Below are 125915 nucleotides of genomic sequence, written 5' to 3' on the forward strand. Positions count from 1 at the left end.
GGCCCAGCAGGACCACAGAGAGGCACCATGAGTGAATGAGGTGCGGCCTAGGAGGATTCAACCTCCTGACGCCTCTAAGGAACCAGATGATCAGGTTGTGCTTTCCTAAATACCGTCCACTGCATCGTGGTGTGCCGCTATAGTGGCTACACACATCTTAATGGTGCAGGGGGACAGCCGCCCCAACAACCTCTAATGCAATAAGGAAAGCACCAACCCGACTGCACAACTCTGTGGGTCTTTGCCTTGGGAATAACACCAATTTGCAAATAGGTGCCACTTCAAGGCATACAATCGACTGGTAGAAGGGGCTCTTTGCCTGAGTGATCATGTCTACCACCGCAGGTTGTATGTCGCTTAGATCTTCCGGGTCCCAACCAGGGGCCAGACATGGAGGTTCTAGAGGTCTGGTTGCAGGTGCCAGATCACGATCCAGACCTCGACCCTGAAAAAGAAGGATCTTCCTCAGGAAAATTTGTGGAAAAGAAACATTTTTACCACAGTGGGCAGTGGGAGGATTCCTAGGAGGCAAACAGGTCTACCTGTGCCATCTCCGAATCGACTCCAAATCAGCTGGACCACCTGGGGGTGGAGCCTCCACTCTCCCCTGAGTGTCACCTGCCATGACAATGCATCCGCTGTGCGATTCAGTGCCGCTGCTGGCTCCAGAGGAGGAGATGGTGGGCGAGTTGCGACATGCGGGGCAAGCGTCTTGGTGGTTTATGGTGGTGCTACCATTGCTGTGATGTCCATCCGGACCAACACATGCTTGCCCTGGATCAACAGCCAAAGACTCCGCAGAGCTAGCAGTACCATGAGCAGCTCAAAGCAGATGATGTGCCAAGGCAGACGAGGGCCTGTCCAGGAACCTGCGGATGTGTGCCCATTGCAAACGGAACCCCAGCCCGACTTGGAGGCATCTGTCATGACAACGACTCACGTGGAGACCTGCTCTAGGGTAACCCCTGCCTCTAGAAATGTCAGGTCCGTCCAAGGGCTGAACAAGCGGCGGCAGACCGGCGCGAGAGCCACGCGATGCGGGCCGTGGCACCATGCTCATCTCAGGACTAGAGTCTGAAGCCGAGGATGCCATTTGCCCCAGGAGCCTTTGAAATTGCTTCAGTGAGACAACTGTTCTCCCCCTGAATGCCTTCAGGCAACTCAGGAGCGACTGAGCGTGCTTAATTGTGAGACCGAGTACAACTCCATCCTGAGAATAGTGATGCTCTGAGCTGGGGTGAGCTTGCACATTTCCCAGTTGACTTCTGCAGAATGACCGTGACATCTGCACGTAGTTCAGCGATGCCCTTGCCACCTACCGAGGTGAAATGGACGCTGCTTAACCTGGGCGGGCACCTGGCGAACTAAATCGTGTAGCCGAGTTGGATCATCTGGGCCTGCCATCGCAACAGTTTGGAGAGCATTAACCACACCTCCAAACACCGGGTGAGGGGCACCAAGGGGACGACCGCTGCTGACGTACCCACGGAATGGGCGTGGCGCAGCGGGGCAGGAAGTGCTACATCAAGGATCCTCGTGACCCGATCTCACTGTACAGAGAGAGATGTTAAAGCACTAACCTTGCCCCGCATACCAGTGGCCCAAGATGTGGTGATGGCCTCCGTCTGCTGCTTTACAATCGAAAACTGTTGTGTAAAGTCTTTGACGTGCCGCCGAAAAGGCCAGTCTGGGAAATGGGGGTCTCAAGGAAACGAACGTTTTCGGCATCCCTCATCTCGACCAGGTTGAGCCAAAGGTGGTGCTCCTGGACCACCAACATGGACATCGCCTGCACGAGAGCCCACCCTGTGACCTTCGTTGCCCATAGGGTGAGGTCGGTCACCGAGTCAGCTCCTGCAGTCAGCTCCTGCATTACTCCCGGGTCAGGAACACATTTGTGCTCTTTCAATGCCTTGGCCTGGTGGACCTGCAGGAGGGCCATGGCATGCAGGGCAGAGACGGCCCTCCCCGTGGCACTGTAAGCCTTCGCCATTAGAGACGACATAGTCTTAAAAGGCCTTGGACGGGAGCCTAAGATGGCTGCCTAGGAAGTGCACAGCAATCACCTACTCTACCTGGGTAATGCCTGTGTAGTGAGTGGTGCTCCGATCCCAGGAAACAATCATAAAGACGTGAGTGTTCAGGGCAGGGTGGAGGGTTCCACTCTAGCACGACGCACATGGAAGTCCGGGCGAGCATGGCCGTCAGCACAGCACAGCATCAGCCTCAGACTGGGCAACCACACCCGAAGACGGAAGCCCGGTAGAGTCCTCCACATCGGACTGAAGCAGCCAGCTCTCAGCAGATGTCTGTGGGGATTCACCCAGCTTTCTTTACTTTCTTTAAAGTCCTCAAATCGCCCCCAGCGCTAACCACGGGCAGAAAAACTGTGGCGGGTAGTGGCTGGAGTGGCTTTCCCTCAAAGGAATGAAAGCCGCGATCGCAATGTGACCATGGTCATGCTCTTGCAGAGCAGGCATGAACCATCCACGAACACTGTTTCAGCATGTCTGGAGCCCAGACAAGTAAGGCAGCGATCATGACTGTCAGAAGTGGAGCGATAACGACCGCAACTTGGAACTGCACATAACCGGAAAGGCATCTTTAAAAAGATGCTTTCCGTTGGTGCCCACTATTTAAGAGAATATATACTCTTTTAGAGAAAATATATGCTATTTTAGACCTCAACGCATGCTGCCGAAGCGCCCAGGGGCATTCTCTGCACTTATCTCTGCGAGAGGGGAGAAATCAATGTGATGTACCGTAGAATCCCACAGCCGCATGAGACAGTTGCTTTCTTACAGACGCAAATGTATTGGAAGTGGAATACATCGACACCGCTCGGCTAAGAAGAGAAAATCTGAATGAGTGGTTGCCCGCCAGCTCATTTTATACCCAGATGTCCGAGGAGTGGTATGCAAATTCCACTTCCCAATTTTCATTGGCCTTTTCTCAAAGATCAGATGTGTTTGATGCTTCCAAGATTGACCCCTAGTGTCACTACATCGATACAACGTCGAGTGAGTTGAACCTACCTTACACTTCAAAAAAGATGCACTGATAGTCAGATTATATATTATCTAACATATAATGGGGTTTTTAGATGTTTTTATTGATTGATTATGATAGATAAGATGCGATTGCCAATGCGCTTGCCAGCTATGTGTGCCACCATATTGTTTACATGCAATGCAACATGGGATTCGGAAATCCTGATTCGTGGTTCGTGACAGCCCTTCCACATTCCCAGCACTGGAAGTGGTTAGAATGAGTGACAGACAGAATGGGAGGAGACTCGTGTGGATTGACTAGTTTGACATCAGAAAACATGACTGCATCGCAGCATCAAAACAGTGTGCTCAGATGGTAACGGCTTTAAACTCTTATTTAGTGATTGTTTGAATGTTAGCAACATTCACAATGAAATTGTGATGTTAAAAAAAAGACTATTTGAGCAGCCGTGACATTATGAATACCATTTCAGTCCTTCTTTTGCAGGTAAACAGCAGCATGAATTCCTGTATGATCATACGTGTCTGAGCATAGCCAAGTGTAATCACAACGATTTGATTGTCCGTTCCACCACAAGCCGTGCTCCGTCTGCTTGCCGAGGGCATCCCCCTGTGCAAGCAGACAGGCAGCTCTGCCTCAACCTGGGCTCAGCCCCAGCGTCGAGCGCCCCTGCAGGAAGTGCATGCCCCCTGTCTCTCAGACGTTCTCGAGGACCCGGAATGCTCCCAAGCGTTCCTGAGACAAACAACCGAGGGAACGAGACATTTGCTCCAGAGGTTGGACACGTGGCTTTCACTTCCCAACCTGTCCTGCTGGTTGGCCAAGACCACCCGACTCGGCTATGCGATTCAATTTGCCAGGTCCCTGCCCCCTTTCGACAGTATCTGCTTTAACTCAGTGCACGGCGAAGATGCCAGCACTCTACATGTGGAGATTGCGACCCTTTTACTCAAAGACCCGATAGAGCCTATCCCTCCAGGTGAGATGAAAAAGGGTTTCTACAGCCCCTACTTCATCATACCAAAAAATTCGGTGGCTTGCGACCAATCCTGGACCCAAGATGCTCACGCAGAAACACATTCTAACATGCGTCCAGCATCAGGATTGGTTCACAGCAGTAGACCTGAAGGACACGTACTTCCACGTCTCTGTCTTCCCTCGACATAGACCCTTCCTACGGTTCGCTTTCGACGGCCAGGGGTATCAGTACAAGGTTCTCCTGTCCCCTCGCATCATTACGAATGTCGCATAGGCAGCCCTTGCCCCACTAAGGTAGACCTGTTCACTTCCCAAGAGACCTCCCGCTCTGGTACTCCCTAGCAGAGGCTCCCCTCGGGACAGACAATCTGGCACACAGCTGGCCCTGGGGGCTGCGCATGTATGCATTTCCCCCAGTAAGCCTACTTGCACGGGTGCTGTGCAAGGTCAGAGAGGACGAGGAACAAGTCACTCTACTGGCCCCCTATTGGCCCATGTGGTCTTGGTTCTCGGATTTTAAGCTCCTCGCGACAGCATCTCCCTGGCGAATTCCCCTGAGGAAGGACCCTCTGGCAGCCGTGCCCAGACCTCTGAAACATCCACGTCTGGCCCCTGGACGGGATGCGGAAGATCTAAGTGGCACCAAGTAAGTAAGTACCAGATCTAAGACACGGTCAACTAAGCCAGAGCTCCCTCTACCAGGCAGCTTTACGACCTGATGTGGAGTTTGTCCATGAGTTGGTGTTCTTCCTGATCTGAAGACACACAGAGATGCGCAGACGGGTCAGTGCTCTCATTTCTGCAGGAGAGGCTGGAGGGGAGGCTGTCCCCCTCCACCTTGAAGGTGTATGTAGCTGCTATATTGGCTCACCACGACGCAATGGACGGTAAGTCCTTAGGGAAGCATGACCTGATCATCAGGTTCCTTAGAGGCACCTGGAGGCTGAACGCTCCCAGGCCATGCCTATTCCCCTCATGGGATCTCTCCCTTTCAGGCCTCCAGAGACCCCGCTTAGAGCCGCTAGAATCAGTTGAGCTCAAAGCCCTCTCCTTGAAGACGGCCCTCCTGATCGCAATCACTTCCATCAAGAGGGTTGGGGACCTGTAAGCATTCTCTGTGAGCGACACTTGCCTAGAGTTTGGTCCAGCAGATGGCCATGTTGTCCTAAGACCTCGACCGGGCTACATGCAGGTTCACTACCTGGGTCCCTGAAGGGGGTCGTAGGAACCATGGGCATCATGGTTCCTACGACCCCCTTCAGGGACCAGGTAGTGAACCTGCAAGCGCTGACCCAGGAGGAGGCAGACCCAGCCTTTTCGTTGCTGTGGGTGCTTTGAATACCTATGTGGACCGTACGCAGAGCTTTAGATTTTCTGAGCAGCGCTTTGTCTGCTTTGGTGGACAGCGGAAAGGGAACGCTGTCTCCAAACAGAGGCTAGCCCACTGGGTCGTCGACGCCATTGCTTTGGCCTATCAGACCCAGGCCATGCCCGCCTGGCATGTATGACTTTTGGCATGGCCAAAGTCATACAGGGTTGAAACAACATGTGGGTGATTAAATTATGACAGTATTTTCATTTTTTGGTGAACTATCCCTTTAAGGCCATTAATAACATAGTACCAGTTTTTGATCAATTATACCTGTCCCACTTTCTTATTATGCAGTTGATGGTTCATTACTTTGTTTATAAAGTCATAGTAAAGACCCATAAATGAAGTGAATAAGTAAGTGAAGTCATTTAACACCAGCCCATTAAATTGATAGTTCACCCAAAAATGACAATTTTCTCATCATATACTCACCCTCCTGCCATCCCAGATGTGTATGACTTTCTTTCTTCAGTAGAACACAAATTAAGATTTTTAGAAGAATATTTCAGCTCTGTAGGTTCATACAATGCAAGTGAATGGTGATCAGACCTTTGTAGCTCCAAAAATCTCTATACCTCCTGAGACCCGAGCATGACCACTGTGTGCATTTCCCTTTTTGATTTGTAACTGGTAGCATCTTGTAAACAAGCAAAATATAAATAAATAAATAAATACATAGATATGTCCATATGTGTGGACAGTGGGCTAAGTTGTGAACTTTTAAATAATACCAAGCTATAGAAAGTCAGTTTTTTTTTTCTTCAAATTGTTTAATATGTTTCCAGGAGTGTTTGGTTATTTGTGTTTTTGAGATGTTATAGACCAGAGGGACCACAGGGCAAAGTTGGCTTGTGATGACCTTTGATTTGGTCCACCTTGCTGTATACGACAAGAGGGTGAAAAAAGAGAAATAAATGCCATTGACATCACATTCTATGCATTAATATAGCATATTTCAGTGTGTATTACCTTTCCTTTCCTATCTTGCCGCTCCTTCATTAGTCATAGTGCAAGAAAGGCAGAAACAGCAAAAATGAACATTAATTGTTTCGTGCTGTCCTTTGTGCAGATGTTGCTGAGTCTGTGGCGAATGCTCGCACCATAAACGCGAACAGACGGGCACTCCATGCTCCCACCCTAAAATGACCAAATGCTACAATGTAATTAATAAAAATATTAACAAAAATAATATCTGGATGTGTTAAATAGCCTTGATGTTAAATAAAACATTATTAGTGATACAATAATAATTTTACAGTACATTTACCACTGTATCAATCATATGTCTGACTAATGTTCATTGTTAAATTTTATTTTTACATTGTTTTATTAAATTGGCATGAAGGAGTTACCAAGTCTTTTTATTTATAATCTACTCATTCCAAATCTGGAGAAATGCTGTCATTTAATCCTGTATTGTTGTATTATTTGTGTAGGCTATGTTAATTTAATATAAAATATTTGGAAATATATGAATTATGGAATTCAGAGGTCATGCAAAAAAAAGTTTGGGCACCTCTGTTATAGACATTCCAGCTGATTTTCTATAAAGCTGAATAAACAAGTCTTATTCAAAGTTATGGCCAGAATCATCCAATCCATGGGTCACCATCTTACCAGAAATTCCACCGGCTGCCCTTACTCACACATTATACATTATTCAAGGACCCATCCAACCATGTTAAAATGTAATTTTGCATTATACAAATTCTGAATCTATTAACTGATTTGATTGTATCATATCTGCCAAACATGCTGAGTGGTGCAAACATCCTCTGCAGACTGAATTTGAACCTCTGGTCAGATTTTAGGAGTGAATGGACTTGCAGAGAAAGCAATGGTATGCACCCTTGCTCCCTATTAAGTAAATTACTTAACCTCTAGTGTCCTCTCTGACTGCACTGGTCAGAACAGTTTGAAACGCACCTTATTTTCCACCAAACTCCATATAAAGCCTTGGAGGCACTTTTGTTGGCATTGTACCCATAGTCGCACTTCACAGAAATCAAGGTAATCATTAACCCTTAAATGACAGTGTAGGGTGTTGTGAACAGTACTAAATTGGTAAATTAATTTAAATTCTGCGATGTGGACATGAGGTCGCATGAGGATAATGGAAACAAGTAATTCATAAGACTCCAGTGGTTAAATCCATATCTTCACAAGTAATATAATGGGTGTTATATTCTGTTATGTTCTGATTCTCATCCACACCCATTATATTACTTGTGAAAATATGGATTTAAACACTGGATTACTTCTATGTTTCCTTTATGTTATTTTTGGAGCAACAAAGGTCTGATCATCATTCACTTTCATTGTATGGACCTACAGAGCTGCGATATTTTTCTACAAATCTTCATTAGTGTTCTGCAGAGGAAAGAAAGTCAAACACATCTGTGATGGCATGAGAGTGAGTAAATGATGAGAGAATTTTCATTTTTGGGTTATCATTTCCTTTAATGTCACTGGCTTATTTCAAAAGACATTCAGACAGCAGTAAAAGGCAACAGGGCTATGATTTTTAGGGTAGTTAAAGAGACAAGGAAGCTATAAGAAAACCATACAATGCAATTGTGCGCTTCAGCCACAATCCTTTTTTTTATAGGATTTGTGTTACCAAATACATATATATATAAATAAATAAATAAATAAATATATATATATATATATATTCCAACATAGATTGCAGAGACAAAGGACCTGCTGATGGAGAAAATATGGGTCTGCACGTGCTGACCCAAGTGCAAGGTTGACAGGTCTGTGGTCACACAGTTTAGCCACAGTAGAATTGGGACAATACAGTTTGCTTAATTAGTGTCTTTGGACATTCCCCAATGGGGCTCAGACGCCATTGTGGTGCTTTGATTGCTTCCAGTAATTGCTTTTTGTGTGTATGTATGAGTCCATAGGTTTATATGTGTATTTATAGGGATTTCTGTACTTAACCGGTCAACAATTTAGGGGAATTCAGACATTTATGATACCTCACATAATGAAATGTTCTTCAAACTCTGGACAGTTTCCTCATGTACATCACAGATATACTGTACAAATTATGTTGGTACAGTATACTTTCATGCCATGCAGGCAAGTTAGGGTTACTGGGTTACCCTGTAAGTTTCGAAATAATTTTTTTACAGTGAAATTGTGTTGTAATTCATGAAAGCAATACTTCACTCAAAAATACAAATTGCATCATCACTTAGGCCTACATCACCCCAGGTTATTGGCACAGTATATAAGTCTTTTTAAGAAATGTGATAGTTTTGTTGCTCACGAATATCATATAGTGCACCACTAATATGGACTACTTTTATGATACTTTTTGTTGCTTGGCATTTAAAATCATCATCCACTTTCGTTGTTTGGAAAATAGCTGCTTGGACATTCTCTCTATTTGTTGTTATTGTTGTTGTTGTTGTTGTTGTTGTTGTTGTTGTTGTTGTTGTTTCATGGAAGACAGAAAATAATACTGGGTTGGAATGATAGGGGGGTGAGTAAAATTTTCAGTTTTGGTTGAAATATTCCTTGAATTAAATTAAGCTTGATATGCACAACAAATTATGCTTTACACATTACAATTGCAATGTAATGCAGTGCTATGCTGCTGATACATGTCTATATTTAAAATCATGTATTATTATTCACTAATAAAAATACATTAGGTCCATGGACATGAAATGGACATGATTCTGTACATTATCTACAACATATTGTATAAACATAATTGTATTGAATTGTTTGTTTAGCTTAACAACCCATCCATGTTCCTGTTGACTCATAAGCTCAGTCTGCTTATCACTCAGTATCACTCAGCTTCTGGTCAGTATCACTCAGCTGCAAGTCACAAACTAGAGAAGGTTTATTTGAGGGAGTGTCTACTGTCTGGAGAACCTAATTACCAATTAGTTACAATATGCCTCTGTGGGACAAAAACGATTTTTAGACTATTGGGAAGACCTGTGCTGCGTTACAGTGCTGCATGACAGTGAAGTTGTACAGGATACATTAATCAACAACTGTTGTCTCTTTGGTGTCATTCTACCAGCTGTACTCATACCTGTAGGGTTGGTTCTCTTAGATCAGTTGGAAAGTATCACAAACACACCAACACTCATAATTCACTAACGCACACATTTGGAACAATGCTATGTTCAGTCTAATTGTGTGACTGTGGAGATCATCAAGAGCACCAAATTCCTTGGTGTTCACCTGGCGGAGAACCTCACCTGGTCCCTCAACACCAGCTCTATTACCAAGAAAGCCCAGCAGCGTCTCTACTTTCTTCGAAGGCTGACAAAAGCACATCTCCCACCCCCCCACCGCCCGCTGCATCCGCAAAGCAACCAGCATTGTGGATGACCCCACACACCCCTCACACAAACTCTTCACCCTCCTGCTATCTGGCAAGAGGTACTGAAGCATCCGGGCCCTCACGGCCAGACTGTGTCACAGCTTCTTCCCCCAAGCCATCAGACTCCTCAATACTCAGAGACTGGACTGACACACACCTGGACACCATCCAACTTTTGCACATGTCCAGAGTTGCACTTTAATTCATTGTCACTTTATAGCTGGCTGCTATCTCAATAACTGCTATGTCCATAGAACATTATTTCATAGTATGTTATGTTTACATTAGCATTTTAGAAAATGTCATCTTTTTGCACTACTCAATTACAAATGTGTACTGGTCGGCGCTGCACTGTCTCTCACTGTGCATTTTAGCCTGTTCCTTTTAGTAATTTATTGTACTGTCCCATACTTTTTGCACACGTTTGCACGTGCACTTTATGTAGAAATGTTATTTAGTCTGTGTATTCTCATGTAGTTCTGTGTTTGTCCTATGTTGTTTTTATGTAGCACCATGGTCCTGGAGGAACGTTATCTCGTTTCGCTGTGTACTGTACTAACTGTATATGATTGAACGACAACAAAAAACATTTGACTTGACTTGACTTGACTAGCCATTGCTATACATATACCCCTTAAGCTCATCTCTCATTCAGGCCTTTCTGCCTTTGCTTCACATTCCAATTAACCAATCAGATGCCTAAATGTGAATAGCCATTCACTACCAGAAGCGGAATCTTTACAAAACAGAACTATTTGCCTCTTCAACTTCTTCCAGCTTCTGTATGTGGCAGGATGATTTCACACACCAAGTGTTGATCTCAAGGAAATTGGCTGACTATGCCACAGTGGGAATTACACCCAGAGAATGTTATCAATTAACCCTTTTACCAAGACACAAAGATTTGTGGTACTCAACAAAAACAGGTTTTCAATAAAGAAAAAAAGTTTTATATATCAAGTTCAAAAGCATTGTGGGGTAATGGCCAGGGGAGGCAGACTATCCTGGGGCGTGTTCCTAAACCAGTACTGTCTCGTGCCGTCCCCATGCGAGATGCTGCCATGTGTGACTGCCAATGTCACCCATGCCTAAATCTGCCACTGCACTCATGCAAACACAGCAAGCAAAAGTTTGGGCCAACCTATACACACAGTGAAAAGGAAACAGCATGCAGTGAGGGAAACCCACCGCCAGGTGACTAACCTCCCCAAATGGACTGTCCAGTTCCTGCTTCTAAAACAAAGGGGAAAAAATCATGATAGCAAACTAAAACTAATTACAAGATGGATACCAGTTGGCACCAGATCACTACAAGGAGTAGACAGAATCACCAGACCCAGTTAAAGCAGACAATCAAAGCAAAAACCAACTTAAATAAAACACGAACAATTAACACAAATAAATAATTAAGACATAGAATCAATATCACAAAAAATCTATGGAAATCAAACTGTTGAAACATAGACAAATGAAAAAATGACATCAAGCATAAGAATGACTAATTATCAAGTTTACAAACAGAGGCACCAAAAAATAAACACAGCAACTGAGGAGATCAAGGCAAAGAAATTAAAAATCAAAACAGAATCAGAAAAATAATTTAACAAACAAATAAAGACAAAACAGCAGCTTTAGGCATTGCCTTCAGCTCAAGTGACTACAGCAGGCTACCAGGTGCCTCTCAAACTACCCACAGGCCGAAAAGCAGGGCACACGTTTTGGACAGATAGCCTGGATTAGACAGGACCAGCAGACCGAAATGAACTAGGATAGCTAAAAAAATATGATTTTTTTCTTTTTAGAAAAAAAAAAAACTTTTTAAATATTTATATATTTCTTACATCTAATGTTTTTCTTCAGAAGACATTAATCAATCCACTGGAGTCATATGGATTACTTTTGTGATGGCTTTATGTGCTTTTTGGAGCTTAAAATATTTGGCACCCATTCATTTGAATTTTATGGACATATAGAGCTGAAAAATTCTTCCAAAAATCTTTTGTGTTCAGCTGAATAAAGAAAGACATAAACAACTGGGATGTAAATGATGAAATCATTTTATTTGTTTGGGTGAACTATTCCTTTTAGCATTCAAAAAGCATGTTTTACATTGACGTCTATTCAAATGTAGCAGTGTTTTCTGGTTTATGAAAACCATAAGCACAATGTTATTCATGCTTTTATCACCTCTCGATTGGATTATTGTAATTCTCTTTATGTTGGTCTTCCTAAATCCTCTCTTTTCCGTCTTCAACTGGTTCAAAATGCTGCAGCCAGATTTTTGACATCATCTAAAGAAAGGGATCATATTACACCAATCCTGGCCTCTCTGCACTGGCTTCCTGTTTATTTTAGGATTCAATTTAAAATACTGTTGTTTGTTTATAAGGCTCTTAATAACCAGGCCCCGTCATATATTAGGGATTTAATACAGCCATACTTTCCAACTAGGTCTTTAAGATCTGAAGACAAAATGTTATTGCATATTCCTCGGTCACGTTGTATACGTAAGGGTGATAGACCATTTGCAGTTGCTGCCCCAAGGCTATGGAATCAGCTACCACTTGACATTAGACAAGCTTCATCACTGTCTATTTTTAAACGCAGGCTTAAAACACATTTTTATTCTCTAGCGTTTTGCAGTATTAAATGAGATTGTCTTTTTTTTTTTTTTTTTTTTTTTTATGACGTGTTTTGTTTTATTAATGTATTTTATATTCATCTGTACTTGGCATGTTTGTTTTATTTTAATGTATTGTATATTCAACTGTACAGCACTTCGGTCAGCTTTTCTGTGTTTGAGTGTGCTTTAGAAATAAATTTTACTTACTATTTACTTACTAATGTAGCTAATTGGAGAAATGTAATGTAATTTAACTCTAGCTATAAATTGAATGTGGCCCCTTTATGAGTTTTGGACACCTGCTTTCTGGAACTTGTGACATGAGAACTGGAGACGCGGGTCCGCTCGCAAGGGGACCGTATGGCGGAAAATATGCACAGGGGGAAAAGTCCACGTGGGAGCCCGTCCTGTGGAGCACCTATTCCAGTACAGGGTAAATTGAGTACCCGCATTGGTCTTGGTCGGCGAATTCCTCTGCTGAATTCGCTGACCAGAGGGCTAGGGAGGAGTCATCCAGGGAGCCGAGTTCGTGGGATCTCCTGGGGTAAAGGCGCACTGTATTACCTCAGCGGAGGGAAAGGGCGTTATGTGCAAGCCGTCCACCTGGTCAGTTTGTCAGCGTGTACCGAGTTCTACAGGCTGGGACCTGAGAAAACACGGGACGAAACCGACTCAATCCTGAGGGGATTGTAAAATCTTGCAAAGGTATTGGGTGCTGCCCAACCCGCTGCTCTGCATATGTCTGCTAGGGAGGTGCCCCTGGCCAGTGCCCATGAGGATGCAACACTTCTTGTTGAGTGTGCTCGGACGGCATGGGTGCGATAGGCCAACGTAATGGCGTCCACTACCCAGTGGGAAAGCCTCTGTTTGGAGACAGCATTCCCCTTCTGCTGTCCACCAAAGCAGACAAAGAGCTGCTCAGAATGTCTAAAGCTCTGCGTGCAGTCCAAGTAGATACGCAAACCATGAACCATGAACACAGTATCGAAGGGGCTGGGCCTGCCTCCTCCTGGGGTAGCGCTTGCAGGTGGTACCTGGTCCCTGAAGGGAGTGGTGGGAACCTTGGGCGCGTAGCCCAGTCATGGTATTAGGATCACGTGAGTGTCTGCCGGACCGAACTCCAGGCATGTGTCGCTGACAGAGAACGCTTGAAGGTCCCCGACCCTTTTGATGGAAGCAAGCGCGATCAGGAGGGCCATCTTCAAGGAGAGGGAGCCCTAAGTCCGACTGATTCTAACGGCTCGAAGGGGGGTCTCTACAGGCCCGAGAGGACCACTGAGAGATCCCAGGAGGGGAAAAGGCTCAGCCGGGAGGGTTTTAACCTCCGGGCGCCTCTTAGAAACCAGATAACTAAGTCGTGCTTACCCAAAGACTTGCCGTCTACTGTGTCGTGGTGGGCTGCGATAGCAGCTACATACACCTTCAAGATGGAGGAGGACAGCCTCCCCTCCATCCTCTCCTGCAGGAATGAAAGCACTGACCTAACTGCGCACCTCTGTGGGTCTTCAGTCCGGGAAGAACACCAATTTGTGAACAAGCGCCACTTCAGGGCGGGAAGTGGGATGCACCCTTCGTTTTGTACACAACAGAGGAACGTACCTCACACAAGTTGTAGTTCATTTCAAACATTTTTGATTGGTTTCTTACACTAACCTATCGATTTGCTTTAGAAGACATTAATTGATCGACTGGAGTCATGTCGATTACTTTTATGCTGCCTAAATATGCCTTTTGGACCATCAAATAGCCAGCAGCCTGATGGCATCCATTTACTTACATTATAAGAAACTACAGAGCTTCAGCATTTTTCTAAAAATCTTAATTTGTGTTCTGCTGAACTAAGACAGTGTGACACTCTCAGGTCATTTAAGTGGGAAAATAATGAAGTGGGAACCATCTTTCACACTTCAGGGTGATTTATTTAGTAGCCTTTCAGCTGGCACACAAAACTTCATCAGCTTTCAACATAAAGTCACGCTGCCCTCCGCAGATTCGTAAGCTTCAGGTCCCCTCTCTCTTCACTGTGGCTCTGCTGCTCTTTTATCTCCCTCCAGCTTTCACTGTTAACACAAAACAGCTCTCAGAGATACATTTTTCCCCAGGTGTCAATCCTTACCATTCTCTCTCTCCTGACCTCCCTCTCCAAAGACATCACACATCTCTCCACATACACCCATCACCCAAATGATTAACTGTCTTACTCACCCCCCCACCACCACCACCATTTCTAGAGAGGAAATCCGCCACAGCCATCTGAGCCCCTGGCCTATGGATCACCTTGAACTTAAAAGGCCAGAGACCCAGATGCCAACGGGTGAGCTGCACGTTGGTATCCTTCATGCATTGGAGCCACTGTAGTGGGGCATGGTCTGAACAGAGGGTGAAAGCATGCCTCAGCAGATAGTACCGGCGATTGAGGACTGCCCACTTGATGGCCAAACACTCCTTCTCAATCATGCTGTACCTAGTTTCTCTCAATTAGAGTTTGTGACTAATGTACAGCATGGGGCGCTCCTCCACCATATGGGACAGTATGGCTCCCAACCTCCTGTCTGATGCATCCATCTGCAAGATAAAAGGGAGAGTGTCTGCTGGCACGTCTCCGCCATCTGGACCGGATCTAGTGCCCCCTTTTTAGTATGATCAATCAGTGGGCTGGTGATGGTCGAACAGCACAAACCTACGATAATAGCCAGCCAGCCCCAGAAACTGTCTCACCTCCTTTTTGGTCTTAGGTCTCAAGCAATCTGTGTGGTTTTATCAATATGGGGCTACACCTGCCCTTGACCCAAGTGGAAGCCCAAATACCATACTTCCACATGCCTAATTGCGCACTTCTTTGGGTTTGCCATGAGTCCCGCTCATCTCAATAACCTCAAGACAGCCCTCAGATGCTGCAGGTGCCACTGGCAAATGTTACTGTAAATAATTATATCATTCAGAGGCTGAGGATTCAGTCCATGTGTAGCTATAACGTAGCCAGGACCCCGAACAACCTGAATGGAAGCGTCACAAATTGGTGTAATCCGAATGGTGTGGAAAATGCTGTGTTCTCACAGGACTTGGGAGTTAAGGGGATCTGCCAATATCCCTATAATCCACACAGAACTGGACCGAACTGGACTGAACTACGTCAGCTCAACGTCGGGATGATGCAAGGGAGCAGCGGCTTCCACCGCCCTTAGAGGATTCCCTGCAGGGGATTTGCCTCTGGAGCAGATGCAAGATGAAACCCTTTGGCTTACAGGCACAAGAAAGTCAGTCTCGGCTGTATAACAGGGGAGCTCGGCTATGTGAATTTGCACCGGGAGCTAAAGTAATGTATTACTGCCCATATCGAGCTCTAAATTACTAACAAAGGGCACCTTGAGGTCAAACGGCAAGTTGGGGAAGTTGATTATGAGATATGTATGGATAGGGACAGGGCTTGTCAAATATACCACCTCAACCTACTGAAACCATGGAGAGAGGCAGTCCCCATATCCTTGGCGACAGTAGTTCCAGAGAGGGAGGTGAGTCTAAAAGCCAGTTCACCCCAGTCCCTTGTGGAGACCATCTCTTGCCGTCACACCATACAGAGGTTGCCTGGTTGCAAAATAATTTCTCTGACATGTTTTCGCCTCTTCCTGGTCGCACTAATCTCAAAAAACACCACATTGAGACAACCCCAGGGGTAGTGGTACATAGTTGTCGCTTACCCGAACACAAGAAACAAGTAGTATTGGAAGAATTAAAGGCTATGATCGATATGGAAGTAATAGAAGAATCCCACAGTGATGGGGCCAGCCTGGTGGTTCTGCTACCCAAGAGCGATGGCTCTGTCCAGCTCTGTGTGGATTATAGAAAGGTCAATGCGTTCTCAAAATGTTATGCTTATCCAATGCCAATTACACCAATTTGTGACCCTTCCATTCGGTTTGTTTGAGGCCCCGGCTACGTTTCAGAATCTAATGGACCGAGTCCTCAGACTGTACGATGCGTATGCCTCTGCTTATTTGGATGATATCGTTATTTACAGTAATTATTGGAAACGGCATATGCAGCATCTGAGGGCGGTTCTAAGGTTGCAGCGATAGCAATCTGACCGAGACCCAAGACCAAAAAGGAGGTCAGATAGTTTCAGGGACTGGCCAGCTACTATCAAAGTTTTGTGCCTAATATTTCTGACATCATCAGCCCGCTGACTGATCTCACCAAAAAGGGAGCCCCAGACCCAGTCCAGTGGACGGAGTCGTGCCAACAAGCTTTTATGCAGGTAAAAGCGGCATTTTGTGGTGGGCTGCTTCTGCATTCCCCTGATTTCTCTCCCTTTTGTTTTACAGACAGACGCATCAGACAAGGGGCTGCTGTTCTGTCCCGAGACGTGGAGGGGGAGGAGCACCCAGTGCTGTACATCAGTCGAAAGCTCTCTATGGGTGAGACGAAGAACAGCACCATAGAGAAGGAATGTTTGGCCATCAAGTGAGCGCCCCTCACTCTCTGCTACTATTTGTTGGGACGAGTATTCCCCCTCTGTACGGACCATGCCACGCTCCAAAGGATAAACTGCATAAAGGATGCCAAAGCCCGGATCACTTGTTAGTATCTGGCATTCCAGCCATTTAAGTTTGAGGTGGTCCAAAGATCGGGGGCACAGATGGTTGTTGCGGACTTCCTCACCAGAAAAGGAGGAGTGGGCAGCCGGATGGTTCCCCCGGCCTGAGTCGGGCGGTGGGGGTATGTGGGGGTGATGCCTTGGTCAAGCACACTTCTGGGGAGAGAAAAAGTAGTAAGGACATCCACCTGAGATTAATTGTGACCAATTACCATCTGTATGTTCACAGTGAGAGTCGGGGGAGATAAAAAGACAGCCAGTTCACAGCGAGAGGAGAGAGACAATCAGACCAGAGTCTTCGTGTCTGTCCCCTGAGTGAAAGACAGCCTTGTGTTGTGTGAAGCTGAAAAGTGGACTGTTTGAGTAATGCTGAAAGCCGTCTTGTGTTTTGAAGTGAACCTGTACAGCAATTGCTGGTTATTTGTGAATAAAACAGACTCACGTGAACTGCGGAAACCATTTCCCGCTTCCTCCTTTATCTGCCCAACCCGAACCTTTGTTACAAACACAATTTATTTATTTTTTTTAAAGAGAGAACAGTCAAAATTATGTTCTGTGGTAATCAACATTATGCCACAAATGCTGTTAAAAGAGTTTTGCTTGTATTAAACCAGAAACATACCTTGTAAGAATAAATATTTATACATTCATATTAGGTCTCTATGCAGTCATAGTTTTGGTGGCAATGCCTGTTTTTACTTCAAAATTTGAACAAAATATTAGAATCTATGATTTCCTAAATGTTCTATCATCTTCTACCTTTATGTGTTCATTTTTGTCCTATGATTGATATACAGCAATGGACCTCAAACTCTTTTGTTTCCTCTCGCATTTTGATGAGTTAATGAATTGTTGTGCTTGACCCCACCCATCTTCCCCCATCCCACCCACTACTCTCCCACCTTTTTTATGCCCATTTCACAACCCTTTTATTTTTAAATCTGAGGTGTGAATGACTTGTGCTGAAATAGGTGGGTTGCATGACATTTTAAAATGCCTTCATTCCTTAACATTTATTGTGGTTTGGATTGGATTGGTCTCTTGGTAAAGTCAGATCTGGTATGTAATTACAGATGTTTCCAGTGGAGTAATATTCACTCTGTTAACACAAAGCATAAACTCACTAGGGTATTAGATGGTTTTTGCTAAATTAATCAAGATCTAAAATGTCAATGATAACAGGACACAGAAGATGTGCCACCTCCAGTCTTATATAACACCAGAGCCATTATACGCAAATTGATAATTTCTCTGGAAGCCATATTAAGAACCCAAACTATCTGGTTATGTTATATTTGCTAAACTATTATTTGATCCATCATCAGGTATCCAAAAACAATTTTGTAAAAATTCCTGCTTGACCCCATCTCTAGTTTGCCACACAGAGGACAACAAGTGTGTTTCAAAGCTGAGCACGTTTTACGCAGCTATTCACATAACCGATTGCTACCTACGGTCCAGACTTGGCAGGGAGAATTTACCAGCATCTATTTTGGCTCTCGGCCTAATTGGTCTAAAAATACACTTATTGTTATCAGTCAATTAATTTCTTAACACATACATTCTTTTCACCACCGTGTTTACGAAACAGTATTAGACATCAAAGGGATGTACATTGTTTTGTCAGAATAGAGGGTTTTATCAACATGAAATGAGATAAGAAAGTTACATATCTGAGTCATGATTTTGGGATTTCATCCCAACTCGCATGAAGGACAACAAAAAGTTGTTCAAGAACCTGCAAAATCAGTCTGGAAGTGCACAGAAAACAAATTAGCCAAATATCCATTTAATATCCTAAAGCTCATACAGGTGTGTTTAGACCTATCCACTTATGACTGGCATCTCAAACATCAATCTGTTTTTTTATGTTGCTAAGGATCAGACAAAGGAAGCTGGTGATCCCACTCTAAGGAAAATTCAAGTCATTATATTAATCAGACCACTGTACTCTTCAGCTCTCAAGGTCCCACTCAAGAGCTCAGCATTTATGTGACAACAGAAGGAAGTTACATTATTTCAAATACATATGCATAAGCAAATAATGTGTGTGGAAATTGAGCTGCAACAGTGTTGGATTAGGCAACAGGATGACTGACACAAGCACTAGACTCATGAATCAAAGAAACAAGATGATTTTACTTTCTCAAACTATTCTCAACATCTGTGAAAAGCATGAGTTCTCCAGGGTGAGGCTCTGCGCAGCTGCCAAAAAGAAAAAGAAAAGTGACCCAAGAACCTAGAAGTGGATTATCTCCAAAAAGTTTCAATCTGTTGAAATCTGAGGATGCAGGTGCAATCTGTGAATTCACTACAGCTCACCTGTGATCTGTCACTTCTGTGAACTCTTTAAACCTCCAATTCCTGTAACACATTCCCAGAGCTCCTAAATCCCATTAAGAGACCACAAACAACAGCACCATTCAACATGATTAACTAGTTTCCTCTGAAATGAAGATGAATGAGCACATTATATATGTAGTTATTTAAGGATATAGCACAATTTTCCAATTCATGGAATTCTATGCTAGATGAAATATAATATTATATCAAGCACTTTGTTTCCATGGGGAAACTGTCATGAGATGGCTCTTCGTTTTCATGCTAATGAGCCCTCCATTGTTTACAGTGTCACAAACAGTTCAAAAGACAATGTTTGAAGTGCCATAAAGAATCACAATGAAGCAGCCCAAGAGCAGCAGGTGCGAATAGCATATGACCAACTAAGCATGAAGCCAGATGACGAGATTTGATTATTAGAGCATGAGTATATCAAAGTGCTGAGAGATTCTGAACTCTAAATAAATAGTCTGCCTTTGAGGTATGGCCCTAAGATGTGAGACCAATGGAGTGTTCCAAAAAGAAACAAGTCTGTCGCTCTCTTTCTCTGACAAATGCATGCATTCTCAAACTGACTGACCAAAATCTGGGTTGATGAGCAAATGCAAATACATTCCAAAAGGACCATTACTAAACAAAAGAATCCTCAGCCTGCTAAGACTAGCAATCAAGACCAATCGGATACAAATTAATGTCAGGCCTCTTATCTCTATGGGAGAAAGTACATGATAAAATGACTTGGGACATAACCATGAAAACATGTACCATGTCCTCAACATAACGATGTACCAAAGGACCAGAGCAAGAATTGCATAATTTTAGGAAATCTCTGAGAGTCTTACTGCATGTTGGAAAGTATCTTAGCTGAGAGTTTAGTTCTTCCTTTAGTGTAGCTGAAGACACTACTAAAGTCCTTAGAGACAGAGGATAGATGCTAGTCCAGAGAAACATATTAGCTTTTTAACAGATCAGACAGCTTTTCCTACCCACAACAAAGCAAAGATGACCTCTAGAGACTCACAAACAAACTGCACATAGGAAGCATAACATTATTTGCCTTCTCTTTAAGTCATTTTCCCTCATTAACTTTACAGACAAATAGTTTTTTTAATAGTTTAAACTCACATGAGATGAAGCCTCCAATCATATTAGTAGCCTAGAAAACTTTGTTGTATACTACATGGAACGAATCTTGAAGGGAGAGTTCCCCCAAAAATGAAAATTCTGTCATCATTCAATTACCCTCATATTGTTCCAAACCCATGACTGACTTCCGTGGAACACAAAAGGAGATGTTCGGTAGAATGCTGGCCTCCAGTCGCCATTCACTTCCACACTGAGGCCAACTATTAGGGCTGGGCGATATGGCATTTTTTTTCTTCATATCGTTCCTTATTGATATTTATCATGATAAACATTTAACAACGTGAATGGGGGAGGAAATGCATACCACATGTTTGTTAGACCTCAAGAATGAATTCCAGAGGGTAAGCTACCTTTAAAGTATTCTCAGTTTAGGATTGAATCCTACATAAGGCGTGTGACCTCTTTTCCATGAAATTTCAGCTGATGTTTCACTCCATTGAAAGACTTTCTTGTGACACTCACACTCCAGTTCAGTAGGTGGCGGTAATGCACCATAAGCTGGATTGCCAACTGCCAATAAAATTCACAAGAAGAAGAAACACTTGTTAGTAATGAAATTTATGTCGGAATTGCTGTTGTGTTCAGTCAATAGCTGTCTTTTTCGGTACACAATGATATCATATTAGCTGGATTGCTAGTGGGCAGCTACTGACCCTCATTGGTTTCCATGACAGCAGGACAATGTAGCCACTAGCCTGGTAATACTTCATAACAGGCAGATTTCATCAAAGAGTTTCAGCTAGCTAGTTGTATTTTTACCTACAAGTACCTGACCCATTCATCTAGATGTAGAACATTTGCAAAACATCAAACATTACTAAAAAGTTTATCATCTTTATCACAAAAAAAAAAAACACATTTATTTAATTTTTTATAAATATCAATTTAATTTGATTGCCCGGCCCTAGCATCTCCTTTTCTGTTCCACAGAAGTCAGTCATATGGTTTTCGAACAACATGAGGGTGTGTAAACGATGACAGGATTTGATGACCAGCTTGCTCTAAGTGGATAATGGAGGGGCATTTGAGGTGGTAGAAAGTTGGTCTGGGAACTGTGGACAAATGGGAACTGGAGGGTTAGTGCAGAATGCAAAAACAAGGATGTGAGTGATGGGTCACTTTCCTGTAAGACTTAAGAGGGACAGAGAACACAGTTCATCTGAGTGGCACATTGTTTGCCAGTTTGATGAACTATGACTTCAGTGACACAGTTTTGTACCAAAAAACGTTGTGTCCCTCACATTTGTCAGACAAAGGGATGTCTCATGTGCCCATCTGGAGTTTTTGAGTACATGTTATGCTTGTTGTCTTTGCCATGTCCGTGTGGTTCGTCTGCCCTTTAGCCTACTTATGGTGGTCATTAATGTTTTTCTCAGACAGAACAGCTAATTTCAAAAGTTGGTTTGCTAAAGTAGTTTCTCTTATTTATGCTCCACATTGTGGTTGGAGGGGTACACACATACAGGCCCTGTGAATTTAAGCGAGGGCCCAGTCCACAGGTCTTATTCCCACCTGGAATAGGCTGGCTCCACATTTTTTGGATGGCTCCAGTGCCTTTAACATTCTGCCCAACATGTTTTCTATATATTCTCAGAAATGGTAGTCTTACAACAACCAAATAAATTGAACATTGTGTGCTCAGAGAAACATGCACAAAAATAAAAAGAATCATTAAATTCAGAAGTTTTAACGTTTTTTAAAGCTCTGCATCAGTCTAAAGTCCCTTAAGATCACTTAAGGAAATTTACTTTGCACCAACTAACATTATTCCAAATTACTCACTAGTGTTGATTAGAAAATTATGAGCCACTGTTTTCTCACTGCAGCCGTTAGTCCATGGTGTAAGTTCCCAAACGTAATTTCTCAAACTTTTCATTGCCTTTTAAGGCCAGACTTCCCTTGGTATGCTGATCTCCAAATGCAATAATAACAAAACCTAACATTGTTCCACTGATGAAACTGTCACAAGAGCTTTGAATTAAACAAAAGTATGTATCAAAATAAAACATGTTTGAGAACTCAATCAATCACCGGCCCTCAATCAGACCTCTCGTGCTGTGGGAAAGCATTATTTTTCCTTATTGTAAACCTCTTATCCTCACAGCAAAAAAACTTTGTCTACGATGAATTGTGATGTGTTTATAAGAGCACAGTAAATAACACATGGGGGTGACCTCAACAGGGGACTAATTGCAACAACAGTCCCTGCTCTTCATCTCCCTCCTCTTCATCTAGACAGTGGAAGGCTTTTTTTATTGTACTATCATTAAGTTAAAATGATGCGCCACTATTATTCCATTTCATAGATTTGTTTACCTACCTTAATCATAAATCAGCTCATTGCTGAATCTTTTCACATGACTGTGTAAATAGTAATGGTTACACTGACCTCCACTGGTGGCAGAAAAGAAAGAACCATTTATTTTTCTCAAATACTGAAGGTAGTCATGAGACCTTCACAAATAGCCAATATTATTCAGTAAATAATTGTTAGAAGAACCAAAAAAAAGCACTATAACCCTTCAGTTTATTTATTGGGTATTTAGTGACCCAGAACCTCAGTCAACCCCCTGCACTTCATCCATTTTTTTAATTTATGCCCACACCTGTTCAGTATTCCTCAACCTTTCTCTTATAAATTACTATTTACATTTTACAGCATGTATTCTGCAGATTACAGAATACATGCTGTAAAATGTAATTTGTAAAGTATTCCATTAGACTACTCAAGGTCAGTATTCTAAATACTTTGGATTACTTCTTCAGAACCGGTATATTTTTTCACTTGTTTTGACTATAAAAACTCTGCCTGTACAGTCAGACAAAATACATATATAAAAATACATTTTCTGAAAAACATACATATCTAATATAGTGTTGTTTCTAAAACAAGATTAATCAAATTGATCTTGTTTTAGTGATTATTTTATATTTTTACAGGAAAACAATACGAAAATTATTATCAAGATTATGATTTTTGCCCTAATATCAAAGGTATTACTAGAAAAAAGAAATGACGATCTAACGTGAATTTTCTTGATAAAAAAATATGATCATGTTTGGTAACAAAATTACTTCAAACTTACTTCTCTGTCTGCTCGTATGAATGTAATACATCATAAGAAAGTGTTTCAACGCTGTTCAAATGAACTTTGGATCACATCATTTATTCAAATGCACTTTGGATCACATAAATGTTTTCCATCTTAAAGGACTAAATATTAATATAATATAAGTTTGAAGTATCAAATCGCTTTCGAAGATATGTGTTTAACCACCAGAATCATCTGGAGTACTTTTATGTTGCCTTTATGTGGATTTTGGAGCATCAAAATTTTGGCACCCATTCACTTGCATTGTATGGACATACAGAGCTGAAATATTCTTGTAAAAATCTTCACTTGTGTTCAGCAGATGAAAGAAAGTCATATACATCTGGGATGTCATGATGGTAAGTAAATTATGAGAGAATTTTCATTTTTGGGTGAACTAACCCTTTAAGGTTGTACAAGGTAACATTTATTGTTAACATCACTATATCAAAGTGGGTATCATGCACAACAACTCCACTACAACATGGGCCGCAATCTTGATTGTTTTGGGCTCAATGAATCACATAAAGCATCACATGACAACAAATACGTCATCGTTTTCAGTGTCTCCATTTTTCCAGTCCACACTACAACGCAAATAATGGGTTTTCACATTTTTCCACTAGGGAGAGATCTATTTTGAATGGAATGCTAAAACGTAGAGAGAAAGATGCATTTTCAAATGAAAATGCATTAGTGTAGAGGTAGCTTGACGGTCCCTCATGCAGTGAAGGCTATTATACAACAAACTTGAAACCTAAAACTACCCCGCTTAAAATTAATGGTCTGCCCATAAAAAAGTATCTTTAAAGGGATAGTTCACCCAAAAATGAAAATTCTCTCATTATTTACTCACCCTTATGACATCCCAGGTGTGTATGACTTTCTTTCTTCACCAGAACACATTTGAAGAAAATAGAACAATGTCTTAACTCCTTATAAACTCTATAAGGTCCTTATAATGCAAGTGGATGCATTTCTCTTTCGAAGCTCCAAAAATCACAGACAGCTGGCATAAACATCAACCATCTGTTAAATAAATGTCTTCTAAAGCGACATGATTGCTTTTGTTGTGAAAAAGATCAATATTTAAGTACTTTTTTCATTATAAATCATCGCTTCCGGTAAGCTTCAGGAGAGGGTGGAGATCACATGGCCTCTTGTGTGACGTATTCGCATTACCATGATACCGACGTAATCTCACGTTCTCCACTCGGTTGAGACATCCAGTATAAGCACACAAACACACCATAGTGAGTTAAGAAACAGATAATAACAGATCTAAACCAAATCCAACCAAGCTACTGTAACGCGTTCCTCCTTCTCAATTGTAAACAGCACCGCTCTTCTGGCTGTGAAGCACATGCGTCAGTTATCACGTGTTTCAAATGCCAATGGGATTATGTCACATGCGCGACACGCTGTAGAATGGAAGCATGATATACAGCCTAAAAAATTACTTATATATTATGATTTTTTCCCACCAAATGTGATTGTGTCACTTTAGAAGACATTAATTTAAACTCTGGATTCATATCAATGAAGTTTTTATGCTGACTGTCTGTGATTTTTGAAATTCAAAAGAGAAATCTCCATTCACTTTTTAAGGACCAACTGAGATGAGTTGTTTTCTATTTTTGTTCAAATGTGTTCTGGTGAAGAAAGAAATTCATACATGCCTGCACTGTAAAATGTGATAAGTTTTATTACATTAAGACTTTACTTTAAAAAAAAGTGAGGAAACCAACTGCCTTAAAAAAATCAAGTAAATATACTTATTTGGCTCAAGTAAAGTGGACTATTCCTAGTTAACTTTACTTGAGCAAAATAATACATTTACTGTCAAATAAATATATTTTACTTTGTAAGGCAATCGGTTTACATGTTTTTTAAGTAAGGTTGACTAATTCGATTTTACAGTATGGGATATCATGAGGGTGCGTAAATCATGAGAGAATTTTCATTTGGCTATAACCATCTTTTACAGAAGTAGTGTTTGGCTGCAAAGAATATCTTCAAGGTACTTTTATTCAAAGTTCTTTATTTATTTACTTTTTGTTTATTAAAGGAATATTCCAGGTTCGGTACAAGTTAAGTTCAATCGACAGCATTTGTGTCATAATGTTGATTACTGCAAAAATAAAAATGTATTTTAAAAAGTCAGTTACGATGATTTAGACAACTTTACAGCTTAACTTAAATAAGAGTTTTAACAGAGGAATAAATGTAAGTGTTTTAAGTTATAAGCATTAAGTTTTACCTTTAAACCTCAAAAAATTGGCCCTGTTCACTTCCATTGTAAGTGCCTTTGCCTTAACCTTGATTTGTGCTTCTTTTTTTCATGAAAAGGAGGGACGAGTCAAAATATTTTTTTTGTAGTAATCAACATTACGCCACAAATACTGTTGCACAAATACTAAAAGCTTAGCTTGTAATGAACCCACAATATTCCTTAAAGTACATTTTTATCTATTCTTTATTTTTTTTATTGTATTTCATTTCCTGCTGGTTGTTTGAGATGACCTAAAATTATGGTAAGGCCTTGATAATGGACCGGGTGTGTAGAATCACGACCCAGCCCCGCCCTCCGCCCTGCCACAATTAAATATATGATCTTGTCCTGTATTCTTTAAAAAGGTTAAATCAGCCCAATATGTCTGAGAATATCTCAAACCCTTTCCTTAAGGGTTTGCTCCGTGATATTTACTGGTCTATCTTATATATTATTAAAAATACTACTACATTGATCATCATATTTGTAACATTTAAACAATACATGCTCTACTGTTTCGAAAACATCACATTCATCACTTATACCGTTTTCATGCTTCCCCATTATTGCAAGTGTTGAATTTAATCCTGTGTGTCCCAGTCTTAATTCTTAGACTTATTTTTGTTTTATAACTCATAATACTCCTATACCAACGTTTTGAATAAATGGATCGATAGATCCATCTGTAAACATCTGAATAAAAGAGTACAAAACTTCTCTCATAAAACCATTGATTTCATTACTACTACTATACCCTTCTTAATAATCTATAATCTCATTTTAATCTCACCTCATCTCTTATAATCTCATTTCATCAACAGTTTCAGGAAAGTTCCATACTGGCACACCATGTAATGGCATATTAGGGCAGATGACTTCACTCTCCAGACAACAATCCTTGACCCACTCACTGTTCATACTTCCACCCAAAGCTATTTCCTCCATTATTTTCGTATCCCCAGCACTCTTTTAAAACTGTGTGTGTGCGATGATTGTTGTCACTTCCTTGCAAGTTATCCCAATACATCATAGTAAGTAACTAGTTTTTCCCTTCTTAAGTCTAAAGGCATCTCCACCATTTCAACCCTGATGGCATCTACAGGGGTTGATCTTATTGCTCCACAAAAGATTCTAATTGCTCTAGATTGTAAATTATCCAATTTCTTCAATTCTGATTTAGATCCAGACTCATACACTGCACATCCATAGTCTATACTATAAAGGCTTGATATGTACATGTAACAGTGAACTCTTGCTGGCTCCCCATTCATACTTGGCTATTGAAGACATGCAATTTATTATACCTTTACATTTGATTTCAATTTTATTAATATGTCTCTTCAATGTTAATTTCTCATCAAATATTAATCCAAGACGATTGAATTCTGTCACTCTTTATAGGTGTAGATCATATAATTTCAGAATAATTGTTTCATTTTCTTTTTCTTTGTAAAAATCATATATTGAGTCTTTTTTGAGTCTTAACATTTTTAATACCCAAACCCCCCAGTTTTAATCACTTATTTTTTCTACAACTACATTTCTTAAATTCCTACCTCTTTTTCATACTGCTCCATCGTCGGCATATAATGCCTTTCCAATATTTTAGTTTTAACTTTTTCAAATATATCATAAGTCATTATTTATAATTGGACTGATGACATTTCCGCGTGGAGTCCCATTATATCATACGGTGCTGACATTTCTTCCCCTATTCTTAACTGGAATGTACGTTAAAATAGGAAATCTAATATCCAGTTATACATTCTCCCCCCATTCCAAGTTTATTTAGTTTAATTAAAAGTCCTTCCATCCATAAAGTGTTGTATGCTTTTTTTAATATCAAAGAAAACTGCAACAAGATATTCTCTCATTATAAATGCTTTGCATCATTTTCAAATAATATCAAGAGCATCCATTGTAGATCTCTTTTTCCTAAAACCACTCTAATCTGGTGATAATATTGTATTTTTTTTCTCCAAAACGTAATTCAACCTTCTTACTATCATTTTCTCCATGACTTTGCACAATGTAGATGTGAGTGCAATTGGTCTATATCTGTTAGATGTTGTTGCATCTTTCCCAGGTTTAACTATTGGTATCCTTATTGCACTTTACCAATCTTTGGGTAAAGTACTTTCATTCCATACATGCTTATATAAATCCAATAATGCTTTAATGGCTATCTCTGGTAAGTCTTTAACATACTAGGGCCTATGTATTACGTATTATGTTAGCATGCTGACCATGTTTCTCTTTTAACTCAAAAATTATTAAAATCTTCATCCATAATACTATCTACTATTTGTTTTTTCAAAACGGACATTCTTATATATTTTGCTTATTTCTTGTCTTCTTTTTAAAAACGTATCATCCAAGTTTTCAATACTGTGGATTTTAGCGAAGGTTGTAGAATGCATTTTTTTAAAAGATGATTAATCGTTTCTATGGGCGCTTAACACGCCATAACAATAGGAGGCAGCATCGAGTCGTTCAGTATTCAAATGTAAATTGTCGAAAGATTGCATTTCTTGTTCCGGGTCAACACATGTTTTGTTGTGCTCAGTCAAAACCATAAGTAGGCAGTTAAAATATACTAGTCGTCTGTTTGTTGAAGTTTGGAAGCAACGCGGGAAAATATCTCGACACAATGCAAAGACCACTTTTTCGCCATCCACGCCAGGGATCGGGTCAAAGAGCTGCAGGTTTCCGCAGTCCGCCTCCTGCATACGACAGGACGTGCAATATGTTTTCATCGCCTCCGTGGGCATTTTCAACCCCGCCGCCGTTTGGACCGAGATTTGGACAGCGTTCTCCAAATACCCCACCGAGAGAGTTTGGTGATAACCGGGGTGGCAGCGGTGGGAAATATTTTAACAGCCGCTCGCCGGGTCACACACCGCGCAGATCAAACCCCAGTCCCCGCGGCACACCGTACAGACACTCGCCGTATGAGAGTCCCGGACGACACTCTGGACATCAGGTAGTTCACTCGCGATTAACGCAAACATTAAAATACTAATGTGCGTCATGTTTTTCGTTGACCGAACAGCTAACCACAGTTATAGCGGCTTTAATGTCTCGATGTCCGAATAACACGCTTCTTTTTTGATCAAATGCACAATTTTTCAAGTTTGATGGCCTTTTATCACAATTAAGTGTTATAACATTTATGCGAATTGTATCCGTTTTTTCATGTAGTTGTTTAGGGCAAAACAATACAGTCTCTGGTTAATTATGGTCGTTTTAATGTCTTTCTGCATGATAATTTTCTCCTTAAGGGTTCACCACGGACATCCACACCATTTGGGTCAACGCATGGCAGGGAGAGAGGGACAAATGATACGGAAAAGTATTACAAACCATCAATGCTCCAAGATCCCTGGGCTGACCTACAGCCTATCTCGGTCACAGAAACTCAGTCTAAATGCAACTCACAGCAAACCACATATACAGGCAGACAAGGGAGGTACTACAATTAAAACTCCGTACATTTCACGGAAATGTAGCCTAACTTTAGTGAAACCCCTAAAGTCATTGTACAGTCCTTTTTATTTAGTGCACCAATGCTGCAATTGCTTATTTATTTTTTAAGTCAGAGTCTGCACCCGAACATACTTGTCATGGACTTGAGTCAGGATTCACCAGCAATAATTCTTCAAGTTGTCTCTTTTTTTAATTATATGTACTTTCTGGTATAAAGAGACATTCTCTTTTAGTTTTATATTTGTACTTCAACTACAGGACTAGAAAGATGGTGCTATTGTAACTGGCAATCTATGCAAAGTAGTTTGTCATCTTTGGCCCACTCCCATGGAGTTTGCTAATCTCATTCATTGAATTCAGAGGCACCACTTCAAGCTCTTTGTACAGTCAACCTCAACAAAAGAGGTCTGATCGACACATCAATTTACCTCTTAACATTGATGGTATGCTGTTAACTAGAACATGTCAGGACAAGTATTTGTAGGTTTGCCACATTTACAAATTTTCTATGGAATGTTTGTTTTATCGTTTTATTTTTGGTGACCTCTTTTGATTTATTCAAAAACTATGAGAATTTATTTTCTGTATAGTGGGAAAAATGATTTCTTTCAGACAATGTAATCATAAATAGCCCCTTAAGGACTATTGTTGAAGCTTAAAATTTATAATGCAAATACAGTCATTGTTGAGAAAAAAAAAACTTCTGTAGTGGAAAATCTCTTACATTTTGATCATTTACTAACTAATTGTTAAATGAATATTCCTGGTTCAATACAAGTTAAGCTAAATTAACAGTATTTGTGGCATAATGTTTATTACCAAAAAAAATAATATATACTTGTCCCTCCTTTCTTAAAAAAAATAAACAATATGGGTTACAGTGCGGCACTTACAATGAAAGTGAATGGGGGCCAATCTGTAAATGTTCAAATATTTCCTGTTTCAAAAATATAGTTACAAGGTGTAAACACTATGCATGCTACAATGATTTTAGTGATAAAATCGCTTTAACCTTTCGTGTGAAGTTATATCCAATTTTTTAACTTGATGATGTAATGCTGTTAACACTTAAACCGTAAAAACTTTTAAAATCATTACAGCTCAAACAATTCTCAAGTTTAAAAAAATAATGTAAGTGCTTTTATAAAATTATAAGCTACACATTTCTGTTTAAACCCTCTATATATTTGCCCTTTTCACTTCCATTGTAAGTGCCGCACTGTGACCTTGATTTTTTTAAGAAAAGGACGGATGAGTCGAAATAAAATTGTGGTTATTAACATTGTTACAAATGCTGTCAATTGAGCTTAAATTGTATTGAACCTGGAATTTTCCTTTAGGTATTTATCTTCATAAAGTTGTTCTTACCATTTTTTGATACTGTAGATAAAATACTATAACATTACTGTACATCTTTTCCAGTTTAAAGTTTTTATTTGGGGAAATCCTTTAGAGGTATTACACTTATTTATTTGTATTTTTTTTCCCTGCATGATGTATCAATCAAATCTCAACACAGACTCAGGTCTACAAAAATAGATTTTATTTATGCAACTGAAACATAACATTTTACATTTTGAAATCCAATATGCGTAAATGTTTTTCTTTTTCACTCAACATTTATATAACCAAAATTATAGACAATTACTGCTGTAATATTATATTACATCAGGAATGTTAGTGGCTTTTAAAATCCACAGTTTTCTTTCTGTCTTTGTCAGCTAGTTTTAATAACTTTTAATTTTGCCTTTAATAAGCTATTTTATGTATCATATGTATCGCTGAATACATATTCAGCATTTGCCAAGAGGCACCCTAAAGTAGAGAAGACATTTCAGCTAAGTGTATAAGAGAGACAAACAATAGAGGCTTAATATTAAAATCTCTTGTATTGTAAATGTTTTTTTTAAGTTCACTCACTTAAGCAATGAGCTTGGGTCTCAAGGCATCAGCTGTTCATATGATGTCAGCATCATTGCCTCATGGCACACTTACCACACAAACAGACCAAGCAAGTGCTGCATTGTTGTGGGGGGGGGCTTAACCCACTGTGGCCGATTAAAAGGAGGAAAAGACAAACTTGCTTATCCCACAGTGTTCACACTAAAGAAACAGTGTAGTTGTAGCTGCAAATGCCAATTAGAAGCAAAAAAGAACATGTTTGGTAGATGCCAGAGTTAGGTAAAAAAAAGCTAACTTCACATTTATTTAGACATGGAACTTCAGGTTAGGATGTGCTTATTCAAAACCTTTTATCAAAGGGAGACAGGTTCCTTTTACTACATATCTGCAGAGTAGCCACCAGGGCCAGGTGTACCGAACACCGTTTATGTCCAGCTCTTTTAGAGTTGTACTTAATAAAATTAAAAAATTATGAATTCATAATTTTAAGTTTACCCTTCTAACCCTCAAATAACTAAATCATTTAAAAAAAAAAAAAATTACAATAGAAAACAATTACACAAGATAAAAGATGCAAGACAATTTCAATTGCATATAAGTTATAACAAAGTACACAATATCAGTCTGTGTAATAAAACAACATTCCAACCTGTTTTTCACAGTAAAGTAGAAGAATCTAAGCAAGATGTCCATCTTATTTTTAAGTAGCAAAAATCATTGTTACACTGGACAAATCTATAATTCTGTTGTCGCACACATACACAGGGATATTGATTGGCCCTTTAGACTGCAAGATAGGGTTATGTTTCGCTCGTTTGAAAAAAGTCTGATGCATTTAGGCAAAGGATATTAAATCAAAATTAAGGACAGTTTCAAAAGGCAGACTGAAGAAGTCTTTGCTGAAAAGCATGGGCTTTACACAGTTGATAACGCATTTTAATTTAAATAAATGTTTTGGAGAAAATTCCTATTAAGAATAAACTCCTGGGTAGCTTGTATTTGTCATTTACACATTAATTTAAGTGATATTTAGCAATGTTAAGTGATGTAGCTGTAATTTTATTTTAGATAGTGTCCTGAAACCATACTGTCCAATTACACCTGAGTAGAACAGAGCAGTAGGTGCAAGTCTGCATGGTCTTTGCAAAGAGAAGTATTATTTTACAGAGAGTGTTAGTGTTCAGCACTCTGTGTTGCCACAACTTAGTCACGTTAATAGCTAAAAGCAACTAAAATTGACTAGTCGACGAGTAACTGAAATTAATGCACAGTACATAAATCATTAGAAGTTACTAGTTTGTTATGTCAGAACGTTTGACACCATTTGGTCATCCTCTTTGACATCATTTTGGTAATGCATTTCTGACATTCCGCCCTTTTTGTACCCATTGAAAAACAACAACAAGTAACAGACACTGGAGCCTGGATGTGTTTTAAAAGATGATCAGCAGATTTGGTAACTGATGGAGTTTTTGTTTTTTGGAAGCAGCGGAAGAGAAGAGAAATTGGCATAACAGTGCACACTGCTGCAGTCTTTATAAAATGCAACATCTTTCCCGAATTCTCTCTGCCCAACTTTTCGTCTTCTTTTTTCCATCTTCCATTTTTCTGGCTCTGATGTCACGCATAAGATCAAAAAACACCTGGAGAGATTATGAAGTTTTAATGAATGTGTACGTGAATCTGAGTTCCATGATAAAAGCAAAAAAATGTTTTTATAAATTAAGCTTAAACAGACTAATTCTTTCTATTCATTAAAGGAATAGTTCACCTAAAAATTCTGTAATTATTTACTCATGTCATTCCAAATAGGGCTGAATGATTACTCAAAATAAAATCGAAATTGGCATATGTAGGGCTGGGAAACGAGAACCGGTTTCATTCTTTAAAAATACCGGAATCGTATCATCTTTGTGACTTTTGGTTCCGTTAATAGTTCTCCTGCTTGCAATTTTCCACTGATGTGTCTGGAACACTGCCCTTAAATAAAATCTACCTTGAAATAAAATAAATTAATAAAATTAATTAGAATTCCCAGCCCTATCAAATTCAAGGGTTGCTATTTTTATTAAACAAATAAATAGGCTGCACGCGCTGCTCACTGCGCTGTTCTCTGTAGTGTTGCACAATCAAAGCATACGTGAGGCTAATGAACTGAAAAAGTTAAATATGGCACACATTTGTGTAATTCTAAATATGCTTGTCTGCTAAAAGTTAATATCCAAATCTAAAGGATTTCTCTGTCTTCAGTGTACTGCCAAAATAAAGCCAGGTTAAGAAAATATGACAAATATGGTACTGTTTTATAATAATAATAATGATGATGATGATAATTATTATTGTATTATAAAAATTTGATTATTGGGTTCTAAAAATGAATGAAAAGTGGGCTATGACCCTATCACAACACGCCTAAAACATGCAAAAATTTTGTGAATCGGTTTTTGTTTTAATTTAGTCTGGTTCTTTATAAAAGGACTCTCAATTGTGTTCACCCTTTCTTAAACTGTATTTTATTGGCAGTAGAGCATCTTTGCCAATGACTTCATTTTGGTCAAAAGGAAACATTTTTCATAAATTGTTAATTTTTGGGAGAACTATATTTGAAGTATCACGTAATGATTGAACCAGTTTTTTTGTACCTTATCTACATTGGCACGGGTTTTGGCAGAAGTCTCAACATAGCTGACTGCCCACTGCTCTGCTCTGGCTTTGGCCACCTCCACCCCAACTTGCCGTCGATCCTCCAAGTCTGACTTATTTCCTACCAGCAGAAAAGGTACGTTATCTTCCTCTTTCACCCGAAGGATCTGTTCTCTGAAGTTTAGAAAATATATACTTAAACAACTGAATGTTGCTCATTAGAGGCTAATGGGGTGAAAGGTGATAATGATCATAGGGGCCCAAAGGTCCAGGGGGCCCCACAACAAATTCTGGACTGCATTTTTTTTTAATAGGAAAGGGGCCCAGGTTACCTTGCTATGGCCCTGATTAGAGGGCCATTATGGGGTCAAGCTCCTAATCCAGAGCAATTCAGAATAGATTTCTTGGCTGCATGCACACTTAAGCATTATAATTAACCAAACTTGTGAAATGTACCTGCACTAGTGTTATTGATTACCAATTGGAAGGAGATTTCTCTACCTGAAGTCAGCCGTAGCAGCAAAGGATTCTGATTCTGTGAGAAACACACAGAGAAATCCCTCTCCACTGCGGAAGTAGTTGTCTCGAATGGCAGCGTAGTCCTCCTGCCCAGCTGTGTCAAGGATGTCGACTTGGACCTCCTCTCCATCCAGAACCACCTTTTTTCTGTAGCTATCAGCTTTGAGCTCCACAAACTTGAGAGGGATCAGTAGCACTATTATATTTACCAATTAATGTCAATTTACTAATGTTATGAAATTCCTAAATGTAAAGCCTTACCTCATCATACATAAACTGCAGTGTTAGTGCTGACTTACCCACGCCGCCACTGCCCACCATTATCACTTTGTGAAGGGCCAAAGCATTCCTATTAGCAGCCATGGCTTCAAGCAATGAGAGGCAGGTGGCAGTGCAATGATGATGATGACCAAGTAGTTAAAATTGCAAGGTAGATGGGTATTAAGGAAACCCTAGAAAGATGTCGGGAGGAAAAAAAGAGCTGTTGAACTTGTGTACTTGTTTTAACTAAGACAGGTGTTTATGTATTATGTGTACAGCAAGTAATGTACTTTGACATGTTTGGGCAAATACTGATGAATAATTAACTTTCTCCAATTCCCCTCATTCATCCTGCCTATAATGATGGTAACATACTTTATTTCCCTTCCCTTGAGAAAAGTCTAAAACAATGAGGCTTATTATAAGGGCTAGTGTAACAATTCATCTGCTCCCTTCCTAGCTGACACTGACCTCATCGCTCACTGAAAGTGAAACAAACAAAGCCACTCAAACTCCTAATTTTTCTTAACTATCAATATTGAAGTGTTCATATCAAATGTACGTCTATGACAATGTGACGTACAACTTCTGGATCAGCCAACTGTCCAGATGTATGGTGAGAATGACTTGTAGGTGCAATACAACTTTATTAGACAGCTCTCTGGAATACTCTTCTGATTGGTCAATGACACCATCTAGTGGTCTGATATTGCTCAGTAATAACCGCTCATCTGAGTTTTGCAAGCCATCGTTCCTCGGATCGCTGTGCGATCCAAATAAGCTAAGCTAATAAAATAATTTCTACTCAAATCAATGTTTCATGTACATTTATTTATTTGTCATGTAGACTTGTATTAAGATGCTTAATGAGCAGTCAAACAGTCATTAATTACAAAATAAACACCAACAGAATTTCTGCAGTTCAGCGATTTCTTCTCACATAATTTCAATGCAAATCAATATTTTATGTTCATATATTTATTTATTTGGTTAGTAGCCGTGTAATAAGTGGGATAATGTACAGTCAGTTGACTGTTATGGCAAAATAAACACCTTCAGGCTGATGCAATACCTCTCCACTTTGGGGAACTGATTACCCTGTTGGGTTTATTTTTTGCGATAACACCCGGCTGACTGTTCATCATGCCTTACATAATGACTAGCTATATATCATGAAGCTGGAAATCATATGGGTGGAGTCACTGTATAATACTATAGGATTAAAGCTTTTGTCTTAAGTATTGTCTAGCCAACTGTTAACTGCAACAGTTAGTATGTGGCTATTATTGAACTGTTAACACCTCGATTTTATTCCACATATGATTGATGCAACATTAACAAGCTAGTTGGCAGAAAATACAAAAACAATGGATAATTCAAATGAGCAGCAGACTAATGGTGCATCACATTTCTCAAAAGGCTTTTGTTTGTAGCCATGGCTCATTTCAGTAACATTACAGATAGGGTTTCAAAGTAAGGAGTGGCATAACATCTAGTAGTAATATGTTCAAATCTTACTAACATTTAGATGAGCAGACAAACATTTGTGTACAATGTTGGTACAGGGCCTTTTGTTAATTCACACAGATGAGCAGATCGTCTTGTCAAGAGATTAAACCCATAAAGATCTCAGCTTGTTTGCTTTAAAATGATATTAGCATTCTTAGTGTAATTTGCAATGGTTTTTACTTGGTCTTCTAAATATATATATATATATAAATTTTACTTAAATACTTGAGGCTGCATCTGCCTATGCAACCATCCTTAACTGTAAACATCCTGTTGAGTATTTGAAACTAAGAAGATCAAGTCATGCTAACCCTATGGCAGACCAAATTATCTTGAAACACTCCCAGCATTACTCAACATTATTGCATTTTTACTTGTAAGAATTTCAATTCAGGACTCGACATTAAGGATTGTCATGTGCTTTTCCGGAGAGAAAAATGATTTTTCTTCCAATTGTGGTGTAATTATAATTTATTCAGAAGCAATACTCTCATCAATTTTCTTATTCAGTCAATCGTTCCCAGCAAGACATGATGCAATCATGTACAAACTTACATTTACATAGTTGTTCTTGGCAAACACTTTTAACAAGTCATTGAAAGGATAGTAACCCAAAAATAAGATGTTGTCATGATTACTCAACCTCATGTTCTTCCAAGCCCACAGAAGAGAGAAATTCAAATGAAACACACAAGGAGATGTTAGGCAACTTGCAAGAGCAGAAAGCTAAGGATGCAGTGGGTACAGGCTCACCAAAACTGGACAGTTAAAGACTGGAAAAACATAGCCTGGTCAGATGAATCTCAATTTCTGCTTAGGTACACAGATGGTAGGCCTACTGCAGCCTCAGCTTTCTGTTCTTAGCTAATAGAAGTGGAACCTGACGTGATCTACTGTTGTAGCCCGTCCGCCACTAGGTTCGACATGTTGTGCATTCTGAGATGCTATTCTGCTCACTACAATTTGACAGAGGGGTTATCAGAGTTTCTGTAGCCTTTTTGTCAGCTCAACCCAGTTAGGCCATTCTCCATTGACCTCTCTCATCAACCAGGTGTTTCCGTCCACAGAACTGCCGCTCACAGTTTTTTTGTTACCATTCTAAGTAAACTCTGAATGAGTGTTGTGTGTAAAAATCCCTGGAGATCAGCGGTTACAGAAATACTCAAACTAGACTTAAGTGCACTGTAAGTCACTTTGGATAAAAGTGTCTGCCAAATGCATAAATGTAGACTGTCTGGCACCAAAAATCATGCCATGGTCGAAATAACTGGGATTACATTTTTACCCATTCTGATGTGAACATCTGAAGCTCCTGACCCGTATCTGCGTGATTTTATGCATTGCACTGCTGCCTCATGATGACCATTTAGATAATCGCAAGAAAAGGTAGGTGTACAGTTGTACCTAATAAAGTGGTCACTGAGTGTGTATATTAAAGATATATAATATGATGATGTTTCAAATATGTATGTTATTAAAATATGTATATAACATAAGTCAGTACATATGCCTACTTATTCAAAAGGAAGAAAAAAATACCTGTATACATCAGATTGAGCTCTAGAGAATGGAAATGAGAGATGCAACAGGTGTTTAATGATGAAGTTGTCTGTTTTAAGCAGTGAGTAGTTCAATTGTTCACACAGCATTTTTGCCATTTCTGCCTTTCTTGTGAAAGATGCTGTAATATGAGCCGCAAAACGACTCTGTTACTAACGTAACCTCGGTTCCCTGAGAGGAGGGAACGAGTATTGCGTAAGTAGCTTACGCTATGGGAAAACTCAGTTTCTCGAGAAATATTGAAGTCTTTATGTAAAACGGATTGCAGCTGCACAGCAGACAGCGATGAGCGAGGCAGCTCGGTCATTGGCTGTGCCGCGGCAACTGCTCGAACCAATGACGGGGCGACTCTGAACGCGCGACCAATGGGCGCGCGCCTAGAGCCTGCCGAAATTAGCATAGGCAGGCTATATAATGGGCACCCCGTCATGAGAGTTCCTTTAGGTTCAATCGACTGAAGCGAACTGACCAAGCACAAGCACGGCAGCTTACGCAATACTCGTTCCCTCCTCTCAGGGAACCGAGGTTACGTTAGTAACCGAGTCGTTCCCTATCGAGAGGTCTCTCCTATTGCGTAAGTAGCTTACGCTATGGGAACACCATGTAAAACGCCGTGCGTGCTGACTTTGCTCTATAAAACCAGAGGAAGATGCCTGAGCTTTAAAGCAAAGTGATTATTCCCGAGCCGGCCAACGGCAAGCTATATACAGGGATATTACAGAGCGTCCTTGCCAAGGCGGGGTGCTCTTTGTACAAACACAAGCACACATCTTATGTACTGAGCTTTTTATGTACTGGTACGCATAATAAATCCTCCAAGTCGGTCAGAGACAGACCTTATAAGGGAGGAGGTGATGTCCAGCATACACACACTCTATTCCATTCTATAGTCAGGCTGATAGAATGTTGGAATGCAATGAGGGGACCTGTAGGTTATAAAACCTAATAAATGTCAAAGGCGAGGCCCAGCCTGCCGCCGCACAAATATCTTCAATGGGTATCCCACTCGACCACGCCCACGAGGAGGCCATGCTCCTCGTAGAGTGAGCTCTGACGCCTAAGGGGCATTGAAGGCACTTGGCTTCATAAGCCAGCGCTATAGCATCCACTATCCAGCGCGATATTCTTTGCTTTGAGACAGCGAGACCCTTAGTTCGGCCGCCAAAGCATACGAATAATTGTTCCGTCGGTCTGAACAGGGCAGAACGTTCCAAATATACTCTGAGCGCCCTGACCGGGCAGAGTAAATTTTCGTCGCTTTCATCTGCTGGGGACGATAGCGCTGCCAGAGATATCACCTGTGCTCTGAAGGGTGTAGAGAGCACTTTAGGAATATACCCGTGCTTTGGCCTAAGGACAACTCTGCAGTCGTTAGGTCCAAATTCCAGGCAAGCAGCGCTTGATGACAGCGCGTGCAGGTCGCCCACTCTTTTAACTGAAGCGAGCGCCAGCAAGAGTGCGGTTTTGAGCGAGAGCTGCTTAAGGTGCACGGTTCAGAGAGGTTCGAACGGGACACCCTTGAGTGCTTCCAGGACCGTGGCCAGGTCCCAGATCGGCACCGAAGGTGGGCAAGGAGGGTTCATCCTCCTAGCACCTCTTAGGAAATGAACGATCAGATCGTTTTTCCCTAATGAATGTCCTTTATCAGGATTGTGTGATGCCGCTATGGCAGCCACATAGACTTTGAGCGTGGAGGGTGTGCGGCCCGCCTCCAGCAGCTCCTGCAAAAAGGCGAGTACACTTGGTATCTCGCACGTTTTGGGGTTCAAACTCTTGGTATCACACCAGTCACTGAACATTTTCCACTTTTGGGCATACATGCGCCTCGTAGAGGGCGCTCGCGCCTCAGTAATGGTTCTCAAAACTCCACTGGGGAGGTTCTCGGGAACTCGTTGAGGGGCCATGCATGGAGGGCCCACAGATCGGGGCGGGGATGAAGAATCATCCCGCTGGCCTGTCCGAGGAGGTCTTGCCTCAGCGGAATCGACCATGGGGCAGATTGCATCATCTGTATCAGTTCTGGAAACCACGTCTGGTTTTTCCAGAGTGGGGCTACCAGGAGCACTGCACATTTCACCTCCCTGATCCGACTGATGACCTGAGGTAGCATCGCGATCGGGGGAAAAGCATACAAGGGGCGGCTCGGCCAAACTTGGGCGAGCGTGTCCGTGCTTTTTGAGAAGAGAGGGCAGTGCGCGTTTTCCTTGGAGGCGAAGAGGTCGACCTCTGCCTCGCCAAAGGTTTGCCATAACCACTGAACCGTCAGAGGGTGGAGAGACCATTCTCCTGGGAGAACCGTGTCTCTGGATAGCATGTCCGCTCCTTGGTTCAGGACACCTGGCACGTGCGCTGCCCTTAGCGAGCGCAGGTGGTGTTGTGACCATAGAATGAGCTCCCTGGCCATAGAGTGAAGGGAGCTCGACCTGAGTCCACCTTGGCGATTACTACCGTCATGTTGTCCGTTCGGACCAGGACGTGTTCGTTTTTTAGGTACGGAAGCAGGGCTCTGAGAGCCAAGGCGACCGCTTTCATTTCCAGACAGTTTATGTGTAGGTGCTTTTCCGGGTTTGACCAAAACCCGGAGACAGGCCTGCCCTCGTAAAGGGCCCCCCCATCCTATTTTGGAGGCATCTGTCATGATCATTTTTCTCTGCGTACTCACGCCCAGACTCACGCCGGTTTGATACCAGTTGATCGCTTTCCAGGGCGTCAGGGCTTTTATACAGCCGTGATTCGCTCTGATCAAAAAGTGGCCCGAGTGCCACGCGTGAGTGGGGATACGGCTCTTGAGCCAGCGCTGGAGAGGACGCATGTGCAACAATCCTAGCTGGAGTACAGCTGATGCCGAGGCCATGAGACCGAGCATTCTTTGAAATCGTTTGACGGGGCGTGCGCGCCCGTTCTGAACGATGTTGCAAGGCGTCGAATAGAGAGCGCGCGCTCTGATGAGAGGCGCGCTGTCATCTGCACTGAGTCTAGCACTATTCCCAGAAAAGAGATATTCTGGCTGGGGGATAGCACGTTCTTTGCAAAATTGATTCTCAGACCCAGGCATTCTAGATGGCTGATAATCCAAGATCTGTGCATCATTAACTGGTCCTCTGATTGTGCTATGATTAGCCAATCGTCGAGGTAATTCAGTATTCGCACTCCCCACTGTCTCAGGGGGAAAAGTGCCGCGTCCATACATTTCGTGAATGTACGGGGGGGGCCAATGATAGGCCGAATGGTAGTACTGTGTACTGGTATGACTGTCCCTCGAAGCGAATCTCAGAAAGGGCCTGTGATGAGGCGCTATCGAATGTGAAAGTAAGCGTCTTTCAAATCCACTGATAGAAACCAATCCCGGGCGAACTTGCGCGAGGATATGTTTGGTTGTTAACATTCTGAACGAGCTGAATCATTAAAGCTTTGTTCAGATGTCTGAGATCCAGGATGGGGCGAAGGCCACCGTCCTTTTTCCGGACGAGAAAATAGCGGCTGTAAAAACCTGCCTCGCTCAAAGAGGGAGGAACAGTTTCTATAGCGCCCTTCTCTATCAGTTTGAGCACCTCGGTGCGTAGAACATGTGACACATCTTTTCTCACTTTCGTCTCGCCCACCGCTGAAAAGCGGGGTGGTCTGCGAGCGAACTGAAGTGAGTATCCGTGTTTTATTATGTTCAAAACCCATTTCGGCATGTCAGGGATTTTTTTCTCAGGCTTCTGCTCGCACAGATATGGGCTGAATGCTGGCTGGGGGCGTGTCGCAGTGACGTATGGGCCCCACCGGCAAATCGCTTTGTGCTAACACGGAGTCTACGGCTCTCAGAGGCGCAGGTGCGCGCTGAGCAGCCGTATTGAGTGCCGAGTGCAGGGGTGCGTGTGAGAGTACAGGCACGTGCGCTATCTCCGAGATGCTCACAGCATGAGTCGGAGAGATGCTTGCAACTGTATGAACAGTGTTTTGGGGTGGGGATGCATACATCATAATAGGCACGCACGCCACATTCATAAAGCTTTCCGCATTTAGCGGGGAGTTTCTTTGCTCACGCATTGCATCTGTGATGCTTGCGGCATGAAATAGAGAGCTGTTTGAAACTGTATGGGTAGCTGTGTGTAGGGGTGCATGCAGTACAGCAGGCACGCGCGCTACACTTCTAGTATTTCCCGTTTTTACTGGTGAAGTGTTTATAACTGTGGGAACAGTGCTTGTGTGTAGTGGTGCATACATGACAATAGGCACACGATCTACATTTTTGGGACATCCAGCCTGAACTGGGGAGGTATTTGGCACTGTTTGGACAGTATTGATATGTGGGAATGCGCACTTTAGTGTGGACATGTGAACCCTTAGTGACACAGGCAGAAAATGACTCTTTTCGTGATTTCTGTGTGTCGCCGTAAAAACGGCGTTTGATTGCAGGTGAGCGAGTTTTATGACTGGCCCATTGACTGCTGTATAGACATTTCCAGCCGCCTGTAAGGGGACTGGGTAATGTTTTAGATGTTTGAGAGAGAGCGGTCCGGCTTTTGCGAGACACGTACTCTCTCTTTTTCTTCCTGTTGCTAGGAAGACTTACGAGGCTCCGTGTTCAGAGTGATTCTGGGCCGAGGACCTCGTTGCTCGTGCGGCTTTCTTCGGCCAGCGGAACGCGAGCGCCGTTGAGCGTCCTTTTCAGGTCTGCTCTTTGGCTGGGAGACGGGCGGCTCTGCCCTGGCTCGCTGCTGCTGCTGGGGCGGGTTCTGAGACGAGCTGGAGTGCTTGGGCAGGAAGTGATGCATAGCTTGCATCCTTCCGAGCCTCAGTGAAGCGCTCAGTGAATTCTCTCACCGCCGGTCTGAACAGGCCGCTTGTAGTGACAGGCGCGTTAAGAAATGGTGCCTTATCCGCGTCCTTCATCTCCGTTAGCGTTAGCCACAGATGGCACTCAAGGACGGTCAAATTAGCCATGGCCCGGCCGATGGATTGGGCGGTGGCCTTTGTGGCTCACAGGGCTACGTCCGTAGCGCTGCGCAGGTCCTTGAAAGCCTCGGGTTCAGGTCCAGACTCGTCCATGGTGCGGAGAAGTTTGGCCTGAAAAACTTGTAGGACCGCCATCGAATGCAGCGCTGACGCAGCTTGGCCGGCGGCGGCGTATGCGCGACCGGCGAGAGCTGAGGTGGTTCTGCAGGGCTTCGAGGGGTGAGAAGCTCTGGCCTTCCATCCAGCGGTGGAGGGTAGGCGTAGATGGTTGGCCACGGTCTCCTCGAGGGGCGGAGTTGCCTCGTAGCCTCTTTCTCTCGCGCCGTCCACTGAGGAGAGCGAGGAAGAAAAAGAAGGCTTTAGGCGAGCAGAGTGCGGGGCTTTCCACGACTTTGTGAGCTCGTCGTGGACATCAGGGAAGAAAGGAGAGGGTCTCTGTCGGGGCCTGCCGGCGTCCTGCAGGAACCACTCGTCCAGCCGGCTGCGGGCGGGTTCTTCCGGGGAAGACCAGTCGAGCCCGAGGTCTTCCACGGCTTTTGACAGGATACGGACGATTTCCGAGTCCATGCTGGTGCCCGCGCCCGCTGATGTCGATGGTGCGGGGTCGAACAAGCCCGGCCAGTCGTCGGATGCAGCGTCAAGAGAGAGGCTGTCATCCTTTCCATCGTCGTCCCCTGATGTGCCGAACGAGACGAGACCCACCACTTCGTTGGAGGGGTGCAGGTCTGCTCTCGTGAAGTGGACTGGTGGCGGGGAGATTTCTGGTAGCGGTGATGTATGCGGGGACTGAGCCGGCGTGACGTCACCGAAGTCGGCGTGCTCTGGCAGCCTCTGTGAGCGGCGCTTTTTCTTGCGCTTTTCTTGCTGCTATGGGTAATTTGTTTAGCCTCGGTCCTCGACTCAGAAGGGATCAGCACTGATGATAGCCTTGGCTTGGGCTTCACCAACAAACGACCAAGTTACTTAAATATCCTAACATATCTGGGCGCGTTATCTTATTGCACATAACTTAGTGGTCTCTTCATACATTTTACCTCCCAACTACAAAGTTGTTTTCGATATCTTTACGTGCGCTTTTTTGAAAGTTTTGTTTCTTGCAGCTTGCAACTTTGTTAACTCAAGTGTCTAGTTTCTTGTTAATACAGCAAACGATGTACATTAGAGACGCAATCTATCTTGTTATATTACAACATCACAGTCACAAGATAACTGATTTTTTTAGCTGGAATTGTCCGCCTAGAGGTCCCCTGGGGAACTGCATAACACTGTCAGAAAAGGAAACAAATGTAGCTGAAATGGGCACAAGTGTTTTATTGTTCTGACACTTTCCATTCAAATAGCCATAGAGAGCTCTAATTGAAGGTATACATTTTCATGCCACATCTGCCCGTCATGTTATTTGACATCTAATTCTGAGGAAACGCACAGCCAAACACCTGCTACCTTGGACTGGAAACCTACAAATATTCTAGCACTGCTATGTATTTATAATACATAGTAGGGGGGATGACAGGTGAACATATTCCCCCAATAGTCACATGAAACCTTTGCCACTGGTTTAACGGCAGGTTACATTATCACAACTTACCACATGTATTGGGAGCAAGTTGTCATAAAAGGTCAACGTACAGCATACTAAATATATTTTATTTTTCCTGAGCAAAAACTGTGGAAATGTTCTGAAGCTTTTTGGTAGCCAAGACTTCAAGTTATGTGACTATGCAGAAATTGACTTTCAAAAATAAACCTACTTTGGGAAATATTAACTGGAGTAAAATGTCAGACAACTAGCCCCTGTCTGCATATACGTGTACACTAGATCCAGTTCACAAACAGCTTATGTTCAAAGAGGGATACTCCAGGGTTCAAAGACAAATTGATGAATCCCACAGAGATAATCTAGATGTGATAAAGCCATTTGAAGGATATTTATTTTGGCTTATATTCATTTATTTTGTACTCTTATGCAAAAATGTATGCGAGAATCAAGAATTACTGAAAACAATAATCAGCTAGGCTGATGGATTTAAAAAAGAAGCTAAACTGAAGGAAAAAAATGAATCAGGTAGACAAAGGCTTTACAAATAAATATATGCTTTTGTTTAAACACTGTTTTTTTTTTTTAACTATATTTTTGTTGATGTTTATACATTTGGAAAATTTGACATCTATACTGGCTTTGCATTGAAGTACTGCAATCGAGGCACTGAGCTCACAGAATTTACTTAGTTACAAAAAGATTGCACAATGTCTGTATCTGCGACCAGCTGTGCAATTTATTTGCAACTGTACAGTAGTGCCTCTCATAAGTGTCTTGCTTTAAGCATTACATTAAAAACTGACCATTTCATATGTTATTACAGCTTTTTAATCTTATTTCTCACATATCGGTGTTGCTCTCCATTCCTTCCCCTCAGTGAGTGCACGGGGCTGGTGGATGAACACACTATAGCGCACACCCTGGTTAGCAGCAGCACGAACAAAACCACTATTTGCAGTCATAGTGACAGCCTGCAATGTGTCTCCTGTCCCAAAGATCATCAGTGATCTACGGTTTACCTTTGAGCTAATTACTAAGCGTTTGGTGCGCTCAGAGGGCTGGTCTGGAACCACCTTTAGCCTGGCTAGCAGCTCCTCCGCTCTGGCTTTTTCTCTTGGGCCTCCTAATGTGTCCAGGATGACGTGGAAGTCCTCAATGGCAGAATGACAAGCAAACAGTTCTTTTCCCTTCATGAACTCCTCCAGCTTGGGCAGGACATTCTCTCGCCGTTCCTGTGCAGCTTGTTCAGTCAACACCACCTCCTTAAAAGTGAAGTGACAGTTACCGTGGCTGAGGGAAGACACATAAGCGATCAGTGTAGTGATGTCAAGGTTGACTCTGATGCAAACGTCTACCTTCACCTCAGTGGGGAAGGCAAGGCTGGCCACAATGGTGTCTCTAACGACTCGAGTGTGCATGAGGTCTGCATCATCACTGTCGTCGTCATAGTCATCAACATCCACCTCCTTAACTTCATTCTCTACCTCGTGGTTCTCTTCCTCCAAACTATGTTTGTCTTCACTTTCATCCTCCTCTCCACCTCCAATCATTGTATTAACAGTAACAATATCACCTTTTACAGATATACCAATTTCTTTCAGCTTGTCAGCCATAGGGCTGGACACACCATTGTAGAAAGCAAAGATAATATGAGGATTGCTGTACTGCACAGGCTGCTGCTGACTGGCCTCGAGGTAATCTTCTGCTTGCCGTATCACACTTTTATCCCCATACTGGCCACAGCCTTGCCAGATATTGTGTAGTGCCTCAGCCTTGCGCCCAATGGCTTTCACCCATGTGTGTCCGCCATTTGCCACCACATCAACCACCAATGTCTGCTTCTGCCCATCAGGTCCTTCATAGGCAAACACATGCAGGACACTCACCACATTCTCTAGGTTCTCAGCTGACTCCACGATGGCCCTCAAGTGCGTAAGGTTGGTACTTTGTAGGTGAGACTCCTTGATCATGACCATGCCAGCCTCCACCTTTTGCAGGAACTTGATCTCAGCTCTGAGCTTACTGCACAATTTAGCACGACCCTCAACATCACGGCCTTGCCGGCTACAAACCTTGTCCACTCGCTCAAGCAGCTCCTTGGCTACACTGATTCTGTCCTGCAGCGTGGTGTAAGTGGCCATTGCTGTTGAACATTATTCCTACAGAATGAGAAAGAAAATGGCCTGAGTATGGGTGAGGTGGGTCACCGCATTAAAGATGAAGAATGTACAGGCATCAAGGAAGTTTGTTGTCTTCTAGGAAGACACATATGTGATCAATGTAGTGATGTAAAAGTTGACCCTGTTGCAAACATCTACCTTCACCTCAGTGGTGATGACAAGAAAATACTGAGTACTGATATTTAAAATGTGAAGCAATTTGGATTTATAAACTCTGCATTAGCTCCTAAAATGTAAATGAAGAACTAGATCTAGCAATATTCCTATCGATAAATACACACACACAAAACATTATAATGAAGTGTTTAATCAAATGTATGTTGTTGCTGATATACACTATTGGCAAAAGACCATCCATATGAATTGGAGTTGTGAGAACTGTTGTTGATTTATGATGATATCTGATTTTCAAAGATTGGTTCATTCTCACTTGATCAATTATACTTATTTGTGGATCATGTAAATACTTTAATTCTGTGATCTTTAATGTCTACCTCTTTTTCTATGTTGATTGTTGTGATGCTTTTATATCCATAAAAGAGAGCTTGCACACTTTCTGCTCCAAAAGATATTTCCATAAATAACCATGTTATAAATAATAACGTTTCGACCTACACAAGAGTCTTCTTCAGAAGAAGTGATTAAAATAATTACATCATGTGCCATCTGTGTCCTGAATGATAATAATAAATATTAAGTAATATTTGTTTGCAAGAGCTTTACAGAACTTAGCATCTTATTAACAGATATTCGAAGGCAAGACATCGCTCATGAGAAGATATTGCCCTATTTATTTTCTTCTTTTAAAATATCACTCAATTGAAGTAAAAGCTGGATACAATAACATTTTAAGTAGCTGTGTCAAATGACATATAGCTTGGAACATGAGCAGTAAAAAAAAGTGGTAGTAAACTGTTAAGTAAGCTTAGGCGTGGTTTTAGACAACCACCATGGGATAAATTCATCAAGACATAACTTTAAATGTTCTGTCGAAAATAGCAAACACTGTCCAAATATAGCAAGATGGTGGACATGGTTTTCTACACACCAGACACACTTCCTGTCTGAATTTCTAGACGAACAGAAATGTACTGTTTACCTAAATAAAAGTGAAATGACTCGGAAATTATCCGATACTTACAGAATGTACAGGTTCAAGTTCTGTCTCTGTTTTTAGCCGACACTTTTCAACCACGAAGTCGAAGAAGACACCGCAGTCATTATGTAAGTATGTGCGTATGACGCCACCCAGCTTGGAGGTAATACATTGCATGACACCATGTCAATTCATGACAGACAGACAGTACGTTATAATAGCATTTAAATGATTGTTTTTTCACGCGGAGTGACACACATTTTTTATTTTCTTATAATCAAGAAAATAACTAGACTTAATATAACGCCTTTAATATAAAGAACGTAGTCGGTGTTTTGCGCGCACAACTAATTTTATTAAACACATTCAACGGTCTTAAACATTGCAAGCCTTAGAAATGTCCGTTGTATATCTGTGACGTATTATGAAGCGGTGCGTCTTCAAATGCATTGCTGTACAAGAAAGAGGTCAAATCATTCTCGCTCACATGCAGACTCTGGAAGTATATGCATGGTAACAGTCCGATTCTGCAAGAGCAAATGCGTGGTCCTGACGCAACAAGTATCTGGTTTCCAGTCTCTCCGTTGGATGAATTCGGGCTGTCTAGAGACGAAGAGGTGTTAACCTAAAGAAAATCCCTATCCAATTTTTCATCTGAACTCTTATAGTTTTTAAACTGTCGTTTGCGATAGCGTTTTAAGCGATTGCATAATAGCTGCTCCGTGTTTTACCGTTTTTGCTACTTTTCTTGATGTATTAAATATGTGAGAGGATCGAACTGTTTCTGAAAGCAGTCTTTGAAGAATTTTCGTCACATATTTTCTTTAGTTGTGCGTGTTTTACGCATATGGATACTTTTACGGAGCGGAGACGCTAGATTATGCATTCCGCAGGATGGGTGCGAACAATGGGAAACAGAGCGGGAGTGAAGGTGAGTGCCAAAATCAAACTCTCAGAGCCAGCCACAATGCTGCTTTTCCACTGTTAAATCTCGCCGTACTGCAGCCATAGTTGTGTCAACGTCATTATACTCGTTCTAGATTATAGTATCCATACAGCATCTTTTGTTTCAACCATTCTTGTCATTTTCTGTCAAAGCATGAGGTTTGGATACATTTGAAAGGTAACCCTTTAAACATGGACAGTAAACATATTAGACTAGCTGTTTCTGGCATTTTGCCTTAATACATTTGACAAATGTACAGTCAATATCACAAAATTATTTCTATTTCTCTGATGTCTGCATGAACTGCATTTTGATAATGGGAATTAATCCTGATGAATATATGGGTGCTTGAAGAGTTAATTTTATGTATAGACCTAGGATTCATTCATTAGGATGCCATCATTACTTAGAACAAGCTCACAACATGGTCCTGGTCAGGGCTGGTCAAAGGTGGAGATTTATAGACAAAAAAGGACTCAAAGTGGATTATTCTGCTTATACCATCGTCACGTTCCAGGATTGTTTAGTTACAGCTGTCACTGATTTTTACAGCACTAATTTTATTGGAAGTATAACAATAAGGGTTAACTTTATCTATGGGTCTTTCAATAGGTCTACAGTTAACAGGTTAAAAACTACGTGTTTAAATACTCAGTCCAGAAATAATAATAGCCACATAATGTAGAGAGTTTGGCAATCCTCAGATCATGTAGTAATACATTTCTATTCTTTGTCATTTTCACATTAATGAGGAAAAAACGCCACTGCGGACGTGACTTACACTACACGAGGAGAGGCAAAAGTTTTAGATTAGGGAGTTATGTTTTAAAAAAAAAAATGTATTATCTAAAATTCAACTTAAAACCACATCTGAATACGACACCATCTTACTGGATTTTGGCACCTCCAGCTGGACGTTTCACTGTAAAACTGTAGCCAAACTTGTTATACAGCATGTACATGTTGAATTGCAAAAATGTTGTGATGTTCATGTATATTTCATGAGAATTGACATCGCAACATGGCCTTACGTGTTTACTAAATGGCAAAAGGCTGCATGTTATCCATCCATTCAGAGCTTTAATCAACAAAGTGTGCTCACGGGCCACACTCTAGCAGCTAAAGTTGGCACATGTTGAGCAGGTCAGGAATATTAGATGATGTTTATCAAATTACAATTGAAATCATCTCGCCTCGTCTTGCCGGACGGTGAAAGACACATTTAATAAGTCCCAGATGCCTTCTCTCCCCCTTTGTGCAAAACAGCTGAATGCCAAACCATACTTTCCTTACAAGCTCTTTGGGTAAGTAATACAGGGCTGATGAACACAGATGTCTTTTCCATGTTTCCTGTAGCATTTAATGACTTTTTTTGACTTGATGATGTTGTTTTGTGATGTGACGGTTAATTCCAGCTCTGAGACTAGATTTGCATCCAGAGGTCATTTGCACAGAGGCATAAATCTCTCGCATTGTCTTATTATGGAGGACAGGAGAGTATGTGCATTAATATATAAAGGTGATTAAAACTGACTGGAACTACATGTGCACTAAGTGGTTTTAACGCACACATTCCAGCCAATCAGAATTGAGTGTTCAAACACACCATGGTATAACACATATTGTCATCTTAGCTCAAGGGTGAATTTTTGCATGATCCTCAACATGTGTTTGATACACTGTACAGTTATTATTGGCCAGAGCAGAGGTTGTCCATTGAAATGTGGATGATAAACGTTGCCACTGATCATATTCGATTAACGATGAGCACTCATGCCAGACTAAAACACACCAGACCTCCTCTGGAAGGTCAAGGTTTGGCCTGCCCTCAAGACTGGCATTCAATGAGAATACCAAGAACTTTCCAAAGACATATTTCACATATCACCATCTATTGCAATGTTTGATGTTATCTCTTGACATTTAGGGCTGTATGTTAATTTTGTTTATTGATAGGCCATTAAGTCAGTTATTTCTACTGCTGGGACCTTACGCGATTTATTTAACTGCATACTGAATACTTTACGCAGCTCATCTTCTATGATGCAGTCAAATGCACCACATAAAAGACAACAAAACTGCAGTTTGAAAGCCAACACATTTTAAATATGTACTTTTCTATTCTATATAATGTGGTGTTTGAGTGCCTTAAAAACATTGGCATGCTTACTCATGTTTATTTAAGTGATTGACTAATGAGGTGATTTCACAGAGAACCATTCTTTCTCCTCTGCATTTGTTTTACAAACAACAAACCATGAGCCTTATGTGCATCTTCCGTGGATCCACTAATGAACAATTGTTATTTCATGTTTAATTTGGCAATTATACTATGAAGCATTCAAAGACCACATATTTTTCCATCTTAAATTTTCTCTCTCAAAACAGAATCAGGATGTTCTGGATCTGTTCCAGTCCCACTATTACTTTTAGAGCCAAGTAAGTGAACTTTCCAAAGAGAATCATTCAAATGACCTCATTTAGAGTAACATTTGACAAAAATAAAGTCAAAATGCAAACCTTTAAAATGGTGCTTATTTCTTAAGGATGCTAACGTGTCTTTCAGATTATTTTAAGTGTTCACTGATGGATAAGCATAGTGCTTTCATGTCATTTTAACATTATAGTCTTCTTTCTGAAAAAACTAATGTAACCACTAAACAGGCAATGCAAAACTGTGGTATATTGTTTTTGTATTGTATTTTGTTTATTAAAAGTAGCAATTTGGAGGGGTATTTGGTATTAAAACAGCACTGATGGAATTGTTAATCATGGTCTGGGGGGGATTCTTGTACAGTTCCGGATGGATGGTGAAACGATTTAGGGCCTCCCCTACCTAAAGGTCAAAATATCACTGTTAGATTATTTAGTGGACAACAGGTTTGTTTGCAGAGCAAAACTCGTTTTTTGTTTAGTTTTTTGTCGCTTCGCATGTGGACCGTGTCCGACCATTTATGGTAAAATAAATGTTATGTGAACTCTGCTTGTGTTTGCTCTTTCATCGAGCCTGTAAACATGCTTCATATGTGACCTGATTATCTGAAGTTGCATTGCAACAGAAATGTTTTGGAAACTTTCACACCAATGAAATAGTAAAGTTTATATTTACTATTGTCATTCTTAATTTTGAAACTGTAATTTATCAGAGATTGTAAAGCAAAGAGTTCTCATGTTAGAGTCCAAACAAATACACAGTTGCTAATGGGTTATTGACATATGTTTCTAGTAGTGATTTTAACTCTATTTTATATTAACTCTGACTCTCTTTATTTTTATATATAGCATTTTTATTTGAATAACCCCCAGAAGTCTCAATTGAATGGCACCAATTTGCAAACTCAGTTTAGGTCAGATTAAACAAGGTTGCTTAAGAGTTTCTCTTTGGACAATTTTGTTAAGAGTACTTCCTTGTCCCTGCCACCAGGGAGTATATGTGGGAGGCATCTGGTTTGTTGTTCAAAGTTTGTGGCGGACAAAAAAAGAATGTATGGTATTTATCATAAGATTTTTTGAATTCTGTTGACAAATTTTAAACATCATCACAGCCCGTTTAAAAAAAAAAAACTGTCCATTCTTGACACATGTAAGAATGAGAGATTTGTGTATTGTGAGCACCAAGGGTGGCAAACTACAAGAATAGTTTTGAAGATTCCATGACTCTTTGTATTTATCTATTTCTTTTGCTTTCTCTGACTTGCTAAAATGTTGATTCTCTATTTGTGTTATTTCACTGGGTGTCCTGATGTGTTTTGGGTTCTCTTTGTGATTTTAGGGAAAGGCAGTTCCAGTATTTCCTCCGACCTAAGTTCAAGTACAGATCAGACCTCGACCAAAGCTCCAAAGAATGCGGCTACCAGTGAAGGTAGGGCATATGGTCCTCATTAACCATAACTAGCTAACCTTTTGTTTTTCTTGTTTTGCTCCTTTTGACTTGCTCATTGTTTTGTTGGAAAATTTTTTTGTTTCAATCTAATCTCCTTTCAGAAAAGTAAATCCATAGTGGTGTTCAGAGTGTGCCTAGGGGAAAGAAACTGAGTGTCTATGGATGTTTTTGGTGTGAATTGTGGGAAACAAGAAGACGAATGCTGGGGAAATTGTGTCATAGCTCGGTTTCATTTGCCTTTTTTATATAGACTTTGTCAGAGTGACTAATTAAAATTAACAGATGCTATTTGCACCCTGGTGCAAATATAGAACATGCATAGTATATTATATATATTGTAATAACCTACTAGTATAATTAAAACATATGCTATTTGCATTATGCAAAATATGATGGAAACACATTTGCTGAATAAACTCCTATTTAATTTATTAGGAATACAAGAAGCACAATAACTCGTTCAATGACTGAATAATTAGTTAATTACTGGACTTACTAGCGAAACAATCATTGCCTCTGAAATGTTGCTCTGGTCATTCTGAAATAATAGTGTCTAGAAAATTCAAAGCCTGCATAGAGTTTGTAGAGTAAATTAGACGAATACAAACTTGAACTGTGCCATAGAGTAGGTTGATTGACAATTTTGAAAAATATCTTACACTGTAGATCTGCATGGTAAAGTCAGAAGAATGGAGGAACGCACACACATTGTGCTTTCCGAACTGTGTGACGTGCTGTCGCTCCCAGACATACAAACAAGAACAAAGTTCTTTACAGTGCTTTGTCTGCATGTTCTAAACCATGAGTATTTTATAAATAAATCTCACAGTGACTACAATTTCTCTGGAAGTGGAGATTTTGTTCTTTTGAACACATGGGATGGAAACGTGGCTTTATTTGCACAGTGTTTGTGCGATATGTTTATTTTGCATAAAATAAATTCACAACATGGATGGAAACATAGCTAATGAGAGTGTACCTTGGCTATGATTGAGCCGGATTTGACCACAGGTTGCCAACACATAAGAGCCAGTTTGCTAAATATCTCAGCACATGGGTTATCCTACAGGGCACGTTTCCAACAATACTATTTGCATTTTGTCTTAGATTTGTCTGGCACCAGACTATCAGGGTGCAAATTGTTGCGCTGTGTGGCCATTCCTATTTGTACCTGGGTTGAAAAATGTCTTTTCTATTTGTTTACTCTAGGTATTCTTGTTCAGAGATGAGAAAAACCATACCAACCCTGACTATAGGGTGGGAATATGAGGTAAACCTTAAAGGGGTGGATAGCGTTTGTAGTGTAAAGGTGTGTGCCTATGTGTTTGTGTGCGTATGTGTTTGTGTGCGTGTGTGTGTGTGTGTGTGTGTGTGTGTGTGTGTTTGTGTGTGTGTACATGTTTGTACTACATTGTGGTGACCAAATGTCCCCACAAAGTAGGTGATCTCAGATTTTACTATCCTTGTGGGGACATTTGTCCCAGCCAGCGGTACCCATGAAGGAAATGGTTTATTAAACATACTAAAAAAAATGTTTTATGAAAATGTAAAAATGCTAAAAGGTTTCTGTGAGGGTTATGTTTAGGGTTAGGCTTAGGGGATAGAAATTATTGTTAGATCTGTATAAAATCCTTAAACTGCATGGAAGTCTATGGAGAGTCCCCACAATGATATAAAAACAAGTTTGTGTGTGCGTGTGTGTGTGGTTGCGGCCGGCAGTATATCCAGCCCTCAGTGAGAGCCCATCTTGTCTCTACTCAGCCTGCCCACAGTAATGTCAGAGTGGTGCACCCAATGACTGCCACTGCGGCTTTGATTTACACCAGCTCCTGCTTAACACAGCAGAGAGAAAGACATTCTCCTTTAAGCTGTTGTCACCACTGCACAACTGTAGTGAGGGAGAAGCATGTAATTTCTGTGCCACTAGCAGCACCAAACAGAATTGCAAAAATAATGACATCTGACAAATGATGTTTTTCAAACAAGTTTCAGACACTTCCTCAGTCTTCCATATAAAAATAGGTAGTCCCACCTTTGGTTTAGCCAATGTTATTATGTTGGGACCACTCGGGCTGCTTAAACAAACTGATTGCAATTTTGTATAGTACTGCTAAAGCCACAGAAATTACAAACTTCACCTTTAACTTAAGTAACTATTTATAGTCACATAGCAAATTTACCATAAGAAGAGTACACTGAGAAACATATTATCCTAAACATATGAGGTAACTCCTAAATAAACTGTTTTTAATCAAGTAAAAAAATATTATTTATCATCACTGAATCATCCTTAATAAATTAGGTTAGAGCAACAAAGCTAATTTTAAGGGTTAGATCAGTTAGAAATAACTCTTTAAAGGAATAGTTCACCACGTGATTTGTCCCGTATTTAAGGTGGTCCAATGGTGTCTCGATGAAATCATTCTAGCTTGTTCATTTTTAACTTTTTTTTGCCTAAGGTGGGTTACTTCGGAGGTGGCATAAGTAGGGTTGCCACTTTGAAGTTGTAAAATAACTTCCTAGAGTTGTTGATGAGTTGTTATAGACACAGTCCACCATTTTAGCACAATGTGTAGACTTTTCAGACGGTCCCTAACCCACCTTTGGCAAAAAAAAGGTACTCATGCCATCTCCGATGTGTATGACTTTCTTTCTTCAGCAGAACACAAAAGATTTTTAGAAGAATATTTCAGGTCTGTAGGTTCATACAATGTAACTGAATGGTGATCAAAACTTTGAAGCTCCAAAAAAGCAACTAAAGGAAGCATTTGACTCAAGTGGTTTAATTCATGTCTTCAGAAGCAATCCAGTCGGTTTTTGGATGAGAACAGACCAACAAATAACTCCTATTTCACCATAAATCTTGACATCAGCAGACTCCTTGACGATAATGACTTCATGAGTACATGCTCGATTACACTTCCTAGTGCCATCTAGTGCTATGCGCATATGTCAAGCACTAGGAAATGTAATCAAGCTTTGACATTATGATCATGCCTAGAGACTGCAATGGCAAGATTTATAATGAAAATTGAGCTACACTTTGGCCTATTCTCACCCAAAACTGATTGGATCGCTTCAGAAGACATGGATTTAATCGCTGGAGATGTATGGTTAACATTAATGCTGCTTTATGTGATTTTATGAGCTTCAGAGTTTTGGTCACAATTCACTTGCATTGTATGGACCATCAGAGCTGAGATTTTTCTAAAAAATCTTTCTCTGTGTTCTGCAGAAGAAAGAAAGTTGTACACATCTGGAATGGCATGAGGGTCAATGATGAGAGAATTTACATTTTTGGGTGAAAAATTCCATTAGGGTAACACTTTAACAGTGTAAGAATAAATGGTAAGAACATAATTAGCAATCTTTCAGTTTATTCAAAGCAAGAAATTAAAACCTCACGAGTTGTGGGTTGTCAATTACGCTCCACATGTTAGCAAGGGCAGCCTATGAAATGCATTGTGGACAAACTTGGAAATCCTTTTTAAATGAGTGCTAGAAAGGCATTTTTGTGTCCTGAGTTATTTCATTATAATGTGCATATTTGTCTGCTTATTATTTGCCACTCCAGGGATAGAAAAGTCCTGCTACACATTTACTCCATGGTGAGTCATCTCTCCTAAGCCAGTATCAGTGTGCTAAACTTGCCACTGTTGGTTAGAAGTTCTGGAGCTGTTTGACTGAGCAGAAGTCAGCAGTGCAACATCAGAGCTCTCAGATAGCATTGTTCTGAGAGAAGGGCCTTTCCTACCAGCACTTCCTCACTGATAAACTTGGAGGAGTTTAAGACACGTTGCCTAGGCTGCCTAGGTGTGTTTTAAGTTGAAGCATATTTAATCTTGAAATTGTCAATGTTGTAAATGCCTGCTTTAGTTTAAGACATGATATTTAAAACATTGGTCAGACTTTAGTCCTCTGATGCTTCATATGTAATTTTTGACATCAGCACCTCCTACAGTTGTGTTTCGCCAATGCCCTTTGCTTTGATCCCCTAGACCTTTACAGTGAGCAGTACATTTTTACACTTTCGAAGCAGATCTGCTTTGCACTATTGAAGTTTAAGGAAGATACCAGTACCATTCAAATCAGTGTTGATTGGACAAGAGACTCCAAACACATTATTTTGGGTTCTGCCCAGATGATGTGCTTCTCTGTGAGTCTTTTGAGTTTGCTATTTGCATTGAAAAAGCATCTCATTGCTTGTTGGACATTGGGCTTTCACTCAATGTATTTTAGTCCCATCTGGAAGCCCAGCTTCTCGATGATGGTTAGTCGAGCTTTTAAATGGGAGGAACTAGAGACTATTTAGCAGAGACGGGCCTCTTCTATTAAAATTAATGGGAGAAATCGGGACACCCAACTAAGAAGCTCTAGCACCCATTGGTCAATGTTTGTAGAAAGGAATTCCCACCTTACAGGTAAAAGAGACTATCCCCTTTTAGAAAGAGACATTGCCTGTCAACCAATTTGCTAACACACATGCACATTAGCTATACGAGCCGGGAAAAAAAAGTAGATAGGAGCTGCACTGGCATGACTGGAAATAGCCTCCCGGAAGTGTTCCAATGATTGCCGACTGTGGACTGACTTGCTAGAAAGACTTTGGCTGAACTTACGTAGCTTAGCAATACATTAACTCATTGTACTGTTATTCGCAATCTGACGTAACACTTTTTTCAGCTTTCATAATCAGATGGTTTGTCTATTCGCACTTATATTTGTTGCAAAAACAGATTTAAGCTTCATTATTTTTTCGTTTTCTTCTTTAATATATGTCAATGTTTGTGTACTGCAACATTTCAGACACCAATAACAAGAGTATGTTCTTCCCCACTCTTGAAAAGCACTGGTAACATTGTACTGCCACAGCACTTTTTTGTGATAAATCAAGCTTTACTCACAGTCAAACCACCAAAAAGTACAATTATTAGAAGACTAATAACAAGTTTTGCTGAAGGTGTGCTCTCCTGAAAGTTTAAAGCCATGCCAGGCAAGAGCATAGACAAAAGCAAGGCAAAGCTGGATTGATTTTATCAGATGTAATTAGTCTAGCAGGCTTTGCTAGTCCTGCTGGTAGTAATCATTAGCCCTTTGCTAGCAACATCTTTAAGAAGCATATGTTCTCTTTTTTTAATCCCTGATTTATAAACCACAACTCTTAAAGATGATTCAAGGAGCTTTTCACAAGGCTGCACAATTCTTGTAGTACCCTTGGATGATACCCATTATTTGGCAAAGACCACGCTGATTTATCAGAAGTTTGTTTCAAATTATATTTCAAGGTTATTCCAAAGCAGGGCACACTCAGCTGTTTTTAATTAAATGAGTTGATGGGAACATTGTTTTCTTGTACATCTGATATTTTCACTATAGAATTGCCTTATTTTGTCAGTTAGCTAACTTATTAGCAAAGACAGATGTTATACATTAAGTCAAATATGTTTAATTCTCTAGTTAAAACCTTAAAATTAGCATTTCAAACAGTAATCCAGGTCTATGAGCCCCTTCCCTTCTATGCTTTTCTCCTGAGACATAACATTTAGCGTCTTTCTAAGCTCAAAATAATATAGAATTCTTGTATAAAAGACTAAAAACGTACATCAGCGCAGTGGAATTCACTCTCATTGACTGGATTTGAAGGGAGTACAGACTGACTCCTCAAAGGAGGAGCGCTCATTAATAGATTAGAAAAATTGTTGTGCACAAATTTATGAAATGGATAGTGGTAGAAATTTTACCAGTCATATACCAGTCAGGCTGTGTAAACAAGTGAAAGAAGGCTTCATCTTGTAGTTTAAGAGGGCCCTATGAGTGAAAGGTCCATCACATGCAATGCGATAAGACAACAAAAGGAATTTATTCCATGTATATATTTATTCAGTATTTGTCCTGCGACAACCATGTTAGACTCTGATTGGTCCAAAATCCCAGACCTTATAACTGTGCATTAAACATTAAAAATGTCTGGTTGGCTAAGATTGTGCTGCATTGTGCAGCAGTGTCGTGTTCAGTGTGGATGAATACATTGCTTGTCTCTGGAATCATCAACTTGATGCAACGTTTCTGGATAGGACACATGTATGGGGAAGGTAGGGTTATACAGACTATCTGTTATACAGGGCAAGCCATTGTTTTTGAACATGTGGTATTAAACAACAAATAAATCCTCACTTGCACCCTACAGGGCCTTTCTTGCTTACAGTAATCTGATAGAGAGGATTTTGTTTGCTGGACAACGTGCGGTTCCTCTTAGTCTTCTTTTCATGAAGAAATCTGATCTCAGTGTCTGGAGCATGCAGGAGAGAGAGAAGTCGGGGTTGAGTTGAAGTTCACTGGGAGAGATATGTTTCCATGCTGTAGAGGTGGCTCAGGGTCACACACACACACCCATATTCACATGTCACATGTCTATATATCTAACCTAATATCTCCTAAATGTGTTTGCTTATGTTGCTGATGCTGTAGTCAATGTAAACAAAATTGAAATTACAGATATTACCTTGTTCTTCCATTAAATACATTTGCTGTACACAATAGTGCCATAAACAACTGATTATGAGGACTTATTATGTTGTCCTGTGCTGTTTACATGGGGGGAATTTACTAAAAAGTTGTGAACATTTTCCATGCAAAAACCTGTGTCCTATTCTCTTCAACACACCTTCTTTGATGTAAGTTAGGCTCATTATAGATGGTACCTTATTTTAAAAAAAAGTCTGCAGCATCCTCCACTTCTAAGCACTTAGAACCGGCCTGCCAACATAATCAGTCGTGAAATGGGCATGTTGCGTCCAAAAGTTTACGTACTCTGAAATCAACCCCAGTTAGTGGAATTACTGACAAGCGCCATACCCCATCAGACATTTTTTTGCATTTATTCAAGTTGTCACGAACCCCGCTCCTCTGCCCCATCCCCGCTTCGTCGCACACACACTCACTCCCTCGACCTCACTCCCTTGCTCCGCCCCCTCAAGCTTTTCACGCTCTTTTTGCTCGCTCGAGCCCTCACGCCCACTTTGCTCCTACTCGCTCACAAGCTCGTAGGTTATCTCCCTTCCTCGAGTTTCTCACGCGCTTCCAATCCTCCTGCACATTAGTTTCACCTGCACTCGTCTCATCACCTTTCATTGTTTACACCTGCACCTTCCCCTATAAATACCACAGCACATCCGTTTCACGGTGTTGGTTATTGTGTTTAGTTTCCGTATCTTTGCCCCCGCTAGTCTCGTCTAGTTCTGACCTCCTCTTGTTTACCCCTTAGCTTGCCAGCTCCCTTGTTCCCCTGTCTTTGATCCCGCTAGTCCCGTCTAGTTCTTCGCCCGAATTGTTAACTGTTTTCCGGCTCGACCTCCGCTCTCGTTTACCACTCTCTCCGGATTTGCCCCTTACGATACTTTGATTCCCGGCTTTTGACCCTACGCTTCCCTCGACAACTCTTCACTGGATTTGCCCTTTGTACTTTTGCCTGCACTGCTTTCTATTAATAAAGCAGTTTCATCCGACATTGTGACTGTCTCATCTTGTGTGTGTGTGTGCGGGTTACAAAATACCCCTCAAGCCTCTCACGGCTTCACCTCTCGAGTCTCTCAGGGCTCCTCCCCCTCTCAAGCCTCTCAGGGCTTCCCCTCTCGAGTCTTTCAGGGCTCCTCCTCCCCTCGAGCCTCTCAGGGCTCCGTCCCTCGAGTCTTTCATGGCTCCACCCCTCAAGCCTCTCACGGCTTCGCCTCTCGAGTCTCTCAGGGCTCCTCCCCCTCTCAAGCCTCTCAGGGCTTCCCCTCTCGAGCCTCTCAGGACTCCTCCTCCCCTCGAGCCTCTCAAGGCTCCTCCTCCCCTCGAGCCTCTCAGGGCTCCACCCCTCGAGTCTTTCATGGCTCCACCCCTCAAGCCTCTCACGGCTTCGTCTCTCGAGTCTCTTAGGGCTCCTCCTCCTCTCGAGCCTCTCAGGGCTCCGTCCCCCAAGCCTCTTGAGCCTTCCAGGACTCTGCCTCTAGAGCCTCCTACGGCTCCCCCTCCAGAGCCTCCCACGGCTCCACCTCCCGAGCCTTTCACGGCTCTGCTCCCAAAGACTCCAGAGCTTTCTACGGCTCCGCCTCTCGGGCCTCCTACGGCTCCCCCTCCAGAGCCTCCCACGGCTCCACCTCCCGAGCCTCTCACGGCTCTGATCCCAAAGACTCCAGAGCTTTCTAGAGCTCCGCCCCTCGAGCCTGCTACGGCTCTACCCCCCGAGACTACAGAGCCTGCCAGGTCGTCGCCTCGGGGACCTCCCACGGCGCCACCTCCCTTGGCTCTACCTCCAGAGCCTTCCAGGCCTTCGCCCCTAAAGCCTCCTTCGGCTCCACCTCCAGAGCCTTCCAGGCCTACCTCGCTAGAGCCGCCCACGGCGCCACCGTCATTGGCTCCGCCTCCTGAGCCTTCCAGGCCTTCGCCCCTAAAGCCTCCTTCGGCTCCACCTCCAGAGCCTTCCAGGCCTCCGCCTCTAGAGCCTCCTGCGGCACCACCTCCCTCTGCCCTGTCTCTTGGGCTCCCCATGGCGCCGCCTCCTCAGCCTCTCAGTACCCCGCCTGCCGAGTCTCTCACGGCTCTGTCTTCCAAGGCTCCGTCTCCCAAGTCCTCCACAGCTCCGCCTTTCACGGCTCTTCCCTGGCCCCCTGACCCTGTCCGGTGGCCCCCTGACACTCTCCCTGTCCTGTGGCCTCTTCCCTGGCCTCCTGACCCTGTTCCTGTCCGGTGGTCACCTTCCAGACCCCGGACCCAGTCCCTGTCCTCCAGTCAGCCTTCCAGACCCCCTGTCCCAGTCTCTGCCCTCACGGCTGCCCCCTAGATCTCCCGACCACCCGCCTGTCCACTATGTTCCCCCTGACCTTACCTTGAACTGCCCATGGACTGTCTCACTTCCCTTTGTCTGTCCCCGATCATCCTGCACCGCCTCCCGGCCGCCATGAGCCGTCCTATTCAGAGGGGAGTACTGTCACGAACCCCGCTCCTCTGCCCCATCCCGGCCGTCGCACACACACTCACTCCCTCGACCTCACTCCCTCGCTCCGCCCCCTCGGCGTTTCACGCTCTTTTTGCTCGCTTCGAGCCCTCACGCCCACTTTGCTCCTACTGGCTCACAAGCTCGTAGGTTATCTCCCTTCCTCGAGGTTTCTCACGCGCTTCCAATCCTCCTGCACATTAGTTTCACCTGCACTCGTCTCATCACCTTTCATTGTTTACACCTGCACCTTCCCTATAAATACCACAGCACATCCGTTTCACGGGTGTTGGTTATTGTGTTTAGTTTCCGTATCTTTGCCCCCGCTAGTCTCGTCTAGTTCTGACCTCCTCTTGTTTACCCCTTAGCTTGCCAGCTCCCTTGTTCCCCTGTCTTTGATCCCGCTAGTCCCGTCTAGTTCTTCGCCCGAATTGTTAACTGTTTTCCCGGCTTCGACCTCCCGCTCTCGTTTACCACTCTCTCCCGGATTTGCCCCTTACGATACTTTGATTCCCCGGCTTTTGACCCTACGCTTCCCTCGACAACTCTTCACTGGATTTGCCCTTTGTACTTTTGCCTGCACTGCTTTCTATTAATAAAGCAGTTTCATCCGACATTGTGACTGTCTCATCTTGTGTGTGTGTGTGCGGGTTACAAAATACCCCTCAAGCCTCTCACGGCTTCACCTCTCGAGTCTCTCAGGGCTCCTCCCCCTCTCAAGCCTCTCAGGGCTTCCCCTCTCGAGTCTTTCAGGGCTCCTCCTCCCCTCGAGCCTCTCAGGGCTCCGTCCCTCGAGTCTTTCATGGCTCCACCCCTCAAGCCTCTCACGGCTCGCCTCTCGAGTCTCTCAGGGCTCCTCCCCCTCTCAAGCCTCTCAGGGCTTCCCCTCTCGAGCCTCTCAGGACTCCTCCTCCCCTCAAGCCTCTCAAGGCTCCTCCTCCCCTCGAGCCTCTCAGGGCTCCACCCCTCGAGTCTTTCATGGCTCCACCCCTCAAGCCTCTCACGGCTTCGTCTCTCGAGTCTCTTAGGGCTCCTCCTCCTCTCGAGCCTCTCAGGGCTCCGTCCCCCAAGCCTCTTGAGCCTTCCAGGACTCTGCCTCTAGAGCCTCCTACGGCTCCCCCTCCAGAGCCTCCCACGGCTCCACCTCCCGAGCCTTTCACGGCTCTGCTCCCAAAGACTCCAGAGCTTTCTACGGCTCCGCCTCTCGGGCCTCCTACGGCTCCCCCTCCAGAGCCTCCCACGGCTCCACCTCCCGAGCCTCTCACGGCTCTGATCCCAAAGACTCCAGAGCTTTCTAGAGCTCCGCCCCTCGAGCCTGCTACGGCCTTTCACGGCTCTTCCCTGGCCCCCTGACCCTGTCCGGTGGCCCCCTGACACTCTCCCTGTCCTGTGGCCTCTTCCCTGGCCTCCTGACCCTGTTCCTGTCCGGTGGTCACCTTCCAGACCCCCGGACCCAGTCCCTGTCCTCCAGTCGCCTTCCAGACCCCCTGTCCCAGTCTCTGCCCTACGGCTGCCCCCTAGATCTCCCGACCACCCGCCTGTCCACTATGTTCCCCCTGACCTTACCTTGAACTGCCCATGGACTGTCTCACTTCCCTTTGTCTGTCCCCCGATCATCCTGCACCGCCTCCCGCGGCCGCCAGGAGCCGTCCTATTCAGAGGGGGGAGTACTGTCACGAACCCCGCTCCTCTGCCTACACAAGTGTGGACACATTTCCCTCTTGCGCTACTCGGATGAGCAACAGACAGGTTCTGGTCCCATGGGAACCATGGTAATCTTTGACAGGCTTTATTATTGGCTAATTAAAAGTTTATCTACTAACACTTGACATCTGTGTTTGTATCAGGGATGGGCATGAGGACTCGGGTACTCGGACATGGCAGCAATGATCGATCATGAAAACGATGATCATTAGTGATCACGCATGATGTGACTATTCATTTAATTCGAATCCAGTGACAATTACCTGACAACTAAACACAAATGTGTCAAAGAGGGAGCTTATTTTTATCACTTTGACTCTTTAATGGATATTATTTAATAAAAGTGAATATTTGTCATTGGCTGTAAACCTCCCTGCCCTGCATGACGTAACACACACCTTATGGCTGGGCGATATGGCCAAAATTTTTATCACGATAATCTTTTTCATATTGTTCGATATTGATATTTATCACGATATACATTTACACATTGCACTTTCTTTTTTTTATTTCAATGTTGACGGAAGAAAAGAAGAAAAAATACATTCTAAACAGTCAAAATAGTCTCTACAAAACTGCACAGGGGGTCCAGAGACGGCCAAAGCAGTGGGGTCTGCGGGATCTTTTACCAAAATATTAAAATATTTTATAGTTTATCAATATAGCATAGTGACAGCAGACCAGTATTTGTTGGAATATTTTTACATTAGAATGAAATATTTTTTATATTTCTTTAGATTCAGATACACAAATATGGGGCATAGAAGACCTTGTGACTGTGGAATGATGCTGAATGTGGGTTCAGGGGTGTCCCGAGAGAAAATTTAGAAAATGTTTTTCTTTTAATTTAAAAAACATTTGTATATTTTCATTAAAGTGAGAGACTAGTCTACCCAACTAGTAATTTTGGTCTTTCCTTATCCATTCCAGACATCTAATGAATTTTCACAAAATTAGAACAGAAATCGATTTGTTTATCATTAAACTGATGATGCATGTTTGGTGCTAGTGAACAATATTACAGCGCAGAAAGATCAGAGCTGTTGTCCACATCACTGTTGTTCTGTCGCGCTCTGACGATGAGAGGGCGCAACCGTTGTCATGAAGTCATGCGGTGCGGATGGAATCAATCCGGTGTCTGACATAACCTAATTGTTAGCAAGGCAGCTAGCATTAGCAAGTTCATCCAGTCTGACCCTACGTTACCACAGCTGCGTTGTGAGCGAAGCTGAGAGCGCTTTAAATTCATTCCTATGAAAGTCGAGCGTCATGCTCGCAATGTGGATCGTAGGATTGGCAGTGGTGCGGATTTCGTCCGCCCCACTCCTCAAAAACGTATTGTGGATTTTTTTTATCGTGATATATATCGATATCGTTTTATAGCCCAGCCCTAACACACCTGCATCTCGATGAAATGAATGAAGATGTCCGCTCAAGATTCTAAGTTAAATATCCGATACAAAGTGTCATTCTGTTGCACTTTCCTCAGTTGAAAGGTGGAAATTCAGACTCTCCGAGTTGAATGGAACACTTCATGAATCACAGCAACAACAATACAGAGCATCGCGGCTTTCCTCACAACAGCGAACATTTGAACACACACACACACCAGGCACATGTGGCAGTGTACAGCAGGTGAGTGTTTCAAAAAGCTAGACAGATCGCAGTTAAATGGAACACAATGCAGCATCTTCAAAACGTAACTTCAAATTAACACGCATATTAAAACGCAATGGTTATGGCATCTCCTGTTATTTGAAAATAGACGGTTCAGAAAGTCACTAAAAAAACTGGTGTGCACTAAGATTATTACGGCAACCAGAGTTGGGCAGCGAACCTTTACATAATGACAAAATATGATGCATTATGTATTGATCATGCAATCATTTGTACATTTTGTAACATACTATTTTATAACAGCCTATAATAATAAATAGACCATACAATGGAACAACAAGACGCAATGCAGCAGCCATAGACGTTGTCAGATATATTATTATATACAGTTATGAACATTTAATTGCTCCTTGAGTATTTGATGAGTACTGGAGTAATTAGTCAGAGTACTCGAGTAGACAAAATGACCAAAATGCCAATTCCTAGTCAATCCCTAATAAGCTTTAATGTTTAAATTCATCCATATAACAAATGTTATTTTCCCTCTGGCAGGTTCAAAGTTTGTGTTTATTTTAAACACTGAATATATGCATAGTTTTGTATTTTATCTCCACGAGACTGCTTTACTTGTTCCGTAATGCAATCAATGATAGCAGGATACATAAAGACAAACGGGTTCTTCTTTTTATTCTTGTCATCACAAAAAAAGCCATAGTTTATAAGAATATAGCCTATGTATTGTCCATAATGCACATACTGTATTTTAGTGTGTCACGTATTTCACAGATATAGGCAGAGAAATATATAGCCTTTATTTGATTTATACATTGATTATAAACATCTATGAAACAACATCCAAGACAATGGAATAATTATACAAATAGATAGGTATTTACAGATAGATATTTTCAGTCTCTAAAACTAAAATTTTCGACAGCACAACTAGGACAAATAAAAATGTGTGCAGTAGATATTTTATTTCCAAAACAAAGTTAAGATTTTAATTCTAAACCAAATTAATGAAAGAAGGAATAAGGCTGTATATGTTCTCGAAACATAACAGAATAAAAAATTAAATAAATATATATATATATATATATATGTGTGTATATATATATATATATATATTTTTTTTGTATATATGATGATGATGATATATATATATACACACTCGCCTAAAGGATTATTAGGAACACCATACTAATACTGTGTTTGACCCCCTTTCGCCTTCAGAACTGCCTTAATTCTACGTGGCATTGATTCAACAAGGTGCTGAAAGCATTCTTTAGAAATGTTGGCCAATATTGATAGGATAGCATCTTGCAGTTGATGGAGATTTGTGGGATGCACATCCAGGGCACGAAGCTCCAGTTCCACCACATCCCAAAGATGCTCTATTGGGTTGAGATCTGGTGACTGTGGGGGCCATTTTAGTACAGTGAACTCATTGTCATGTTCAAGAAACCAATTTGAAATGATTCGAGCTTTGTGACATTATCCTGCTGGAAGTAGCCATCAGAGGATGGGTACATGGTGGCCATAAAGGGATGAACATGGTCAGAAACAATGCTCAGGTAGGCTGTGGCATTTAAACAATGCCCAATTGGCACTAAGGGGCCTAAAGTGTGCCAAGAAAACATCCCCCACACCATTACACCACCACCACCAGCCTGCACAGTGGTAACAAGGCCTGATGGATCCATGTTCTCATTCTGTTTATGCCAAATTCTGACTCTACCATCTGAATGTCTCAACAGAAATGGAGACTCATCAGACCAGGCAACATTTTTCCAGTCTTCAACTGTCCAATTTTGGTGAGCTCTTGCAAATTTGTAGTGGAGATGAGTGGTACCCGGTGGGGTCTTCTGCTGTTGTAGCCCATCCGCCTCAAGGTTGTGCGTGTTGTGGCTTCACAAATGCTTTGCTGCATACCTCGGTTGTAACGAGTGGTTATTTCAGGCAAAGTTGCTCTTCTATCAGCTTGAATCAGTCGGCCCATTCTCCTCTGACCTCTAGAATCAACAAGGCATTTTCCCCACAGGACTGCCGCATACTGGATGTTTTTCCCTTTTCACACCATTCTTTGTAAACCCTAGAAATGGTTGTGCGTGAAAATTCCAGTAACTGAGCAGATTGTGAAATACTCAGACCGGCCCGTCTGGCACCAACAACCATGCCACGCTCAAAATTGCTTAAATCACCTTTCTTTCCCATTCTGACATTCAGTTTGGAGTTCAGGAGATTGTCTTGACCAGGACCACACCCCTAAATTCATTGAAGCGACTGCCATGTGATTGGTTGTTTAGACAATTGCATTTGTGAGAAATTGAAGTGGTGTTCCTAATAATCCTTTAGGTGAGTGTATATATACGTGTATATACACATACATACATATAATAGTCATCATATATACAAAAAAAAAAATCATTCAAAGTACTCAGCAGTAATACCTCTTGTATTAACATGAACATGAAACATGAAAATCCCTGATGCTCAAAAGTTGTTAGTGCGCTATACTATACTACCAGGAAATTTAATCATTATTACCTATCACTTTATTTACACATAACACTACATAATATACATGCTGAATAAAATGTTTGGATTAAAAACATCCAGTATGCACAGCTCTTAACATTTTCACATTCATATTAAAACATCCACTACGTCACGAAAATCCATTGCGCAGTGGATGAAATCCCGCTACAGTCCACAGCGTGAAGGGAACCTGTTGTAAAAATCCCTTTAAGTCTGGCCTTTGTCAGCTGTAACAGTATAGATATAGTGCTTTGAATAAGTGATTGATTCATCAAAGATCTGTTAATCTAACTATCCCCAATGTTATTATAGAATAAATTAACATTCCTTGACCATTACAAAGCAAGCAAGATAAATTACGCTTTAATTTTTAAATAAGCTGCAGGTTGTAAGCCTACTTGAGTAATGCATAATACAGATATAAATTGACATGTTTTCTTTCTACTTTCTTGGCAGGGCAGCATTATTGCACTGGTAGATGGGGTTTATGTCAAACCCTGCACCCCACTGAGAATGGATTTTGTGAAGAGCTGCCCTTCATAACCCGAGAGCAATGCTGTTGGCACTATTAGAATAGCAGGCAGAGGTGGTCATTTCTTTTAATGCTGTAGATATAGCAACAAAATATTGTGTTTTAAAAAGCGAGTTCCTAAATCAAATTATGATTACAGATCTTAGACACTGATAGTCTAACAAACAATACTATCTGTTTGAACAAGTATTTTAATATGCTTCATTTTATGCATGTTTTCTTTACCTAAGTACCAATAGGCGGGTGGGTGTAAGAAGATTTTTCATCAGAGAGATGAAAACCCATAATCAGATGTCTCATGTAGCCTCTGACCAACAGTTACACAGCTGTTGCTTTGGTCAGTTCCATGTAATCCTAACAGATCAGGCCATGATTTTTTTATGATATCCGGTCTCTAGAGGTACCAAGCACCTGATTTGAACTGAGTGGAACAGTTCAGTTTGCACTTCTTCTCAGAGACTTCAGTTAAAGTCCAAGTTTTATTATCTGAGCTCTGAAAGCCCTGGTCTGGACACATTTTCTATGGCATCACACAGAGTGGGTGTTGGAGAGCAGTCATTTTTAAGGAGGTATGCAGTGCAACACAATAGGATTTGTGAGGCTCCACCAGGAAGATGGCCTCCAGAAAAGTGTGTTGAATAATACTCCTCATCTAGGCTTTGAGTTGTGGTGGGAAAGAAATAGAACAGTCATTTGAACTCATCTGTGGCTCTTCTAAGAGAAGGCCAATCAGATTTACGTGTCCATGGCTGGATTAATGGTCTGGATAAAACAAGATCTTAGAGAGATTTTGATTAGTTGCTTGGACTGTTTAAAGGTTTTTGGTACTTCATTATCCTGCAACTCTATTTGATTTATGAACATAAGAAAAGAGTCTAGGTTACGTATGTAACCTCCTTTCCCTGATGGAGGGAACGAGACGTTGTGTCAAAGAAGCGACACTAGGGGTCTCTCTTGGGTGCCGAATATGCCTCTGATCAATGAAAAAAGGCCAATGAGAAGTTGGCAGACAGTATTTGCATACCCCGCCCCAGGACATACGGGTATAAAAGCGGGGAAATACGTCGAATTCATTCAGGATTTTACTTAGGAGCAGGAAATGGTCCGGCCACCACAGTGGCTCGGCTCAGCGACATGGCCGTGAGGACACAGAAGAAGCGACACTAGGGGTCCAGTTTAAATCACGCCATGCGCTGAGCCGTGTACGTGTACTGCTGACACAGGAGCGGGCAGGTATTTTACATGCAAAGGCGACCAGCTGTGTCAGACTGCACGTACCCTTCCCCAATGCCCCATAAAAGTCGTCGGAATCATTCTGGTTACACTAAACAGGGGAACAAGGTGACACTTGTCAACCTTGGAATGGGCCGAGCCTTGCCGGGCCTCTTTTCTCTCCATGTTTCTCGCATAGAGCCAAAAACGGCTGGGGCCCTTACACGCATCGTGGGAATGGGGTGTTACCCAGTTTCCTATTCTTTCAGGGGGAAAAGACCCTATGGAGACCACACCTGCCCAGGAAGGGGGAGGTAAAATGGTGAAATACATCACATGGGCCACTCAGGTCACATGTGGAAAAATGGTGCGGTCTCAAGGAGGGGGGAGTTGCTACAACACAGCGACCAGAGGGCAGCTGGAATTGCCTAAAGGAGACACGGGTCCACTCGTAAGGGGACTGTACCGCGGAAAATACACGCAGGCGAATTCCTCCGCTGAACTGCAGACTTTCTTGGGTACGATGAAGTAAGTGCAGTAGAAACCCTTCTTCATCTCAGTTGGAGGGACAGGCTCTATTGCGTCTTTGAGTAAGAGAGTAGCGATTTCCGCGCACAGGGATTTGGCATACTCGCAGACGCCCGCGAAGGGGGGCGGAGGCCTGGCAAACTGAATTGCGTAACCGAGTCGGATGGTCTGGGCCAGCCAGCTTGACGGGTCAGGAAGTGAAAGACACGAATCCAAGCTCCGTGCTAGGGGCACCAAGGGGACGATTAATTTTGACATACCCGGCAGGGCTTCGCAACGGGGTTTTGTATAAACAAAACAGATTAGATCAGGGGTCGGGAACCTTTTTTCACTACTGAGCCAATTTTTTAATTTTTGGTTGATGCATTTTTTCAAAAGAGCCATAACACAAACTAATAATTTACTATTTTCAAAAAAAAAAAAAAGTTTTTAAATTAATAAAATGTTTATTATGCCCATAGACTACTCAAAAACAAACAATTATGCAACAATTAATAGGCTACATGTTGCAATATGGACTTGAGTACAAGTGTTTGTGCATGCCTCCATAAAATTACTTCATTTTACAATTGTTCATGAAAATTTTCACTTTTCTTTTGGGCTGGGTGATATGTAAAAAATATTTTAACAATGATCAACCTTAAAAAAATATATCTCAATATCCACATAAATAATCAACCCCCCTGCCAAGGTTCAGTGAATATTTTTGCTTTATTGATTTAGCTTTAAAAATATATATTAATATATTGAAACACGATAAACTTAAACAGAAGACATTTCTAAATTCAAATTGCACTTTAAACGAAACTAACAAAATCACTTCCCCAAATCCAAACATTTACCATCTCCTACGGCCATCACACAAGCATCTGTCAACGACAACAGGTGAAAAATTACTAATAGCCTACAAATTAAGAACTAAAGACAATTATAAATGCAAAGATAATATTAATCAAAATTATAAGTAAGCCTAATACATTCCCATGTGTTCCCAAAAAAATGCTGCCAAATGTGTTCTTACCAAATGTGTTTTTTATTGCGCTTTGGTAATACAGTTAATGCTGCCTAAAGAAAAGAAAATTAAATTTTAGGTTCAAGTTGTCTTGTATTATTTTTATGATTTAATAACTTTCATCTTTGTTTAATACATAAAAACCTATATATAATGTATGTATATATATATATATATATATATATATATATATATATATATATATATATATATATATATATATATATATATATATATATATATATATAATGTATGTATATGTATGTAACTAACAGCATTTCTTGTCATGTGTCATCTGAGACGTCTTACAGGTCACCCGCTTGTTGCGAGTATATCAGCAAAATGACTTGCACATGAAATACCTGCATTTGGACAAGAAGCTTGCGAACTGGATTGAGTCTCATCGCATTTGGTATATATATTTCACACCCTGGGCGCACATAAAAAATAACGAACATTAATTAAATTGCTTGATGAAAATGCTCTTAACCGCTAAGATCAATAGTTATTGGGGAACGAGCCCTAGAACTCTATGCATGTGTGTGTCATGATGAAGTGCTTTCGTCGCACACATGCACAGTTTCCCAGAGATCAATGCGCATACATATCAAATCAGACACGCATTGGTGTCTTTTCTTTCATCTGTTCTTCAAAATATAATCACACAAGTTTCATCAAATGCATGTCTTTGTGTCTAATTTATTGTATATCACTCCAAGAAGTCTTACAGGTCACCCGCCACTGTGCATAAAAATTCAGCATTTGCCGTGTGTTAATTTCAAATCTTATTCACCAGGAGTAGGCGTACCACAAATTTAGGAGAAAGGAAAAAAAAGCATTGTCATTGACTTCAACCTTTGACACACCCACACTTTTTGCAGGAAACTTATCTCTAGAAATTTTTAAACGATCAAGTGTTGGTTAATGGTGAGACACCCAATGAGCCACTTGATTTTTAACAAAGAGCCACTTGTGGCTCGCGAGCCATAGATTCCCGACCCCTGGATTAGATGATATTTTGAATATCATGCATGCTGTAGCATCTGGACCAATAAGACACACATTTATTCATTATTTAATGAATAAGTTAACATATGTCTCAAGACTGTTGCAACCAGATGCCCATACAGGTTTCATTTATGTCTGATCCCCCACTGATCGTTATGGGAATGCAGAAAGTGTGATTCACTCCTTTCCCCCATAGGAAATTGACACAAACTCCAGACCTTTCTTCATTAAATTATAGACAAACGGTCTATAAGTTCACATGTATATCCCCAGGACAATGTGTATAGGATCATTACTGTCTTGTAACATGTTTTTTGTACTGTATACTGTTTCATGCATGACTTATGACAGGACAACCAGCTAATGTAAAATTATTTAGTATCATATTTCCTACCAAATTAATCCTTGTGTGACATTCTGCACAATGGTATATATATAATTCTGACAACATGCATTGTATGCTTGCTATATTAATCAGAGCATAAAGGGGCTTAAACTAACCCCAATCATACAAATGAGTCAGCTTCCAAACAAAGGAACATTTCCCGCTTGGAAATCGCACCTTTCTCATTTGTCAAGCCAGACTCGAGAGGAGGGACCTCCAGCAGAGACACGTCCTGCCTCTTACACACTCTCTTCCCCCTGGCTCTTTCCCCTGACTCTCTCTTCCCTCTGCTGCTGGTCGTGCTGACCACGAGGCCTGCAGGCCAGCAGGCCTCAACACCTCAAGCCATGTGCAATACCATCTACCCAAGGAACCATTAAGCCCTTCTCCTGCGACTGCATCCGGGCGCTCTCTCAACAGCCAAGGCAATTGCAAGTATCGTACCAGTAACTAACTGAACATAGTTTAGTATTAGATGAAAACCCCTTTGTAACAAAGGTGCTTCTAAATTTAGAGCTCAATGGTTCTCTCAGATGGTCAAAATGACTCGTCATAACTGCATTTCCCCTATTCTTTTCTGGTTTCATTTTATTTTCCCTTTTCCCTTTCCCATGTATGAGTGTTTCATGTGTATGTTTTTGTTTAGATTAGTTATGTGTTCGTATTTTAGTAAAATAAACTTTTGTGTACATTCTTGCGAGTTGATTCTGGTCTGCTTGTAAATCAATGTAAATGTAACGATTTATTTTTTTTATATACTAACGAAAGAGTTATTTTTGTGTGGCCATGAAAAATATCCTTTCTGAGAATTTATAGACAATCAATACTGAGTGTTCACTGGACGAACAGATAAATTGATTGTAATGTTAAATCAGCTACCTCAAGTTGATTCTATTAACTGATCCAAATGTTCATAATTATTATTATTCATGTTTCCCTTTTCTTATTAAAGCTAATTCCCTACAGTAGAATTTGTGAGCTGAACAATTTTATTGGTGGAAAATTAATTCAGATAATTCTGCAATATACCGCGCATGCGCAACCTGCCGACGCCATATTGTAAACACAGTACAGCTAAGCTAATAGCATAACACAACACCGCCAAACTAACCAGTTAGCGAACTTTCATGGAAACCCCTAAATATGGCAAGTCTCTAGATTTCTTCTGAAGGAGGAAGCGGGAGCCGGGTCAATGTCCAACGTAAGTCTTTTATTTAACAATACTTTTCAGTATAAACACCTAAATGGTCTTGCTTTTCAACATAACAAATACACTCGGTCACAGCTTTGTGCGTCTCTCCGGGCGGTTTGAACTGCCCTTTTATCCCTCTTCAGCTCTCACTTCAACATAAAACAGCTGTTAGAGGTGATTTCCCACAGGTGTCAATCCTTACTGTTCTTCCTCTCCCGGCCTTGCTCTCCACAGACGTTGCTCGGCCACGCCCACATCACCACAGCATATTATTAATATTATAGTATTAATATTGTTATTATTTATATATATATTATTACATACATTATTAAAATTGACTGATTCCCAACAAGGCAGAGCAAATAAAGAAAATTTGGGAGGTACAGAGATAATAGATGTCACAGGTGCTAATAAGGATGATGAAGTTTTTCTTTCTTGTTGTAATTTGAGCAGCAGCATGATGTGACACGGCAAAACTAAATCGGTCCTATGTTGCATGCCTGCAATGTAGACAACAAGAAGCAATGGTTTTACAACATTTGTGTGCCGAATAAGCAGGTTTATCTAGTTTTATACATCTTTAAGCTCAGAAAATATGCAACAGCATACTACTGTGCTCACACTATAGTGTCCAATGTACTGGCGAATGCATTACGTGAGACAGAGAAAGAGGGGAAGCATGGATTTACTCATGAAAGACAAAATTATTTACTTTATTTGTTCATCTGTGTGGATTTGTTTACTTATTCTCAATTACATGTTGAAGTGAATAAATGTGTGTGGGAATTCCCCACATTATGAACGTCGAATGCAGGAATGGTTAAAACTGCATATTACCCGTAATCCCGCACCAAATTTTAGGCAGTGAGATTAATTTCTCTATTTGAAAACTTTTCTTATTATTTGGTTTTGCCCAAGTTCCAGTGGTGTTAAAAGCTTCCCAGCAGTAAAGGAAAATTATTCTGTTTTTCATTGAAAATGCCCACAGGTGCCCCTGTAACAACCCTTACCAACACAGGATTTTGAAGTGTTACCCAGAGAATCATTGCAAATCTGTGGCCCCAAAGAGGAAATGGGCTGGCCACAGCAGAATTGAGAGGGGCCTGCAGAGTGCAAGAGTGTAAGAAGGTCTGGTTTATTCCTGAACTGATCTTTTCAAGTTCAAGGTTTTAGGTTGTAGGCACCCTCCTGAAAAGATCTGCTTAGACCAGCATGATTTCCCATGCTGCTGATCCAAGCTGGTTAATGTTGCTTTGGTAAAGTTCAAGCTGATGGACCAGCTTAGCCATGTTGTTCAAGAGCCAAAAATGCTGGTCATTTCAAGGGAGGCTTGCTGGTTAAGCTAGTTAAGCCTGTTCTTTTCAACAGGGTCTATTTTCATTTTCTACCTGTCCTTACTGCTGAAGAAGGGACTCAGGAGTAGAAATTTAAGAGGGAAATATAATTTAATGGCTATAGACACTTGGCAGAACACTGAATTTAAAGAGTGCCATACTAAACCACACTGTTTTTCTTTCCACAGAGTTCAAATCTTTGCAAGCCTGGGAGAGGTTTGGTAATGGTACTGCAGCATGTTTAGAATGTCTGAGCCATTATGTGCTATTTTTCCTATATTTATGGTCCATTAAGATTACAAAGGCAGATACACACATGGCATTTAAAAATTTTAGGAATCTGACTCCTTGAAGCACCTTGGACTTAGATTAATGTCTTTAATTATCTTCATAGCTTATTTTAAGTAGCTTAGCTGTGTTTTAGCCTCAGAGTTTTCTTTTCTTTTCTTGTTAACTTAGTGGAGAAGCCAGATTTAAAAATGTGTCATTGTTTATGTACCAGAAGACCAATGCAGTTATGGATAGCATAAAATATGTTATAAATGTGCTGGAGGATTCCAGGCAAGCAACTCTAAAGTCTTGTAAGTTCTTCAAAAGACTTGAGCTTTCATGCCAAATGACAGCATGATTACAGCAACCACAGTGTAATCTTGATAATTGAGATGCAGTTAAGCAAGGGCAGTCTGGAGAGGAGAGAGATGCCTCTCTAGAGAACGTCTCTAGAGAACGTCTTGGTTACAGACGTAACCTCTGTTCCCTGATGGAGGGAACGAGACGTTGTGTCAATGTAGTGGCACTATGAGTTCAATCTTGAGAGCCCCAATCACCTATGCTTTATTCAGAAATGCCAATGAAAATTGGAGAGTGGAATTTGCAAGCCACTCTCCGCTCCAGGACAAACGGGTACTGTATAAAAGTAGATGGCATGCATCACTCATTCAGATTTATGCTGAGGAGCGAGAGAGTCCCGGCCATGTCAGCGGTCGGCTCAGCACCACACAAGGAGGGACACAACATCTTGTTCCCTCCATCATGGAACAGAAGTTACATCTGTAACCAAGAAGTTCCCTGTCTGTCACTCACTCAACATTGTGTCCAGGGGTACCTATGCAAAATGCTGCATGTGCTGAGCCGTGTCACGAAGAACAGAGAAGCGGATACATACAAGCTGCTGCTTGCCTCACAGCGAGCACTCGACCACGTCGTGACCTTCCAGTAAATTTAGTAAAGGCGTCTCTTTGATCCCGCTAAGGTTGGGAGGAGGCACTTACCTGAGGAGGCTACAGGTGGTGGCCTTTCCTGATTTTTGTATAAAGCAATTTCCCTCCGAGCACCTGCTAGTATAGTGCTGGGGAAGCACTCTTCCCTCTCCAGGAGGGAGAGCACTTCGGAGACCACATCCTACCGGAGGGAGGGTAACATGTGGAGAATACCTCATATGGACTCACCAATGGGGAAGTTCACTTATAGAATTATTTCTGAGAGGATTTCGTCCGCACCAGTGGAAACGCATCCTGAGAAAGCCGAACTGCTAATGTTTTAGCGACACACAGTAAATATTAAAAATTCCTCAAAAGCTTATCGTGGATTTTCTTTATCGTGATATATATCGTTATCATTTTATCACCCAGCCCTAATCATATGGGATTACCGAAGGGGAATCACCACGTATGGGGCACTGAGCCTAAGTGGCTCACCCGTGGCATACCACGAGTATTGGGCCTGGCGGCGTCACTCCTCTGCCGAGTTCTACAAAGAATATTGCTTAAGATATTAAAGAGGCATCCAGTGTTCACTGGTTACGGGGAAATCTTTGTGGCCAAATAGCACAAATTATCACCTGGAAAGGGGAAAGGTGCAAGTGCAAGTGATACACCCATCCGGCCTACCTGCTGTTACGCTGTATCACTCGGATTGAAACCGGATCTATGCGGAGGTCTCCTACATGTTCTGTCTTATCATGCACATTCAGTTTAAGTTATTTTGTTCCAATTAAATAACTATATTATTCATATTATAGTCCCTGTTTATTTGATCTGATTCCAATTATAAAAGTCTCCAAGGATATATTAATGTTCCAGTCTTAATTATTATTATTAAATTTGGTTTAACATTTGATCATCATATTTAACTCTATTTGATATTGTACTTGAGTCTCACACCGGCCGTGAACGCAGATCTCACAGTCACAAATACACCAGTATTGGTCATTAAAACAGTAATTGACTAAATACTAATTTGATGGCTGCTCACGCATGCCCCTTTTATCTGAAAGTATTATGTTTAGGCCCCTTAGATAGTTACTTAGAGTAATATTATTACTGACACAACATTTACAAAGATAAACCAACAATACCTAAGTTAAAATAACTTTATATAATAATGCCATAGTTTCCTATGTACACTTAGCTAGAACATATTACAATAACCAGAGGTTTAAACTTCACCCTATTTAGGCTTGGTCGACAACTTCATGGTGTCCTAAACGGAAATTCCTTATCTAGCCTGTTGTTAAGTTCCTGTGTTGTCTGCCCTTTATTCTCGGTTTCACTATCACGATTATTTCACGTTTCCTTGTTGTCCGCTCCGTATTTTTCATCTCACCCATCACCGATCCTGGTCCATGTCACGTTTTCCCTGTTGTCCGCCCTGAGTCTCACTGTCCGTGTGTTAAACTACATTTCCCACAATTCCCGGCCTCCCTCACTGCCTGCACTCATCATTGTTTCCACCTGTGTCTTGTTCAGTCTCCACTTTGTCTGTGTATTTAAACCCTGGTTCTTTGTGCAGTCTCTGTCGATTGTTTTTTGTTTCTTGCATGTTGTTTAGCCTGGTCCGTGTTCCCTCCCCGAGTTCAGAGTTTGTTTCATCGTGTTTATATCTGTTTCGTGTGCATCAGTTTCCTGTGTTTCCCTCGTGGACTTTCATTTGTGTTTACCTTTTGTTTCGTATTTGTTTATCTTCAATAAACTCCGCTTTTGGATCCGCACCTCCGTCTGTCTTGTCCTGCTTCCACACCCAGCATAACAGAACAATCGACCAAAGAATGGATCCAGCGGTCCATCCAGCGGACAGGCCAACTATCGGCTACTTTGTCTCAAGCAAGGGGACCGACCGGCGTTGAACCACATAGGCGACTTCCTCAAGCTGGCTTGCGTCTCAGACTTCCCGGACTCCGCCCTGGTGGTCTACTTCAGGGGCAACCTGAACACCTCGTTGAGGGAACGGTTGCCACCGGCAACGCATGAGTACACTCTCTGCAGCCTCGTGGAGATGACTTTGCGGGTCTGCGGCTCACCGTTAACTGTGGGCGTTGCCGAAAAGGACCCTACCTCGCCATCCACAGTGGAGTCCCTTCAACCACCTCCGGCGGCCCCAGTAACACCAGCCCCACCTGTCAGCGTACCGACCCTCATGCCAGTCACCTTCCAATGGCAAAGACTAAGTTTTCTTCATCCCTAGTGGCAAAGACTTACAACGCCGTGGGTCAGGCCACCTCTGCCCTGCACGCCATGGCCATCCTGCAGGTCCACCAGGCCAAGGCGGTCAAAGATTTGCACGAATCTTTGCACCACAAAAGTGCTCTACCTGGGGAAGCTCAATATATCCCGTAGCCACCCCACCGTCGAGGGTAGTCAGAATGGACGAGCCAGCGAAGCGGATACGGGCAGAGAAAGGTTCCTTCCATGACTTCCCGAGCTCCTTATGCACTTCCGAGAAGAAAGGCACTGGGGCAGGGCATGGCCGTGAGTTGTGTTCCGAGCCCAGAAACCAATCATCAGGGCAGGGTGGAGGGTTCAACTCAAGCTCGATGTTCGTGGCTGCCCGAGCAAGCACAGCTGCCATCTCAGCATCCGCCTCATCCTGAGCTCTACCGCCCTGAGTGCAAGAACTCAAGAGATTTGTATGCTTCCGATAGCAGCAGCCTACTCTCCAATATTGCGACCCAAATCTTATTCTCGTCACGAGCCCCAAACGAGACATTAAATCCGCCCAGAGGCGGACCGCCTGTTGGAGGGTGGGAGGACCGTGGGGATTGACCCGGCAGAAGCGCTCCGTTCTCTACATCCAAATAGCCTGCGATGCTCACTGACCCCGCTGCTTGGGTTCTCTATACTATAAAATCACTTGCCATTATATCAATCACTGGTGAAAGATATTTGGTTCATTAAATGAAGCTTAACATTGTCTTTGTGTGTGTTTTTGAGTTGCCACAGTATGCAATAGACTGGCTTGTCTTAAGGTCAATATTAGTTTAAAAATGGCAAAAAAGAAACTGCTTTCTCTAGAAATTTGTCATTCAATCATTGATTTGAGGAATGAAGGCTATACATTGCTTGAAAAAAAATTAAGATTTCACACAAAGGTGTACACTAAAGTCTTCAAAGACACAGGACAACTGGCTCAAACAAGGACTGAAAGAGATGTGGAAGGCCAGATGTACAACTAAACTAGAGGACAAGTACATTAGTCTATAGTTTGAGAAATAGACGCCTTACATATCCTCAGCTGACAGCTTCATTGAATTCTACCCGCTCGACACCATGTACAACAGTAAAGAGAAGACTCTGGGGTGCAGGCCTTATGGGTAGAATTGCAAAGAAAAGACACTTCTGATACAAAAGAGAAACAAAACAAAAAGAAAAGGTTAGAGTAGCAAAGAAAAACAGACATTGGACAACAGATAATTGGAAAAGAGTGTTATGGACCTTAACCCCACTGAGCTTTTGTGGGATCAGCTAAACTGTAAGGTGCAGGAGAAGTGCCTGAAAAGTGCTACAGGAAGCGTGGGGTGAAATGTCAAATGAGTATCTGGACAAACTGACAGTTAGAATGCCAAGGATCTGCAAAGCTGTCATTGCTGCATGTGGATGACGTTTTGATGAGAACTCTTTGAAGTAGTTTAAGAAGTTTAAGAAAAAATAAATGTCAAATTGTAATAGTAATTTTTCACATTACTAATGTCCTGACTATACATTGTGATCAGGTTGAATGCCACTTTGGTGAAGAAAAGCACCAATTTCTTTCCATAAGAGCAAAATCTGTACATTATTCCAAAATTTGGCCACCAGTGAAGTTCACCCAAAACTTAAAATTCTGTCATCATTACTCGTCCTCTTGTCATTAAAAACACATATGACTTTCTTCTGCAGAACACAAAAGGAGGAATTGTAAAGGATGTTCTGTTTGCTGAATTAAATTAAATGATGTTAAATAGTGATAGAATTTAAATAATTTTTTTAGGGGGCCTGGGTAGCTCAGCGAGTATTGATGCTGACTACCACCCCTGGAGTTGCGAGTTTGAATCCAGGGCGTGCTGAGTGACTCCAGCCAGGTCTCCTAAGCAACCAAATTGGCCCGGTTGCTAGGGAGGGTAGAGTAACATGGGGTGACCTCCTCGTGGTCACAATAATGTGGTTCTTGCTCTCGGTGGGGCACGTGGTGAGTTGTGCTTGGATGCCTCGGAGAATATTGTGGGCCTCCGCACTTGGTAACGCGCTCAACAAGCCACTTGATAAGATGCACAGATTTACGGTCTCTGAAGCGGAGGCAATTGAGATTCATCCTCCATCACCCGGATTGAGGCGAGTCACTACGCCACCATGAGGACTTGAAGCGCATTGGGAATTGGTCACAAAAGGGGAGAAAATAATAAATAAATGTTTTGTGTTCAATACGACCTCAGTCAATAGCATTTGTAGCATAATCATTCCTCATATACTATATATAAAATATATATATATATATATATATATATATATATATAAAGCAAAAATCCTGGTGACAGAAAGACACTTACAATGAAAGTGAATGGGGCCCGTCCATAAAAATAAAATAAAAATTGTAAAAGTTTTTACACAACTCGTAAACATTATTTGTGTTAAAATGATTTTAATGTTAGAAAATCGCTTTCTTAACTTCTGTGTAATGTTATATTACATATTACAACTTCATTGCCATGATGATGTAAGGCCTATAAACTGTCTTTTATTTTGTTACAATAATATCATGTTGTACAGAGATTTATTACACTAAAATGATGTTAACATGTATAATGTTATACATCTTGTGCCTTTACTTTTGAAACAGTGTGTATTTTAAAGTGTTTGGACTGGCCCCATTCACTTCCATTGTGAGTTGCTTACTGCGACCACTGTTTATTTATTTTTTAATTGTTTTCAAATAATCAAGTCATTTTTAATATTTTTGATGGTAATCAACACTATGCTACAATTACTGTCGATTAAACTAAAATTGTATTGAACCCAGAAATTTTTTAAAGCTCAAAAAAGGACCCAAAAGTAGTCTATGTGACTAATGCATCATATTCCAAGCATACGATCAAATGTCAGTTATTTACATTGAAAATGTTGAGCTCCACCATAGCTCTCCTTTGCATGTTCATGAATGCATGAAAAGCTTGTCACAATGGTTTGTGCTAATACCTTGTGAAAGCAAAAATAGTGCAAGTGTTTAGTAAACCTATGAACATGGTTTTCTCTTGTACTCATGAACGTGGAAAGGTGAGCTAAAGCGGAAGTCAAGAAATCACAAAAGCATTCCTTAAGAAGACTTGATGTTCTCGTTGCATGGACTACTTTCATGACACTTTTGGATCCTTTTTTGAGTTTAACCCTCTGGGGTCGACGGACGTGCCGTCATTACTGCGGAAATAACGTAAAATTCTCCATCATTTTGGGGCATACAAATACATGTAAGACATCATTAGAGACTATAAAGGGTCCTCTCCTCACATTCATTCTCTTTATGTCACATTCCTCAGTGATAGGCCCAGGGGAGGGGTCTTTGTCTCCTCATGTGTGAAATACATCAATATTCATGATCATTCACGCCTCCTCACGCATATGACCTAAAAGTGTCTTACAGAATTTAAATGACTAAATTGTTTTGTATGAATGAGTGATCAGGATGGTTTTCACATCATCTTGTAGCAACAAATCTAGGATACAAGATCCAGTTCTCAAAAGTCTTGTGGGCAAATATTTAGTATGTGTTATATAGCCTTATTTCAATGACTTAATTTTTTTTGTTTTTTCAGCAACGATGCATACATTTTATTTTCTCAAAAATACAAACATATACACACATGTTGCTCACATATTATTGTAGCCCACTTTTGTGAATTCAGTGTTATCAGACCTTAGCCATTAATATGTTTTTAAGCAACTGAAAAAATCCAAGGCATGTCAAAACTTCTCCAGGGCCCAAAACACCCTCAGACTACAGAGGGTTAAGTGAGTTACTATCAACTGCCATTGCAGTTCCCTTGGAGAGTTCCCTTGAAGTATTTTTTATAATCATCAGTTTCCAGTTACAACAGCAGAGTGGAGAATATTCAACGTTTGTCATGCTGCATCACTGGAGGCATCGTGTGTTTATGGAATGCATGGGGCACAGAACACTTTCAGACATATACAGTGTCTCTTCTTGGAGTAAGAGACCTTTGTCTCTGACAGTTGTTTACTGAAATGGGGAACAGTAGGGAGAACAGGAAGTCAGTAGGCAGCTATTTCCATTGTGCCCCAACTACCATGGTGATGTCATTGCTTCCTTTTGGGAGGCCAGGTCTTAGCTGCTTTATAAGAAGCTTAATCCCCAGTATGACTGTGCATAAGATTGTGATTCAATTTCTGTGATCTTTTTCCACAGAGTAAAAAAAGTCATACAGTCGGTCATGTTGACAGAATTTAATATTTGGTTGAACTACCCCTTTTAGAACTATGAATAGTTAATCAATAGCATTGACATCATGCAGTAGAAGGACAATATTTGATAAGTGAAAAGTGTTCCTTGACATCCATATGTACAGAGGAGTGGAAAACAGATTTGTAATTCTTCATCCAGGCTATCAAAAGATTCAAAAACTCTCTGGAAGTACTCCGGTCTTTTGGATTAGTGTTTTGTTTACATTTAGCCATGAAATGCTTGCCCCAGTCTGCAGATTAGCTATTTTGGTTTTGGAGATTAGATCAGCGTAGCACTAATAAGAATCTGATAATAATGAGCTTTGAGGCCAAATGGTTTGGCTGCTTTTCATGAATTGGTAGGCGGGATCATTCAGCCTGGCACCTGACAGCCATACACTGTGACGTACTCTGAGGTTTGGTCGCTTAGTTAAGTAGCCAGTCAACTTTTACAATAAAATCTGATTGGTATTTTCATTATTAGTTAATCTTCTGCCAAGTGTCATGTATAAAAACATATTTGTGTAGAACCTTCCCCATCTCCAGGATCATATGGAATGACTAAAAACATTACTGACAAAAACAAAAATTGTTGTAAAAATAAAAACTGAAACCCATTCCATTGTCTGTCCCTTACTGTGCAGACATTTATTGTATTTAATTTTCTCTGGATCTCATCTGCTAATGTCGAAATTTGTGTGCAAGGAGAGTGTACATGTGGTTAATTTGTATAAGGGGGCCCAAGCCAGGACCGAAGGTGATCAGGCCTCAGACTGTTTCTCCAGATCCTCTCTGCTTTATGCATCACCAGCCAGGCTTTCCAAACTGGGGAGGGGAAAGAGCGAGAGCAGGCAAACTGGTTAGGAATATGAAATGCCTTTTCTTTCGCCTCCTTTACTGTGGCATAGTTCTGGTTTTAACACCAGATGTTTGAATATTTCCTCTATGATGTTTTTGATTAAATAAGATGAATCCTGTGCCCAAAAGGATGAAAATTTCTAGAACATTATTTATGGTGACATGGTTACTGTGCCTGTTTTTTATATGATAATTAAAAAGTCAAAACATCAAAGAGATGTGGTGTTTGACTTCTCAATGTACTGTTATGGATAAATGAAGAGAAGAATATAAACAAACAAAACACAATGGGGCTTATGCTGAAACCAAACAATGATTTACAGCCCCTGTTGTTTTGATAGCTGATACGGCTTATAATGGTGAATTTTTCAACTGATCAGAATGCAAGCAAACAATTTTTTTTAAGTATATTCAAAATGTTTAATCCAAGAATCCTTAAAAGCTTTTTCGGCAGAACTTTATTTTACAGTACTTTTCTACATTTACATACTATATAATTACAACAGCTATAGTTATTTCTAGGTACTAACCCTGAACCTAATCCCAACCCTTAGGTACATGTAGTATATTGAAAGTACACATACTGTTAAATAAAGTGCAACCGCTATTTCTACCTGATCTAAACAATAAAATTTGTTTTGTAGGTGCAACCTAGTATTCAGGTTGATTCAGTGCTGTTAAATAATATTTTTGACTTGGATCAAACCAGTGAAGCACATTTTAGGTTAACATTTTTTCAGTGTAGTTAAAAATAATCACTAAATGTTTTGTGATAAACATTTTGGGTGTGAATTTTCACAGAATAGACAAGACTTTAATTTAAAGCTAAATTAAATGTAATAAACAGCTACATTAACCTACACACACACACATATACTTTATATAAACTTAATTTTAATATATGAAAAATGCCACACAGAGACATAAACTTTATTTGTATGTGCAGGGCAAATTCTTTGCTCAATGTTCCTCTTCCATTATTTCTAACAGTTCAATGTGCAGGAAACTGCAGGACAGATTTTGATTTTAATTAATTGTAGTTAGTGTCAGACTCAAAGAAGAATAGGGTGACTGTGAGTGATTAGTCCACATGCTTGCTGGTAGTACATGAGCACAGCTGCTCCTAAACGAATAAGTACAAGTTCAGCAGAGCTCGGCAATTTTGCATGAGAAGCTCTGAAGGCATTTTAATCCAAAAAATATGCCCCTCTGGAAGCTGGAAGGGGTACAGCTGAGACATATGCAGGACCTGTGTCTGTCAGAAACTGTGGTAAGACTGACAGATGAGCCCAGTGCAGGGAGTGCCAGGTCTGTCAACGACCTCTGATAGAGCAGAACTACTTAGACCCTGCCTCTGAAAAAATCAGTCTCTGCTGTCATAGATCCCAGTGCTTTTAGATTTCTGATTATTTCACTGCTTGGCATGATGTGTATGTGCTCAATAGGGTTGACTCTTAAGAAAGAAAGATTAATTGAATCAAAGTGTTGTAGCTACAGACTACGGACCCCTGACACTGAAATGTTACAAGTTCCCTGGGTTGTGTTGTGAGATCAGATTACAGTCTGCTGCCAGAGGTCAGACTCTGTGTCAAAGTGGAAGAGAAGTGTCTCAAGACATCACATTTGATTCTCTTAACTTAAAGAATGAATAGATGGTGCATGAGATTGGGAACTTGTGTTACTGAATTGACTGGCAAGTAGGACTGTGGGCGATATGTTGAATGTTCACAATAAATTTCATGATATTACTGGTAATATACTCTTGATCAATATTATAAATATCAAATTTATTTTAATGTACTTTTTATTGAATCATTATGTTTCCTAAAGATAGTTGAATTAGGCTAATTTCAAGACCCCTCCTTGTCTTGCGACTATGAGAGCGTTACAACAGATTTTTTTAATAGTGTTTGTTAAAACAATTTGTTAAAAAAATTGTTAGAGTTCGTTTTCATGAATCAGTTCAAACTGTCTGTTGTCCCAGTGGCCAAAGCTGGAAATGTTGTTGAACATATATGGGCACTTGTAATGTTCAGTTTCCGGGTGAAATGTCCACAGAGTGGCACAAAAAGCGAGTTGTATTTTTAGTTGTTAGTGATGTAATACAGTCAAAAGGAACATTTAACCTACCTCAGAACTGAGAGCTGTGCAGTTAATAATGGATTTATGTGCCACAAGAGCAGTGTTATCTCGGATTAAAGAGGTGTGCAAGAAAACACTGGGGATGGAACGATACCATTTTTTCTCTTCCGATTCCGATACCAGTGTTGTTGTTTTTTCTTAATGAGTTCAGAGCATCTATAATTCACTGTGTGGAACTGATTGGGAGTACTCTTTATGTGAAGAAACAAAAACCTCTAACAATACATTATTTCATTATAAAATAGGAAAACAAAAAACAGTTACATAAGAGCATGTGCAAAACTTTTTTGTTAACTAGTCTGCAGGACGAAGCAGCAAAAATCACAGCAATTCCAGTGAAAGTCTTCAGTAGAAAAGAAGCCATTTCTCTTTACCCATTTTAACTTGTAAATGGTTGCAGATCTTTCTAATTTATTTATTTATTTCATTTTAGTTGTATTAAGTATATCAGTTCACTTTTCAATCACATAGTAATTTTTGGAACCCAATTAGTTTTTATTGTAATTTCTAATAATAATAATAATAATAATAATAATAATAGTTGTACCATACATTGGTAATACATTTCAGTTGTGATTTCTTAAGGCTTTTATTTTGAAAGGCTGGCACTATGCGCTCCTGGAAGTCTGTGTTTGAGTGTTTGTTTGTTGGCTAATTCATAGTAGTGTAATACGCTTCTCATTCAATATCTGGTAAAATGCTTGTCCGGTGCTGTTCTCGATGCATGTTATAGGCATACCGAACTATTGATCATCTACATCTGAGATGGAGTTTGTGTGGAGCAACCACATATTGCACCGAGCAGCCCATCACGAGCCTCTGCACGTGTTTGTGTGTGTGTGTGTGTGTGTGTGTGTCAGCAGAGCGGCACTCATTCAGTAAAGCGTGGTGCCAGAGACTTAGCTGTGCATGCTGACTTTTTATTTATTATTAAACACAGCCATTTGCAATCACAAAGCTTTTGGATGACTGTAAGAGCCTGAATAAAATGCACTAGTTATATGGATTAATGGTGATTTGAAGGTTAATTATGTAAATCTTTGAGCTTGACAGTAACGTCAATGACCAACATGCGGTATCGGATTTGGATCGGGTTTGTCGGGCCAATACCCGATCCGGGCAAAAATGTCAGTATTGGACAATATCAGTACTGATCCAAGTATCGGATCAGTGCCATCCCTAGAAAACACCCACTGCAAAACATTTGTGCTTGACATTGTTTAGAGGGCACTGAGTGAGGCTGCTGCACAGCTTGAGGAATGATGAATATATGTGGTATGACAGTTCACAGAAGTCTTTTCTTAAGTGAGCTAGCCTACTAGGTAAAATGGCATTCCTCACATTCCTGTCTGTCATTTTTGAGGATACATAGATAGAAGATATTAACCTACACTTTATCTCAGAGCCTCTCTGTGTTTTTCTAAAATTAATTGCACACATTGTGAGAGAGCTTTGGCAGAGTTCTGTTGAATGAGTTGCAAATAATTTTGCAATTGGTTAATGTTAGGAAATTGTTTGTGTTTTTCCAATGTCGCAGTTGAAACAGATTCCAGGTGATTCTGCTTTACAGCAATGAACCTCCATTAGGGCCCATTGGAGTAAATACATCCTAAATGGTACTTTAAGGGCTTAAAAAGTCATAAAATGGCTTAATGTTCATTAAAGGAGATTTGACAGTATTTTAAATTTTTTGCTCTGCTTTGTTCTGTTTTCCTATACCTAGTAGAAAATTCAGACAAAATATAGTTCAACTTAGAGGCCTTTGCACACCAAACATTAATTTTCACCATAATTTCTTGCTGCGATAATAATAGAATAATAATAATAATAACTTTTTAGAACCTTTTAGCTATTTAGAACAAAGTGCTTCACAAAACATAAAATCAAAACATACACAGCAAAGCACCACACATTCACATAGAAATAAAAGCAAGTCTGCAAATGAGTTTTTAAATAAGACTTAAAAACGACACTGATCTAATATACCAGGGTAGGCTGTTCCATAATTATAGGGCCTTCACAACAAACTCTCTGTCACCTTTCATTTTGCATCTGGATCTTGGGACAGCCAACAGTTCACAACAAGAAGATCTAAGAGGTCTAATTTTTTGGTCTGGTTTCTTTTGGTTTGGTCTTAAAAAGTCTGCTAAATATTCTGTCTCCAAACCATGTAATGCCTTAAATGTAATTGTAAAAGCAACCCTAAAATGCATTGGTAACTAATGCAAAGATCATAAAACTAGAGTAATATGATTTGAAGTCCTAGTTTGTGTCAAAAGTTGAGCTGCAGCAATTTGCTCTGATTACTTTTCCACTATCAGGCCAGTGCGAGCCAGGGCAATAAAATGGTCAGCCAGGGCCAATAGCCTCGGACCACGAGCCACGAGACCAAAACTGCTCAGCATTCCCACCACTGGGCCAAAAGCCCCTCAGTGTTGCCTAAAAACCTGCCTTTAATAAGCCGCCTTGGTGCAAACGTCTAAAAACACATGTTCTAGTTAACTAGTAAATCAAGGTTATATTGTATGGAAATGTTAGATACCTAGCAAGATAATGTAACATTGACAACTTACTGACTTTAACTGCCACAGTGTCCCGAGTGTTCTCTGACCGACTTTAACTGCCACTGTGCCCCGAGTGATCTCTCTACTAACAGCGAGACGATGTCCCAGTACACAGTCCATGATCTTTAACCATGTAAAGTTTGTCCATTGGGCAACACTATTTCTGCAACAGATTTGTAATGTGTCCGCAATTTTTTTTCACCAAGATGAAGGTGCGTGATCTCACACAAATATGATGGCACACGGATATGTACAAAATTAGTAATAAACATTCACTTTTATTAAATTATATCGATCAATGAGTCAATGTTTATAAATAGCAAGATATTAAAACTTGTTTGACAAACATTTGCAGAGACGGGTGTACAAAAATAGGTAAATTAAACTCTCTTTTGATGATCGTACACATGTAGTACAATTTCTAGCGTAGCAGCATTGTTTATCAGTTGGGTTGCTAGGACACATACAAAACCCTGTCCTGCTAACGGGAGCGTTGCTATTTTGGTTGTTTAAACGTCATTTTCCATGCATCTGGCAATGGAATCCCTTTATGGCTGGAGATCTGAGAATTCAATTAGGAATATCCCACAACCAACTTGAATGAAACGCAGCACGAGTATCTCGCTAAACTCCGCTTTTGACACTGACCCCACCACAGTCCCCAGCTGGCCTTCTTTGGCCCATGGATAATCTGCAGGCCAAAGGCTATTGGCCCCAAATAAGCCAGAGGAGGCATGATTAGGCTCCGGAAGTGACAGTGGGAAAGCAACTGGCCCTGGCAAGCACTAGCATGCCTTCATTTGGCTTGTCAGTGGAAATGCGGCCATTGTAGCTGTGCTAAAGCAAAAACTGGCCACTTCTATTATAATAAATGGGAGAAATTGGAACACCCAACCGTCGACCCGCTCTACCACCTGAGCGGCTGTGGCCAATCGCAGGGTTGGTGGTTCGATTCCCGGCCCACATGATTAGTGCCTTGCATGGCAGCTCTGCCGCCATTGGTGGATGACTTTGAGTGTGAATGTTTGTGACATAGGTGATTGGGAACCTCTAAGGTTAAAAAAAAGCACTAAATAAGTGCAGACCATTTACCAAGAAGCGCTACGATAGATTAGATACAGATATCACCTGTCAATCAACTTTAAAACACACGTGTGCAGTAGCTACACAAGCCGGGAAAATTAGTTTTAGTGTAATATGAGGTAAAGAAGCATAGTTTATGATTCTAATATTGACAAATGTTATTGCTGATTTGAATTATGTTCTTTGATCATAATCTGTTCAACCCGTTTTTGAGAGTTCAGTCTTTCCCCATTCATGTAGATAGGAGCCGCACTCTCATTACTGGAAATCAGACATGGGGACTTGTGACTTGGTGACTTGGACTCGAGTCAACTCGAGTCGCTATTTTTATGACTTGACTTGACAAAAAATAAAATACTTGAGACTTGACTCGGACTTGGAAGTTAAAGACTCGGGACTTGACTTGACTTGAGACACGAAGACTTGAATGACTTGAGTGTTAATCACATCATGTTTTCAGTTTGAATATAAAATATATAAATTATTTAAAAAATAAAGTTGATCCAGCTGGAGCGCAGGCTGAGAATAGTTTTGTCATGACTGGATCACGACACTATAGGCTATCATCAGCCATGCCCTCTCGTACCTTACGCACACCACGCCCACTTAGATCAGATAACACATCAACATGTCAGCCGGAGGGGTAACGTTACCGAGGGTCATCGCTTTTGGCTTCAAAAATTATTATCAAGATGGCAAAAGACGAACAGCGCTTTGCAAGACATGCAGCGTTAAGATCGCGGACAGCCAGATGACAACCTCCAATTTCGTCCGCCATTTGAAGAGCCATTCTGCCCAGTAAGTGCTTGTCAATTTGTTAATTTTATCTGGTTAGTTGGTAGTTAGCTAATGTAATAATAGCAGGGTTCCCACGGGTCCTTGAAATCCTTGAAAGTTTGTGAATCTGAAAAATAAAATTCAAGGCCCTGGAAAGTTCTTGAAAATAAACATACATAGATACAGGTCCTTGAAAGTGCTTGAATTTATTTTGTGCAAGAAGTTTTCTGGAAAAAAAAAATCTGTCCATTAATTTTTTATTTCACCAACACTTCGTGGCTTATGCTGCATACTAGCCTGCTTGATTTACGTTAGTTACGCGCATTTACGTTAAGTGTTTTCCGCGCGAGGTACTTTGTTTTGTACGTTGCCATGACGTTCACGCTCGCTGGTACCTCAACGTTTCCCACTCACAGACATTGCAAAAATAGGCTTATGGATATACTCTGTGTGAGTGAGTGAGTGAGTGAGTGAATGAGTGAGTGTGGGTGTGGGTGTGGGAGTGTGAGAGCGCGAGAGTGAGTGTGTGTGTGTGAGCGCGAGAGTGAGTGAGTGAGTGAGTATGGGTGGGTGTGGGAGTGTGGGAGAGAGAGTGTGTGTGAGTGTGGGTGTGGGAGAGAGAGAGTGTGTGAGAGAGAGAGTGTGTGAGAAAGAGAGAGTGTGTGTGAGAGAGAGAGGAGAAATGTAACAAAGTTTAATGTATGTAACTGTGTTTGAGAGAGAGAGAGGGAGGTGTTCAGAGAGGAGTCTGTTGGATGTTAAGCTGTTATTTGTTTTATGGACTCAATGTTGAAAATTTAAAACATTTCAAACACTGTTGCCAGAAGTGAAAAATAAATAATTTTATGAAGTTACAATTTTGTTTGATTCCATGATGTATTTTACTGAACATGAGTATTGTAATTTACTAACAGTTACTTATATCTTGTCTTTTCACTTTATTATGATCAGATTCTGCAGGTAAAATTACAATAATAAGGTGACTTGACTTGGACTTGACTTAAAATAGCCTGTGACTTGACTTGACTTGACTTGCCCAAGAAAAAATACTTGGGACTTGACTTGACTTGACTTGCCCAAGGTATAAGTACTTGAGACTTACTTGAGACTTGAAGGTTAAGACTTGAGACTTACTTGAGACTTGCACATGTGTGACTTGGTCCCATCTCTGCTGGAAATAGCCTCCCAAAAGCATTCCAAAGATTGTCGACAGTGGACTGACTTGCCAGAAAGACTTTGACTAAAGCGATTAACATTTTGAATCAGAAAAAATGTATTCCATGAAATGCCCTGACCAGTAAAATATGGTATACTTGGAATTGTCAGAAGCCGTTGCATTTATCAAAACCAGCGCAGCATAGCTCAGAAAGCTGTTTTGACTACCAACATTAAACAATGAATGAACTTGAGGAAGAAATCCTTTTTTTCTTTTACTTTTCCCCCCCCAAATGATGTTGCTGCATCACTGCCTTGCATCACCTTTAAAAATCATCTGCTCTGATGTGGATTTACTTCATAATTTATTCCATATAGCTGCATTTTTTGCCTTTGCATTTACTCTTACCTGAGTTCTCTTACATGTTTAATATAATATATTGTGGCATCTTTGCCTTTGTATCTTTTTATTTATTTATTTTTAAATAAAGGACTTTACAGACCTTAAGTCTTGTCTCTGTATTCTAAAAATGGTCTCCACAAAATTGTTATTGCTGTGATATTGTTAATAGTCATTAACAGCTGTTGTTGGCAGTATTAAAATATCTACCAATGGGTCAGACTGAAGATGGGTTTTGGTGAGATCTGTGTTTTATTGCTTGCATTATAGGTTTCAATTTTATTGAATATATTTTACATAATACATAATTAGTAACATTCAGGGTTTTTAACATGTATTATTCAGTGATTTCATACAAATGCAGTTAACACAAATACTGTTTATAGAGTACAGAGGAAGAAATCCTGAACCAGCACTGAGGATGTGAATTTAATTTGCATCAAATGCCTTAAAAACTTTCTCAAATCAATTATCTATATGAGTTTTCTTAACACGTAAAATACATTGCTGTATCACTCACTGCCTTGCATCCCTTTAAAAATATCTGATCTCATATGCATTTCTTCATTTTTTGCCTTTAGATTTAATCTTACATGAGTTATTATATATCTCCTATGTAATATAGGCCTATATCACATCTTTGCCTTTGTATTACCTTTTTAATAAACATCTTTGATCAAAAACAGTAACAAACAGGTTTTTAAATCTGTGTGCATATTTTATCAATATCAAAATCATCAGACTTAACAAAATGATTTGCTTAATTATAAATATTTAATAGGGCATTGGTGGCTCAGCGATCAGGGTCACTGGATCAACACCACCAAGACACCACTGTTGGGCCCTTGAGCAAGGCCCTTGAACCTATCTGCTCCAGGGGCGCCGTATCATGGCTGACCCTGCACTCTGACCCCAGCTTAGCTTAGCTGGGATATGTGAAAAATACATAATTTCACCATGAATATGCAGAAATGTATGTATAATGTGTGACAATTGATCAATTAAATAAATTAAATAAAAAATAAATATGTCCCAGCTCCCTGCTGTTCCTGGGAAACTGTGCTACTTGGGGTGCAAACATAATTTTATAGTTGAAAAGAGGTTTTCTGCTTTGAAACATTAAAGCTTTGTTTTTGTCTGTGTTTTCTTACTTTTCTCAAAATGGGCATTTTGCAACCTGATCTCAAGAAAATTCATACATATTTTATGAGTTGGCTATTTCGTATGATTGCATGCTATTTTATTTGTATAAATTCATCCGATTTAATTGCAAATGCCCAAGTGTCTAATGCAGAAGTAAGAGTGAGTTCTGTGCACGAATCATCAAGGACATGATTATTAATAGCATGCCTAAACCCAAACCTCTTTTCTAAACCTAACCAATCAGTAGAGTGTGTAAAACATGATAGGAAGCTGTTGTGTGTGACATGCAGAAGCAAGTAATTGTCACGTATTAGATGGAATCGATGTCCAGCGATGTCATTGGCTGTGGTGAAAGTCATATGAATTCATATGAGTTCAGTCGTTCAGTATCATACGAATTAGACAAATTTAGAAAAGTCGTACGAATCCTGATGATTTCGCCATGAGAGTGTGTTGGCATTTTGTTAGTGGATTAAATAGCTAATTGGCATCTAGTTTCCAGATGAGTTTTATATCTGAGAACCTAATTTTACCTGCCTGGAATACCAATCCACAGTCTTTTATCCACCATATACAGACTTTACCTTCACCAGAAAAGAGGAAATAAGCCACCCCAGAATTATTCCAGCAAACAGCACTGAGATATTTCACATTTTGTAAAGGCTAGAATGCCAATGATTTGTGGGACAAACTGTTTGTTATCCACTGACATTTATAGCATCTTAGGTTAACTACACGTTTCAGGTTATCACTTAATTTTTATTAGATTGCAACCAGAAAAGGCATGGAACAGTCTTAGAATAAATGCAATAATGAGATACAATTCCTGGCATGAGGTAATAATGGCTTCTGTGGCATTTTGTGTGGTTTGGGGCTAAATTTGGCGATCTTTATCCTGACAATTTAGGGGTTTTAGGAGTCCCCTAAAATTGGAGCAAACAAAACAACTCTATGGGAAATAGCGAAATACACTTTTTTCCTTGCTGGCAAATGCTGCCAATATTCTTTATTGACATTTGAAAGGACCATAAGAAGCTGTCTAAAATATGCAAAGTACCAGAAGAAGGTTTCTCCATATATATGTGGTCATTGGATTGGTACAGAGGCAGCAGTCACTCTGGTGGAGGTTCTGCTGATAAACTGTTGATTAACATTAATGGAGGATTAATACATCCTTAATCCTCTGCTTTTACTGCTGACACACTTCATATAACTGATTGCTCCCCAGCCCTCAGATAGAGGAGCTTTTGAAAATCCTTTTGTGTGCTTGAGTAATGCATTTTGAAAAAGTGAAACAGACATTGACACTCTTATTACAGTTGTTCTGCTGCTTTCACATCTATTCAGACTTTAAAAGAAAAAAATCTGAAAATGTCAGAGAAAGCTGTTAACATCCATTTAACTTCCTGTATGGACATTTTTCAGAGTAGCACCATATTTAATTTTGGACTGGAATTAATTTGGGCTGTGCGGGATAGACTTAAAGTCTCTTTAATGGGTTGTACTGTATAAATAGGTGTTCATTGTTCAGCTTCCAATAAAATTTAGTTGACAAAAACTCAGTCCATGCCTCAGCCTCTTTTTAATTGCATACAATTCAATATGGTGTCATACCCTGACTAAGATCTTGTGGTCCAATGTGATCTCAAGGGAATTCATATGTATTTTTATGTAAAGTTTAGTTCAAGCAAACATACATTTTTCTTAAGTTTACATAGAGACGAACTGACAGCATCTAAATGTCATAATCTTACACTGTAAGTCATAGACGTAATCAGTTAATTACATTTGCCATCACATTTATTTAAAGCAGTTGACATAATAATGACATTTTAATGGTTTCATTCAGTTCTCTGTAATCATTTAATAATTTATTAAGCCTTACATTTTATTTTTGTTTGCCATGGGACACAAAAGGAATTTTCAGAATATGCCAAAAAACTAAATAAACCACAAAAAGCACCATAAAACAATAATAAAATGAATCCATATATTTGTTAGATATAATACAAATCTTCAGACTGCTTCATGTGAAGAACAGACCCAAATTCAAAACTTTTATTCAACGATCTCCGTCTCCATTCACTATAGCGTTATCGCGCCCGTTGTTTTACGGCAGTGACGTTGAATGCTCATTGTCTCTCAAGTGTTTTGTGACCGTTTGCGACATGCCGTACTCTGCAATGCATATGTTTGAATGAGGTATCGCAGCGCTTTTATGGAGTGCATCAGGAGAAGATTTACAGCAATTAATAATTTTAAATCTACTCTCCACCTCACACAATGCTATTGTATGCCGCCCTTTTGACTACTTTTTTATGGAATTTTGCCATTTTTCGGAATAAATGTTCGTGATTACATTTATCTGCCTGTTACATGTTTTATATGCTTAATACATGGTTATGTTTAGGTTTAGGAGTAGGTGGGGGTTAGTGAATGTAAAATATATATATATAAATGAATATATTGTTATATTGAATTGAGTCATTTTTGAAAGCTCTCCATTTATTGCAATTATATGGAATTCGCAACCAGTTCTAAAATGCCTAAATCGCCTTTTGTGTTGAATAGAAGAAAGAAAGTCATATTCGCAGAATTTTAATTTTCGGTAAACAATTCCTTTAATAGAGCTCATGAAGCCAGTGCTTGAAGAATAATCCATCACTGTGCCAGCCTCCTGGCTACCAGTTTCTCATCAATGGAAGAATATCCCACATATATATGATCACATTGCTGTTTCCTATTACTCAACACGCAGCACACTGAAAGACAAAACCATCTGTCAAGGGGAACAATGGGGTCATCGTGCCTATAAATACATGGAAATAACAGACTTATGCCTTGAGTTACTGTGGTTAGGCGGCTCTCAGTCTTAAGTTTAATCAAATAGAACAATAAAAGATTGGTAGCCCTTGATCCTCATCCAGTCATTACTGCCCTGATGGTTAGGAAGATACTAAATAAGGCCTGATACATTATATCTGGAATTTCAGTGATATGCTTTGCCAGATCATACAGCAGAGGGAATTTGCAGCCTATCATGGGAGATTAGTCTCTGTGAATATGAATTTTGCAGGCTGTGTGCATGCCTGATCTGAACACCATTGGCCAAAGAATCACATTTCCTAAAGCAATAAAAGTAAAAAATCTTAACTCCTGAAAAATCAAGTTTTGATTGCTGGTGCTGAAGAGGTGCTAAATCATTGACAGGGGAAGCTGAGCTTTGGTCACTAAATATGTGCAAAACCCGGCATGGTTTATTAATATCAGTTTGCACGTGGTGACAACAGAAGTGAACTCTCTACGCTGCAGCCTCAATAAAACATGCAACACAATGTTTTTATTTTTTTACAGTACTGTCTGAATCACAGGTATGGCAAAAGAGTGTACCCTTATTGAGGGTATGGGGACATGCAGGGGAGAAACTTTTTGCAAAAACATCACTAAAGCATTTCATTCTGGTGACTTTAGGAGCAGGATTTTTTACCTTTTCACAAGTATATATCTTGTGTAGAAATGGATGTAACTATGGGCTACAAAGCATTGATAAAATACTTTTTCACACACCACTACCTTGCTTTACCTTGAGGTGTTCAAAAGCTGCACATGCAGGCACTGAACTTAATAAAGACATTATTCATCACTGTGAAACGAATGATGCACTTGCACGTTTTGATTCAAAATATCGCCATCACCATATGAATGCCACCATGTTTTCTCACAAAAGCAGTTTATTATTCTTGTCTCTTGTCTCCTAGCCAGTGAACTGACATAATGTCTATTATGGGAATAGATATGATACAGTGCGTAATATGTCTGAATGATTCGGACCATTTCACTTAACCATTTGACTTATTTTTTTAAATAATCGACTCAAATGACTAATTCATTTGTAAATCGGGTATCACAAGTTCTGATTCTAAACAGGCGACCGAAATACGGGACACATGAAATTATTTCTAAAATATTGTTAGGGAAAATGTTTCTGCATACAAACTTCATACAGAGGATAATCTGCTGGCTGTTACAAACATGTGCTGGGAACAGGGGTGCTATAGACTTTCTTGGGGAGGCTGAAACATGCGCTAGCCCCTGCCACCTCTGAGCCAAACAAACAGAGAGACAATGCATTAACTGAAGAAATTATTTAAAAAGACCGAAATTTATTTGCAATATTTCCACTTACATACATAACACATAATGATTTTCTCAAAATGCTTTGAATGCAAAATCATGATGTGTGTTCTTCTCTTTCTTGGTATTTTTGAGGAAGTGGAATTTGAAGGGGAATTGCATGTTTGTACATTTATTTATTTACATACACTATCAAATATTTATCTTAATATACACCAAAGAGATAAAAGCACAAGTACTGAATAGATACTGTTAAATTCAACCCAAAAAAAGGTTACACTGTAAAAAGAGATAACCTGCAATTGTTTCTATAAGGAGCTAATTCTACACATTTCCAGACAAATAATATTTTTGACATGAATCAAATGTAATCAATATGGTGTAAACAGTAATTTGTGATTTTATATCTTAAAATAAAAGTGTCATTAATATATCTATTGATAAAATAAAAAAAAACATCAATTACATTAAGATAACCTAAACAATATTTACAGTAGGTTTCACTTTAATGTTTTTGATCTCATATTAACACTAAATGCACAAAAGCAATTTTATATACCTAACTTCTGCCTCTCCATTTGTTTCTCTGTTTTCCTCTTTTCCCCCTCCCAGACTCGGAACTTAGCATGCGAACAGTGAGCACACCAAGTCCAGCTCTGATTTTGCCCTCTCGTTCTTCCCCAGCTATACCTAATGGCTCCTCAACATCCTCCTCCGCCTTCAGCACAGAAACTATTGCCATGGTGCACACACCCCCCAGCTCCCTCACCCACCCCCAAAAGAGCCTGCGGCAACCAAAGGACCACCAAGGGGCGCCCATCGACATCCTTCCCGACCATGCCTTTCTACAGATCTTCACCCATCTGCCCACCAACCAGCTGTGCCGCTGTGCCCGAGTATGCCGACGTTGGTACAACTTGGCATGGGACCCCCGCTTGTGGAGGACTATTCGTCTGACGGGAGATGTGCTACATGTGGACCGTGCACTTCGGGTTCTCACTCGAAGACTCTGCCAGGATACCCCCAATGTTTGTCTTACCTTGGAGATGGTTGTGGTTAGTGGCTGTCGGAGGCTGACTGACCGTGGACTGTACACAGTTGCACAGTGCTGTCCAGAACTCCGTCGCTTAGAGGTTTCCGGCTGTTACAACGTGTCTAATGAGGCAGTGTTTGAAGTGGTGTCACGCTGCCCCAACCTGGAACACCTGGATGTTTCAGGTAATTCATCTTGAGTGATAATGAATGACTGTACCATTATTATTCCTAAATAAGGTGAAGAGTGCAATACTTCGTCTTAGAGCATTTTCATATCTTAGAAAGTTTTTGCTGTGGAGGTATGCACTTCTCATTTATAATTATAATTATATATTATAATGCATTTCTAGCAGCTTGTCTCCAAATAAATTGCCTTCAGAGAGCAGCTTGTGTTCTTCACATGCATGTTTGCAATACATACAAGGTTTTGTTGGTATATCCAAAAAGACAAATATTTCCATAGCTATATTGGTAAACAACTGCCATTAGTACTTATAATGGTACTCACATTGGTGAAGCACACATACAGCGGTTCGAACCCAAATAACGCAATGTGAAAAGAGGCAAGAGGGGGTGGAATCGATCTTGGGTTCAGATCAAGTAATCAAATCAAGTGTGTTAACAGTCTTAAAATGTTTCCTAATTACTAATAGTTATAACAGTGATATTAATAGTAATAGTTTACATTTCCCAATTCTATGCCTTTGAGATTTTTATTAATCACATATACCTTACAGATTCATAGAGCTCACAGCCTAGCTGGAAAAAATGTATTCGATTAAATTACTTTCTTAATAATGTAGGTATGTACATTTATTCAATATGGGGCATCACAAGGGCTCAAAAGTTGTTTTTTCTCTTACTGATAACTCATAGCCGTTTTCCACCGACATGGTTCGGGGCAGGTTCCTGGGCTGGTGTGAATTCTCGAACTCCTCTGTGTGTTTCCACTGCGGAAAAGGCTGTCCCGGGGACCAAAAACCTGGTTCAACACCGGCCCCAAAAGCTTGCTGGTCTCCACGCAGGAAACGATTACGTCAGGGGGCGTAGGGCGGTATAATGATTCATCAACAAAGTTTGCCCAAATAACAAAGGTAGCTACCATATGCAGCAAAGAGTACTTCACTCTATAAAAACAATTTAAGAAAAAAAACACAAAATTATCAGACATCATAAGCATTCCAGAAACGTGGACGACATGAGCACTCTACTTGCAACATGGTATACTTGGAGATCCGAGATGAACTTGAGAGGTTGCAGAGGGGAAAAAATTGTCTACAAGAATGAAGATACAGCATGAAATGATCCAAATGATCAATTCATAAACAAATTGAAAAACCCTTAAGGGAGTGCAGGGACCTTATGAACCTAAACAAAAGTGGCAGTGGATGGAGCAATGATTTTTTGGACCTTGGATCTTATCAGGGCTATGAATTCAGCCAATCACGCTCGAGATAAACACAGAATATAATAAGTTATTATATTTTCTAACTTTGTTAGCTTACCTTACTCTGTTGTCCTATTATTTTGTACATTGTTTTGGTCAGTAAGGGCATTTTTAATCAGCTACTTGCTAAGATCGCTGCTATTTGTTAAGTAAACCGGTGGGATCCTCAATCAAGACGTAAACATAATATTATATGCTATGGCAAAAATCAAAATACAATCATAAATTATTATGATTCCACTGTTACATTTTACAGAACCTAACAAGTTAAGCCAAAGTTCATACAATATAATGTAAATAGATTACCTGACGTCTTAGATGTCGTCTCTGACAATGTTGTTGAGCGGTGTAATAACATTGGATTGCAGTACTCCATATGCAGGGTTTGAAATTAGCTTTTTGTCTCACCAACCACTGTGGTTAGTAGTTTTACAAGGTCACTTGCCACTTAGCATTTTCACTAACCAAAATCCCCCGCATCCCAAAAAGTGATAAAGATAACAGGAGACTGTAACTATATGCATTTATTTGGACATTTTATTTAGAACAAGAATGATATACAAGATAAACAAGAGTTCAGCAGGACATATGCCTAATGGTTTAGGTTACCTATAAAATATCCAAAGGCAAATGCCAGTTAGAACAGGAGTAGGATAGAACAGTAGGAAAATTTGTCAATAATTTTTCCATAGTTCATGGAAGTTTTAACACCTTCAAATTGTACTTGCCTATGAAAGTTTACAATTGTTCTACCATTGTGTAACAGTGGCATTAGTAGTGACAAGGCCATTAGGTAAGACCACAGGTGGCCTCGTATTACTGTGGTAAGGTTTATGTTGATTGTCTTTTCTAAAAAAATCAACTGTAGTATTTGTTATGAAAAAGCTACTAGCCTAAAAACACATCTACAAACCTTTAACTACACCTTTCAAAGCTGAAGTCTAATAGATTTGCCCTAATAGATTTAATATAAATCATTGAAGTTAGCGGTTAGTATTACTGCATTAAAAAAAAAATATATATATATTTATATATATTTAAGAACGATGATGATGTGTATTTTAAAAACTGATGATGTATTTGTCTCCTTACCTCGTCAGTGCTGTTTATAATGTATGTCTAGCAGTTTGAGAGGTTTGGCTTCCTCCATATTGCGCTTTATACTAGAATTTCCGCTGTAGAATTCAAATGGGTTACGTAAGTTTTGTGTTCCCTTTCGATTCAGTTCACTCAACATTGCGAGAATCGCAAGCCCTTGGTGTTTGTGTCCCTTCCCTTTAGGTGCCCAGTTGGCCTATATAAGCAGGTGCACAAACACCATTTCTTCTGAATTTTCAGAGATGGAAGTATCGATACTTTAGGATCGATCAGCCAATCCCTAGTACACATGCCCACTGGTACATCACCGCAAACACTTATCATTCAGAAGTTACAAATGTTTTGTATTGTTTTCTGATCTGATTTAGTCACAGCATTAAAAAACATCTGTGATGATCCCATCTGTATGAATGTAAGAGCTTCTTTTAACTCCTGAAGAAGGTTTTTGTCGCATCCCACAGCGCAGCAAAATTAATGCATATGGAATATTGGTCACAAACATGGTGGCGTGGTCAACAGTGATGCCACATGAATCAGATCAATACAAACAGCGTTACGTGGCACGTTTGTTTGTGGGCATGTGAGGTAGTCACGTGAAACTATCACGTAGCCCGTTACATCATCGTTCAGTTCTCAATTTCAGTGGAAAAGGGCTTTCAGAGGAATTCTCATATACTGTATGTCCACAGCTAATGAATAGAAAGAGCATGATTGTAGAAATATTGCTATCGATGCCTTACTTAATTATTGAAAGTAAGGGAGTGCTGATAATATGCCTTTTTTTTCAAATGTACTTTAGTCACACATGGTTAAATGTATGGCACAGCAAGACAAAATATACATATATTTGAAATTCTTTCCATCATTAAATTAAATTTAAAATTGTCAACTAATCTTGTCAGTAATGTCGGCATGTAGCTATGTCAGACCACAAACTATCCTCTGAAAGTCCAACCTCTGAGAGGGATTTGTATTAAATGGTATAAATTGCTTCCTGAATCAAAGCCAACAGCCTGAGTGCTACAGTGCAACAGTCTAGCGCAGAAGGCAGCTGAGTTTTTTCTCTCACAGAGAGTATTCAGAAATGCCCAGGACTTCCTCTTGGAATAGCTGGAAAAGGTATTAATAGCTCTGACATTCTGTCTGCTCTCTCTATACTTCCCAAAAAAACATAAGACCAAGCAGAACCAGGACCTCTGACTTTAAGGTGCTTTGGGAAAGTCTGCTATGCTAATTTAGAGAATTATAGGTCATTGAATGATTGACAGTATTTTGGATAAATGTATTCCTGTAAGTTCAGCTGCTATTCAAAAAATGTTTAAACATTTTAATCCTTCTAGTGATATTTTTATAGAAATACTTTTCTATAGATCTGCTAGTAGATTGTATAGAATGTATAGTGACATTTACAAAATATTACTGTATATGTTTTCTTTGTGCATGCTATTAATTGCTTTAACTGGCAACCTTTTGGCCAGGATTCCTTCCAATTGTCTAACATTTCACAAAGGACCATAGAGGGTTTTACAATTTTTCAAATGTGAATGTCAGAAAATAATAGCCATCCATGTTCACAACTTTCCCTGGAGTTTTATTTCCAACTTCCTGCTTTGCACGTCTTCCTGTTTGAGCACGTTGTTGTTTACCCTGTGTGAATGCAAAGGTTTGGCTGCAGTCCCTCTGCTGTCAGACTCAAGCTGTGCATTTTCAGTCTCCTCCTAAAGGAGACATGGTTAGATACCATCCCCCAAACCTCTTCAAATAACTCATTTCAGATGTCTTTTCAAGGTTTAAATCAACCCCTGCTACTGTTAAACCTTTTCTGTAAGTTTGATGTTAGTGTTTCATATGTTAAATCAGATGACAGGGTGAAGATCAGAGAGCATCAGTGGTGGAAAGAGTATGGTTTTTACAATCACACTGGTTTTATAATTCCAGAGTGGGCCCTGGGCCGTACAATCACACCAGTGTGATTAGAACATTAGTCTCTAATGTCATCAACTGGCAAATTAAAAAATTCAAATCTGCTTTCACACTGTTTAGCTGCCACTGCTACAGAGAGGGATTGGCTAAGCGCATTCAATTTACATGCCTAAAATATATATAATCTTTTTCAACCACAAGATGTTTTTTTATGTTACAGGCATTCAAACTAACACAGAATACAAATTTACTGCTCAATCCGCACACTGTGTATAACAGCGCAAAACTAACTGAGAAACTCACCATATCAGCTGTTGTTCTGCCGCTGCTATGAAGAGGACTGGCTAAACACTCATCATTTATGTCTAAAACAGCCATTTGAACAGTCTTTTCAACCATAGGATGCTTATTCTATGTTACGAGCATTCAAACAAACATAGAGAATACAAGTTTACTGTCCATATACATACACATACACTGTACATAATAGGGGAAAAATTAAGAAACTCACCAAATCTGCTGTCGTGCTGCCGCTGCTGTGGTGAGAGAGACTGGCTAAGTGCTTGTCAATTTTGTCTAAAATAGCTGCTCAAACAGTCTTTTCAAACACAAGATAAAATAAATGTATGTAACGGGCATTCAAATAAACAGAGGTATTAGAATACAAGTTTACAGTGCATATCTACACATTGGTATATGACAGCAGCAAAAATTATTGAGAAAAACAATCGCCTTTCAAACATAATACTTTGTTCACATGAACAAATATTATGTTGACAGGCTCTGGACCCTGAAGTCTGCATTGCAATGTAAACAAACATGGCAATGTATCAATAATAGCGTTTATCTCGATAATAATACGATCATTATAAAAGTTATATAAACACATATGTTACACATATTTGAGAATCTAATAATTAATTTTTTATATAAATAAGATGTTTTGTATAAAAACTAAGAATCTGAAATAAAGGACTGACATCAGTAATGCTTCATAGTTTTTTTTAATTCTGAAGATGCCTCGACTGCACACACAACTCCAAAGGAGGTGGGAGAGTTAAGCTCTTCCTGCTGGAGGGCTACAGCAATTTAGTCTCTCTTGGACATAAGACATGTTTTTTGTAGTTTTTTTTTAACCCTGAAAGTCAAACTGCGCCTGCATCTTCCACAGAGGTCTAGTGTTTGAAAATGTTTATAACAGAGGAGCTTGTTGAATAGATCAGGAAATTAAACGCTACGCCACAGAACAGCTGGAGAAAACCCCATCTGGAGTGAAAGCAAAGTGGATTCTGACTAATGTAAATGAGATTGAGATTAATGTAATTGACCTTATATTGTAGTTTTGTGTGATGTACTCACTGGTTACACTGGATCCACCACTGACATCCACCACTACGAGGGACTTGGGATCTCTGGGTCCGTCGTCATGTCCATACTGGCCACTTACTATTGATAGGGCATACCACTGATTCCCTGCAATTCAGTATCAACCTGATGAGAGGGCTGCTCGAGGAGCATAGTTCACCACGGTATCGGTGCAGTAGGGGCTGTCCTGCCTCAGATAATCCCCTGCATCTGACAGCCAGGCATTTCCCCACTGAAGTTCCTCAAACCACTACCCAGGGCAGCAGGTTCTCTTCAGCACACAGAAGACAAAAGAAGAGGCACCTTACAACCAGCCTCTGGAGAGCAGAGTAGATATGTTTCTGAGATGGTATTACATAAAGGCTTTATGGTACAATTGCCTTATTGATTTCCAATTGATTTCTTTAACGCATCTACAAACATGAAAAAGTCTCAGTCTTTTGAGATTAAGAATCAATGGCAACATCACATACAAATAGTTTGAAAAAAATCCATAATATTAAATACATTTCAGAATTAATTTATTTCCACACTCTCAGAAAAAAACATTATACTTTTAAGGTACAAGGGCAGTCACTAGGATGGTACTCTCAAGGGGATCTATTCTGAACCTCAGTTAGTTGTTTTTAACTTGTTTGGGTACATAATTGTACTAAAAGAAAATTTTGACCCTTTTTACACCTTTTATTATGATGCGTTTCGGGTGATCCAATCACAAGAGATCAGAGTTGAATATAGATCTATTCAGGTGTATTTTGTGTTTGGATTACAAAAACCACAGGGGGAGGTATTCATAATTTAGGTGTAACCACTTATTCGTCCTAAATATGTCCCAGACAGCAGTGAAGCGCCACCCCTCCCCTGTCAATCAACTACTGCACTATAACAAGAGTTGAAACTTTGCTGGTCACTTGCTGCTATAAAAGCAACAACAACAAAAAAACGCTGATCAAAAAAAAAATTAAAAGCGAATACTCACACAAGCAAGAAAAGTACACAGATCTTCTGTGTCTGATATCAACATGCAAAGACACAGGTACTCCTCTAAAACAATGGGTCATTTTGCTCTTAATGTTGTTTTTGTGCTTAGAATAAATTTTAACTGCATCTGGGAGAAACAGCATAACTTTCTTTGTCTTTTCTGACTTTATCACAGTTTATTGACTGATGTATGTCGTCATGATTTCAGAGACCCTACCCTAGAAATTCAAACACAAGTGGTCAAAGGAGACACATTTAATGACCAGGTGTAAACAAAGATGTCTCGCCTGACACAAGTGATAAGATCACCTGAGACGCACCTTAATACCAAGTGTACACGGGGTCATTGTGTTTCTTTAAAGGAACATTTACATGTTTTGTTCCTCAGGGAACAAAAATCTGCATGCACGGTACCTTTTTTCTCCTTAAGAGTACTATAATACCAAAAAGGTACAAAAAGGACCCATTGATATATAAGAAATTATAATTTATACTTTAAAATGTAAGTTCTTTGCACACGTCTGCTCTTTGAACAGTGCAGATAAGATTGGATAGCTGTTTTATGCTGTGATTATTCTTTACTCTCATTGTCTCTTTAGGGTGCTCTAAAGTAACCTGCATAAGTCTAACTCGGGATGTGTCAGTCAAACTCTCCCCTCTTCATGGCCAGCAAATCTCCATCCGCTATCTTGACATGACAGACTGTTTTGCTTTAGAGGACGAAGGCCTGCACACCATTGCTGCCCACTGTACTCAGCTCACTCACCTCTACCTACGTCGCTGTGTGCGCCTGACCGATGAAGGTCTGCGTTTCTTGGTCATCTACTGCCTGTCTGTGCGCGAACTCAGTGTCACTGACTGCCGCTTCATCAGTGATTTTGGCCTGCGGGAGATTGCAAAACTTGAGGGCCATCTGCGTTACCTCAGCATAGCGCACTGCGGCCGCATCACTGACGTGGGCGTGCGTTACGTAGCCAAATACTGCATAAGACTGCGTTACCTGAATGCTCGTGGCTGTGAGGGACTAACAGACCATGGCATTGAGCATCTTTCCAAAAACTGCCTCAAATTAAAGTCCCTGGACATTGGGAAGTGTCCTTTGGTGTCAGACGCAGGCCTGGAGCAGCTTGCACTAAACTGTTTCAATCTGAAAAGACTCAGTCTGAAGTCATGCGAAAGTATAACAGGCCGTGGGCTGCAGATTGTGGCAGCAAACTGCTTTGACCTTCAGATGCTGAATGTACAGGAATGTGATGTGCCACTTGAGGCCCTGCGCTTTGTCAAACGTCATTGTAAACGCTGCGTCATTGAGCATACCAATCCAGCCTTTTTCTGAGAGCTAGAAATATGGAATTGTAGAAGGACTTGATAAGATAATCTCTTTTGACCTGCGAGAGTGACTTCTCTGCTAAACAAATGTAGATGAGATTTCCACTGCTGCGCCTTTGTATTTAATTTTGCATGGTTGGGAGAAATCCTAACAAATACTTGTTTTTAATCCATCTATTTATGTTTTTATTTACTTATATTTTTGGATTACTCATATTGCCTATGTCAGATTGTATTACATTTAATGTGTATAGAAATTTGTATTTTCAAAGAAAATATCAAGCAATTAATGATCAAAAATGCAGTTTATTGATGCTTTGTGATGTTAACAAGGTTTTTATTTTACATGAGTTTTTTACATTTAATTTTTATATGTTTACATTTTAAATCTCTGTTCTGAATGTTTAGCTTTGTGTTTCATCGTGTAAGCAGAATAATTGGTTTCTATCTTGGTTTCATTTCCTAGGAATATGACCAGTGTAATTTTCACTGTGATATTTACCTTTGTAATGGTCATTACTGCTTGTTTCATGTGCTTAATGAAAGGAAGACCACAGTGGAATAAATACGTCTAAGCCCACTCCACTCTGTCCAGCAGAAAGGGAACTTATTAATACATAACTGTTGGTTCAGCCACATGCTTGAGGCAACATTTAAATAAATGTCTGAATTAAACACCCTGGACACTTTTGTCCAAATGCGAGATAACGGAGTGTAACTTAACTTTTCTGAATAGTTTGATAGAAAAGCTTTGCAATGTGAAATAGGGTCTAGAACTTCCTGTTCAATACAAAACCAGGGAGGGGCTCTCACAGGTGGAAGTGACCAGCCAAATGTCTGAAACTGAAAGCCCACCTTTTTCAATCGGCCCATGCAACTGAAATGTAATTTGGGACGTTTACCATTCCAAATTAAAGACTTCGCCATGCTATCAAATTGCGAGGGGGACATCTATCGGCAGAGAATCTTTTGTTCTATCATTTCATCATCTATCATTTGTAATCAGAATAGAGTTACATTCAAAAAGTGTTTTGAATACTGAAGAGATTACTTTGCATTTTATTGTGATTTGTTTCATTTTATGTTTAGACTATTCAGTTGGAAAACATTTATCCATATCAATGATACAATCTGAGGAGCATTCGAACAGCAGAAAAACACATTATTAAGATGTGTTACATTCATACAAGTTCATATTGTTGTGAGTGAAAAGGTGGAAATTACATTATTGAGGAATTTTCCCTTGGTACCTTAACAGAGGAGCAACATCACATTTCTACAGCTTAACAAGAAAACAGTTTGAAAATATTTGACAGGTGAAACATAAATCCAATAAATACACGATTACACGCCTTGTCAATGCATTTTATGAGGTTAGGGTATTTTTACAAGAACTGCTAACCATTGTAGCCTTTAACATCATATAGAAAGCTACAACCAATATATCTAAGACGAAAATGCACATTGGAGCATAACTTTTGTTTTCGCTAGTAAAACCTTTGATATTAGAGCAAAGATGTACTACAAAAATCGTAGTCTTAATGAGAAATTAAATATTGTTTTTCTGTAAAAATATAAAAAAAATCCTCAAAGCAAGATAAATTTAAGTGAATTTTCTTACTTTATTTACATGTTTATAGTCATATCAAGTGGAAAATTTGCCAGTACTGAAAAAGAAATCCAAAGTATTTAGATTACATTAATGACTTTGAGTAATAATGGAATATGTTACAAATGACATTTTACAGCATCCATATTCTGTAATCTGTAGCGGAATACTTTTTTAAATTAACCTTTCCAACCCTGCTCCTGTCAGGCTTCCTAAGCAACCAATTGGCCCGGTTGCTAGGGTGGGTAGAGTCAAGTTGGGTTAACCTCCTCGTGGTCGCTATAATGTGGTTCTCGCTCTGCGGTGATGCGCTCCAAAAGCCACGTGATAAGATCCATGGATTGACTCTCAGATGCGGAGGCAACTGAGATTCATCCTCCACCCGGATTAAGGTGAGTCATTACACCAGCATGAGGACTTAAAGTGCATTGGGCATTCCAAATTGGGGAGAAAAGAAAAGCTGTACAAGATCATAAAATGTTGTTTAAATTAGTTAATGAAGAAAGTGTCACACAGCAAGACACTGATGACAAAGCTTAAAATGTATGTAAATTACTCACATAACTATGTGTAAATGTAATGAAAATAAAAATGAAAACAAATTTTGCCAGAATATGTACATATATAAATATATACAAACATAAATATAATCTTTGCAGATATTTTGCAAAACAATTGCTCATATTGTCACTCTGTTGTGTTCTATTATGTGTTTGTTGTTTCTTTATATCTGCAGTGTTTTAATTCCTTCACCAGATTATTCTTGAGAAAAAGTGAAAAGCCCAAGCGCTGTTTCTGCTGTCCTTTAAACAAAGTAAGCATCAAAGACTCAAATAGCCATAAAGTAATATTTTTCATGACTTATTTTCCACATATTCTCTAGCATTATTCAGCAAACAGCACTTTAGCTCCCAGTAATGCTTTCCGGTATGAATAAACAATGCAAATATCTATGTTCCAATGTGGAAGTATTTTCAAAATAAAAGCAATTACAATATTAAAAAAAAAAAAAGGTAACTGTATTGGCTTACCTTGCCAAGTGTGTTACCTTGAGTTTATTGAATTTTCGCTTCGTTAAGGTGTGCGTGCCGGCATGTTGGAGCCCAGTGCAGCCGCGTAGATATGGCCTGTAAGACTGGCTGGTTCTTGCACAGCAGCGGCCAGCCTACGTAACCCAGCGGCCCACTGGGAAAATGCCCGGTCCTCCCGATGTCCCCTGCGATCTTTCATTTTGACACATCAACAGCCTTGGATAATGCATTTTTACACTGCAAAATAACCTTGAGATTAAATGCCTTTTCCTGTATGCATTTGGATCAACCTATTTATGCGGGTCAGCATTTTTTTTCACATAAATAATTAGGCTACATCGAAGCACAGATCAGTGACGGATCTTGTGGACTGAACGATTAATTCAGCTGTTAATGCCATGATTATGAAAGGCTTTGCCGCCACTTCTCAGTGTCAGTGCTCACATTAATGTAAGTTTTTCGTCTAAGGTGGGGATATATATTGACGGTATGTGGCTTCCCTGTACTGGTGTAAATTAGTTATTGTTATGATATCACTATTGCAGCTTTTTTTTTTTCATGGCCTGTTTTTCAGTATCAAAGAAAAAGGCGGGCACCCCTGAATCACAGGTTTTAATCAAACTGGTAAAGTTTCACACAATCTGTATTTTTACCAGGTTATTTTGAGGAAGCGTATATTTACACTATTTATGGCTCGAAGACCAAGGTCTTCTCTCTCTCTTCTCTCTCCAGTTGTTTTCTGGGAGAGAAAATGGCAGAACACATTTTTCATCTGTGAAATGCAAGCTTAACCACAGTCTGAATCTGAAAAAACAAAAATAATACTAGACATTTTAGACAAATTAGACTACGTGTGCTGATGCTAGGTTTGGGCGCCATCTGCTGTCTTAATAATTGTACGATGAAAATATAAAGTGAGAAAATTCACGTATTTTGAAGACAAATACATAGAATGTTTCAGTTCGTGTATAAATAGTAAATACGTTTGCATGTGGTTTTGAGTTGTGCACCTTTCATGAGTGAAAGTGCTCAAGATGTGTCTTTGTGACACTTAAGAAATTATTAAGTTTATTTATCTACCATAGTATGTTATAGAAGGTTAGGAGAAACTAAATCTAAAGACCGCCAAAAACGAAGTTCATTCATATGCATCCACAATCACGTACGAATGTCAGCCCGGCTAGCTCAGTCGGTAGAGCATGAGACTCTTAATCTCAGGGTCGTGGGTTCGAGCCCCACGTTGGGCGATAGTTTTTCACTCTCTTACAATCAAACCTTATTCACAGCAGCGCCATCTTTCATTTTTGACGGGAATGACGAGACTTTGTTAAGTATTAACGGACAGTCTCTTTAATGGGCTGTACTGCAGTTTAGTGTTTGTTTTGGATATTTTCACGGACAAAACATTGAAAAATATATTTCCAAGAACATTCAGACAACACGAGTTGTGTGGGAAATTAGATAAGATCTAGTAACTTTACACAGATTTATACCGTGCGTAACATTGAAATCTTCAATTTGAAGAGATGGCCTTTGTTATCTGTCCATCCACCCCACTTGCATAATAGGCCTATGTTGCAGATTGATAGATGTGATAAGTATTTGTTTAATTTCTGAAGCAATCTTATCCATTATGAAAATGTTCACAATTTCGGAAATTGAACATATAGTGTCCCATGGCATAATGGGGAACGTTTTTGTTGCATCCTTCCAAAATGGTTATTTGTCTAAATAAACACATACATACATATATATATATATATATATATATATATATATATATATATATATATATATATATATATATTATTTTGTTTATGTGGATATTAAGAAAATAATTACGTTATCATTCCTTCAAATTAGAAACATGTTGAACTTACCTTGCTCAGCCAACAGAGGGCAGTTCTGATTAATAGGCAAATAAAATCTTCAACAAAAAATGTGTGTATCAGACAGACCACGTTTCATGTTTCTCTAGTTGTATCTCTATTTGCATGTAAACTAAGTGTTTTAGATGCAAAGTTACTTTCTAAAAATGGATACACCTCATAGTGACCTTCTAGTCTACTGTAGTTGGACCTATTCTTTGGGCTAGGCAATCTGGCGCACTCAGGCTTGTGTTTGCCTCCGAAGTAACCATATTTTTTTTTACCTCTTCTTGATTTAAAAACTAAAATGATGACAAAGACAAATGAACCAATGACATGTAAAGTCCAAATGTGTTTAACTAGAAGTTGTTAAATTACTAGCTGCAAGCTTGGACAGTGCAAAGAGGATGTTACTTCATAGGGTTGTTAAAAAATGTGACACTTTTCGAGGTATATCATACTTCACAGGTGTTTCCCAACCACCGTGAATGATTGTCAGGTGTGATGTGGAAAATTATCAAATTCCACAAAATAAATAAATGCATGAAATTGAAGGGATCCAAACTCCTCACCGTTTGGAGAAATTTGCCATTTTTAAACCATATTCGGTCTCTTGTGATTGTTCAGAGCAATTATTAATGTACAAATGTGAGTGATATTTATAGGTGTTAAGGGTCTTTCACATGACTCGCGTCAGCGCTGCAGAATACATTGAAGTCTATTAAGTGACGCCACACCAAAATGTTTTGCACAAGTTTTTGCTTCACCAATAATGTCTTTGAGAGTACTAAGCAACAATACATATTTAAAAACTGTCCCAATTTGTGAAGAGACAATGAATATCTCAAAATTTCGAGTCCTTTTATTACATTCTGCTATCAAAGCAACTGCAAGCTTTTTCTCTCTCTTCCAAATACATGTTTTCAATGTTTATTGTGCACACCTCTCGAATTTTTACGTGGCAAACTCGTAAAATCACTCCGTGACGCTTTCTGCAACTCTTGTCATGTGGAGGGCAATGCGGTGCTTGACGCTGGGTTCAGCCCTCAGAACCAAATTAAAACTGCCACGAGAAGTCTGTCCGAGGCAAAGACACAAAATCTAATGACAATTGCCTCAGTATCAGCCTCACTTGATGCGTATGCGTACAGGCGAGCACTAGTTTAAATCGATGCGGAAATGGAGGAAGGTTTGAGTTGTCGATTGAGTTCTGTTAAGTTCATTTTTTACGTGTTTTGTTCATATTTCAATCAATTTAAAACATTACAAGTAAACACGCTACTAAGATGGACAGAAAACATGGACAAGTTCTTGAAAAGGAAAAATACTGACAACGGTATGTGGGATAGTGGTGTGCAGTAGATTTTTTTTAGTCCTATAAAGTGTGCCATGGCAGAAAAATGGTTGGGAAACACTGCACCACAGAGCAGCAGGAAGTCACAAATGCAAAGTAACAAATAATTACTTTGAAAAGCCACTTCTACGGTAATGTGCATGACAGACCTTTTGCTCTTTCAGGCCGAGGGTGGCATGAGTGAACAGGCAGTGCTCATAAAGGGCTATGAAATACAACACTGTTTATGATTATGACTGGCAGCCAGCCAACCATCTGGGGAAAAGTTTCAGGGGCATTTAGGGTGCAAGATCTGTAATCTGCAACAAGGAAGCAGTTAGTTTCAAAACACCATCTGAGATGAATTACTTCTGAAATTAATTATTGATTTACTTCTGAAAAAATGGACACCCTGTGATATATATGCACTACAGTAGAATGCAGAACGGTTCCATTTTTTAACTCCAGTATAAGTTGTAATATTCTGTGTAGTGATTTATACAGGAAAAAATTTGTTTTCTAGGACTTCAAATGCCCCTCACCAATGACTGACTGCTAAGAAATTAGAATTTAACCTTAAAAATGAGGGCTGCTCCGACCAAAGATTTTCCTATTCGACTAGTAGTCATTAGTTTAACCCTTTAGTCGACTAGTCGTACATTTATGATATTAATTTAGTTACTTGAATAATATATATATATATATATATATTTTGGGGGGCATCAGCAAATGGTTTGAGTTCCAGGCTGGAACGACAGGTAGAGCTGCATTTCATCTGCGTAGCAGTGGAAGGAAAAGCCCAGTAGGGTCATCAGGCTGGAACGACAGGTAGAGCTGCATATCATCTGCTTAGCAGTGGAAGGAAAAGCCCAGTAGGTTCATCAGGCTGGAACGACAGGTAGAGCTGCATATCATCTGCTTAGCAGTGGAAGGAAAAGCCCAGTAGGGTCATCAGGCTGGAACGACAGGTAGAGCTGCATATCATCTGCTTAGCAGTGGAAGGAAAAGCCCAGTAGGGTCATCAGGCTGGAACGACAGGTAGAGCTGCATATCATCTGCTTAGCAGTGGAAGGAAAAGCCCAGTAGGGTCATCAGGCTGGAACGACAGGTAGAGCTGCATATTATCTGCTTAGCAGTGGAAGGAAAAGCCCAGTAGGGTCATCAGGCTGGAACGACAGGTAGAGCTGCATATTATCTGCTTAGCAGTGGAAGGAAAAGCCCAGTAGGGTCATCAGGCTGGAACGACAGGTAGAGCTGCATATCATCTGCTTAGCAGTGGAAGGAAAAGCCCAGTAGGGTCATCAGGCTGGAACGACAGGTAGAGCTGCATATCATCTGCGTAGCAGTGGAAGGAAAAGCCATGTGTCCCAGTGACTGGTCCAAGTGATGTTGTGTGCATCGAGAAGAGGGGCCCAAGCACTGATCCTTGAGAAACACCAGTGGTTATCTGGTGTGACTTGGACACCTCTCCTTTCCAGAAGACCTTGAAAGATCTGCCAATGAGATATGACTCAAACCATCCAAGTGCAGTTCCTGTGATGCCCAGGTCAGAGAGGTTGGACAGGAGGATCTTGTGGTTCACTGTGTCAAAGACAGCAGACAAGTCAAGGAGTATGAGGATGGATGATTTGGAGTTAGATCTCGCCCGTAACAGGGTTTCAGCTACTGACAAGAAGGCAGTCTTGGTTGAGTGTCCTTTTTTGAAGCCAGAATGTTGTCTGTCGAGTAGGTTGTTCTGTGTGAGAAAAGCAGTCAACTGATTGAACACAACCCTCTCAAGAGTTTTAGACAGGAAGGCTAGGAGGATGACCATTCTGTAGCTGTCGACTACATTTTACGGCGGGTTATGTTGTTTTTTAAGCTGTCGAGTTACTCGAGCCTGCTTTAATGTATTGGGAAATTTTTCAGTTGTGAGAGATGTGTTGATAATGTGTGTGAGTGCGGGTAAGATCGATGGAGAGGCAGCTTGCATAAGATGTGAGGGGATTGGGTCAAGTGGACAGGTGGTAGGACAGTTAGAAAGAACCACTTTGGAGAACTCAGTCTCTGTTGTACGTATCACAGCAGTTTTCTGGTGAAATAAGCACTACATATATGTGCTATAACAAATGTTTTTTTATTCCCATTCACACAAATGAAAAACCAGTAAAACAGCAGATTATAAATTAATATGATCTTCCTTTTCTCCCTGTTACTCTCACAATGCTATCTTATAACATTAAAACATGTTTACTATAGTGCATGACTTGTAAGGCCATAGAGTTTAAAGGAATAGTTCATGCAAGTGAATGGGTGCCAACATTTTTAAGTTCCAAAATTCACTTAAGGGCTCCAGTGGTTAAATCAGAATCAGAAGATAGGTGTGGGTGAGAAACAGATAAATATTTAAGTCTTATTTTACTATAAATTCTCCCTCCTGCTCAGTCAATCTCCACTTCAGATTCACTTTCACATTCTTCTTCTGTTTTTAGTGATTCACAGTGTAGCACTATACTAGTGAAGGAGGACAGGAAACAGGTCTTCCTCTCAAGGTAAGTCCTTTTTAATTATGTTTTACACACAAATACACGAACACACACAAACACTGGGTCTCCTTTTTCTTTCTCTCCCCATCTGGAGGCCCTGTTTTTATGCCGCTCTCCTCGTGCTCACTGGAATTAGAGACAGGTGTTTAGGCATAATTTAGCTCAGGTGTAAGCGCCCTTACCGCTTTCCTCTCCCGGACGGGCGCTTGACCACGCCCCCGCTGCCACACACAGTTTTAATGCATTAATATCTATTGGGCAGAGAGGAGAATAAAAAAAAAAACGACTTAAATATTGATCCGTTTCTCACCCACACCTATCATAACATATCTGAACACAGATTTCACCACTGGAGTCATATGGATTACTTTTATGCTCTCTTTATTTGGATTTTGGAGCTTAACATTTTTGGCACCCATTCACTTCAATTTTATGGGCCTACAGAGCTGAAATATTCTTTTAAAAATCGTAATTTGTGTTCTGCAGAATAAAGAAAGTCATACGCATATGAGATGCCAGGAGGAGAGTAAATCATGAGAGAATTTGAATTTTTGGGTGAACTATCCCTTTAAAATTTGTATTAGATAAAAACTACTTTTTCAAGTTTGTTTGAGAGCAATCAAATTTTGCAGTAGCTCAATTAATAAACGAGCACTTGCAACATGAAGGACAGGGGTACGAATCCAGAAAAGCACACAAGTCATCACATGAGCCAAAAGTATTATAGAAGCACCACATAATGGTTGCTTCAGTGATTTTTTTAATCTCACAATAATCTCAATAAGTTATGTATTTGCCTGGAAAGCGAAACACTAAAGAGATGATGGAGAGAATGCAAAGATGAAGTATGTTGAACAACACAAATTTTAATTGCACTTTTTTTCAGTTACATTTGAATTTTTAGTTAAAATAAATACAAATTAAGTTCAAAGTTTGAAATCAAGCTGCCTTGCATTATTGTGCAGGCTATTGCTTAACAAAAATGACCCTATAGTACCACTTAGCACCCATCCAACGTGATGGTTTGAATGTGAACTCTGCCCCGGTGTGAAAATTGTTATCATGGCAAGTCTACCACACAGTGGACATTACCCCTCTGAACTTCCGCAATACATGTAATGAACCACGTATTGTCATTTTCAAAAAATGTCACAACAGTCACTATATTTTCATTAGATCAGGCTGAATCGTTTACCCAAAAATTCACCCACACTAATATTGCTCCAAACCCAGAATTTCTTTCTTCAGTGGAACAAGAAAGAAAATATTAGGCAGAATGTTAGTCTCAGTGACCACTCATTTTCATTGTGTTTATTATTTATTTTTATTTATTTTTTTCATACAATGAAACACATAGGAGTTTGGAGCAACATGAGGCTGAGTAAATTATGTCAGGTTTGTCAAATTTGGGTTGAACTATCCCTTTAAACATGTTTATTTGAAACTGAGAAGTTGAGATTTTGAGAGCCCTTGAGGCAGAGAAAAGTTCTAGATCTGATAGCTGAAGAACAACGTGCTATTGAAGAGGCATGAGCACGGTTTCTTTCCATGACACATCCCCTCCTCCATTACACATAAGGGTGGGGGGGTTGGGGGGGTCCGGTGTTGAGGAGGAGCTCTTTTGTCCTGAGCGGTGTTGATGCTAATCTAAAGACCTGTGATAGATGCCTCTCTGGTGTCACAGACTGCTGGACTCCACCCTTGACAGTGGGGGATGGGAAATAGCATGAGATGGCATGGGGGAGGGGCAGAAGCTGTGTTGGAGGGTTGGAGAGGAGGGGGAGGAGGCAGCGAGGGCTGGGGGAGGGCTAAAGGTCATTAGTCAGCATGGCAAAAAGGAGAGCAGCAGGACACAGTGCCACACATTACAGCCCCACCACTACATTGTCCTTACTCACAGGCCAAATGACTGCTGGAAGATTCACAGAGTTAAATTTCTCATCTCACTCAAGGGGGCTGGGGCACATCTTTTGTCATGGTAATCTAGAGTGTTAGGCATGTAAAGTATATAACACATGTAAATCAAATGACCTGTCTATCTCTCAGAGGAAACAGGAAGGTTTGTTTTAAGACTAGGCTAACTTACATTTATTCTGAAAGGTTTGCATCTCTTGGTGACCTGCGTTTCTGTCTTTAGATTTCTATAGGCCACTCCTGCGTGTGACTGTGTGAAGAGTAAATGTAATATTTTTGTGGCCAGTTCCATCAAAAATGACCTTTACTGCTCACAGCATGCCACCACAGCAACAGACACCTGCGGTTCCAGTCCTTGAAGAGCTGCGAGGCCATCAAACCACACGTCTCTCTCACAGCAGACAACCTAAAAAAAACTTTATTTGCACTTTAGGATCAAGGCTTTAAACATTGTTAAATGTAAACTGGCATTGACAACAGCACTGGCTAGCGTTTGGGTAGTGATTCTAAACGTCTCAGTGAGAATGTCTATGTGTTAGTAGCAGCCAGAACTCAGGGCACAGATTCTGTCCAGACTTATAGCTGGGTTTGTGTCACACTGATAAGAGATGCAGCTGGAGGGAAACCAGCCCCACTTGAGTGCCAGTAGATGACAGGCAGAAGAACAACAAGATGCAGAGAAAGTTAGCTCAAATGAAAAGTAGAAAAATGTAATCAAGTAGCTTCATGTTGTTGTGAAAAATAAATAGACAAAAATTCTTTATTTAACCCATAGGTGCCATAGGCGGAAATCGCGGGGGGGTTGGGGGAGTCAGGACCCCCCATCTGAGGGTTGTCCCCCCCTAAAATATCATTAAAATATGTGTATTGTAAATAATATAATGATATATTCTTAAAATAATTGTTTAAGAAATAAAATAATACAAATGCAAACGGGGCAACAACAAAAAACCCCTTCAAAAATTGCTCTTGAGAATTGTTATGTTTATTGCCCCCCCCCCAACATTTTGATGAAATTTTCGCCCCTGATAGGTGCATACCTCTGGTCTTTAGTGACCTGGAACCTCATTCCAACCCTTTACCTCATAGTTTTTTTGTTTGTTTTGTTTTTTGAGTTGTGCCCACACCTCTTTAGTATTTCTCAAACTTTCTCTTATGTATTGTGTTACAGTGTAAAAATAAAATGCAAGAATTGGAAGAAAGAAAAAAATCTTTCTAATTGCTCAATTACCAAAAGCGTATAAGGTTGTTAGTGACAGTGAGATATTTAATAGTGCTGCAATCAGACTTTTGAACACTTGATCTCTCACTATCAGTATACATCAGCACTGCACTTTATTAATCTTATTATCTCACACTGGACTGTCATAAATTATATTCTCTTTACAATACAACTACTATATATTTTTTTAATACACTTTATATACTTAAAAAAAAAAAATATTATTGTACGTGTATTCTATATTATGTGTATTCTACATTGTGTTTATTGTTTACTGTACATTGTGTATTTATGTGTAGGCCTACATTTGATATGTAAATTGTGTATATGTCTCGTCACTGTCATGACTGCTATGTTGCTCGGAACTGCAGACAAGACTTTCACACACTGTTGCACTTGTGCATATGGTCGTGCGACAAAGTGATTTGATTTGATATACATTTGCACTTCCATAAATTATAGTTTTATAAAAATATGTATAAGTTTACCATCACAGATATCGTCTTGGTTACATACGTTGCGTTTATTAACGCCTATGGGGAGTGCCTTCATACACAACCTATTTGAAACCCCTCTATAATTACGCCAATATTCTAATATTGGCTATGGTGTTTGAGCCCTGATTGTTTTTGCGTGAAACTGTCCGCTATACAAACAAATGCACAGACACTATTTCCTCAGAATTTCTAAATTGAGAACAAGGAGCGCATCGCTCGTGCCTCAAGAACTCTGAGTCTTGTAGTGCGCCTAGCATACGCAGTGTCTCGTTCCCTTCATCTCAGGAAACCGAGACGTTCCCTTATGACTCAGTCTACTTGACATTGCGTTTATTAACGTATATGGGGGACAGAATCCCATCACGAGGATTCTGAGAGGACTTGAGAAGAGAGACATTACTTCTAGGTTGTATAACCTTGCAAATGTGTTTTGAGAGGACTATTCTGCTGCAACACATATGTATTGTAATGACACACAATTCATCCATGCCTATGAGGAGGCCATGCCTAGTTGAGTGTGCTTTAACAGCAATTGGACAAGTCTGTCCCTGCGACTCATAAGCCAGGGTAATTGCATCGACAATCCAGTGAGAAAGTCTTTGCTTGGAGACGGACATTCCTTTTGCGCATCCTCCATAGCATACAAAGAGCAGATAAGACAGTCTAAACTGGCGTGTATGCTCAACATATGTGTGTAGGACATACCTGTTAACACTCCCGTTTTCCCGGGTTTCTCCCGTTTTTTAGCCCTATCTCCCGGACCCCTCCCGGTTTGTTATTTCTCCCGGGAAACTCCCGTAATTTGCATGGCCCAAACTCCTTTATGAATAATCGCCGATTATTATTATTAATCGGACCAATATGTTTGTCTAATGTTGATCAGTTGCCAGATTGTATTAAATGCATTATATTCACACAATCCACACACCATTTACAATTTCAACCCATTTGTCACCTCAACCTGGCAACCTAGTATAACCCAGTTGCGCAGTTGCGGAAAGTTTAACCCGAAAGCGAGCCGATAGACATGATGGCAGGTGAAGGCGGTGTCCCCGCAAAGAAACTGAAGTACAATTGTAAATTTCAACAATGTTGGACGCAACAATTTACGTGCATCTTACCCAGTCATATAGACAACCTCCATGCTTTTTGTAAGGTATGTCGCATTGATTTTAATGTAGACCACGACGGGAACAATGACATTAGCCAGCACATTAAAACACAGCGGCACCATCGCGCAGAAGAGGCAAGTAAGGGCACACAGGCGATCTCATCCTTCATCACGAAAGGACAGACAGAGAGTTACAGAAAATCGCATGAGCATGAATAACAGCACTCTTTGCTCTCTCCTATCCTGCAAAATAAACCACACCGGTTTGGTTTCAAAATACACTCCGTCCAAGAGGGCACTGAGAGCAGCAAAATCTGCCACATACAATTACAACACTTCAAAAAAAAAGTGAGCACATATTCATGTTTACAAAACATACTGTACTTATGTTTACAAAAGAGAGACAGTTATTGATGCTCAAGGAATGAACTGTAAATAAATGTGTTAAATTAGTTTGTACCACAGTGTTATGTGTTTGTACCAGTGTTAAAAACTGTGATGTTTTGTTGTAATAAAATGACAAATAAAAAAATTAAGAAATATTTATAAATTAAGTTATGTTTTTATTTATGGGTATTGCAATGTAAATAATACACTTAACACGTGCAGTACACTTAACAGCATGAGCCTACCTTTTACAGCATGAAGAGGTAGGCTCATAACAAACCAAATTTGTTTTTGAAAACCAAATGTTGACAGGTATGGTGTAGGATGACCGCAAAGGATTTGCAACCAAGTATTAAAAAGTGAAAGTTTGATTTATGATTGTTAATCTGTCCCATTACTTTTGGTCCCTTAAAAAGTGGGAGGCACATATACAAACTGTTGTAATTCCTACACCGTTAACCTGATTTGGATGTAAATACCCTCAAATTAAAGCTGAAAGTCTGCAGTTAAAGCACATCTTGTTAGTTTCATTTCAAATCCATTGTGGTGGTGTATAGAGCAAAAAAGATTAGAATTGTGTCAATGTCCCAATATTTATGGACCTGACTGTATGTGTATATATATATATACACACACACACACACACACACACACACACACACACACACACACACAGTATCTCACAAAAGTGAGTACACCCCTCACATTTTTGTAAATATTTGATTATATCTTTTCATGGTACAACACTGAAGAAATTACACTTTGCTACAATGTAAAGTAGTGAGTGTACAGCTTGTATAACAGTGTAAATTTGCTGTCCCCTCAGAATAACTCAACAGACAGCCATTAATGTCTAAACCGCTGGCAACAAAAGTGAGTACACCCCTAAGTGAAAATGTCCAAATTGGGCCCAAAGTGTCAATATTTTGTGTGGCCACTAGGGCTGGGACGGTTACCGCATTACCGCAATACCGCGGTCACGTGACTCCAACCGCGGGTCTGAGCTTGTCACCGTCGTCACCGCAAAAAAACAAAAACAAAAAAAACACTGGCCTGCACATGTGTGCACGTTGTGTCTAATGACATGGATTCGTTGTGTCTAATGACATGGATTCATTGATTCTAATGATATGGATTATGTCTAATGATATTAGCCTACATGGATTCAAGGTTTTCTAAACAAAACTTATCAAAATATGGAGCAAATCCGACCTTTCGCGAGTTGGGGAGCGCAATGTTCCATGACACATAATAACATTCCATTTGTATTAGAGATGCGCGGATGGGCTATTATTATTTAATCCACAACCGCATCACAAAACTCATCTGTCCGCACCAACGTTTTTTGATAAATTTTCAAAACCGCATCCATGGCGCTGACTGTTTTAAGGTCTGAGCGATGCAAGACGCTGCTGCCGCGAGGCTAGAAAGCTCTTGGCTGTTCTAGAAAGGAGACTGATCCAATGCAGCAAAGATATTTTAAAGGCTAAAGTCCCTAGTAGGCTATAGCCTATTGGCTATGTTGTATCCCCAGAATATCAGCAGTGAAGTCCGTTTCGATTGGCACAGGGATAAAAATAAATAAATAAATAGTAACGCACATCGCCAAACCTGACTACTAGGCTACTGTAGCCTAAAATTTTATCATTTTGTTTTGAATTTTGTTTAAAATGCATTTTAAGATTTCTATTTATTTCTCATGTCTGTGAGGCAGTAGGCCTAGCCGCGAGTTTCGGTTCATTTATGAGAGAGCTCACGCAGCAAGAGATCGCATCGGCGCTTCCACGTCCTGCTGCTGATTATATGTCTGCTATATTTGCTTCTTATTTATTAATTCCAGGCAATTAGTTAATGAAACAGTGATTAAAATTAAGATACAATTTATACAAAACGAAATTTTAAGTTAAAGAAAGGCTTTCTACAAAACAAAACTTGGTCAAAATCATGTCTGACCCATCTTCAATGCGAATGTATCTGAGAATAATCTTAAATAAGGAAATCTATACAGTGATTAGTTCATGCCAAATTACTGCTTGATGAAAATTTGACTATTTAAAATTGTGCTCGTTTTTTTTCTTCGGATGTAGGTGACAATATTTAAAGTCTGTCTATCAAAAGCGACTTCTGATGTGTGCGCCAAAGTCTGTCGGGGGGTGGGGGGGGTGGGGGACTTCTCTGATCCAATGTAATGTATTTAATGCGGTTTACCGCTATGCCGCGGGAATATCTTGCTTTTCAACCGTGGTTAGAAAAAATCCATACCGCCCCAGCCCTAGTGGCCACCATTATTTTCCAGCACTGTTTTAACCCTCTTGGGCATGGAGTTCACCAGAGCTGCACAGGTTGCCACTGGAGTCCTCTTCCACTCCATGACGACATCACGGAGCTGGTGGATGTTAGAGACCTTGTGCTCCTCCACCTTCCATTTGAGGATGCCCCACAGATGCTCAATAGGGTTTAGGTCTGGAGACATGCTTGGCCTATCCATCACCTTCACCCTCAGCTTCTTTAGCAATGCATTGGTCGTCTTGGAGGTGTGTCTGTGGTTGTTATCATGCTGGAATACTGCCCTGTGTCCCAGTCTCCGAAGGGAGGGGATCATGCTCTGCTTCAGTATGTCACAGTACATGTTGGCATTCATGGTTCCCTCAATAAACTATAGCTCCCCAGTGCCGGCAGCACTCATGCAGCCCCAGACCATGACACTCCCACCACCATGCTTGACTGTAGGTAAGACACACTTGTCTTTGTACTCCTCACCTGGTTTCGCCACACACGCTTGACACCATCTGAACAAAATACGTTTATCTTGGTCTCATCAGACCACGTGACATGGTTCCAGTAATCCATGTCCTTAGTCTGCTTGTCTTCAGCAAGCTGTTTGCAAGCTTTTTTGTGCATCATCTTCAGAAGAGGCTTCCTTCTGGGACGATAGCTATGCAGACCAATTTGATGCAGTGTGCGGCATATGGTCTGAGCACTGACAGGCTGACGCCACACCCCTTCAATCTCTGCAGCAAAGCTGGCAGCACTCATACGTCTATTTCCCAAAGACAACCTCTGGATATGAGGCTGAGCACTTGCACTCAACTTCTTTGGTCGACCATGGCGGGCCAGTTCTGAGTGGAACCTGTCCTGCTAAACCGCTGTATGGTCTTTACCACCGTGCTGCAGCTCAGTGTCAGGGTCTTGGCAATCTTCTTATATCCTAGGCCATCTTTATGTTGAGCAGAGGACCAGAGAGTGCTTTGCCATAAGGTGCTATGTAGAACTTCCAGTGATCAGCTTGAGGGAATGTGAGAGCGATGACACAAAATGTAACCCACCTGCTCCCCAATCACACCTGAGACCTTGTAACACTAACGAGTCACAAGACACCGGGGAGGGAAAATGGCTAATTGGGCTCAATTTGGTCATTTTCACTTAGGGGTGAACATTATTTAGAGGGGACAGCAAATTTACACTGTTATACAAGCTGCACACTCACTACTTTACATTATAGCAAAGTGTAATTTCTTCAGTGTTGTCACATGAAAAGATATAATCAAATATTTACAAGAATGTGAGGGGTGTACTCACTTTTGTGAGATATTGTATATATTTATATAATTTACATATAACACAAATTACAATTGCTTTTATAAAAGGATACTCTACACCTGCTGATGCGCTACGTGTGGATAATCAGGATGCTGAGGTCCATTCACCAGTGAAGCGTCAAACGGCGATGCAGAGATGTTCGCTGGAGCACTGCAGGGGAGCGGAGAGTCTTCTCGCTGCCGTGAATATTCTGTCAGCTGGCTCGTGTGTATCTACGGCGAAGGTAGAGGGCTTCAAGACAAGAGATGATCACTGTCTTGAAGGAAGAAATTCTGAGGAAATGGTCTCTGTGCACCTGTTTTTATAGCGATCAGTTTCAAGCCAAAACAGGCGGGCCTCAAACACCATAGCCAATATTAGAATATTGCCGTTATTATAGAGAGGTTTCAAATAGGTGGTGTATGAAGGCACTCCCTATATGCGTTAATAAATGCAATGTCAAGTGGACTTGTAAGGGAGTTGAAAGGGAACTATTTCTTTGTTTTTACAAGACAAATGAGCACTATATTCCTAAACTTTACTACATCTTATTGATTTTCTGCTAAACAATTGTGATTTATCAGTATCCCATATGCGTGCACACATACACATAATACATGCAATATAACATCAAAATATAACAGTATATATTCCATTCTATTATTTTTTAATTGTCTTGAAAATGTTACACTGTCTGGGTTGTCTAAAGACCCAAGGTATGCATTAAGCTGACTCGTATTTCTGTTTGCATTGCATTTGATGAAGAATGTACTTCTCGATGAGTTATGCTGGTGAGTAGTATGGTACAATTACAAGTACAATTTTACTAAAAGGAACAATAGCACTTACAGTTGAAAAAAGCCATCCGAATCACAGTTCTCCAGCATTTAAAAAAATTGAGAATTTCTAATATGACGTTTAATCAGCTGCCGTGGCATTATGAGATAGTAAATTGTTCTGTGACTCTTGCTGGATGTAGGTCATCCAGGTCTGTCTTGTAATTTCTTTCATGAAACCTGAGGATTTGGATATTCTACTTAAGGTTTGAAGGCACACACATTTTTTTGTTTATGTCTGGCCAATATTGCAGTCATCTTGGACTTATTCTGACACTTAATATCATCATGAAAAAGCAAAAGCTTTTGTTACCGATGCCATTGTGGAAATGTCCTATTTTCAGAGTTATAGTAGCCAAAAACTTGGGGTTTACTGAGATATAGTGAGGCGACCCACTCGTTAAAAATGAAATGGCCTTTATTAGGTTATTAGTCTTCATCTCTTGTGAGTGTACACAATTTTAAACATTATTCAAACGTGTTATTAATTTCCTTATGTGTAAAAACAATTTTAATGATGGAAAAATTACTGAGTGTCTCTACAGGCTCTTATTTACTAACCACCAGTTTCAACTAATATCAGGACAATTTGCGACAACAGAATCATGATGAGACTTGAGGATTAAACATAATTTAGTTGCATAGATGACAAACTAATATGTCTGAAGTTATGCATTCCTCTCCCCCATTCTTGCAACAGAAGTTAGGCAAAATATTCTGCAACAAATCTTCAAGGGTGAACTGGCCATAATGAGAATGCTTGTGCAGCGCAGAAGCATTTAATTTCACAGTGAAATACAGCCCCTCTCTGGGGCCACCCAGCTCATAGACACTGGCTTTAGGCACCATGGCTTCTGATGAGTCATACCTGTGCTTAATAATCCGTCTTCATCTGAACTCGGTGACAGGCACAGACCAGCTAGGCTAGATTCACTACAGAAACAAGAAATCTCTCTCTTTTTTTGGGTGCATTTGCACAGGTGTATAAGTTGGGGAAATGAAAACCGGGCTTAAGTCCACATTGAAAATATAGGATTCAAAATCTATTTTAAATCTGGAATCAGTTTTAGGATTTTGACAAATTTAAAACGAAGAAATATTGACATAAAATTACACATTTTTGAAGTTTCAGCACTATTTTCACTAATAAGGCAAATTTGTGTCGTTGATCATGTTATAACATGGATCATCGTGTTTTACACAAACCTTGAGTGCATGCTTTCATTAAAGCAAAATGGGACATACCAAATATTAAGAATTTCACAAATTAAAGTACACATTTAAATTAAAATATGTTGTTATGCTGTTAATATAATTTGTAATAAAAACAAATAAAAAAATGCCAAAAAGAAGCATTTTAATTAGTGGTCCCAGACTTTTGGACCCTTCTGTATACATCTATAGGGTTCTGTTAATATATAGGTGCATTCCTATTCTTATATCCCTCTTTTGTAGGGTCCACTAGAAGCCATCAGTTGTTAAGTAGGTATCTACCCTACTGTGTGATAGTATGCTGGAGTGCACAAGTGTGTGCATGTGCAGTATGAGAAACAAGGCAGCCGAGCAGTCGGCATGACAATCGTCACACAGTCTGTGATTGATGCTCTTCCTCTCGCCCTCAATGTCACGCACGACACATCCGTCTCTGGGGAAACAGGAGGTGTGAGAGCATGTGACAGTTTTAAATCCCTTCAGCCAAGGAGAAGGACATCGGCGCTGCATCTGATAGAGCCCCGCAAACATCCCTCCCCCTACCTGTGTCACCAGCACAGGATACTGTGATCAATCACGTAACCAAGACAGCGAGGCACTAGGTCGTCAAGGCGACCACAAATCGCTCTTTATCAAAAAGCTGCAGAGACAGTGGGCCGAATCCAGCTGGAAATGACATGTTTATTGGCTCCGAATACGAATTGGCTGGCCAGAGCCTGACATTTCAAGAAAACAGCAGTTTTTAGGATCATTGGCTGGGTGGTCAAGACGGGTGTCCAGATGGATGGACGCTATGTAACTCGTGCTTTTTGTGACATAACACCTGGAATCATGTAAGAGGAGAGATAGTCACTGCAGGTCATAAGGATCACATTCCCTTGGATTACAAAAACCCTAAAGGCTCACCTCTGAATATGAAATCAGTGCTGCTGCTGAACAGAACAGATAGAAAATGTGTTAACAGGTAGAGGATATAGCTCTCCTCATATGTTAAGGAAGATGGTAGGCTTGCAGAGACAGATCTGTCACAATAGCTAATGAGCCTTGCTCGTTAAGGGAGTGTCTACCAATTAGCTGATTATGTAATACCAATTTTGATTAGTTGCACCTCAGTGCCTCGGGTCATCTCTTCTGAGAGACTGTTCTTACTTCCATGAAACAGTTCTGCAGGGGCCATGAAAAACTTTTAATTCATGCATTGAGTCAAAAATACAATCAGTCCTGTTTAGTGTTAAAACTTTCCAATGAAATATACCACTATCATTTAGGATGACTACAGGTACACTGTACCTATAATGGGGAGACCGGGGCTAGCTGACACTATGAGTATGTCTGTTATAAAACAGTAAGTGGTTCA

The 125915-nt window shown here is 40.5% G+C and overlaps 4 protein-coding genes and 1 non-coding gene across 7 annotated transcripts; 3 read left to right on the forward strand and 2 right to left on the reverse strand.

The window, feature by feature from the left end:
• The first annotated feature begins 28321 nt into the window (after positions 1-28321).
• LOC127644965 (M-phase-specific PLK1-interacting protein-like) lies at positions 28322-32692 on the forward strand. The gene is made up of 2 exons (XM_052128428.1): positions 28322-28769; positions 29068-32692. Exons 1-2 carry the CDS (start codon positions 28437-28439, stop codon positions 29266-29268), a joined length of 534 nt encoding a protein of 177 aa, XP_051984388.1. The 5' UTR covers positions 28322-28436; the 3' UTR covers positions 29269-32692.
• On the reverse strand, positions 32682-34699 carry LOC127644964 (ras-related protein Ral-A-like). Its single transcript, XM_052128427.1, has 4 exons — positions 34598-34699; positions 34319-34512; positions 33817-33991; positions 32682-32817 (listed from the first exon to the last, which is right to left on the reverse strand). The coding sequence occupies exons 1-4, from the start codon at positions 34697-34699 to the stop codon at positions 32710-32712; spliced, it is 579 nt and encodes a 192-aa protein (XP_051984387.1). The 3' UTR covers positions 32682-32709.
• On the reverse strand, positions 34649-47538 carry LOC127644956 (UPF0415 protein C7orf25 homolog). The gene is made up of 3 exons (XM_052128417.1): positions 47472-47538; positions 44995-46309; positions 34649-34788 (listed from the first exon to the last, which is right to left on the reverse strand). The coding sequence occupies exons 2-3, from the start codon at positions 46289-46291 to the stop codon at positions 34778-34780; spliced, it is 1308 nt and encodes a 435-aa protein (XP_051984377.1). The 5' UTR covers positions 46292-46309; positions 47472-47538; the 3' UTR covers positions 34649-34777.
• Positions 47539-48024: 486 nt separating this feature from the next.
• LOC127644954 (F-box/LRR-repeat protein 7-like) lies at positions 48025-106009 on the forward strand. 3 transcript variants are annotated; one of them, XM_052128414.1, is made up of 5 exons: positions 48025-48357; positions 50761-50811; positions 52145-52234; positions 96869-97474; positions 104705-106009. In XM_052128414.1, the coding sequence occupies exons 1-5, from the start codon at positions 48321-48323 to the stop codon at positions 105439-105441; spliced, it is 1521 nt and encodes a 506-aa protein (XP_051984374.1). In that variant the 5' UTR covers positions 48025-48320; the 3' UTR covers positions 105442-106009. The 3 variants fall into 3 exon arrangements, with proteins under 3 accessions (XP_051984374.1, XP_051984375.1, XP_051984376.1); XM_052128415.1 differs by lacking the exon at positions 50761-50811; XM_052128416.1 differs by lacking the exon at positions 50761-50811 and having other exon boundaries at positions 96941-97474.
• Positions 106010-109248: 3239 nt separating this feature from the next.
• Positions 109249-109321, forward strand: trnak-cuu (transfer RNA lysine (anticodon CUU)). The gene has a single exon. It is a non-coding gene; the product is annotated as a tRNA-Lys (tRNA).
• Positions 109322-125915: the final 16594 nt, after the last annotated feature.

Source organism: Xyrauchen texanus, chromosome 6 (genome assembly GCF_025860055.1).
Source record: "Xyrauchen texanus isolate HMW12.3.18 chromosome 6, RBS_HiC_50CHRs, whole genome shotgun sequence".
Classification (NCBI taxonomy): Eukaryota; Metazoa; Chordata; class Actinopteri; order Cypriniformes; family Catostomidae; genus Xyrauchen; species Xyrauchen texanus.

Excerpts from the sequence above, each read along its gene's own strand:
- LOC127644965 (XM_052128428.1), top strand. The coding sequence starts at position 28,437 with ATGCAAAGACCACTTTTTCGCCATCCACGCCAGGGATCGGGTCAAAGA. Across the intron at positions 28,770-29,067 it reads GACGACACTCTGGACATCAG|GGTTCACCACGGACATCCAC; the intron begins GTAGTTCACTCG and ends TTTCTCCTTAAG.
- LOC127644964 (XM_052128427.1), bottom strand. The coding sequence starts at position 34,699 with ATGGCTGCTAATAGGAATGCTTTGGCCCTTCACAAAGTGATAATGGTG. Across the intron at positions 33,992-34,318 it reads GCTGCTACGGCTGACTTCAG|AGAACAGATCCTTCGGGTGA; the intron begins GTAGAGAAATCT and ends TCTAAACTTCAG. Across the intron at positions 32,818-33,816 it reads CCCGTGCCAATGTAGATAAG|GTGTTTTTTGATCTTATGCG; the intron begins GTACAAAAAAAC and ends TAATCTCTCCAG.
- LOC127644956 (XM_052128417.1), bottom strand. The coding sequence starts at position 46,291 with ATGGCCACTTACACCACGCTGCAGGACAGAATCAGTGTAGCCAAGGAG.
- LOC127644954 (XM_052128414.1), top strand. The coding sequence starts at position 48,321 with ATGGGTGCGAACAATGGGAAACAGAGCGGGAGTGAAG. Across the intron at positions 48,358-50,760 it reads GAAACAGAGCGGGAGTGAAG|AATCAGGATGTTCTGGATCT; the intron begins GTGAGTGCCAAA and ends CTCTCAAAACAG. Across the intron at positions 50,812-52,144 it reads ACTATTACTTTTAGAGCCAA|GGAAAGGCAGTTCCAGTATT; the intron begins GTAAGTGAACTT and ends TTGTGATTTTAG.